We start from the raw sequence: 144,179 nt of genomic DNA, 5'->3' as shown, positions 1-144,179 counted from the left end.
TACTATGTATGTAAAGCAGCACTTTAGTAGGCTAACCATATATTTCATTTTCAGGGACTCTGAAAAATTAGCCATTGCCACAGATCTTTGTGGGTCAAAACACTGAGATTACCATTCTGTCCTTGTGTGTTATTGTGGTAAATGTTCTTATTTTGTGGTTAGGCTGCCACCTGACCTTTATCACTTTGGGATCCCATTAGGTCCCATCTGGGATCAGGGAACCCAATTCCATTGTGGAATCTCCCATCATCATCTTGGGCCTTTGGAGTATGGCCATTACTTAGCTTGTTAAGGATGCAGGTGCTCCCCTTACCCAATGCATATTTTTATAATTTTTTTGGGAGACAATCACAGGTGTACAGAAAATGTATAGAAAAGTGGCAAATACAAGTAACTTTTCCTGGAACCTTTAGAGGGTTAGTTGCCAAATTATTGCCCTTCCACCTCAAAATACTAAAGTATGAATTTCTCCAGATACTTAAATGTGTATTTCTGATAAACAAGGATGTTCTCCTATATAACCACACAACAAACATCAGTATCAGGAGATTAACACTGATACATTATTACCGTCTGATCCTCAGACCCCATTCAAGTTGTGCCAATTGTCCTTCAGTGCAAAGGGATTCAGGAATTGTGCATTGCATTAAATTGTAATGTACCTTTAGTTTCCTTTAGTCTGAAATGATTCTTCAGTCTTTCCTTAACTTTTATGATCTTGAAACTTTTGAAGATTACAGTTATTTTGTAGACTGTCCCTCAATTTGGATTATTCTGACATTCCCTCATAACTAGGTTCATGTTATGTATCTCTTGTGGCTTTATAATGTGTCAACTGGTTAGGGTGAGCTGCATTTTCCAGAACCCCTTTTCTGTATGTTTCTTGCTGAGGTGCACCACGAAAGACATTCTCATGGGAAATTTGGAGGGTAGAAGTGAAACAACAGCCATTTTGTAGTTTACACACATTATTGCTTATCTGTTGGCTTAGCGCGTTGGTGTGGGGCACCAGCTGGGCCCACAACTGCCCCACCTTCCCCTAGATCTCCCTTCAGCTTTTCTGGGTCAGGGGTAGGTTTAGCTTCACGATGAAGAGCCCAGCTTCTGTGGGATACACATACCACTAAAGGCAGAGACAACAAGAACTGCCTGCTAATGCTTGTGGGTTCCAACTTGTCTTTGCTTTCCCCCTGCCTTCCATCTATCTTACCTTTCCAACTGCCTGACCTGTGGATTGCAAGCTCCAGCATTAGACACAAAGACAATAGCCCTGCATACACTTCTTAACTAGGTCCCACAATTGTATAAGGTCAAATTTCTGTGACAGATTCCTTGTGGTTCTGTTTCTCTCGTTGAACCCTGACTGATAGAGCATCTTGAGTAGGAATATCACAGAAGTGATGCTGCATTCTTCTTATCATGTCCTACTGGGTGGTGAATAATTTCTGTTTGTCCCATTACTAATGATGTTCATTTTGATCACTTGATTAAGGTGGTATCTTCCAGGCTTCTCGATTGTAAAGTTACTCTTTTTGTCTTTTGTAACTGGTAAGTATTTTGTGAGGAGATACTTAGAAACTACATAAATAACCCATTCTTCAAGTACTGCCTTCCTTCCTTAGTTTATGGCACAAAAAGGGGTTCCAGGCTCATCTTATCATTTCCTGGTCTAGCCCTTGTAATAAGCTAATTCTCCAAGGAGCTCTGATTTCTTTTAGCAGAAAATCGTATTTAGAAAACAAGATCTGGGGCTTCCCTGGTAGCACAGTGGTTAAGAATCCGCCTGCCAATGCAGGGGACACAGGTTCGAGCCCTGGTCTGGGAAGATCCCACATGCCGCAGAGCAACTAAGCCTGTGAGCCACAACTACTGAGCCTGCGCTCTAGAGCCCATGAGCCACAACTACTGAGCCCGCGTGCCACAACTACTGAAGCCCACATGCCTAGAGCCCATGCTTTGCAACAAGAGAAGCCACCGCAATGAGAAGCCCGCACACCACAATGAAGAGTAGCCCCGCTCGCCGCAACTAGAGAAAGCCCGCACGGAGCAACAAAGACCCAATGCAGCCAAAAATTAATAAATAAAAAATAAATAAATTTTTAAAAAATAGAAAACAAGATCTGGAGTACAGGTCTTTTGCCTCCTTAGGTAGGTTTAATCCTAGGTATTTTATTCTTTTTGATGTAGTGGTAAATGGGATTGTTTCTTTTTTTTTAAAAAAAGAATTTTTTAATTTGAAAAATTATTTGCTATACAAACTAGATAGTGGATCAATACCTCTAAAATATAAAGCACTTATAAATTCATAAGAAAACAATATCTAAGTAGAATATTAGCAATTTATAAATGTAGAAATACAAATAGTCAAAATGCAAATGAAAGTACATTTGAAAACAAAAACTATTATTCCTTGCCTGTACATTGGTAAAGAAAGGAAGATTAATAATTCCCAATATTAGTGAAGGCTTAGAGAAAGCAGCACTGCAGGGGAGTGGAAAGCAGTTTGATGGGATATATTTTTTTAATTTTAATTTTATTGGAGTATAGTTGATTTACAATGTTGTGTTAGTTTCAGATGTACAGCAAAGTGATTCAGTTATAATATGCATATATTCATTCTTTTTTAGACTCTTTTCTCATAGAGGTTATCACAGAATATTGAGTAGAGTTCCCTGTGCTATACAGTACATCTTTGTTGGTTATCTATCTTATATATAGTAGTGTGTGTATGTTCATCCCTGTTTCTTTAATTTCTCTTTCTGATCTTTCGTTGCTAGTGTATAGAAATGCAACAGATTCTGTTATTTGTTTTGTATCCTGAAACTTTACTGAATTCATTGATGAGCTCTAGTAGTTTTCTGGTAGCATCTTTAAGACTTTCTATGTGTAGTATCATGTCATCTGCAAACAGTGACAGTTTTGCTTCTTCTTTTCCAGTTTGGATTCCTTTTGTTTCTTTTTCTTCTCTGATTGCTGTGGCTAGGACTTCCAAAACTATGTTGAATAAAAGTGGAGAGAGTGAGCATCCTTGTCTTGTTCCTGATCTTAGAGGAAGTGCTTTCAGCTTTTCACAGTTGAGTATGATGTTAGCTGTAGGTTTGTCATATATGGCCTTTGTTATCTTGAGGTATGTTCCCTATATGCTCACTTTCTGGAGAGTTTTGATCATAAATGGACATTGAATTTTGTCAAAAGATTTTTCTGCATCTATTGAGATGATCATATGCTTTTTATTCTTCAATATGTTGATGTGGTGTATCACACTGTTTGATTTGTGGATATTGAAAAATCCTTGCATCGCTGGGATAAATCCCACTTGATCATGGTGTATGATCCTTTTAATTGTTGGATTTGGTTTGCTAAAACTATAAGATACTGATGAAAGAAATCGAAGATGACACAAACAGATGGAAAGATATACCACGTTCTTGGACTGGAAGAATCAGTATTGTCAAAATGACTGTACTGCCCAAGGCAACCTACAGACTCAATGCAATACCTATCAAATTACCAATGGCATTTTTCACAGAACTAGAACAAAAATATTAAAATTTGTATGGAGACACAAAAGACTTCAAATAGCCAAAGCAACCGTGAGAAAGAAAAATGGAGCTGGAGGAATCAGGCTCTCTGACTTCAGACTATACTACAAAGCTACAGTCATTAAAACAGTATGGTACTGGCACAAAAACAGAAATGTAGATCAATGGAACAGGATAGAAAGCCCAGAAATAAACCACACACCTATGGTCAATTAATCTATGACAAAGGAGGCAAGACTATACAATGGAGGAAAGACAGTCTCTTCAATAAATGGTGCTGTGTAAACTGGATAGCAACATATAAAAAATGAAATTAGGACAGTCTTTAACACCATACACAAAAATAAACTCAAAATAGATTAAAGACCTAAATGCAAGACTGGATACTATAAAACTCTTAGAGGAAAACATAGGCAGAACACTCTTTGACATAAATCGCAGCAAAAGCTTTTTCAATCCGTCTGCTAGAGTAATGGAAATAAAAACAAAACTAAACAAATGGGACATAATTAAGCTCAAAAGCTTTTGCAAAGCAAAGAAAACCATAAACAAAACAAAAAAGGCAACCCACAGAATGGGAGAAAATATTTGTAAACAATGCAGCTGACAAGTATTTAATCTCCAGAATTTACAAACAGCTCATGTGCCTCAATATCAAAAAAGCAAACAACCCAATCGAAAAATGGGCATAAGACCTAAATAGACATTTCTCTAAAGAAGACATACAGATGGCCAAGAGGCACATGAAAAAATGCTCAACATCGCTAATCATTAGAGAAATGCAAATCGAAACTACAATGAGATACCACCTCATACCAGTCAGAATGGTCATCATCAAAAAGTCTACAAACAATAAATGCTGGAGAGGGTGTGGAAAAAAGGGAACCCTCCTACACTGTTGGTGGGAATGTAAATTGGTAGAGCCACTATGGAGAACAGTATGGATGTTCCTTAAGAATCTAAAAATAGGGTTTCCCTGGTGGCGCAATGGTTGAGAGTCTGCCTGGGGAGGCAGGGGACGCGGGTTCGTGCCCCGGTCTGGGAGGATCCCACATGCCTTGGAGCGGCTGGGCCCGTGAGCCATGGCTGCTGAGCCTGCGCGTCTGGAGCCTGTGCTCTGTGACAGGAGAGGCCACAGCAGTGAGAGGCCCACGTACCGCAAAAAAAAAAAAAAAAAGAATCTAAAAATAGAACTACCATATGACCCAGCAATCCCACTCCTAGTCATATATCTGGAGAAAAACATGGTTTGAAAGAGTACATGCACCCCAATGTTTATTGCAGCACTATTTACCATAGCCAAGGCATGGAAGCAACCTAAATGTCCATCGACAGGTATATGATAAAGAAGATGTGGTTCATATTTACAATGGAATATTGCTCAGCCACTAAAAAGAATGAAATAATGCCATTTGCAGCAACATGGATGGACCTGGAGAGTATCATACTAAGTGAAATAAGTCAGACAGAGAAAGACAAATATCATATGATATTGCTTATATGCAGAATCTAAACAAAAATGATACAAATGAACTTACTTTTTTTATGTTGGGGGTAGGAGTTTATTAATTTATTATTTATTTTTGCTGTGTTGGGTCTTTGTTTCTGTGCGAGGGCTTTCTCTAGTTGTGGCAAGCAGGGGCCACTCTTCATCGCGGTGCGTGGGCCTCTCACTATCGCGGCCTCTCTTGTTGCAGAGCACAGGCTCCAGACGTGCAGGCTCAGTAGTTGTGGCTCACGGGCCCAGTTGCTCCGCGGCATGTGGGATCCTCCCAGACCAGGGCTCAAACCCGTGTTCCCTGCATTAGCAGGCAGACTCTCAACCACTGCGCCACCAGGGAAGCCCATTGAACTTATTTTTAAAACAGAAACAGACTCACAGACTTAGAGAACAAACTTATGGTTACCGGGGAAAAGGGTCGGGGGAGGGATAGACTGGGAATTTGGGATTGATATGTACACACTGCTATATTTAAAATAAATAACTAACAAGGACCTACTGTGTAGCACAGGGAACTTTGCTCAATACTCTGTAGTAACCTAAATGGGAAAAGAATTGGAAAAGAATAGATACGTGTATATATTTAACTGAGTCACTTTGCTATACACCTGAAACTAACCCAACATTGTTAATCAACTATACTATAAAATAAAAAATTTTTAAAAAGCCAAAAAAGAATAGAAAACAAGATCTGGGTACTATGTATGATCATTGCTACTGATGTGTCATTGCTTCTAGGTCCTCTCAGCAGACAGAGTTAGGAAATATATGTAGAAGTGCACGTATGTGTATACTTATCTCTCTAGCTGTCTATCTAAATATGTATAAATACACTTACACACATTTACATCCATATTTATTTTGTATTGAAAACCACGACTTCTCATTGATACCTCCAATTCCAGTCCAATACCACAAGGTTCATTATAGTTTTTTTTCCCTTATCAAATTGGTAACTCTCTTCTCTGACAATGCAAAAACCTGGCCTCAGTTATCCATAATAATTTGATTAGGCCTCTTGTATGTAATTAATCTGCATTTCCTCCACTACCACTTATCCTTTGGAGATGCCTTCCTAATCCCACTTCGGCTTCAACACCTGATATCAGGCCATCCCTCTGCATGGATGCTCTCCTCATCCTTCTTGGCTGCTGACACGCCATACCAGGCTATCTTTTTGTGGGGATACCCATTCCATCCCATTAAGTCTCTGATGTTGCACACTGCCCATCCCACTCCTATTCCACTGTGTGGATGTTCTGTTAACTCCACATGGGTTTTAACATTCCATGCAAGGCCGTTCCTCTGCCTTCATCACCCTGCCTTGCTCAGGCTCTGACCGTTCAGTGCCAGGCTGCCCCTCTTCCCACATGGATGCTTTTTTTACACTGCTTGGGTTCTGACAGCCCACATCAGGCAGCCTCTTTCTGGAGACCTCGTCTTCACTCTGTTTGGGCTCAAACACCCCTCTCTAGGCTGCTTCCTCACCTGTATGCAAACCATCCTCCTCCAACGTGGACACTTACATCCTGCAGCGGGAAGTCTCTTCCCTTCATGGACATGCTTTTCACTCTTCTTGGATCTGACACCCCATGCCAGGCCTTACCCCTGCATGTATGCCTTCTTCGTCCTGCTCAGGCTCTGACACCTTGCTTTAGCCTGCCAGTTTACTTCATGGATGCACTCTTCCCCTTGCTCAGGATCTGACGTCCTGTATGGGGCTCCCTGCCATTATGGACACCTTTCTTACTCCACTTGGGCTCTGATATTGCATGCCAAATTGCATCTCTGTGTGAATGCCTTCCTCACTGCTCAGCTCTGACTTTACATGCTGACTTGTGCTCCAGTGTGGACACCCTTCTCAGCCCACTTAGGCTGAGACATCCCATGCCAGGCCACCTCTCCCCACTGATGCCTTTCTCATTCCACTTGGGCCCTGACACCCAGTCATCAGGTCACCCTCTCTGCGAGGGGCTCTGATTCTCCATGCCACGCAGCTCTCCTCACTCCGTGTGCATGCTTTCCTCACTGTCCTTGGACTCTGATGATAGTCCATGCCAGAACACCTCTCCTTGGGGGTGTCCTTCTCACCCTGCCCTAGCTATAACTCCCTATGTTGGACTGCCCTCTAGAATGAACAGTCTCCTAACTCTATTTGGGTACAAGAACCCCATGCCAGGCCACCCCTCTGCATGAACTCCCTCCTTTCTTCAATTCAGCTTTGACATTCCATGCCAGACTGCCTCCACGTGTGATGCCCTCCATACCAGCATAGGTGCCCTCCATACCCTGCTTGGGCTTCATAACCCTATGCCATGCCTTCTGTCAACTGAAAAAATGCACAACCTAAAAGTTGAGAATTATGTTTTATTTAGCGGACTTTCTGAGGACTCAAGCCTGGGACGAAGTAAGGGAAGAGGCAGGATACATAGGGGTTTTGCAACAAAGACCAGGTAGTCAGAACATCAAAAGGTTACTGTTAATTAAAGAAAACCAGACATCTCTAGTTAATGAATTTAGTGCTGTTTTGTGTATAGGAAAATGCAAGAGTCTGGGCTCAGTGAAATCATTCCTTTGATATGTACCTCAGCAATCTGGGGCCAGAATCCTCTTCTTTCCCATCCTCACTCCCATCAGGGCGCACCGTTGAGGGTGGCTCCAGTGGCTGAGGGCTTAATGGCCACAGCATCCTTTGTTTGCTGATATGGCAGGCAACATTTTTTATTCACATTTCTTTACCCCACTTAGGCTGTAATACCTTGCCCTCTAGATGCCTGCTTTTCTCCGCCCCCCACCTAATGGCTTTTAGACTGAATTATTCAGGAATGGGAGGGAAGAGAAAGGGCATCAATACATGTTTTAATGCCTTGGTGAAGGGCGTGTCCTCTGTGTCCTCGAGGAGGTGTGGTTAGGGGTAGCTAAGCAGTTTGCAAGTAAATCTATTCTGTTATATCCATTACCCAGAACCTCTGGACTCCTTCTTCTATAGGATGTCAGAGAAGTTCAGGCATTTTGACTTCAATGACTGCAGGCTGTCACTGAGTCCAGGCTTTGATTGGCCAATTTACTAGACCATTACAACACAGCTCAGTGCTTCAGCCAACACTTTAAATTTTCAATTCTGGGTGAGTACATCAGTGAATTCAACCCTATCACATCTTACACTTCTTCTCCCTTGGTCAACACCCTTAGAACTCACTTCCATACATGCTTCCTATGCTCCTGTCAGTATAGACTGCTGAGGTCTTACGAGTCTCTTGGGGAATAGGCTCTCTCTTGGATCAAGCCTTGTACTGAGGTAGGAGATAGATGGGCCCCTGGCCTGGACAGCTGGTCTTTGTCAAGTGGAGTAAAATTGAAGCTTTGTTTCCCCCCAGACACTCCAAGGACAAAGCTAGTGGCAGAAGCTGAGCTCTGCTGAAGAGATAAGATAACCACTCCTGAGGTCAAGGAAAACTTCCGTGTCTGCACATGTGCAGGAAGGCTCCTTGGGGGTCAAAAAGAGAGGGAGTGCCACCGCATAATAAGTGTGGACATGCACCCACAGGCCTCTGGGGTGGAATCCATCTTAGCAAAAATTGAACACGCATGTTGAGGAGGGTCCTGGGACCAGTCAGGTGTGAAAAAAGAAACAAGATAATTGGCCAAATGTAAACAAAGACCCGGAAGGACTGTCCTAGGTAAGTGATTTAAACCACCTCTTCACTGCACTCCTCCTCATTAGGGGGGATACCCATACCCTTTCTTTCTGGGTGTGTATTTCTGCCTTGTCTCTGTCTTAAATAAACAAACTGCTTCTCTGTGTGCTCTCCCATATGTTGTGCTGCATCTCTAATAATAAACTTTGTACCTGTTTTTACAGTTTTTGCCTACTTGAAACAGTTTTGCTTTCAAACAGGGTAAAGAGCCAGGGCCACTTTGCTTCTAGCCTCTAGCCCCTGGTGGTCTAGGGGCTAGGATTCCTGGTTTTCATCCAGGCTACCCAGGTTCAATTCCTGTGCAGGAAACTAAGATCTCTCTTCAGAACCGCTCACTGCTGTCTCTCTGAGATCAGTACTGCTCCAATTTGTGCTGTGTTGGCAATCTAACGCCTTATGGACTTGGAGCTGATGAGAATGTGGATCCAGAGGAGGTCAAACACTAGCTTGTCAGGCAACTTCCCCAAGGGCATTTGTTGAAAGGACTATGCAGAGGAGGCCTTGTTCCCTGGGGGGAGGGGGTGTTGGGAGGAAGATGAGGGAGTGTTGGCTTAGTTTCTTAGCAAGTGGGGACTCTAAGAACTATACATATTTGATGTTAATCAATTATCTTTTTCTCACTTCCCTTTCCTTGCTTCCTTGATGAAGGGTACGGGTGGTGACAACTCTTATAATTTAGGTTCCAGATAAGAATATAACTGAATACCACCTCATGATGATATGGTGACTTATAGATTTTGTGTCTCCTCTGTGTTGGAAATGATAGTTCTTCTTTTGCATAAAGGACAGGAGTGGCTTCTGAGTGACAAAAGGGGTAGGCCATGCTGATTATTCTTTGCCCCCTACCCCCATCCAATTTCTATTCTTCATAGTCCTGCTCTGTTTTCTAGGTTTACCCCTGTGGACTGTATATTCTTGGCTCCTTTGCCTGCTGGCTTGTAGTTGGGTTTGGTAGAGGGGTAGAAATGGTAAGAGATCAGTTAGTGGGAAGAAAGGGAGGTCAGAGTATTTCTCCCCAACTCCCTTCCTGCGCTGGCACTGCACTTCTGGCAGTAGCTTCATCCCGGCACAGCTGGAGTACCTACTGGGCTCCTCCTCCATGGGTCCAGCACTCACTGGGCTCTGGCAACGCTATTACTTCCTTTGACCCTCCCACTCATACTTCACTCTTCCTTGTTTCTTCCTGTAACCCTGACCACTCACTGTAAACAGTCTTTTCACAGTCTATTCATCTGAACCATCTGGAGTGAATTATTTTCCTTCCAAGGCCCTGCTGATAGTCTGTTCATATATTCATCCTTTGCCTTATCTCCATGATTTTAAAGAGTAATAATGCTGGTAGTGGAAAACTCCCCACTTGGGTGTTTTTCTGTACATTTTCTGGGCTGTTCTCCAGTGCTTGGAGATACAGCACCAGGGAAATAAAAATGTATCATCTAGGAAGGTTACCTTTTTAAACAAGACATTTAAAAACATCTACGTAAGTAATACATGGTCATGATGGAAAATTTAGGAAACCACAAAGAGAAAAGAAAAATCTCCAGTAATCCCACTCCAGAGAAATAACCACTATTAACATTTGGATGAATATCCTTTTAAACTAAGTTGTACACTTCTTTTTAAAAAATCCACAATTCCTGAAGCAGTGCCAGCTTGAATTTTTGGGCTTTCGGAATTTTCACAACTGCCCCATCTGTAGTAGGGTGTATAAGGCAGGAGCAATTGAAAAAAAGAGAAGCACGGTGGAGGAGGAAGCAGACCTGGGGTGGTTTCATAGTTCAACCCCTTTCTGGACTGTCGTATTTGATGCACTGGATGAACCCCACCCACACTAAGTCCTGCTGTGCTGGGCTGGGCTTGTGTGCTCTCTGGGAGGGGCTGCCTTCTCCAGTCTCACATTTAGAGGAATCTAAGCCAGAAGCATGGGTAAATAAGCCACAGTTGCACAGCTGGCTGCTCTGCACAAAGCTCCTTTGCCATACATGGAACCCTCTGGAGCCTAAGGCAGCCTAGAGAGAAGTTAAGAACCAATTAATTCTCCAGCGGCCCTGAAAAGGTTAATCTCAAACTGACTGCAGAACACAAATGTGTTCCCACAGGGCAGAATCTAATCTTATTGTGGGTAATAACTACAGTCTTCGGAACTGGAGCTTATTTTCTAGATGCCAAGGTCATTTTGTTTTCCCTCAGAATCCGAAGAGCCAAAAATTCCTGCCATTTGATTCCTATGTCTCCTCAAAAGAAATGACACTATTATGTATGTATGGAACATCTTGTTCTCATCCCCTGTATTTGCTTTTCCACTGCCCAGTGTTATGCTGACCCCAAATAATCAACCCCTTTGTCATCAAGTTTATAAATTAGGCTGCTAAAATAGACCCCAGAGTGGCGGAATCTGCCCAGGCAGAGATGTATACAGAGTTGAGGCTACTCTGAGCTAGCTGATTGGTGCTGATGCACGGTTTTTTTCCCCCCTGGGTATGTCCCATTTGATTATTTGTCTCACTGCTTCAGAGCAACAGAAGCATCAACTTTCTACCAGTTTCCTCCTCTGACAGCAGTAGCAATGGAAGGATGGAATTTTGACATCATCCTTGCTTGTTCTTTCTTTCCTGTTCTATTCTTCAAGGCCCAAGTTTCACTCTAAAAAGCTCCTGCTGTGATTTTTTTGAGACCTGAAGAAAGAGATACCGTGCAAAAAATTTGACACAGGCCAATCATAGGACTTAGAGCACAGAGGGAACCAATCTTCTTATTTAAAAAAGACCGCTTTTCACTTTAACTGCACTAATCATGTATCTTTCTTTTGGAAATCTTGTTGCAACTTTTCAGTTCATGTGGGGGTGAGATGTAAGTTTACTAAACTTCAAATAGAACGGTATCTGGGAAGGGTGGACTCTCAGAAAACTTGTTTGTTTACTCAAAATGGGTGCCAGGACTCAACAAATTTGCTGAAGCTTCCTAGTTACTGCCTGCACATGTAATTGCAGTTTATTTTCATCAGGTTTTATTCTCACATATCTTTGGCTACACATTAAAAACAGCCCCAAGATTATCAAGCAGGAGTGTAAGAAGAACCACAAAGAGTATTTTAAGAGAAAGAAGCAGGGATTAAACCCAGGTGAAGAGTTGTGCAGTCCTTCCTTGTAAGTATGAAGAGAGAAATTTTGAATTGCACTATCAGAAAGGAATGGCAGCAGCAAGGTAGGTGGAGATGTGACCTCCAAATCCTTGAAGATGAAGCTTGTGATACTAGAGTAGATATAAGCAGAGTGGGGGAGAGGCTAGTAATGCAGGTTGTGGTGTGAAATGTTTAGACTATATGCTACCACATCACCAAAAACTGTCCTTTGCATTGAGGCATGTTGATGCTTGAGTAATTGAGGCATTATAAGGCAGGCACAATCTTATTACAATGACCACCATTCCTATGAAGCATTATATATGATGCTAGAACAGTCTTCAATGGTGTTGTTATCAGCAACAGAAAAATTGTACGATCCATGCTTTCCTCTGATTCTTGCTCATGCAATAGTCACTTCCTTTGGAAGGATTAGTTTCATGATGGTATAGCAGGTTACACAAAAAGAACTCCTGTGATCGTCGTCTAGCATATTGAGATTGTTTCCCACTCTACAGAATGGTGGAGGGGGAATATTGATGAGGACCCCAAAGGGATAGAAAGGGCAGCTGTAGTTTTGCAAAGAGGGAAAAGCAGACTGAATCCTAGGGAATTTTGGCTAGGGAGTGGGTCTGGGCCTGAGAAAGGACCCTAAAGTTGCATATTAGAAAAGCCTGTATGTGGGGTATATCACATTTATCATATCCTATTGTTATCATAATCAAACTTTATCATTTTGCAGGTGAGAAATCAAGGAATAGTGAGGTAATATGCCAGTCAATTTTTTTGAGTACACGTGATTAATTGAATGGGTTTATATCTTTTGATTCACAGCCTAGGCCTGATCCTATTGGACTACAGTGCCCCTAATGGAAATGTACCAAAGGAAGATGGGCCCTACTCAAGTGTGAAGAATCAAACAAAGGGTTAACTGGACTTAGAGTGGATGCCAAACTACTTTTTCTTTTTTAAGTTTGACAGAAGCAAACAAAACATTGAAAGAGTTAGAATATATCTTCTGCCTTGAGAACTTGATTTTTATGTGCCTTTACACTGAATCATCCTAGCATGGTATAATAGAAAGGCATTGGATTTAAGTGCTTATTTCTTCATTTATCATTAATGTGTTACTTAGCTTCTCTGAGCCACAGTTTCCTCACCTGTAAAGTGGAGATAGTAACAGTGCCTAATTTATAGTGCTGTTGTGAAGATTTTAAAAGAGATAATGTATGTGAAGTACTTTGGCATATAGAAATAGCTCAGTACTTTACATAGTGTTTGGCATATGGAAATAGCTCAACAAATGTTCATTACTCTTTCCTTTTCCACTTGTACAGGAGTTTGTCTAGTGCACTTAGCTTGAGTAAAAAAATAGCTCTAAAGAGCTCTCTGAATCTAGTTAAAGCCCTTTGGGCCATTTGTAGAATGGCTCATCTCTCTGTAAGTATTTTCCCAAATATGGGTTTTAGCACACATTCAAATATGGTTTTGCTCATCCAGGAAAACCCAAGACCACAAGAACTTTATCTTTATGACTTGTTTTTCCTCCTCATTATTATCTTAGACCTCAGAAGACAGGACTGGATTTCACAGGCAGCTAATTCAGCACAAGAGAAACAAGGCTAGAAAAGTCCACCAGAGCTGCGGGGCTTTGCTTGCCCTCGGCGTGGGGGTCGGGGTGGGGGTTTAGCCTCCATACTATTGATGTTTTCGTCTGGATACTTCTTTGTTGGAGGAGCGCGCTGTACTGTGTACTACAGGATGTTTAGAAGCATCCCTGGCCTCTACCCACTAGATGCCAGTAGCACACTATCCCTTCTCCGAGTTGTGCCAACCACAAGTATCCCCAGACATTGCCAAATGTCCCCTGGGGAGGGGGACAACTTTGTTCCCAGTTGAGAGCCCTAGGAGGAACAATCTGTTAGCTATGTAGCACACAAACATCCAGTAGGATAAGCTAATGAATTCTTAAGGAATGATTAGAAATTTAAAGGGCAAGGATGAGTAAGGAGGAGTTCAGGCAGAGGAACAGTCTGGATTTTGAAAGAGAACCTGTGTTATATGTCAGGTCTTATTGATACAGAGATTAATAAGACATAGATCCTGCTCTTGAGGAGCTCACATTTTAATGGGAAGGGCCACCACTTGAACAGTGAGAATACCATGGAGTGACTGCTATGTCAGAAATATATAGAAGGTGCTGTGGGACAGGGGGAACACAGAGCATGGGTACCCATCTTAGTGGGGTGCAGAAAAGGCTTTCTAGAAGACATCACATGTGAGCTGAAGAATGAGTAAGGATTAGCATGGCAAAGATAAAGGAGGATGGAAGAGACATAAGAGAATTTGGGGTTTCGAGGGAAGTGCAAATCATTTAGGTTGGCTGAGAGAGGAGTGCTCAAAAACAAGGAGTGGTGGAAGAGATGGCTTGTAAGATAGATAGGAAGCAGATCATAAAAGTCCCTCTAAGCCACATGAAAGACTCAACTCTGAGAACTATCTAGAGGTATTGAGTTTCTCTATTCTGTTTGGATTTAGGAAAGATTACTTTAGCTGCAGTGTGGAAGATAGATTGGAAGTAGGGTGACCAGTCAGGAGGCTATTATTGTAGTCCAGGTGAGAGATGATTATGACTTGAGTTAGGGTAGTGGCAGTGGGAGGGAATTCAAGATCTGTTTATGTGATGAGAACAATAGGATCTGGGACTGGTTAGATATGGGGACAGTTTCTGGCTTCTGCTACTTGTGCTATTCACTAGGATGGAAAACACTGGGGACAGAAGAGGTTTGGAAGGAAGGTGAAGTTTAAGTTTGGAGAAGTTGAATTTGAAGTAGTTGTGATCATTGAGGTAGGGATATCTGGTAGACATTAAATATATGAGTCTGAAGATCAGGAAAAAAATTAGGGTAGAGATACAAGATTGAGAGTCATCAGGGGAATTTAAGCTATGGGAATGGATGAGATAGCCCAAGGAGAATGTGTATACTGAAAAGGGCTAAGGGCTAAGGATATTCCTATGGCCTGGTTGTTCATTTCATTTGTATCACATCTTCTGAGAAGCTCTCCTTGACTAACATATGTAAAATAACACCCCATCACTCTCTATTCATTTACCCTGCTTTTATTTGGTAACACATTACTATCCCGTACTATGTTAGGTATATAACCCATTGGCTTTTTTGGCTACTCTCAGATATTTACAATAGCTTAATCAACAGGCATTAAAAAGTTCAACCATTCAAAATTAAAAATTCTATCTCACATTGAATTTAAAGCTTCTCTTTCAGCCTTCAACTTCCAGTGCAGCTTGACTAGAGATCCCACAGATCTCCAATGAAAAAAAGTGACTTGGTCTGTTCTTTCACTCTCCTGGATCCACTTCCTCCCCCACTTGCTCTGCAGCTTCTGGCTCCTCCAGTGTTGAGGTAGGTAGGAAGAGAGAGTCTTAAAGGGACAGTGAGGCTTAACTGACTGGGGCTGGTGTAATCTGGCTATCAATGCCCTTTGTAATGCCCCAGTACTGCCTTTTCTTTTTTGTTGTTTTTAACATTTTTATTGGACTATAATTGCTTTACAATGGTGTGTTAGTTTCTGCTTTATAACAAAGTGAATCAGTTATACATATACACATGTTCCCATATCTCTTCCCTCCTGCGTCTCCCTCCCTCCCACCCTCCCTATCCCACCCCTCTAGGCAGTCACAAACCACCTAGCTGATCTCCCTGTGCTACGCAGCTGCTTCCCACTAGCTATCCACTTTACGCTTGGTAGTGTATATATGTCCAGGCCACTCTCTCACCTCGTCATAGCCTACCCCTCCCCGTCCCCATATCCTCAAGTCCATGCTCTAGTAGGTCTGTGTCTTTATTCCCGTCTTACCCCTAGGTTCTTCATGACCTTTTTTTTTTTCTTAGATTCCATATATTGTGTTAGCATATGGTATTTGTTTTTCTCTTTCTGACTTACTTCGCTCTGTATGACAGACTCTAGGTCCATCCACCTCACCACAAATAACTCAATTTCGTTTCTTTATATGGCTGAGAAATATTCCATTGTATATATGTGCCACATCTTCTTTATCCATTCATCTGTTGATGGACACTTAGGTTGCTTCCATGTCCTGGCTATTGTAAATAGAGCTGCAATGAACATTTTGGTACATGACTCTTTTTGAATTATGGTTTTCTCAGGGTATATGCCCAGTACTGGGATTGCTGGCTCATATGGTAGTTCTATTATTAGTTTTTTAAGGAACCTCCCTACTGTTCTCCATAGTGGCTGTATCAATTTACATTCCCACCAACAGTGCAAGAGTGTTCCCTTTTCTCCACACCCTCTCCAGCATTTATTGTTTCTAGATTTTTTGATGATGGCCATTCTGACCGGTGTGAGATGATATCTCATTGTAGTTTTGATTTGCATTTCTCTAATGATTAATGATGTTGAGCATGCTTTCATGTGTTTGTTGGCAATCTGTATATCTTCTTTGGAGAAATGTCTATTTAGGTCTTCCACCCATTTTTGGATTGGGTTGTTTGTTTTTTTGTTATTGAGCTGCCTGAGCTGCTTGTAAATTTTGGAGATTAATCCTTTGTCAGTTGCTTCATTTGCAAATATTTTCTCCCATTCTGAGGGTTGTCTTTGGTCTTGTTTATGATTTCCTTCGCTGTGCAAAAGCTTTTAAGTTTCATTAGGTCCCATTTGTTTATTTTTGTTTTTATTTCCATTTCTCTAGGAGGTGAGTCAAAAAGGATCTTGCTGTGATTTATGTCATAGAGTGTTCTGCCTATGTTTTCCTCTAAGAGTTTGATAGTTTCTGGCCTTACACTTAGGTCTTTAATCCATTTTGAGTTTATTTTTGTGTATGGTGTTAGGGAGTGTTCTAATTTCATACTTTTACATGTACATGTACCTGTCCAGTTTCCCATCATCACTTATTGAAGAGGCTGTCTTTTCTCCACTGTATATTCTTGCCTCCTTTATGAAAGATAAGGTGACCATGTGTGCTGGGTTTATCGCTGGGCTTTCTATCCTGTTCCATTGATCTATCTTTCTGTTTTTGTGCCAGTACCATACTGTCTTGATTACTGTAGCTTTGTAGTATAGTCTGAAGTCAGGGAGCCTGATTCCTCCAGCTCCGTTTTTCATTCTCAAGATGGCTTTGGCTATTCAGGGTCTTTTGTGTTTCCATACACATTGTGAAATTTTTTGTTCTAGTTCTGTGAAAAATGCCAGTGGTAGTTTGATAGGGATTGCATTGAATCTGTAGATTGCTTTGGGTAGTAGAGTCATTTTCACAATGTTGATTCTTCCAGTCCAAGTACATGGTATATCTCTCCATCTATTTGTATCATCTTTAATTTCTGTCATCAGTGTCTTATAATTTCCTGCATACAGGTCTTTTGTCTCCTTAGGTGGGTTTACTCCTAAATATTTTATTCTTTTTGTTGCAATGGTAAATGGGAGTGTTTTCTTAATTTCACTTTAAGATTTTTCATCATTAGTGTATTAGAATACCAGAGATTTCTGTACATTAATTTTGTATCCTGCTACTTTACCAAATTCATTGATTAGTTCTAGTAGTTTTCTGGTAGAATCTTTAGGATTCTCTATGTATAATATCATGTCATCTGCGAACAGTGACAGTTTTACTTCTTCTTTTCTGATTTGGGTTCCTTTTATTTCTTTTTCTTCTCTGATTGCTGTGGCTAGAACTTCCAAAACTATGTTGAGTAAGAGTGGTGAGAGTGGGCAACCTTGTCTTGTTCCTGATCTTAGTGGAAATGGTTTCAGTTTTTCACCATTGAGGGCAATGTTGGCTGTGGGTTTGACATGTATGGCCTTTGTTATGTTGAGGAAAGTTCCCTCTATGCCTACTTTCTGCAGGGTTTTTATCATAAATGGGTGTTGAATTTCGTCGAAAGCTTTCTCTGCATCTAGTGAGATGATCATATGGTTTTTCTCCTTCAGTTTGTTAATATGGTGTATCACGTTGATTGATTTGCATATGTTGAAGAATCCTTGCATTCCTGGAATAAACCCCACTTGATCATGGTGTATGAGCCTTTTAATGTGCTGTTGGATTCTGTTTGCTAGTATTTTGTTGAGGATTTTTGCATCTATGTTCATCAGTGATATTGGCCTGTAGTTTTCTTTCTTTGTGACATCCTTGTCTGGTTTTTGTGTCAGGGTGATGGTGGCCTCATAGAACGAGTTTGGGAGTGTTCCTCCTTCTGCTATATTTTGGAAGAGTTTGAGAAGAGTAGGTGTTAGCTCTTCTCTAAATGTTTGATAGAATTCGCCTGTGAAGCCATCTGGTCCTGGGCTTTTCTTTGTTGGAAGATTTTTAATCACAGTTTCAATTTCAGTGATTGTGATTGGTCTGTTCATATTTTCTATTTCTTCCTGATTCAGTCTTGGCAGGTTGTGCATTTCTAAGAATTTGTCCATTTCTTCCAGGTTGTCCATTTTATTGGCATAGATTTGCTTGTAGTAATCTCTCATGATCTTTTGTATTTCTGCAGTGTCAGTTGTTACTTCTCCTTTTTCATTTCTAATTCTATTGATTTGAGTCTTCTCCCTTTTTTTCTTGATGAGTCTGGCTAATGGTTTATCAATTTTGTTTATCTTCTCAAAGAACCAGCTTTTAGTTTTATTGATCTTTGCTATTGTTTCCTTCATTTCTTTTTCATTTATTTCTGATCTGATCTTTATGATTTCTTTCCTTCTGCTGACTTTGCGGTGTTTTGGTTCTTCTTTCTCTAACTGCTTTAGGTGCAAGGTTAGGTTGTTTATTTGAGATGTTTCCTGTTTCTTAAGGTAGGATTGTATTGCTATAAACTTCCCTCTTAGAACTGCTTTTGCTGCATCCCATAGGTTTTGGGTCGTTGTGTCTCCATTGTCATTTGTTTCTAGGTGTTTTTTGATTTCCTCTTTGATTTCTTCAGTGATCACTTCGTTTTAAAGTAGTGTATTGTTTAGCTTCCATGTGTTTGTATTTTTTACAGATCTTTTCCTGTAATTGATATCTAGTCTCATGGCGCTGTGGTCAGAAAAGATACTGGATACGATTTCAATTTTCTTAAATATACCAAGGCTATATTTGTGACCCAAGATATGATCTATCCTGGAGAATGTTCCATGAGCACTTGAGAATACAGTGTATTCTGTTGTTTTTGGATGGAATGTCCTATAAATATCAATTAAGTCCATCTTGTTTAATGTATCATTTAAAGCTTGTGTTTCCTTATTTATTTTCATTTTGGATGATAGGTCCATTGGTGAAAGTGGGGTGTTAAAGTCCCCTACTATGATTGTGTTACTGTCGATTTCCCCTTTTATGGCTGTTAGTACTTGCCTTATGTTTTGAGGTGCTCCTATGTTGGGTGCATAAATATTTACAATTGTTATATCTTCTTCTTGGATCGATCCCTTGATCCTTATGTAGTGTCCTTCTTTGTGTCTTGTAATAGTCTTTACTTTAAAGTCTATTTTGTCTGATATGAGAATTGCTACTCCAGCTTTCCTCTGATTTCCATTTGCATGGAATATCTTTTTCCATCCCCTCACTTTCAGTCTGTATGTGTCTCTAGGTCTGAAGTGGGTCTCTTGTAGACAGCATATATAAGGGTCTTGTTTTTGTATCCGTTCAGCCAGTCTGTGTGTTTTGGTGGGAGCATTTAATCCATTTACATAAGGTAATTATCGACGTGTATGTTCCTATTCCCATTTTCTTAATTGTTTTGGTTTGTTATTGTCGATCTTTTCCTCCTCTTGTGTTTCTTGCCTAGAGAAGTTCCTTTAGCATTTGTTGTAAACCTGGTTTGGTGGTGCTGAACTCTCTCAGCTTTTGCTTGTCTGTAAAGGTTTTAATTTCTCCATCATATCTGAATGGGATCCTTGCTGGGTAGAGTAATCTTGGTTGTAGGTTTTTCTCCTTCATCACTTTAAATATGTCCTGCCAGTCCCTTCTGGCTTGTAGAGTTTCTGCTGAAAGATCAGCTGTTAACTTTATGGGGATTCCCTTGTGTGTTATTTGTTGTTTTTCCCTTGCCGCTTTTAATATGTTTTCTTTGTATTTAATTTTTGATAGTTTGATTAATAGGTGTCTTGGCTTGTTTCTCCTTGGATTTATCCTGTATGGGACTCTCTGTGCTTCCTGGACTTGATTAACTATTTCCTTTCCCATATTAGGGAAGTTTTCAACTATAATCTCTTCAAATATTTTCTCAGTCCCTTTCTTTTTCTCTTCTTCTTCTGGAACCCCTATAATTCGAATGTTGGTGCATTTAATGTTGTCCCAGAGGTCTCTGAGACTGTCCTCTGTTCTTTTCATTCCTTTTTCTTTATTCTGCTCTACAGTAGTTATTTCCACTATTTTATCTTCCAAGTCACTTATCCATTCTTCTGCCTCAGTTATTCTCCTATTGATCCCTTCTAGAGTATTTTTTGTTTCATTTATTGTGTTGTTCCTCGTTGCTTGTTTCATCTTTAGTTCTTCTAGGTCCTTGTTAAATGTTTCTTGCATTTTCTGTATTCTATTTCCGAGATTTTGGATATCTTTACTATCATTATTCTGAATTCTTTTTCAGGTAGACTGCCCGTTTCCTCTTCATTTGTTAGGTCTGGTGGGTTTTTACCTTGCTCCTTCATCTGCTCTGTGTTTTTCTCTCTTTTCATTTTGCTTATCTTACTGTGTTTGGGGTCTCCTTTTCGCTGGCTGCAGGTTCGTAGTTCCCGTTGTTTTTGGTGTCTGTCCCCAGTGTCTAAGGTTGGTTCAGTGGGTTGTGTAGGTTTCCTGGTGGAGGGGACTAGTGCCTGTGTTGTGGTGGATGAGGCTGGATCTTGTCTGTCTGGTGGTGTGTTTTGGAGTGTCTGTGGCCTTATTATGATTTTAGGAAGCCCTCTCTGCTAATGGGTGGGGTTGTGTTCCTGTCTTGCTAGTTGTTTGGCATAGGGTGTTCAGCACTCTAGCTTGCTGGTCGTTGAGTGAAGCTGGGTGTTGGTGTTGAGATCGAGATCTCTGGCAGATTTTCGCCGTTTCACAATACGTGGAGCTGGGAGGTGTCTTGTGGACCAGTGTCCTGTAGTTGGCTCTCCCACCTCAGAGGCACAGCCCTGACGCCTTTCTGGAGTTCCAAGAGCCTTTTGGGAGGTCCGAGGTCTTCTGCCAGCGATCAGTCGGTGTTCTATAGGAGCAGTTCCACGTGTAGATGTATTTCTAATGTATCTGTGGGGAGGAAGGTGATCTTACTCTTCCGCCATCTTCTCCCTCCCCCGCTGCCTTTTCTTGTAATGTGGTTTTGTGGTTTCTTCAGAGACTCCTTCACTTCCCATTCCCTCAGTGGACCTCCTCCCTGCACCATTCCTGATGGGAACAATGTACACTCTGTCTGTCTTCCCCCCGTGGCTCTCGCCCATACAACTTTATTCTCATAGGATCCTTATTTTTCTGCTGGAGTTGCCAGATACATTCTGAGGAAACTACCTGGCCCATAGACAACATGGTCCCTAGGAAGTCTAGACCTTTTTCTTTGTCCTGCTGCTGTGAACAACTTTAATCAGCCTTCTGCCTTCAGATTTCTTCAAGTAAAAAGTCAAGGACAAGTTTCTATCTTATTCAGACACCACAGGACACATGTGAAGTTCTCCCATGAACTCTTCCTGCTTCAGTGTCTACACAGGCAGGCCTAAAAATTTCTGTAGTGCAGCAAGCCTTCTGCCTGGGATTAAGATACCAGTCTCCCCTCTTGAAAGGTTTAACGGAGACCTTTTTGCTTGGCTTGAGCAGGGGAACGATAGTGCCTTCTACTCCCATGAATTCTCTGCAAAAAATTCTCTTTCTCTTCCTCCAATTAATTTCTAGAATTCTCCTGTATGGAATGGAGGTGACTGGTGAGTAATGATAATTAAAATACCAGTTTAGCTACCTCTTAGTAAGTCTTATTTGATGTGTTTATTTATTACTGAGAAGCAATATAAAGTACTAGTTAAGAACATGGATGCTGGAGCCATACTGTCTGGCTTCAAATCCCGACTTAACCATTTGACCTCTCTGTGCCTCAGTTTCTTTATTTGTAAAATTGGAATAGTAATGATATCTACATCATAGGATTTTTGTGAGGACTAAATGTGTGTGTGTGTGTCTTAGATTAATATCTTAGAACAGTAATTAGAATAATAGTAAGTGCTATGTGTGTTTGCTACTGTGCTACTGTTTATTTTTCTTTAACTTAGAATGTAAACTCCATGTGTGCAAGATCTTTTTTGTTTGTTTAGCGCTGCATTTCCAGCTCCTAAAAACAGTACATTTAACAGGCACTAGTAAATGTTAGTGCCCTCAGACTTCTGAATAAATTAATGTGATGATTAAGTCTTAAATGTTAAGGTGTAGGCAGAGAAAGTGGGGTCTGAGAAGAGTAAGAAAGACAGTGAGAGATAGGAGAACCAGGAAGCTATGATATTCCAGAAACCATAGGAGACTTTAATAAGCAAGGAGCGGGCAATAACATCAAACATTGCTAGAGTGGCAAAGGAAAATAGAACACATATGGTCATTACATTTTGTAACAAGGCGCCCCTATCTTGTGCTTTCATATCCTGGTAAGTAATGGTTTTCCTTCCTTCAGAGATGCTTTTATTAGAATAAATGACCACTCAGAACAGGTCTTAAAAGTTAGCAACCTCCCAAGAACAAACCAATTCTGCACTTATTTATTTTGGCCATGACCACAAACGACCCATCCTCAATACAATTCAGTACATTTTCCCCTGACCTGGACTTTCCTCTTGAATCAAACAGCAAAACCAGCTGTTAACATCTGCATACAACTCCATGCCACTTCTTCTAACAATGTTCCTCTCCCTTCTCCGTTCCCCCAACTCATTCTCTCTTTTCAAGAGTATTAAGTAGTGAATATAAGGAACACTTACAATTCAATAATAAAAGACAACCCAATTTAGAAATGGACAGAGGGTTTGAATAGGCATTTCTTCAAAGAAGATATACTAATGGCTAGTAAGTACATGAAAAGATGGTCAACATCATTAGTTATTAGGGAAGTGCAAATCAAAACTACAGTGAGATATCATTTCGCATCCACTGGGACATCTAATCAAAAAACCAATAATAATTACTGTTGCAAAGGATCTGGATAAATTGGAACCCTCATACATTGCTGGTGGGGATGTAAAATGGTACAGCCACTTTGAAAAGAAATCTGGCTATTCCTTGAAAGGTTAAACATAGTTACTATGACCGAGTAACTCACTCCTAGGTATGTACACAAGAGGTTTGAAAACATATGTTCAAAAAAACCTCATACATGAATGTTTATATCAGCATTATTCATAATAGCCAAAATGTTGAAATAACCCAAATATCTATCAACTGATGAATGGATAAGCAAAACCTGGCTTATCCATACAGTGGAATATTATTCAGCCATAAAAAGAATGAAAAATAATTTGCGTGATGTCACCAAAAATGATAGAGAACTCCAGGCCTCCTTGAATGGCTGTGACCAGCTACTGAATAAAGTCCAAATTCCTTAACATGACTTACAAGACCTCTGAAGTTCTAATCCCTACCCATCTGTTATGGGTTGAATTATATCCCTCCCAACATTCATATGTTGAAGTCCTAAGCCCCAGTACCTTAGAATGTGTTCTAATTTAGAAACTGGGTCATTGCAGATGTAATTAGTTAAGATGAGGTCATTAGGGTAGGCCCTAATGCAATATGACTACTGTCTTTATGAAAAGGGAAATTTTGGACACAGGGACACATAAACCAAGAGAATGCCATGTGAAGATGAAGGCAGGGATCAGGGTGATGCTTCTATAAGCCAAGAAACCCTTAAGATTGCCGACAGACCACCAGAGGCTGGGAAAGTGGAACTGCTTTTTTTTTTTTTCTCACAGTTCTCAGAAAGAAGTAGTCCTGCAGACACCTGATCTCAGATTTCTAGCCTCTAGAACTGAGGCAATAAGTTTCTGTTGTTTAAGCCACTCACTTTGTGGTACTTTGTTACGGCAGCCCTAGAAAACTAATACGCCATCTTTCTAGCCTCATCTATGATCACTTCTCCCTTACATTTTCTGCTCCAGCCAACACCAATTTTCCTGTACTTCCTTTGCATAGACCTAGTGTTTCTCGCCTTTTTGTTTTTGCCTATGCTGTTCTTTTGCCTGAAATTCCCTTTTTGGTCTAGCTAATTCCTACTCATTTTTTTTAAGTTTCAGAGAAGGTATTACTTTTTGCAGGGACCCTTCACTGACCACTCCCTACCAGTCTGGTGCAAGTGGCCTTCCTAGGTGCTCCCACATATCCTGTGCATCTCCCCAGCTTTGCACTTTCCACATTGTATTATAATTTTATGTTTATGGTTTGTCTGCTTCCCTTCACCCTATGCAATTAACTGAACTCCTTGAGGAAAGGGTCACCAAAATCTCCATGCCTAGCACAGTATACTTTGCATGTAGTAGATGCTCAATATATATCTTTGAATAAAGGGACTTTTTCTCAATGTTTATTCATCTTTCTTTCCATAGCACCTGCTAATGTGCTTCTCATGTAATGGGTACTCAGTACATCTTGACCTGTGGTCCTCAACTGAGGACGTTTTGCAATATATGGAGACGTTTTTGGTTATCACTACTGGCATCTAGTGGGTAGAGGCCAGAGATGCTACTAAATATCCTACAATGCACAGGACACCTCCCAGCAACAAAGCATTAGCTGGTCCAAAGCTCGATAGTGTGGAGGTGGAGAAACCCTGATCTTGCCTGAATAAGAGACTGAGTCTACTTTTTACAACCTATACTCACTAGTGCACTAAATTTGCTTTGTCAGGAAGCCTGCTTTTTCTTTGTTGTTGTTGTTTTTTACAAAAGTAAATTATTATCCAACCAGAAATAGAGGGAGTGTGCTAGAATCCTAAGAATTAAGACTTTGGCAATTTGAAAGTACCTGATCAATAGGAGAACACATGTATAAGATAGAATACTTTTATGCCTGGAATGCTCTCTAGCAGTGAAAATGAATGAATTAAAAGCTACAGGGGTAAATCTCCTAAGCATACTGTTGAGTAAGGACAGCAAATTGCAGAAGGTACATACAGAGTGATACTACTTATGTACAGTACTACATATTGTTTAGGGATAGACAAATATGCAAAAAATGTATAAAGATATACGTGGAAACGATCAAGATGAAATCTGGGACAGTGAAAACCTTGGGATCGAGGTGTATACAGAGGGCTTTTATTGTATTGATAATGCCTTATTTCTTAAGCTGGGTAGTTGGCATATGCTTGTTATATTATTTTTATACATTGAAATATTTAATATTTTTTGGATATAAATTTTTTATTTATCAATTCATTTCTTTATTATAATTAAAATAAATTATAATTACATAAAATAAAATTAACCTTTTTTTGGTATAAAGTTCTATGAGATTTAGACATGGATACATTCTGATAATCACAACCAAAGACAGGATACAGAAAATCCCGATGTCACCCAAAATTTCTTTGTGCTGCCCTTTGTTTAATTTGCATTTCCCTAGTTACTAATGGCGTTGAGCTTCTTTTCCTGTCCTCATTTGCCATCATATATCTTTTTTGGTTAGGAGTCTGTTCAAATATTATATCTAATTTTTTAAAAAAAATTGATTGTTTCATTATTGTTGCTTTTAATTTTTAAAAATTTTCAAGGTATGAGTTCTCTAATTTGTGGTTGGAAGATATGCTTTCTCATATGCTTTCTCTGTGACTTGTCTGTTACAGAGCAAAAGTTTTTAATGAAATGCAATTTATCAATCTTTTCATTTATAGATTGTGTTTTGTATACCATACCAAGAACACTTTGTCTGACTCAAGGTCATAAAGATTTTCTGCCATGGCTTTCTTCTCTAAAAAAATTATACATTTATATTTTACATTTATAGTTTACATTTACATTATGATTAATTTTGAGTTTAAGCTCTGTATACAGTGTGAGGTATAAGTACAGGTTCATTTTTTTTCATATGAAAAAAAATGTTTTCTTGTTCCAGCATCATTTTTAAAAGACTTTCTCCATTGAATTGTCTTTACTATCTGATAGAATGTCTTCCCTCATCCTTAAATGTATCGTCTATTCTTTACTGTTAATTATTCCAAATGTTATTTGGAATTACTCAGTTCTCATCTTAATCCTAGAAAATTTAGAGTTGTGACTGGAATTACATAAACGTACATAGATTAACTGAGAGAATTTATATTCTTACGATAGAAATTTTTATTTATTTATTTTTTTAATTAAATTTTTTAAAATTAATTTATTTTTTTCTTTTTTTGGCCGCACTGCAAGGCATGCAGGATCTTGGTTCCCAGACCAGGGATTGAACCCGTGCCCCCTGCAGTGGACACTCAGAGTCCTAACCACTGGACTGCCAGGGATTTCCCTTCCTGTGATAGAAATTTTTATATAGGTTAGTCTTACGTCACTCAAAATGTGATAGTTGAAATATTTAATACTTTTAAAAGAGAGTAATTGCTCAATACTGAGGCATCCTGTTACCCAAGGCTGAGGAAAATCTCTGTCTTATTAGTTAGCACCAGCCAGAACTTCCTCAACATGGTAAAATGAAACAACTCATTGAATCTGTCATTCACTATGGGACAGGAGCTTACATACTCTACATAGGATAATCATAAATTCCTGTTGACATTGTTGCAGTGGGTTAGTGTCTGAGTTTGCTTGCATTGGACCCCTCACAATATTTGGCATAAGAACTAGAGCACAGTATCCTCGTGGCAAACAAGGAGGATCAAACAGAAATTGACAGCAGTTTGCAAAGCACAGAATCTGTATAAACAGGCTGCTGACTAACTTTGTTTTGGTTCATCGTTTATGTTTGTCTCTGTATTTGTAGCTGGTTCAGTGAGACTGTCTTACAGTAAAGGAGTCAGATCCTCACATTCTCCTTAACGAGGTGGACCTTGGAGAGTTAGAAATTGCACATGTAGAAAGAAGTAAAAACATAAAATAATATCTGGAAGTTTTGCTGAGGAATAAGGGGATTGGACTAAATATTTTCTGAAGTCCCTTCTGGCTGAGGGTGTTTCCAGCTCCACCAAGGACAACCTGCAAAGAAGAAGCAGAGAAGTGCTTGGTCTGAGTTCCCACAGGCCAGGTTAGGGAGGTGAACACATTCAAAGCCCAGAGCTGAGCAGAGGGGCCCTGAGGGCTGAGCTGGCAAAGCTAGACCAAACAAAAGGATTTCCTTTTTGAAGTGGCTTCTTCACACTTCAGGCTGTGGGCGGGGTACTGAAGGGCTAAAGTATGGAAGAAAACTGTGGGGAGAAGCCGGGAGGCTGAATTTTACTGTTTTATCTGTTAGAATTAAAATGATTTTTTTCTTTCCCCTTTAAGATTTTTCCAAAAAATCTATATTATCAAAGCCATACTTGCTTATTATAAGAAAGTTGAAAAATACAAAAAAGTAGGAGGAAAATAAAAACTTCATTTAGTTTCACCACCTAGAGATAGTCACTGTTAATATTTTCCATATTTCTTTTTAGCATTTTTTCCATGCATATCTACTCATATTCACTAATTGTTGTGATCATATTTTATATTAATGTATATTACTTTCAATTAATACTAGAGCATAAGCATTTTCCTGTCATTATGATCTATGTGTAAATATCATTTTATTGTCTAGACAATATTCTATGACTATACTATAATTTATTTAACCATTGAACCATTAGGGTTTTTTTCCCTAGTATTTTATTATTCTAAGTAATACTGTGATTAACATAATTGTACAAAAAGTTTGTGTACTTTTCTGTTTCCTTAGGAAACATTCATTCATTCATTATACAAATATTAGTGAGGACTTAACTATATGCCAGGCACTATGCTAGGTGCAAAATTTTTGCCTTGGGTGGCATGTTGTCACCTACTGAGATAAGAAACAATGGAGGAGGAGCAAATTTAAGAGAAAATGTTTGACTGGATGTGTTCAGTTTGAGACGTCCAAGTGGAGTTGCCAAGAAAGCAGAGCTCAGTGAAGAGGTCTGGATAGAACTATAAAATTACAGTTGTGGCCATATAGATGGTGTAATTCATGCCAAGTGAGTGAAAGATCATTTAGGGAAAGAGTATATGTAGCCTAGTCCTGAGAATGTCTGGCTTTCAGAGGTTAGATAGCAGAAGTGGAATATGCAAAGGAGACTGAGGAGAGGGCAAAGGGATAGGAGGGAAAGCAAAAGAGTATGGCATCATAGATGCCACAGGAAGACTTTCAAGGAGGAGGAAATGGTTAACAGTGTTAAATGTAGGGGAGAGGTCAAGGAAGATAAAAAGGGAAAAATGCCCTATTTATTTATTTAATATAGCTTTTTTGACATGGAGGTCATTGGTTGGGTATCTTGTTGAGCACAGTTTCAGTGGAGTGTTGGGGGAAGGAAGCCAAATTGCTGAGTAAGAAGTAAGGGAATAGAAATTGCCCATAAAGAGGAGCTGGAGAGGTACCTAGTGTGTAGGGAGGATTTTTTTTTTTAAGATGGCAGAGACTTGAGCATGTTTAATTGCTTATGACAGATGAGAGGGACTTGAGCATGGTTAATGGCTGATGAGAAGAATGGAGAAAGAGAGAGAGGGAGGGAGGGAGAGGGGGGAGAGGAATCTGTAATTACTGGGTAAATATAAATATTTTAAAGTCTATTGATATATATTGCTCACATGCTTTCTAAAAGGGTTTTAAACCAACATACACTCCTACTAGCAATTATGAAAGAGCTTGTTTGAACACTTTGTCTTCATTAAGTGTTATAAAAACAAACAAACAAAACCTTTGCCAAAGAGTTGCATTATGGTTCTAATTTGCTCTTCTTTGATTACTAGTGAGTTTAACCAGTTGTGTCCATGTGTGAATTTAGTCTATGTCCTTTCCCCAAAACGTTTCTATTTTAGACAGACAGTTTTATTTGCTATAAAAAGTGGAAAGTCAAAGGAGCAGAATAGTATCATTATCTTCCCAAATTATACGGTCTCGAGCCTTCATCTTCTTAGAAGTACACAACAATTTGACAACTTTTGGCTCAGGCTGAGCGGAAGAGAATGATGATGTATCGTCTGAGAGAGTGACCACCAATGGAACCCAGGTCTAGTCTTAGACTGCTATCGACAGGCTTCAAGCACCCTTTGCTAACCGGGGCCGGCATCCCTCCAGTGCCTTAAGGCTTTGGCTCTTGGAGCTCCCCTTCGCTAGGCGCGGCCCCCTACCAAGGAGCCCGGAGCGCTGTGCGGCCCCTTTAAGAGTCCAGCTCCTCCCCCGCTTCAGGGAAAGTTGCAGCTTTTTCCGCCTCCCGGGAGGGTAAGAAGGGCCAGCCGCCAGAGTGGGGTTGCGGTCTTCCCGGACTCGGAGACCCTCCCCTGAATCCGGTACTGGGACGTCTCGCCTTCTCGCGGCACCTGTTGCAGGTGACAGGTAGGTCCGTGGCCCGCGACCGCCCCTCCGCCCTCTGTCCGGGACGCCTCCTGGGCCCCCAGTACCTTTTCGCTGCCTAAGCGCCCCCACCCCCATCTCGGGGACCTGCGCGCTTCCCTACCCCCTTCCGCTCTCCTAGTCTCTCCTTGTCCCTAGCTGATCCCCTGTTCCCTCTCTCCGTCCGCCTGTGCGGACCGCACCCCCCACGCTTTGACTCCCGTCTGTTGGGGCGGTCCCTCCCCACCATTCTGCTTTCTCCCTGCCGCCCCTGACCATTTCCCCGGCCCATCCGTCGCCGCCACGGGCTGTGCTCCTCGGGGCTCTGCTTCCTTCAGAGTGGCCGACTTTTCCCGCCCTCCGGAGCCCGGGGCCCCTCCCGGGAGCTGGCCCTGGGGGCGGGGGTGGGGCCGAGCTCCTAGCGGGAACTGCACCCTCCGGGTCGTCGAGTCACCTTTTCGGGGGTGTCTCTAGCAGCGCCCGGCGGTCGCGCGGGGTCTGGGCCCCGCACTCTTTCCGGACCTCTGACCTCGCGGCGTCCGCTTCCCTGCCCACGGTGGATCCGCCGCAGCTTAAAAGGCTGGAGGCCGATTGGCCCCGAGCCCTGCCTCAGTGGGCACCTTCTGCGCTTGGGCTGGGGACCCAGCTGTGTGCTCTGGAGCTGAGCCGCTTTATCTTGCCATCCTTCCAGCAGGCAGCGGGGGTACGCTTCTGGAGGAGGGTCCCACAGCCCTCAGAAGGGACACAGAACGCTTCCGTCTTCTGTGATGGTTTGTAAAGGGGCAGAAAAGATGTTCCTCCAGCCCTTAACGTTGAATAAAATGGTTGGGTTTTTTGGTGGTGAAATCATTTGGTGAGAATTTTGGTGACTCAAACAGGTGATGTGTCTCATCAACCAAAGTTTTCTTCCCCCAGTAGCCTGCCAGCTTCTTCAGGACCAGAGGACCTAGCATTCCAGAATACTGCTTTAGGCAGGGTTGATCCTAGGCCTTGTACATTTGTGCCAGAAATTAGTCTTCAGTACATCTTGTACCTTCTATTTTTAACTGGCTTCTTTTCTGCTTTCAGCTCCCCATCCCCACCCCTCATAAATCCATTAATATTAAGGTGTTAATGACCTTATGTGTTTACCCGCTGGTCTGTGGAGAGAACAATGTTTAATGCAAAGAGTTGAGGCCCTAGTGAAGTTTTCTGCTGTAGTTGTAGCTGTTGGTGTTTTTTTTTTTTTTTTAAAGCACCTGCTGGAAGTCCTAGTAGAAAAAGACCACCAACCTGGCTTGTGAGACTTTTCCTAGCAGGGGATGAACATTTCTGGTAGCACAATTTCAGGTGCCTCTCACTAGGCTAGAGCAGTGAAATGAAGTTTGGAGGCCTGTTCAGGGATAATTGGTCTGTGAGTGTATGTGGCATTCTGATTTTTTTAAAAAAACATTGTTTATTATTATTTTTAATTAATTTTTATTGGAGTATAGTTACTTTACAATGTTGTGTTAGCTTCTACTGCACAGCAACATGAATCAGCCGTACATATACATATATCCCCTCCCTTTTGGATTTCCCTCCCATTTAGGACCCCACAGTGCATTAAGTAGAGTTCCCTGTGCTATACAGTAGGTTCCCATCAGTTGTCTATTTTATACATGGTATCAATAGTGTATATATGTCACTCCCGATGTCCCAATTCCTCCCTGTGGCATTCTGGTTGATACTCTCTGAGCTTTTCCCCTTAAAGGCTGCTACTAATCATGGTTGTTAGAATTCATTGAGCCAGGGACTATGATAAATTCTTTACATAATTATCTCACATAATCCTAATGATAAGTGTATGTGCTAGGCACTACAATTATAAGCATGCTATGATGAAAGGGAGACTCTGAGAGTTTAAGTGCTTTGTCTCAAATCACCCAACTGATGAGGGGCAGAGCTGGGCCATCTGACTGCCGAACTGTGTTCTTATCCCCTATTACACCACCTCTGCTGTCTTGGATGTTAGAAAGACTAAATAGCTCACAGGTGAGGACTAAGTGATTAAAAATTTCCCTTCCAAGCTGAAGCCTAAGTTTTGGTCCTTGACTCCACCTCAGAGGCACTGCAGAGACTTTGGACCACTTACCTCACTGATGTCTTACCCACTTCACTTCCAACATGAGGCTGGTTGCCACGTTGCCACTATAAGTACACACCCCTGGGTGTACCTAGTTGAATGAAACCTTCGGGGATCTCAACTCAGAAGGAATTGTCTTGAAGTTAGAGAGGGTGACCCTGGATTCTAGGGATGTGTGCCTGACTCAACTTTTTCTTTTCCTGCTGGCTAGGGGAGAAATGAGGGTGTGGAAAGTGATAAGGATTTCCCAACAGCCAGGCCAGAGAGCCTGAGGGTGAGTGTGTGCTTGTTTTATCATGGGATGGATGGAGTACCTTAAGGAGGGACAGTCCACAAGAAAATGTCCTTTCTGATTCCATCTCTGGGTCTTTGCTCAAGTTACTCCTTTTTTTTTTTTTCCCCCTGAAGAGAAACTTTCCCACCCATGACCACTCTCCTGCCATTAATTCATATTCATCTCAAGATTTAGCTCTAAAGTCACCTCCTTTGGGACAGCCTTACTGAACACACAGTTCCTTCCCCTAAGCAGAATTACCAGTTATTCTGTGTCCTAAAGCACTTTGTTTACACCTCAGGAAAATTCCTTAACACCTCTCTCAGTTGGTTTTCCACCTGGAAGGTACCTCTCTGAGTACAAGGTCTACGTCTTAGAGCTCCCTTTGTCTTGAGCACAAGAGATTAACAAATATTTGTGCTAGGAACTGGGAATACCATGCCTTCAAGGGCCTGAGATCAGGTGATGGTGGGATTGAAGTACAGAAGACACCTTTTTGAGGCACTTGAAATCCGACAGCTCGGAGTTTGTATTTAAATGTCACCTTAGTGAGGCTGTTCTTAACCACCCTATTTAAGCTTATAACCCCTTCCATGAACATTCTATATGCCCCTTCCCTACCTTATTACTCTAATGTAATATATTATGTATTTTATTCATTTTTCTTTCTTATTGTCTCTTCCTCTCCCCCCTCCATAATGGAAGTTCCATGTGGGCAGGGATTGCCATCTGTTTTATTCACCAGTGGATCCCAGCATCCATAACAGAGCCTGGCACATCCTCGGTGCTTGCTAATATTTGTTAATTGAATTAATGAATGACATTACCATGCTAGGAAATGGCACTCTTTTGTGTTCTCCTGGACCTGAAACTAAGTGTCCCCAGTCTGCCCCAGGCCCAGTTCTCACACAGCTTTGCTTTGAGAGTGCATGCCTGATGGCAACTTTGACCTAGTTGGAAGTACTTCCTCTCTTTTTAAGGCATGAGTCTCTGGATGGAAACTTCTAAAGTTTAAAGTGGAAATGTGAAGATGCTGTACTTCTTGTGGGTAGGAAGGGGGGTTGCACTTAGAAGAGGGAGTACGGCTTGTCAGATGTCTTGAGGCGTTTGTTCAGTGAGCTCAGAAGAAGCTGGAGAAAGTTCCTGTGTGATAGGGAAGTGAACAGCCCAAACGAATAAAAGATGCCAACCAGATTAAGCTTCTGGCCTCAAGTCACTCAGCCTTTTAGGCATGAGGTAGTTATGAGATTATGAACTTTATGGAAAAGCCATTGCTGATTACTATTGGTGTAGTACTTGACGAGTTTTATACTAGGAGAATTATACAATGTGAGGAAACCACTTTGTAACAGAAAAGAAAAAAATAGTACTGTTCTATTTAAATGCTTTGAAGTATTCAGAAAGAAAAATAAGGCTAGAATCTTTTAAAAGACAGGCTTGGAAGGAGTTGGACCCTTGATACAGTGGTAAATATGTGATTTTCCACAATTTGATGTATGGTAACTTCTCTGAAACTGAAGTTTGTACAAAAAACTTCTACCCAGCCTCCTCTTCTACTCAGCTTATCTCCCCAACCTCTCAGCAGTGGAGTGACCCAGAGCTCAGTCCATTGACTTTTCTCTATCCAGAATCTTTCCAGATGCATTCATCCAGCCACATGGCTTTATTTTCTTTTTTAATTTTTTTAACATCTTTATTGGAGTATAATTGCTTTACAATGGTGTGTTAGTTTCTGCTTTATAACAAAGTGAATCAGCTATACATATACATATATCCCCATATCTCCGCCCTCTTGCATCTCCCTCCCACCCTCCCTATCCCAACCCTCCAGGTGTTCACAAAGCACCAGCTGATCTCCCTGTGCTATGAGGCTGCTTCCCACTAGCTATTTTACATTTGGTAGTATTTATAAGTCCATGCCACTCTCTCACTTCGTCCCAGCTTACCTTTTCCCCTCCCCATGTCCTCAAGTCCATTCTCTACATCTGTGTCTTTATTCCTGTCCTGCCCCTAGGTTCTTCAGAACCTTTTTTTTTTTTTAAGATTCCATATATATGTGTTAGCATATGGTATTTGTTTTTCTCTTTCTGACTTACTTCACTCTGTATGACAGACTCTAGGTCCATCCACCTCACTACAAATAACTCAATTGCCTTTCTTTTTATGGCTGAGTAATATTCCATTGTATATATGTGCCACATCTTTATCTATTCATCTGTCGATGGACCCTTAGGTTGCTTTCATGTCCTGGCTATTGTAAGTAGAGCTGCAATGAACATTGTGGTACATGACTCTTTTTGAATTATGGTTTTCTCAGGGTATATGCCCAGTAGTGGGATTGCTGGGTCATATGGTAGTTCTATTTGTAGTTTTTTTTTTTTTTTGCGGTATGCGGGCCTCTCACTGTTGTGGCCTCTCCCATTGCGGAGCACAGGCTCCGGACGTGCAGGCTCAGCGGCCATGGCTCACGGGCCTAGCCGCTCCACAGCATGTGGGATCTTCCTGGACCAGGGCACGAACCCGTGTCCCCTGCATCGGCAGGCGGACTCTCAAACCCTGTGCCACCAGGGAAGCCCCTATTTGTAGTTTTTTAAGGAACCTCCATACTGTTCTCCATAGTGGTTGTATCAATTTACACTCCCACCAACAGTGCAAGAGTGTTCCCTTTTCTCCACACCCTGTCCAGCATTTATTGTTCGTAGATTTTTTGATGATGGCCATTCTGACTGGTGTGAGGTGATACCTCATTGTAGTTTTGATTTGCATTTCTCTAATGATTAGTGATGTTGAACATTCTTTCATGTGTTTGTTGGCAATCTGTATATCTTCTTTGGAGAAATGTCTATTTAGGTCTTCTGCCCATTTTTGGATTGGGTTATTTGTTTTATTGATACTGAGTTGCATGAGCTGCTTGTAAATTTTGGAGGTTAATCCTTTGTCAGTTGCTTCATTTGCAAATATTTTCTCCCATTCTGAGGGTTGTCTTTTCGTCTTATTTATGGTTTCCTTTCCTGTGCAAAAGCTTTTAAGTTTCATTAGGTCCAAATTTGTTTATTTTTATTTCCATTTCTCTAGGAGGTGGGTCAAAAAGGATCTTGCTGTGATTTATGTCATAGAGTGTTCTGCCTATGTTTTCCTTTAAGAGTTTTATAGTGTCTTAGCCCCATGGCTTTAAATGCCATCTGTCTGTACACTCATCATTCCCAAATTTATGTCTCTGTCCCAAGCCTTTCTTCTAAGCTACAGCCTTATATATCCGATGGCCTATTCAACATTCCTACTTGGATATCAAATAGACATCTCAAATATAACTTGGCCAAAACAGGACTCTTTTTCTTTCTTTTTTTTTTAATTGAAGTATAGTTGATTTACAATGTTGTATTTATTTCTGCTGTATAGCAAAGTGATTCAATTATATATACATGTGTATATATGTGTGTGTGTGCATGTATATTTATATATGTGTATATATATATATATACACATACATACATACATACATACACATATATATACACACACACATATTTTTTGCCACACCACGGGGCTTGCAGGATCTTAGTTCCCCGACCAGGGATTGAACCCACGCTCTCAGCAGTGAAAGTGTAGAGTCCTAACCACTGGACCACCAGGGAATTCCATATACATTCTTTTTTTAAATATTCTTTTCCATTATGATTTATCGTAGGATAATTGAATATAGTTCTCTGTGCTATATAGTAGGACCTTGTTGTTTAGCCGTCCTTTATTTACTACTTTGCATCTGCTAATCCCAAACTCCTAATCCATCCCTTCCCCAACTGCCTCCCCCTTGGCAACCAGTAGTCTGTTCTCTATGTCCACGATTTTGTTTCCAAAACAGGACTCTTGAGTCCTCTTAAATCCCTAGCCCCTTCCCTCAGCCTCCCCAATCTCAGTAAAATGGCACCATCATCTATTCAGTTGCTCAAACCAAGAACCTAGGGTCACCCTTGATTCCTGTCTTTCTCTCACCCCCCCCCCACACCCAATTCATCAGTAAGTCCTGTTGACCTGAACTTCCAACCATGTCCTTATATTCTTTATTTTAATTTTTAAAAAAAATTATTTGATTTATTTTTAGCTGCATTGGGTCTTCGTTGCTGCGTGCGGGCTTTCTCTAGTTGTGGCAGGAGGGGGCTACTCTTTGTTGTGGTGTGTGGGCTGCTCATTGTGGTGGCTTGTTGCAGAGCACGGGCTCTCGGCGTGCGGGCTTCAGTAATTGTGGCACGTGGCCTCTGTAGTGGCTTATGGGCTCTAGAGCACAGGCTCAGTAGTTGTGGCACATGGGCTCAGTTGCCCCACGGCATGTGGGATCTTCCCAAACCAGGGCTTGAAGCCATGTCCCCTGCATTGGCAGGAGGATTCTTAACCACTGCGCCACAAGGGAAGCCCCATGTCATTATATTCTGTCACGTCTCCATTTCCTCTGTCACCCTAGTCCAAGCCACGACATGCTGCAATAAGCATCTTTGCACAATACTCAATGATGTATGTAGGTCTAGATAGACACACAGAAATATTTCTGTGGGATAGCTTTCTAGTAGAAGAATTGTTGGGTCAAAGGATATGCACATTTAAAAAATGTGAATAGGCATCACAAAAGTGTCATCCAAGAGGATTTACAGTCTCACCATTGAGAGTGCTTTTCCTCATGCCCTTGAATGGACAGTCTTTAATTTTTGCCAATCTGATACGTGAAAAATAGCATCTAACTGATTTAACTTTCATTTATCTGGTCACTAGTAAGGCTGAGTATCTTCATGTGTGTTAGCTATTTGTATTTTTCCTGAGACTTGCTCCTTAATATCCTTTGCACATTTTTCTTTTGGGTTATATATTTCATTTGTTTATAAGAACACTATTATTAGGGATATTTAACCATTGCCTATTATACAGTGCAATTTTTTTTTCTCTTTAGTCTGCCATATGTCGTAACTTTGTTCGTGATGTGTACCCCTCTCATAATCAGATAAAACATACTATAAAACATTTAAAAAACATGCTCATTAGATTTGGCAATTAGGATCTCAGTGATGACATCAGTGCAGTAGGAGGAGAGAGGCAGATTGTAGAGGTTTGGGGAGAGAGCACTTAGAGGGACTGATAAGGAATACAGTATACATTTGGAAGAGGCTTGGCTATGATAGGAAGGACAACGTTTCCTGTAGACAGTGGGGCACAGGGGAGAAGAAAATGTTAATTTCGTTCCCTTTTAAATATAGGAGAGAGATGAGCCCATTTATATGTAGGTGGCTCAGAGCCTGACCCATGCAAGGTCGCTGAGGAAGCAGGAGGGTGGGGACTTCAGAGTGAAAGAGGTGAAAAGACGGGTTTAGAGAAAGGGAGGTAGCTCTTCCATTGAGACAGGAGGGAAAGAGGGCAGGATTGGTGAAGCTGTGGAGGAGGAAGGAGCTTTGGAAGGACAGGATTTTGCGGGAGGTTCCAACTGATGAGAGCATTGAGGGGTTGGAACAGCATTTGAGAGGGATGAATAGAGGAGCTCTTTAGAGGCAAACCATCCAGATTGCCACATCATAGTGAGCCTAGAAAGGCTTGGATAACTTGAGTTTGTCTCTCACCACGTCACAGAACCCTGTATCCATTCTCTCCAACAGCACTCATCAGCCCAGGTGTAGAGACAGAGTGGAGTCAGTCTAGTTTGGGGGATTTTTCTGGGTGCTGTGACAGACATATAAGAGGGTAGGAGACTGGACAGTGCTGCCAGAATAGTTGAAATGACGGACCACTGTGACTTTCATATCTGTGTCTATCTAAACCTACCTTGAACTTGAGTAATTCGTAAGAGATGGAAAATTTCCATGACCTCTACACTGTTTCTTGTTTGTATTTCTGTCAACTCAGGCATCAGAATAGCTTTAGTATCAGTGTCTTTAAACTATTGTTTGTAATTTCTCAGAAAGTATGGGTTGATTTACTGAGAGCCAACAATGTGCCAATTTCTAGGCTAGGTGCTTGAGATACGGTGGAGAAGAAGGTAGACGATGGCCTTTTTTTGGTAGAACTTATTTCAGCAGGGGAGGTATGTGTTAAAAAAAAGAACATAATATATAATCAGTGATTTAATCGCAATTGTGAAAAGTTGAACTTCGGCTTTTTAGAAATCAAATTTAAATTTATTTATTTATTTTAATTTTTATTGGAATATAGTTGATTTAAAATGTTGTGTTAGTTTCTACTGTACAGCAAAGTTAATCAGTTATACATATACAAATATCCGCTCTTTTTAAGGTTCTTTTCCCATATAGGTTATTACAGAATATTGAGTAGAGTTCCTTGTGCTCTACAGTAGGTCCTTATTAGTTCAAAACTGATTTGCATTTGCCAACAAAGTATGCGAGTACTTCTTACATCTTCCCTTTTAAAATTAAATATTGTCTTTAAAATTTTGCTTAATTGATAGGCAAAGATAAAAATAATCTTTATTACCAGTAAGAGTGAAACTTTTTCTTTCTTACATCTATTGGCCATTTGATCTTCCTCCTTCAAGAATTATATGTTCATGCTCTTGGTTTATTGGACACTTACCTCTTCTTATTTTTTACCTCTTCTTTTTATTTTTCCATGTTTGAAACCATTAACCACCTTTCTCTCCTCCCTTATCTCTGGAACACTAAAATATATCTTACACAGTCTCTCTGGCCATTCCCTTTTGATCTCCTTTGAACTTCTTTCTTACCTACTTTGGAAATGTTGGTGTGCTTAGGAATCTGACTACATTTTTATTACTTGACCCAATAAAAGATAACATATAAGTCTTCCATTCTCTTCTCTGCATCCTATTCACCAGGGGTAACAATATTAAATTTGTATCCCCTTTCAGACATTTTCCATGCCCATATGAAATATTTCCTTTCTTCCTTCCATCCATCTATTCATCCATCCATCCATCCTGTCTGCAATTATATGTTACAAAATACAAATGGAATTATAGTATATATGTTTTGCAGTGTAATTTTTACTTAATATTTTTGGCATGCTTTCAATGTCAATATATATATAACTACCTCTTTTTTTTTTTTTGGCTGTGCCCCCCAGCATGCAGGATCTTAGTTCCCCAACCAGGGATCAAACCTGTGCCTGCTGCAGTGCTGCAGTGTAAGCTTGGGATCTTAACCACTGGACTGCCAGGGAAGTCTTCTACCTCTTTTTAACAGTGACATAGTATTCCATTATATGTATGTACCATAGTTTATTTAATCAGTTTCTTACTGATGCTTAAATTGTATAATTTTTTTTGCTGGTTTAAACATTGAGCATCCTTATGATATATGTTTGTGCATCTACTTGAATATCAATAGGAGAAGTTTTTCAAAATGGAATGGCTCCATTGAAAAATGGTCAGTGTTGCTAAAGATTCAGAGAGGTCTACGACAATAAAAACTGACTACTGTCCATTGGATTTAGGAGGTTCTTGTTGACCTTAGAGCAATTTCAGGGGAGTGGAGGGAGGAATTCTAGACTTTGGTGGGCTGAGAAATGTTTGGGGATATGAGGAAGTGGAGGCAGTGGATATAGACAATTCCTTAGAGAAATTTGGCTCTGAAGAGCAAGGAAAGGGTGGTAGTAGGGGAAGGGTTGAGATCCAGAGAAATTTTTTCTTTTCTTCTTCTTTTTTTTTAAATTTAGGAGGACTTAGATGTCTTTAAAGGCTGATGGGAAGGAAGAGGTAATTGATAGAGCAAAGTCCTTACCGAGTAAAGTCCTCATGCCAGATGGGAGAGGATCCAGAATGAAATGGAGAGATTACCCTTAAACAAGAGGAAGGACATTACAGTTGGGAAGAACAAAAAGTGAACAGATATAGATGAAAATAGATTTATAGATTTGGTGGCAGGAACTTGTCTGAGAGTGTTTATATTTCCCTATGATGGAAGAGGAAAGGTCATCCTCTTAGAGCAGGGGTTGAAGTGGAGCAGGGTTTCGGTTGGAGTATTGAGGTGCTTGAGGAAGGTTTGAAATACTGTGGTGAGCAGGAGAGCAAGCTAGGACTAGGGAAGCATAGCTGGAGTGTCAGGCAGTGTTGAAGTGAGCTTGGCAACCAAGAATTCATATTGATCATAATCTACCAGATTGTGATTATTTTCTTCAGTAGATATCAGTAGTCCCAGTGCAGGCATAACGCACAACAGTTGGGCTCTCCTAGGGTTACGTTTTTGTTAGATATTTGCAATGAAAATGGGTTATTGAGGATATTGACAAGATTGCAGTTGAAACAATAGAATCCAAACTGTCTAGGAAAGGAAGTGAAGACAGGAAGGAGCTGACAGGGTGGGAGTGAAAGGTCTATGGAGGACTACTTCCCTGCTATGAGGTCTGAGAACTGGTATAGGGCTGGGGGCGGTCATTGAGTGAACAGGCCAGAAGGACAGGGGATTGTAGTTAAGAGTGGGATATTTGAATTAATGATATCAAATGTGGAGAAGTCCTGGGTGATAAGTTCTTGGGTGTGGCTGAGTATGATATATAGTATTTTTTTTTTTTTTTTTTTTTTTTGCGGTATGCGGGCCTCTCACTGCTGTGGCCTCTCCCGTTGTGGAGCACAGTCTCCGGACGCACAGGCTCAGCAGCCATGGCTCACGGGCCCAGCCGCTCCGCGGCATGTGGGATCTTCCCAGACCGGGGCACGAACCCGCGTCCCCTGCATCGGCAGGTGGACTCTCAACCACTGCGCCACCAGGGAAGCCCGATATATAGTATTTTTGATGCCAGCTCATTCATTCAACAAATATTTATTGTGTGCATATTATGTGCCAGACAGCACTCTTGGCACTGAAGGGTACAGAAGTGAACAAAACAAAGTCCCTTCTCTCAAACAATTTATTATCTAGTGGGGGAGATTATTAATTTTTATAAAATAAAAGGGCATCCTCATTGATATGCTGATTACTGAATGTGTAATACTAAGGTCACATGTTTATGCATGTGGGGCTAGGAAAGTCCATCTAGACATTTTGAGTGCCTTGATTTATTGTAAGTTATATTAACTGAATTACAAAAATTCATATATCTTCCCCGCTTAGAACTTTTAAAGGTACTTTTATATGCTATGTCAGAATTGAAGACAAAACAAATATATAAAACATGCAATTTGAACATTTTAGCAGTTTAAAATTTTTTTTAATACTTCAGTATTTTTTTTAATATTAGGACATTGCTTCTAGCTATAGACCAGATGTTGATAATACATGTACTAACCTTGTTCTAGGGATTTGATGTAATGTGTCAAGTAATTATGGTTAAGCAGCTTAGGAGGGAAAGAGAGCTTGTATGTTAACACTTTATCTTTATTTTATATTCTCCAATTTTTACCTACTCTTTTGTGTACATATACTCATGTATACATTTATTAATGTTTTATTTGAAAGAAATTAGCATTTATTTTATGTCTTACAGCCCTTAAATAACACCTTAAAATTATCTGCCGTATATATAGTTCAATTTAAGTTCAACTGCAGGTTATTTCACTGTGTTTAAGGTTTCTGTGTCCATAGCTAGATCACAGCATCCCTAAAATTAAAAAAGAAACCAAATGCATGAAATCACAGTTATGTGTGAACATGGGCTGGATTAGTCATGAACCATCGTGATTTCTTATTTAAGGGGACTGTGTGAGTGATTTTTAGGTGATGTGGCCTACAAGAAAGAATTAGATGCTAGCTAGAGTTCAGTTTAGAAATCCCCACCATCTGTGACCCAGGCAGGAGAAGAGGGTTTTCCCTGGGGGGATGCTGGTTTATCAAAGCTTGTTGACTAAGGAAAGGTAATGGAGTTTCACAGGGTGATGAGGCTTATTGAAAAATGACAATGTGTCGGCTATCACCAGACTTAAAAATAAAGCGTTTTATGCATATAAACCTGGATTTTAAAGCATTCTGTTCTTTTAGTTGTGGATTTTTTATCTTTTTAAAAAAGCTTTTGGGCTGTTAAGGAAAGTGACTTGGGCAGGGGAGGGGATGAACTGGCCATCCTTCTCCCCATTAACCTCATGGGGTTCTAGTGAGCCTGTCTGGCTCCTGTGAGAGGAAGCTTCTAAGAAGTGTACATCTTGCAAGCTGGAAAGCCAAATGGGATTTGTCTTAATAAATGCATTTCTCCTGTTGCTGAGGGGAGTGTTTAGACACATGGTCTTGTTTTCTACTTACTTCTATGTACCACGTTTATGGAGATCTGCCTTCTAGGATCGGTGGTAGGTTTAAGACGCCTGGAATTGCTGAGGAGCAGGAAAAGTGTGAAATCATGAAAATAAGACCACATTTCCATGTATCAAAATAACCACTCTGCAGGAGAAATGTATATGTTTTAAGACATCCCACTTCCCTCTGGCACTTACTTTAGAGAAGTATTAATATATATTATTTTAAGTGGGAATTTCTTCAAACTGTTTATGAACAGAATTTGGTGGTATTGAAAGGTAACCATGTGGATTCAATCTGGAGGAAACTGTCCCCATCTGTGTTTCTAAGAGCTAACAAAAGAGATTATATTTTAGTTACTCCCCCCGTATATACTCCTACCATCATTTAGAAGGGGTGTCCTGGATGAGGAGAATGGGTCCTTTCCCATGTGTAGAGTTGCTCTGAGCCTGGTGCACGTTATTGTGTGGGGAGGTCAGGGGTAAGAAGGTAAGGTAAAGTAAGCTGGACCACTGGCCTTTCAAACGTTCATCTGATATTAGCTGAGGACTTTTAAAAAACTGTACCTCCAGCTCCTGTGGGAAGGATGTCCCCTTTTCCAAATATTACCATGTACAAGCAGTATTATCAGAATATGAAGAGACCCTATAGCATAAAGAGCTCAGACTCTGGAATCAGACTGCCTGGGCTCAAAAACCAGACTGTTCCTTTTAGGGCATATGACCTTGGGCAAGTTATTTGCTCGATGGGTGTCTCACTTTCCTCATTTGCAAAGAATTATAATAATAGTACCTACCTCATAATATGATTGTGAGACTAAATGACTCCATGTATGTAAAGTGCTTAGAAAAGTGCTTGGTACATAGTAAACATTATAGAAATGTTAGCTGCTTTCTTCTTCCTTTCTTCTTCTTCTTCATCTTCATCAGTTGGTAGATATATTAAAAGGAGGTAAAACTGCAAAATGCCTCAGTACATGCAAACTCCACATTTGCAGAACCTATTTTGGAAAGGATTGTGGGGGGCAAGAGAACCTTACTGCAAACCCAAAATCAGAATCTTGTAAAATTGAGAGCTATTATACATTTCTCATTGTTAGGGGAAAATGAAAAACACCTTGGCTACCATAACGCTTTTGAGAAAGGACCCCAGTGCGGGCAGGCCTGGGTATGTTGTCTGAGTTGTAGATTTGCTCCCATGGGTGGGCTTGCGGGGGCCTGGACCCCAGCTGACCACTGGGAAGCCTCAGTTGCCCTTTTGTTTTGTAGCCTTGATTCTCACACCTCTATTTTGTCTCCACTCTTGCTTTTCTTCTTTTTGATCCTAGTTTTTAAATTTATGCTATTTTGTTATGTTTTATGCATCTCTGTGAGTCACTTTAAACTCTGTCTGGAACAGTGTATAAATAAATATCTTTTAAACTGATCATATCTAATTACTAATATTTGCTTAATATTTACGCTTGTCAGCTACCTCCCTGCAGAGAGGTGACTTTCCATCTGGGCAAGAATACTGATTCGATTTCTCAAATTTCATAGTAAGATTTCAAAACTGCAATTTGCTCATATATTTTCTAAAGCATATGGTTAATAAAATTAAACAGCTACCAAAATTGATTGCTTATTCTAGACCAGGCACTATGCTATGCCCTTTAATCATGACATATATTTGAATCCTCACAGCCTTAAGCAAGAGCTGTTATTATTAATCACCATTTTTACAGATTGGGAAACTGAGACTCAGGGAGGTTGAGTAACTGGCCCAAGGTCACACAGCTAAAAAGTAGTGAAGCTGTGCTTGGAACCTGGCTCCAGACCCAGTGCTTGTAGGTACTTTTCTATGCCATACTGCTCTTAATTAGAAATGTAGCACATCATTGGAACTTCCCTGGTGGCACAGTGGTTAAGAATCCGCCTGCCAATGCAGGGGACATGGGTTCGAGCCCCGGTCCGGGAAGATCCCACATGCCGCGGAGCAACTGAGCCCGTGTGCCACAACTACTGAGCCTGAGCTATAGAGCCCGCAAGCCACAACTACTGAGCCCGCGTGCCACAACTACTGAATCCTGTGTGCCTAGAGCTCGTGCTCCACAACAAGAAATGTCACCGCAATGAGAAGCCTGCACACTGCAATGAAGAGTAGCCCCCACTTGTTGCAACTAGAGAAAGCCCGCACGCAGCAATGAAGACCCAATGCAGCCAAAAATAAAATAATTAATTAATTAAAAAAAAAGAAATCTAGCACATCAGAACTCCAAGTCCTAGTAGAAGAGACTGTTCTGTGTTACAGAATATTCACAGGTCCTGCAGATTTTACACCAGTGTTAATTCTTCAGTATGCCCCTTTTCATCTCTACTACCATTGCCCTCTATTTAGGGCTCTCATTATCTTCCCCCTGGATTTATACCAGAGCCTCCTCAAATCTATATTCTGAAAAACTGTCAGAGTGATCTAATGAGTCCTTGCCTTCCCTAAAAGTCCTCAGTCGTTCCCATGGTCAAAGGCTAATTATCCATGTTTCTGAGCATAGCATATCAAGCTCCTCCTTTGATCCCCACCTACCTCTTCCACATCCTTCCTTACAATTTGATATACAGTATCAGTGCACTCCTTGCCTATACCGGATTGCTTTGTGCCTCCATGCTTTTGCTTTTGTAAATGCTGTGCCCTCTACCTGGTTAACTAACTGGTAGACATTATTTACAGCTAGTTCATGTGCCACTGTTGGTGTTTCTTTCTAGTCCCCTTTCCCCAAGCTGGAATAGGTGTACCACCTTAGCATTCCCATAATACCCTGTGTGTATATTTCTTTGATTACCATGTTCTTTTATGATTATTTAACTATCTCCTTCGATAGACTGTGTGTTCTTTGTGGGCAGGTACTCTGCATTGTTTTGTCCTTAGCCAGCTAGCACAGCACTTAGCACATAGTTGGCCCTCTTAACTAGTGAGCATTCTGTAAACAGTGCAGAATGCAGAGCTCCAGGTCAGGGGAAGAAGTAGGATTTTGAAGGCCTGAAATCACACAGACATTCAGAGATAACTACCAGCACAGGAGAGGGAGGTCTCACAGAAGAATCTTTGGGACCAGATACATTTACATTATTTAATCTAGGATCCAGAAGGGACTTGAGGAGATGGGAGTTGAAAGGGACAATTGATAAAATAACCAACACAGTATCTCAATGTAAACATTTTGTTGACTATAAGCAATGTTGCATGCTCACTCAGCTGGTTACCAACCAAAACGATGTTCTCAGTTGGTGCCTTTGTGCATAGGTGGCTGGATCCAAACAAGGGGATTTAGGGAAGCCCTGCATCCCTGGAAGCTTTCTTTACTACATGGAGTTCTTTTGTTTGTTTGTTTGTTTGTTTTGAGTTCTGCAGACTCACCACATAACCTGTTTTGGTTTCATTTTTCTATGCTCTAAGATCCACTCTCTTTTACCTTTAGATTTTCAAATAATTAGTTTTTTTTTTCCCAAAGTGGGCTGGATTTTGCTAGCTATGCTTCATTCATGTTTTAGAAACCCACACACGTAATAGGTATTAATTCTGACAGTGCTAGATTGGTCTGCTTCAGACACTATAATTGCCTTGGTCACAATTAGTTAATAGAGTCCACTTTGGAATGTACCTTATGGCAGCACAAATCCTTATTCATTAAGTTGCCCTACTTGCATCAGGCCAACTATATTACAGTCATCAGAATGATTTATTCTTTCCTAATTAACATATAACTATATGCAAGCAGAATCACAATAATACATGTCAATTCATAAGAATGATTTCCCTTCACCCTTCTTTAAGCAAAGCATTTCCCAACTTTTTTGATCACTCTCCCTTACTACCAAAAATTTCAATCACCCCAATATACACATATTTATTTACAAACTATATATTTGCCACTGTCCTAATATTATATATTATAAAGCATTTACAAAAATAGAAATAAAGAAGGATATGAGATGAAACGAACGCTTTTTAGATTATTTTAATATTTATTAATAGTGTGACAACCTTTGCTCTCATTTCGATGAGAGCAGTGACATTGTGCGCTTCGTTTAAACAAAATCTTGGTTTATGATACAGCTACCTGAAGGTCTGATTCTAAGTTGTTTATTTTTATACTTGATTTTAATGACTGTTGTAGCTGAGTAAAGGATACCTCACAAAACATATAAATCTAAAAATAAAAAAGTGCATTGTTGGATGCACTTACTAAATAACAATACACATATTGTAGTTTCAGGTAACAATTATACAAACGTTTTGTTGCTGTTCCATCTTCTCAGCTCTCAGCATGCTGTCTTTTCCCATTTTTAACAAATGGTTCAAAACTCGTGGAACTTCTTCATTTGGAAGAGTTAGACGATGAAGTACATCTTTTAAGAAACAAAAATAATAATAGAAACATTTTCATATCTACTCTGTATTATTTATTCTTTATAAAAAGCCCCTTTGATGTAAAACAGTTTACTGTTTGAATGCATTTAAAGTCTGCTACTGCCTTATAGGTATTCTAGGAGTGTAAAACTGCTGATTGCAAGGTTTAGTTACATTTAATCTTAAAACTTTAAAAAGCAACTTTACTGAGTTATAATTTGCATACAATAAACTGTGCATATTTAAATTATACAAGTTGATAAATTTTGACATCTCTCTATACCCATGAAACCATTACCAAAATCAAGAAAGTAAACATATCTATTACCTTCAAAAGTTTCCTTATGCCATTTTGTAATCCTTCCTTCCTGTTTGTATTATATCCCTCTTTTCCCACAACCACTGATCTGTTTTCTGTCACTATAGATTAATTTGCATTTTCTAGAGTTTTATATAAATGAAATCATGTACTACTGTGTGTTCTTTTTTGTCTGATTTTTTTCAGTTAGCGTAATTATTTTGAGATTCATCCATATTGCTGTGTGTGTCAGTAGTTCATTCCTTTCTGTTGCTGAGCAGTATTCCATTATATGGATATACCACAATTAAAAAAAATCCATTCACCTCTTAATGGGCATTTGGGTTGTTTCCAGTTTTTGACTATTATAAATAATGCTATTACTATCATTCACATGCAAGTCTTTGCATGGACATATACTCTTGCTTTTCTTGGGTTAATACCTAGAAATGGAAAGTCTAGGTCATATGGGAGATATATGTTTAACTTTTTGAGAAACTACTAAAATGTTTTCCAGTGTGGTTGTATCATTTTGCATTCCCATTGCAGTGTGCGAGAGTTCCAGTTGCTTCAAATCTTGGCCAACATTTGTTACACTTTTAATTTTAGCTGTTCTGGTAAGTGCATAGTGGTATTTCATTGTGAGTTTAGTTTGCATCTCCCTAATGATTAATGATGTTGAACATTTTTTCAGGTGCTTATTTGTTATTTATATATCTTCTTTGGTGATGCATTTGCTTAAATTTTTGGTTCATTTAAAATTTTTAGTTTTTTTTTTTAATTATAGAGTTTTGAGAGTTCTTTGTATGTTCTGGATACAAGTCTTTGTCAGATGTACTATTTGCAAATATATTCTTCCAGTGTATATAGTTTGTCTTTTTATTTTCTTATTAACATCTTTCAAAGCACAGAGTTTTTAGTTTTAATAAAGTCTATTTTAGCAAGTTCTGGATCATGTTTTAGGTGTCATATCTAAGAAATCTTTACTTTTTTTGCATATGGATATCCAGTTTTCCCAGCACCACTTGTTGAAAAGACTATCATTTCTCCACTGAATTCCCTTGCATCTTTTTCAAAAATCAAATGACTATAAACATAAGGATTTATTTCTGGACTCTGTTCTCTTCCAGTGTCTATCTGTATGCCACTACCACACTCCCTTGATTACTGTAGGTTTATAATGTCTTGAAAACAGATTGTGTAAGTCTTCTAACTTGGTTCTGCATATGTTTTGAACCTCACAATATATTGTTTTCTAATTTTTTGCTTTAAGGAGTCAATTATATTTTTAAAGGAAATTTAAATAAGAAAATAATATTTTTACCCACATATTTACTATAGCATGTGTTCTTCATTACTTTTTATAGACCCATATTTCTATTATTTGTATCTGGTATTATTTTTCTTCTGCCTGAAGGACTTCCTTTAACATTTTTTATAGTTGCAGGTCTGCTCGTGATTAATTCTTTCAATTTTTGCATGTTTGAAAAAGTCTTTATTTCACCTCTGTTTTTGAATGACACTGGGTTTAGAATTCTAGGTTGACAGGTATTTTTCTTTCAGTATTTTAGAGATGTTCCACTGTCTTCTCATTTGCATTGTTTCCAATGGTAAATTTGCTTTCATCATTATCTTTGTTCTTCTGTATCTAATGTGTTGTTTCCCTCCCACCTCCCACCTGCTGGCTGCTTTTAAGATTTTCTCATTATCTCTGGTTTTAAAAATTTTGACTATGCTGTGCCATGTGCTGCAGTTTTCTTTCTGTTTCTTGTGCATGAAGTTCATTGAGCTTCTTGGATCTGTGGATTCATAGTGTTCATCAAATTTAGAAAAAAATTTGGGCCAGTATTTTCTCAAATATTTTTTCAGTGCCCCCATTTCCTTTGGTGACTCCAATGACACACATATTAGGCAGCTTAAACTTGTTCCATAGCTCATTAATGCTCTGTTCTTTTTCTTCAGTAATTTTTCTTTCTGTTTCATTTGGATAGCTTCTATTGCTGTCTTCAAGTTCAATAATGTTTTCTACTGAAATGTGTAATCTGCTGTTAATCCAATTCTGTGTATTTTTCATCTCAGACATTGTGTTTTAATCTCTAGGTTTGGTTTGGGTCTTTTTAACACCTTTCATGTCTTTATTGAACTTTTTGAAATATGGAATACAGTTATAATAATTGTTTTAATGACTTTGCTAATTCTAACATTTGTGTTAGTTCTTGGTCAGTTTTTGATAAATTTTTCTTCTCATTGTGCATGTATTTTCTTGCTTTTTTGCATGCCTGTTTATTTTTTATTGGGTACTAGATATTGTAAGTTTTCCCTTGTTGGGTGCTGCATATTTTTATATTACTAGAAATAAGCTTGAGCTCTGTTCTGGGATGCACTTGAATTACTTGAAAGAGATTGATCCTTTCAGGTTCTGTTTAGATTTGTTAGGCAGGACCAAAGCAGTGCACAGTCTAGGGCTCATTATTTCCCATTATGTAGGCAAGACCCTTCTGAGTACTCTGCCCAGTGCCCTGTGAATCATGAGGTTTTCCAGTTTGACTGGTGGAACAGGCACTACTCCTGGTCATGTGTGAGTGACAGGCACTGTTCTTTTGAATCCTTTCAGCTGGAGTTCTTTCTCTGGCCTAGGGTAATTTCCTCACAGGCATGCCATGTGCTGATCAGTCCTTTGCTGAATACTTGAGGGAGACCCTCTGCAGGTCTCTGAAGACCTCACTCTGTGTGGCTCTCTCAGGTACTCTGTCCTATGAACCCTAGCCAGACTTTTAGCTCTGTCACCTCCACTCGGGGAGTTCACCAAGCTCTGCCTGTATTCGTCCTCCCTGCACCATGGCCTGGAAACTCTCTCAAGACAGTGAGCCTGGAAAATCAGAGGGCTCACCCTATTTGTTTCCTATTTCCCAAGGATCACAGTCCTCCATTGCCTGATATTCAGTGTCTTGAAAATCACCATTGTTTTATGTATTTTATCCATTTTGGGGGGTGGGGGGTCCAGGCAGGGTAAAAATCCATCCATTCTTGGCCAGAAATAGAAGGCCACTGACATTTTATAATCCCAAATTTTCATGACCAATTATAATTTGTAGCCCAATTTCAATTCTAATTTTTCAAAAATGTGCATACCATCATGTTTCTTGACATAGGTAGATCAGTTCTAAATATCTGTTCAAAAGTATACAGAATCTGACATGCAGTGATGCAGATCTTTTCATATCACTCATCAGTTTCTGTGTAAAACATACTATCATTTGCTTAATAATAGCAGTTTGATTCAGGGTTTCTTGGTTAAACTAATATCCTTTGAAAGACACTGGTTTACTTTTTCATTTTCAGTGAGGTATAAACCAAAATTGTCCATTGCCGTTGGTCCAAACAGCAAAATGCTTTTGTCATATCACTTAAGTGGGACATGACTGATAATGGAATAGAATTTATGTGCAAAACCAGCACATCATTATTACTTGTGGGTTTAGAGGACTAATTAAATACCAATTCAGCCTTTGTGCCCTTGAGCATGGGTCAATATTTCTGGAATTCACTGTCACCTCTAAAGTTGTCAGCATAGTTTCTCACTTAAAAAAAATGCCTGAAACTTTAAATGGTGTCTAGATGCAGTTTACCTCACACTTCATCTGTATTCTTTAATAGAAAATAAATGTCACTTTGTAAGACCCAGTCACATCTTAAAACACAAATGCACATATAAAAACTGACAAAAATAAAAATAGCTAAAACTTGGAGTGCACTCTCTGTGTTTACATTACTTTAAACACTACATATTTAAAAAATTCATTGAATCTTTATAACAAGCCCAAGGTGGTAGGTATAGTTATTATCTTCCTTTTACAAATGAGGAAATTGAAGCACTGAGAGGTTTAGTCATTGCCCAAGGTCACTCAGCTAGTAATTGATGAAGCCGGGATTCAAATTCAGGCAGTCTGAGTCCAGAGGCCATGCTTCTAACCATGACACCAGTCTGCCTGAGGAAAATAAAAATACTTTGCTCTCAGCTCTAGTACCACTCTTCAGTTTCTGTGAGTTTAAGTTTAAACATATAAATACAAATAGATTTCTTGGTGAAGACATTCAGTAAGCGTTTATTGAACTCATATTGTGTATCAGACACTATGCCAAGTAAGCTCTTGGGGGTATGAAGTCCAGATACAGTGCCTCCCTTCAAGAAGGCCACATCTGGTGGAAGTTTCTAGTTTGAGCATAAGTATTACCATCTTCACATTTATATGTGCATTGCATGTTTGGGAGAGGGAAGGTTACCAGTGTGCCCAGCAAATTAAACATGGAAAAATATGTTTTATTTGCTGCCCAGTGCAGGGACATTATTTGATGTTTTTCTAATTCACACCAGTTTCCATTTTGGGGACACCACAATGATTTTAAAGTCAAGTACTGTTGTTACAAGGACTTCTATATCTTTGATAATCTTTTTTATATTTTAGGCCCTTGCCCAAGGTCATATAACTAATAAATATCGCTGCTCTGTTGAACTGGTCTTCAGAATTTAAGATAATTTGAGAGAGCTCCCCTCACCCCTTCTTGAAAACTAGCTGTGTTAGTGTTGGTGTTAATGTTCATTTATTAATTATTATTATCTCTTAATCTACAAGATTAGGGTATAAAATGGATATATCCATTTGGATAAATAATTCTACACATGTTCACGTGTTCTACAATTATATCAAGATTATTGTGTTGTTCAAGTTGTCTATATATACTGTTTTTATCTGCTTGTGCTATCAGTAGACAGAGGTATATTAACCTCCCATTCTGATGGTAGATTTTTCAGTTCCCTCTTGCCTTTGTAAGTATTTGCATTAAAATATCCTGAGCAATAAATATATGTAATTTTCTAACTCAACAAACCATCTTTTCTAAAATATCTTCTTGTGGGCATGAGGGCCCCACAAGGATGCTATATTAAGACATTTCATTCGAGTCTTGACACCCCACGACTAACATGGAACAAATTGTCCATCAGAGCTTGGGTTCGGACATTCATGTTATCTGAGCTGTGGTCTTCTCAGTAGATAATCCTTACCCTTTTGACTATATACCTCTGACTGAATTTCAGTGAAGGGCCTTAACGAGTTTTCTTGGGCTTTGGTTTTGCCATTAAATCCTAGTGCTGTATCCGTCAATTGGGAGAATATGAAAAGTGACAGGTTTTCTAACCACAAATCTGTCTGGTTTTCTTATTTGTGCCCCTATTATTTTTCTGAGTTACATTTTTCAAAACGTGATGTGCCATTTACCATAAAAATATATCACTTAACTCATTGCATATAAAAGAAGTGTTTCTATCCCATGTTTTCCTTTTTGAATGTCTAGAAAACATTCTACCATATGGTATGGGCCTGGTGGTGGTGGTGGTGAGGCAGGCAGCAAGTTTCTTCTTTAAGATGTTAATGATAGATTTAGTACAATTATGAAGTTATGATTTCTTCTTTGGCATATGAGTTATTAAGAAGTATCTTTAAATTTCTGAAAGTATCAGGATTAAAAATTATCTTTTGTTATTGATTTCATATTTAATTTCCTTGAGGTCAGAGACCGTGGTCTGTATGAGAATGGTTTCTTTGAAATTTACTGAGACTTGCATTATAACCTAGTACATGGTCATTTGGTGGTGGGGGGTTGGTAGATGTTCCATATGTGCTTAAAAAGAATATGATTTCCAATTGGATATAGAATTCTACATATGGCCATTAAATCAAGCTTATTTTGTTCAACTTGTCTGTATACTTAGTAATATTTTATCTGCTTGTACTTTATTTTTTTGCTTTTACTATTAATAATTGAAAGAAGTATGTTAATCTCCCCCCCCTTTTTTTTTTAACAAATTCTAGACTATTTTATTTGTTGACTACAGTTATCGGTATAGTGCTAGATAATTTACATAGATTACATCATTTTTTTTCCTTTTTTAATTGAAGTATAGTTAATGTACAATATTATGTAAGTTACAGGTGTACACTATACTGATTCACAGTTATTAAAGGTTACATTTATAGTTATTGTGAAATATTAGCTATATTCCCTGTGTTGTATCCTTGTAGCTTATTTTATATAATCTCCCATTTTGATGGTCCATTTTTCAATTTCTCTCTCTAGTTGTACATAATCTTCCTTTATATATTTGGAGGTGTTTTATTAGTGCCTATTAATAAAACATACTAGGTTTTTTTATTCTATGTAGTGGTCTTATCTTTTATATAATGCTTTTATTATTTTGAAGTTTTATTTTTTAGATATTAATATAACTACCTCAACTTTATTTAGGTTTACATTTATCTGGTATATTTTTTCCATCTTTTTTACTTTCAGTCCTTCCTGATCTTTATGTTATAGATATGTCCCTCATGAAATGGCACATACCTGGATTCTTAAATTTTATATAGTCTGTTAACCTCTGTATTTAAAAGGATGAGTTTTACTCATATATTTTTTGTTTGTTGAGATGTTGGAGCTTGTTTTTACCATCTTATGTTTTGCTTTCTATTTGTTTCAGTTTTTCTATGCTTTTTCTCCTTGCCTTAAAAATTTTTTTTCTTATTCTGTTTTATTTTCCCCACTACTGACTCTGCAAGATTGCATCTCAAGTGAGCTGGCTAGTAACAGGGTTAACATTGGGAATAGCAACCTATGGTCCAAGGTGGGGTTGGGGGTGGGATGTGGCTTTTCTAAAAGGAGTCACATTGGCAAGTGATGGGGGAGAGGAGGCAGGGAGCTGATGGAGGTCATGGCTGATGGATTCTAAAAACGTTTTTTTTTTTTTTTTACAAGGGTGAAACAAGGATGTCTGATGGGAACTAGGGGAAAGGGAAGTGGGGATGTGAGATGAATGAAGGCTTAAAATAGAACCTGAAAGGACTAGGTAAGGGAACTGAACTAAAGGTATGTAAAAAGACTTATGGGTGACAGTGAGGGTCCAGCTGAGATTGTAGACCAGGAATTATGTAGGACCTGGGTATAGGAGCAGAAAAGGCAGACTACTATAGCATTGGTACAGGTTTGGAATTTTGATGGACAGTTGCTGCAGAGAGATGAAGGTGCATGAATATGGAAGATATTGGTGAGAGTGGTTCAAATGTTGAGCCATCTGGAGTCCAGGATGGGTAGGGAAGGAAGATAGATCAACAGGAGGCAAGTAGACCAAGAGAAAATGGAGGGTGGGCTCAAGAGACTGTGGTCTTGATGAGGTTGAAGAACAGGTGTAGTGGGAGTAAGCTGTAATTGAAAAGTAGGGATTCTTGAATTTAAGATTCCAGAGTGGGGCAATTCTGGTTGGTCAAGTCCATGAGTGAAAAATAAAGGGAAGATGTACAGTATTAGCAGTTCCATTTTGTTATGGTGCTGTCTTTGTTTCCTCAATGATGCTGTTACTTCCTTGGCTTTTACTATTACTCGGTCTCATTATTGTGCCAATGTGCTTGTCTCATCACAGAACTCTGCTGCCTCTCCACAAACATCAATTTTCTAATAAATCTGGTTTTGCTCTCATTTCCAGTATGCCTGTGCCATTCTTGGTCTTTAATTGACAGACAGTTGGTGATACCTATTTTATCTAGGAGCCGCTGATTTTTTGCCAGTTCTTCAGCCATAATCACACATATGGGAATTCATTTCCACAATGCTTTTGATTGCTCTGTTCAATATTTTATAATTGCTTATTTTATAATTGCTTTGGCCGCGATCCTGCCTGGACAGAGCCAATAGAGCACTAGCTCTAGAATCTGATTGCCTGGGCTTGAATCCCAGCAACTGCAATTACTTTCTGTTTATTCTTGGGCAAGTTAACCTAACCTCTCCTGAGTCCTCATCTATAAAATGTGGATAATAATAGTACTCATTCTTGGGGTTGTTGTGAGGATTAAATTAGTTAATATATGTAAAGTACTTGTTGCCTGGCATGTAATAAATTCTCAATAAACGGAACTGTTGGGGTGATGATGATAGTGACGATGATCAACAGTAGTGGTGGCATATGCAACACAATGTGCCAAATACAGTGTTAAGTGCTGGGCCAGATACATAGAAGAATATTGAAAAAGTCCTTGTTCTCATGGAGAGTATATATTCTCCTCAGGGATAAGAATTAAGAATATTTCCTCAAGACTACCTAAGAAAGGGCCTATGAAAGAGGCTTAGCATCTTATAGTTCAATAAAGACCAAGAAATAGTGAAGTCAAGAAAATATTGAGATTTCTGGAACCTCTGTTACTTTGCTGTGTTGTTTATACTCTCTATTGTATTGTCGATAATTAGTTTTAAAAAGTGACAAGTGCTTGTTGTGTAGTTTCAAGGGAGAGCAGAGAAGGTAAGTATGATCCTCATTTCATTTCTCATGCTCTGTCCATCCTGGGCTGTTTGACTCTCATGACAACCAAATCTATATTTTCAGATGCAGTCTCTCTTCCTGAGGTACAGTTTTATGCCTCCAATTACTTCCAGAACCTAATTATCTGGATATCCAGTATGCAGCACAAACTCAATATGACTGAAATGAAACTTCTTACCTTATTTCCACACCTGTTTCTTCTCTTACAGCCCTTATCACTGTCAGGACTGTTACTAGTCAGTTGTTTAACCTTGACATACACAGTAGGCATCTTTGCCTTCACCTTCTTCATCCTCTCCACTCAATCAGTCACTCCATTCTGTCAGTTCTACTTCTCAAACCTATTCTGTGTTCTTTTGTCTTCCTGTTCTGGTTTAGGCCTGCCCTGCAGCAGATTCAGTGAGTACGTGTACTCCAAACGTGTGTTCCAAACATTGTGATGGGACCTTTAACACACATTATTTAATTTTCTTGACAAGCTTGAGAGGTAGGTCATTTCGTAGATGAGAAACCAGAGGATGACAGAAATACAGTGACTCTGCCTAATTGGTTACAAGCATAGTTAAGTAAACCTAGATTGTCTTTTTGTCTGGATTATTATAATAATCCCCCTGTCTCCTTTGAATTTTTTTCTTTTTTGAAATTTAAAAGTAAGACATGTTTGTAAAAAAAAAAACCAGAACTATGTAAAGTAAAAAGTAAAAGTTGCCCCCTTGCAGTTCTGCTTCCCAAGAGAAACCAATAATAATGGGTTTTGTTCTAGACCTTTTTCTTTGCATATACAAATGTATAGATAAATACTTTACCAGAGAGATCATTCAAGTGCAGTCCTGAAATGACTTTTTTTTCCCACTCAGGAACATATTTTCATACAGATCTACCACATTTTTAAAATGGATACATAGTATGCTATCATATGGAAGTATTGTTTTGTTTAATGATTTCTCTGTTAAAGAACTTCTTTTTGCTCTTACAAATAATATTGCAGTAACTTTCTTGTACGTTTACCTTGCATACACATTTATGTGACTATTTCTATTGGGTAGGTTCTTAGATGTGGTATTGCTTGCCTAAGGAGTATGCATATTTTACAATGTGTTACTAACTGTACTTCAATTTTTCTTTTGAATCAGTCTTCCATACTATAGCTGGAGTGATCTTTGTAAAACAGATTTGAGTATGTCATTTCCCAATATCAAAAACAAAGCAACAACAAAGATGCTCAATGGATTTCTATTGTCTATGTCATCAGTTTTTAAATTCTTAATTTTTAAGAGTATTTGAGAGCTACATAATCTGGTTCCAACCTGTATTTCCTACCGTTCTCCCCAACCAACAAACATATACTCTGTTCTATAAGGTAAAATCCACCTGCTCTGTAAAACCTTCCACATGTATAGTTCTCTCTCTTCCCTCTCTAGGCAAGATAGAACTAGTTACTCCCTTCTGTAAGTTCCCATAACAATTTATTATCCCTTTAATAGCACTTAGTACACTGTGCTATGTATCTGTCTCCCCCTACTACTCTGTGACCTTCTTAAAGACAAGAACTGTGCCTTACTTATCTCTGTATCCCCAGCATGTTGCCCAATACCTGTGATTGAGTTCTCAACAAATGTGCGTGAAATAGGTGAAGATATTCTTGAGGTAGTGTTAGCAATAAGGACTTTGGGAGATAGAGTAGGTGACAGCAGTTTTGAAGTGTAGCAGAAAGCTGACTGCATCCTGGGAACATGGATGCTGGTCAGGAAAGGGGAAATGGGTTTCAACTGGCAGAGGTCCCTGTGTGGTTTTCTCCACTATAGAGACCAGCTGTCTGATTATTTGGCTTAATAGACTTGTTACTTGAGAACATTAAAACAATTGAAAATTGGATGATTGAGGATACACTTTGGTGGAGGGGGAATTTGACTCAGCTGTTCTGTGCTCTTTCCAGACTTATGTTGAAAGACCCAACCCTTTGGCAGAGTCATGAATAAGTGTTTCTTCTTGAAAAATCAAAGCCTTTTCATTTTCAGGGTAGGATTCACCTGGGAGTAGGAATGGTAAATTGGTCACATACTTCTATGTTATCTCTAGCCTGGCTCAAGGGGGAGGTAGCCCACTGAAAGGCTCTAGGGCTGTGGGCCTCTTCTGGAGTAAATTACCTGTGCGAAATTAGTTCTTATCTTATTTCAGGTAACTCTGGGGTAGCTCTCCTGGACTGGTAGCTTTGAAGAAAGAAGAGTAGAAGGAAAAACTAGAATAAGTCATGTCGGAGATACTTGACCTCTCTTTTCTGTCTGAGGTGGAAAGGGATTTGATCCTCAGTGTTCTACAACGAGATGAGGAGCTCCGAAAAGCGGATGAGAAAAGGATTAGGTAAGAGTCCCAGAAAAATCATGGGCTCCCAGGCCTTTAACCAATGATACCTGGACTTTTCCTTATACTTCTCATCTGACTTTCAGAGGAACTTGTGTATGAGGTTTACAACTCCTCAGTGGGTCAGGTTGGGTTCTGAGGTTGCTTCCACAGAACCAAATAGTCTTACTGTCTCTACCCCTCAACCCCTCTCCATCCAGCCTATGCAGATTTCAAATCACTTGTGTTTCTCTTTTGGGTCTTGGCAGACGACTGAAGAATGAGTTACTGGAGATAAAAAGGAAAGGGGCCAAAAGGGGCAGCCAACACTATAGTGATCGGACCTGTGCCCGGTGCCAGGAGAGCCTGGGCCGTTTGACTCCCAAGACCAACACTTGTCGGGGTTGTAATCACCTGGTGTGTCGGGACTGCCGTATCCAGGAAAGCAATGGTACTTGGAGATGCAAGGTGTGCGCCAAGGAAATGTGAGTGTTAACTTATGGCTGAGTAGAGAGAAGAAATGGGGCCCCAGTTGTGGTTAGAATTTCTCCCCTCATCCTTTGTTGGTTGAATGTCAAGGGCATTTTTTTTAATCCATATGTCATTTTCTTTTATTCCTTTGCAGAGAGCTGAAGAAGGCAACTGGAGACTGGTTTTATGACCAGAAAGTGAATCGCTTTGCTTACCGCACCGGCAGTGAGATAATCAGGATGTCCCTGCGCCACAAACCTGCAGGTACCGGACCTGTCGGGAAATGGTTCCTTGAGGTGCTTGACCCTCTGCTGTGGGTGATAGACCCTCTGCTGTGGAATCTTAGTGTATTCTTATTGGTGGTGTCTTCACTTCATGAGCTCAGCCTGTTTGTAGGGAACATGAAGATTGTGTTGATCCTTTCTGCAAGCATGCTGTGTTTCCGTTGCCCCCCCTCATCACCACCCCTCTGCCATGCTTTTGTTTGTCTTGAAGTGAATAAAAGAGAGACAGTGGGACAGTCCCTCCTTCATCAGTCACAGATGGGCAATATCTGGCCAGGAAGAAAGATCATTCAGGAGCAACAGAAGGAACCCAGGTAAGAACCAGCAATCATTTAAAGAACTGCTACACATTCCTTTAATTCTTTTATTTTTTTACTTCTATTTGTAAAATAATAGATGCTCATTGTAGGCAACTTTGGAAAGTACAGAAAAGAATAAAGAAGGAAGAAAAAAAAAACTTCCTAATGCTGCAACCCACATATAAACATTAACATTTTGGTATATTTACTTTGTGCTTTATAAGAACAATTTGAAGACAAATACAGATAACACATACTCATTATTAAACATTTAACCAGTATAGGAAACAATAAAGAAATCAACAAATCACCCAAATTCTTACTACCCCAGTATTCATATTATGTGAAAATTATTTCAGATATCTTTTGTGCATATATGTAGATAGAGGGATGGGTGGATGGATAGACTGAAAAGCCTTTATAATATTGGGTCATAATATAGTAAATTAAAAGCTTTGTTTAATTTTACTTGAATTTGACAGAATAAAACACTGAAATAAAATACAGGAATTGCTAATCTTCAGACGAATGTTTCTTTACCATAAAAGATATTAGTCATTAATATCCATTTAAGCTTAAGAAAAAATATGAAAACCATTGAGCAGTTAGTCATTTTTTTGTAGTGTCTTTTTGGTAACAGCCTTATCAAGCTATAATTCATACACCATATAATTCACCTATTAATAGTGTACAATGCAATGGTTTTTAGTATATACACAGAACGGTGCAACCATCACCTCAATTGATTTTAGAACTTTTTGTCACATTAAAAAGAAACCCTGTACCCTTTAGCTATCAGTGACTCCCCAACCTCCATATCTTTCCCATCCCTAAACAGTCACTGATCTACTTTTAATTTCTATATATTTGCCTATTTTGGACATTTTATTTAAATAGAATCATACAATATGTGGTCCTTTGTGACTGTCTTGTCTCACTTAAGATAATGTTTTCAGGGTTCATCCATGTTGAAGCATGTATCAGTACTTCATTTCTTTTTATTGCCAAATAATATTCCATTATATGTATATACCCCCATTTGTTTATCCATTCATCTGTTGATGGATATTTGGATTGTTTCCACTTTTTAGACTAATGTTATTATGAACATTTGTATTGAGTTTTTGTGTGGACATATGTTTTCATTTCTCTTAGAAAGATACCTAGGCGTGGAGTTGCTGGGTCAAATGATCATTTAGTCATTTTGTAAATCTACCTTTTTCAATATTAAACATTATCAATGGACTCTACTATGAAGAAGGAGGAGGAGATTAGCTTGCTTACACTTCCTCCTAACACTTTCCCCTACTCCCACTTTTTATTAATCAAGTTATTTTTACTTTGTCAGGGCTTACAACATTTACATTCTGTTATGCAATCATAAACCATCTGCTTGTTTTATCTGTTTGTTTAGTTTTAGTTCATATTTAAAAGGATCTTATGCTTACAACCAGGCTTTGGCCCATGGTTCATCTATATTTCTGAATCCTTTACTTTGACTTCTTTTTATTTTTTTTATTTTTTTTTTTGGCCATACGCGGGCCACTCACTGTTGTGGCCTCTCCCATTGCGGAGCACAGGCTCCGGATGCGCAGGCTCAGCAGCCATGGCTCACGGGCCTAGCCACTCCGCGGCATGTGGGATCTTCCCGGACCGGGGCATGAACCCGTGTCCTCTGCATCGGCAGGTGGACTCTCAACCACTGCGCCACCAGGGAAGCCCTGACTTATTTCTTGATTGTCAGGATTTTATCATTGAGAAGTTCCTTCAAGAATAGCTTGTGGGTGCTATATTCATTTCACTCTTTCATGTTAAGAATGTCTGCCTAGTCCCTTTATGAATTTGAATGATATCTTGGCTGGATATTATATTCTTGGGTTACACTTTCTTTCCCTTAGAATATTGTAGACATTACTCCATTGTCTTCTGCCACTGAATGTAACTGAAGGAGTCTTAGGCCAGCTAGCCTTTTCTTTTTCTCCCTTGTAGGTAACACACTGTGTGTGTGTGTGGTGTGTGTATGCATGCACACATACATGCACACATGTGTGTCTGAATATGCCTGAAAATTTCCTTTTATTTTTCTTGAAGTTTAGTAACTTAACAAGGATAGATCTCAATGGTGATCATCCTGTTTCATTTTTCCCTAATACACAGTGTACCCTTGATGAATTCTTTCTTCATTGATGGAAAATTTTTCTTCATTGTATCCTGTGAACTCTTTCTATTTCACTAGTTAAGTTCTCCACTTCAGGGACATTGGATTTCTTCATCTTCCATTTCTGTCCTTTTACTGTCAAATGCAAAAGAATAATAGAAAGGTGAATGCAATTAATCATAATAGCCCAACCCTTTCTTCTGTGCTATTACTTTGATTTTCAGCCATTTTCTTTTTTCCATTTCCTCCCTTCTTCCCTCCCCCCTTCCTTTTTGCTGTATCTAATTTACTGATTTGAATGAATGATCTTGTTTACGTTTTAATTTATTCTTTGCTCTCAGTTTTCCTTTTTCTCTAATTTTGTTGTTTCATCATCTTGTATTGAGCTCTTGTGCCTTATCAAATCTATATTCTTATTAAGTTCCTGTGTAAGTCTAAAGCATTCACAAAAAAGCTACTTATTTTCCTATGATTATATTCTTCTCCACAATTCGTTCTTTGTTCATCATGCAAGTTCTTTCTATTTCTCCCCACCCCATGTCATATTTATGTATCTTCTAGACCACTTCTTTTCATTCCACTCATGTTTAACATGGGAGGTTCTGTCTGTATTTTTTGTTTGCTCTGATATAGTGTGTGAATTCTTCTTGACAGGCTTTTCATCTCAACTTGACACAATTTATCTCTTCTCCACACTCATTTATACTTTAGTTTAAGGATAGAAGTTACTTTCTACAAAATACCTGTACTCCAAAAACTATAAGACGCTGATGAAAGAAATTAAAGACCACACAAACATACTATGTTCTTCAATTGGAAGAATCAATATTGTTAAAATAACCATACTACCCAAGGCAATCTACAGATTCAATGCAGTCCCTGTCAAATCACCAACGGTATTTTTCATAGAACTGGAACAAGAAATTTTAAAATTTGTATGGAAACACAAAAGACCCTGAGTAGCCAAAACAATCTTGAGAAAGATGAATGGAGCTGGAGGAATCAAGTGCCCTGACTTCAGACTATACTACACAGCTACAGTAATCAAAATAGTATGGTACCAGCACAAAAACAGACACATAGATCAATGGAACAGGATAGAAAGCCCAGAAATAAACCCACACACTTATGGTCAATTAATCTATGACAAAAGAGTCAAGAATATACAATGGAGAAAAGACAGTCTCTTCAGTCAGTGGTGTGGGGAAAACTGGACAGTTACATGTAAAAGAGTGAAATTAGAACATTCTCTAACACCATATACAAAAATAAACTCAAAATGGATTAAAGACCTAACTATAAGACCAGATACTATAAAACTCCTAGAGGAAGACATAGGCAGGACACTCTTTGATGTAAACCGCAGCGGTATTTTTTTGGACCTGTCTCCTAGAGTAATGGAAACAAAAGCAAAAATAAACAGATGGGACCTACTTAAACTTGAAAGCTTTTGCACAGCAAAGGAAATCATAAACAAAATGAAAAGACAACCTACAAAATGGGAGAAATTATTTGCAAATGATGTGACTGACAAGGGATTAATTTCCAAACTAAACAAACAGCTCATACAACTCAATATCAAAAAACCAAACAACCCAAACAAAAAATGGGCAGAAGACTTTTAATAGACATTTCTCCGAAGAAGACATACAGATGGCCAACAGGCACATGAAAAGATGCTCAGCATTGCTAATTACTAGAAAAAAACAAATCAAAATGATAATACGGTACCACCTCACACTGGTCAGAATGGCCATCATCAAAAAGTCTACAAATGATAAATGCTGGAGAGGGTGTGGATCAAAGAGAACCCTCCTACGCTGTTGGTGGGAATGTAAATTGGTGCAGCCACTATGCAAAATAGTATGGAGGTTCCTTAAAAAACTAAAAATGGAGTTGCCATATGATCCAACAATCCCACTCCTGGGCATATATATAGAAAAGACAAAAACTCTAATTCGAAAAGATACATGCACCCCGAGGTTCATAGCAGCACTATAGTCAAGACATGGAAGCAATTTAAGTGTCCATCAACAGATGAATGGACAAAGAAGATGTGGTACATATATACAATGGAATACTACTCAGCCATAAAAAGAAAGAGAATGCCATTTGGAGCAACATGGATGGACTTAGAGATTATCATACTAAGTGAAGTAAGTCAGACAGAGAAAGACAAATACCATATGATATCACTTATATATGGAATCTAGAATATGATACAAATAAACTTATTTACAAAACAGAAATAGACTTACAGACATAGAAAACAAATCTATGGTTACCAAAGGGGAAAGGGGTAGGGAGGGATAAACTGGGAATTTGGGATTAGCAGATATACACTACTATATATAAAACAGATAAACAACAAGGACCTACTGTATAGCACAGGGAACTATATTCAATATCTTGTAATAACCCATAATGGAAAAAAATCTGAAAAAGAATATATATATATATGCATATAACTGTGAATCACTTTGCTATACACCTGAAACATTGTAAATCAACTATACTTCAATAAAAAGTAAATAAAATAAAATACAATACTTGGGAAAGAAAGAAATTGCTTTCTATATACTTCTTTTCTGTAACCCGAGGGGAGGGGCAAAAGACAACTTGAGGATCCTGGGTTTCAGTCTCCTGAAATTCTCTTAAATGTCTGGGCTCACTCAGTCCAGCTCTGGATGCAGCCTCTAGTTCATACCAGTGACCCTGAAAGATGATGTCCCCCAGCAGGCTTGTCTGCCTCTGCTGGGGTCTCCCAGTGATACCTGGGGCTGCAAATCTTGAGGATTTTTGTTTTCCTTGTCTTACCCCCAGGACAGCCTGCTCACTTAATCTGTACATCTCCACATTGGAAGTTTTGCTGAGCTAGATCTTTCTTCTGTTTTCTTAGCCATGACTTTTTCAACTTTATGACTTGAGTCTTTATTCCTTTCCTCATTTGGCTGCTGCTGCTGAATTTTTGACTTTTTATTTGTGTTTTTTTCCCCCTAACTTTCTCTTGGCCAAAGAGAAATGACTTTATCATGTTTTATATGATTGATGAAAAGCAATATAGAAATATATCAAATGAGTCCCCAGTAACCTCACTTCCTCTGCCCCAGACAGTTCTTGTTACCAGTCATTAATAATTTTGATATATGGACTACCAGACTGTCTAAATGTACAAATATGGGTTGGATTTTTCAAGTTTTAATTTCTTTTTATAAAAGGATCGTACTGTATACATGTTAAGTGAAAAAATGAGACAGAATTTAAAAAACTCAAGAATACAGATAATATGGAAAATGGGCAAAAGATTTGAACATTTTACCAAAGATAATATACAGATATCAAATAAACACATGAAAAGATGCTCAACATCATTAGTCATTAGGGAAATGCAAATTAAAATCATATGATGCTACTGTGTACCCACTAGAATGGCAAAAATTATAAAGACTGACTATAACAGTTTTTGTTAATTTAAATTTTTTATTGAAGTATAGTCAATTTACAGTCTTGTGCTAATTTCTGCTGTACAGCAAAGTGACTCAGTTATGCACATATATACATTCTTTTCAAATATTTTTTCCGTTATGAATTATCCCAGGAGATTGGATATAGTTCCCTGTGCTATACAGTAGGACCTTGTTATTATCCATTCTAAAAGTAATAGTTTGCATCTATTAACCCCAAACTCCCTGTCCATCCCTCTCCCTCCTCCTATCCCCCTTGGCAACCACAAGTCTGTTCTCTATGTCTGTGAGTCTATTTCTGTTTTGTAGCTAGGTTCATTTGTACCATAGTTTAGATTCCACATATAAGTGGTATCGTATGGTATTTGTCTTTCTCTTTCTGACTTCACTTAGTAAGATAATCTCTAGTTGCATCTATGTTGCTGCAAATGGCATTATTTCATTCTTTTTTGTGGCTGAGTAGTATTCCATTGTATGTGTGTACCATATCTTCTTTATCCATTCATCTGTCGATGGACATTTTGGTTGTTTCTATGTCTTGGTTATTGTGAATAGTGCTGCTTTGAACACAGGGTTGCATGTATCTTTTTGAATTATAGTTTTGTCCGGGTATATGCCCAGGAGTGGGATTGCTAGATCATATGGTAACTCTACTTGTAGTTTTCTGAGGAACATCCATTCTGTTTTGCATAGTGGCTGTACCAATTTACATTCCCACCAACAGTGTAGGAGGATTCCCTTTTCTCCACACCCTCTTCATCATTTGTTACTTGTAGACCTTTTGATGATGGCCAGTATGAGGTGGTACCTCATTCTGGTTTTGATTTGCATTTCTCTAATCAGTGATGTTGAGCATCTTTTCATGTGCCTGTTGGCCATCTGCATGTCTTCTTTGGAGAAATGTCTGTTAAAGTCTTCTGCCCAGTTTTCAATTGGGTGGTTTGTTTATTTGTGGTTGAGTTGTATGAGCTGTTTGTATATTTTGGAGATTAAGCCCTTGCTGGTTGCATCATTTGCAAATATTTTCTCCCATTCTGTAGGTTGTCTTTTCGTTTTGTTTATAGTTTCATTTGCTGTGCAAAAGCTTGTAAGTTTGATTAGGTCCCATTTATTTATTTTTGTTTTTATGTCTATTGCCTTGGGAGACTGACCTAAGAAAATATTACTACAGTTTATGTCTGAGAATGTTTTGCTTAGGTTTTCTTCTAGTTTTATGGTGTCATGTCTTATATTTAAGTCTTTAAACCATTTTGAGTTTATTTTTGTGCATGGTGTGAAGGTGTGTTCTAATGTCATTGATTTATATGCAGCTGTCCAACTTTCCCAGCACGACTTGCTAAAGAGACTGTCTTTTTACTATTTTAGATTCTTGCCTCCTTTGTCAAAGATTGACTGTAGGTGTGTAGGTTTATTTCTTGGCTGTCTATTCTGTTCCATTTATCCATATGTCTCTTTTTGTACCAATACCACACTGTTTTGATTACTGTAGCTTTGTAGTATTTTATGAAGTCTGTGAGAGTTATGTCACCTGCAGACAGGTGTTTTTTTTCCCTCAGAATTACTTTGGCAGTTCTGGGCCTTTTATGGTTCCATGTAAATTTTTGGATTATTTGTTCTAGTTCTGTGAAAAATGTCATGGGTAACTTGATAGGGATTGCATTAAATCTGTAGATTGCTTTGGGTAGTATTGCCATTTCAAGAATATTAAATCTTCCAATCCAAGAGCATGGGGTATCTTTCTATTTCTTTGAATCCTCTTTAATTTCCTTTATTAATGTTTTATAGTTCTCAGCATATAAGTCTATCATCTCCTTGGTCAGGTTTATTCGTAGGTATTTTATTTTGGTGCAATTCTAGAAGGTATTTTTTTTTACATTCTCTTTCTGATATTTCATTGTCATTGTAAAGATGCAGTTGATTCTGGGTGTCAATCTTGTATCCTGCTACTTTGCTGAACTCATTTATTAGATCTAATAGTTTTTGTGTGGAGTCCTTAGGGTTTTCTATGTATAGTATCATGTCATCTGCATATAGTGTCAATTTTTCCTCTTCCCTTCCAATATGGATACCTTTTATCTCTTTTTCTTGTCTGTGGCTAGGACTTCCAATACTATGTTGAATAGAGGAGGTGAGAGTGGGCATACTTGTCTTGTTCCAGAGTTGAGCACGAAGGCTTTCAGCTTCTCACCATAGACTATTACAATGGCTGTGGGATTGTCATAAATGGCTTTCATTATGTTGAGATATGTTCCCTCTATACCCATTTTGGTAAGAGTTTTTATCATCAATGGATGTTGAATTTTGGCTTTTTTCTGCATCTACTGAGAGGATCATGTGGTTTTTGACTTTTCTTTTGTTTATGCGGTGTATTAAATTGATTGTTTTGCATATGTTGAACCATCCTTGTGAACTTGCGATGAATCCCACTGGTCGTGGTGTATGATATTTTTTAATGTATAGTTGGATTCGGTTTGCTAATATTTTGTTGAGAAGTTTTGCATCTATATTCATCAAAGGTATTGGCCTATAATTTTCTTTTTTTCATGGTATCTTTGTCTGGTTTTGGTATCAGAGTGATGGTGGCTTCACAGAATGTCTTTGGGAGTGATCCCTCCTCTTCAGTCTTTTGGAAGAGTTTGAGAAGAATCAGTATAAGTTCTTCTTTGTGTGTTGGCTAGAATTCGCTTGTGAAGCCATCTGGTTCTAGACTTTTGTTTGTAGGGAGGTTTTTTTAACATCTTTATTGGAGTATAATTGCTTTACAATGGTGTGTTAGTTTCTACTTTATAACAAAGTGAATCAGCTATACATATACATATATCCCGATATCTCCTCCCTCTTGCGTCTCCCTCCCACTCTCCCTATCCCACCCCTCTAGGTGGTCACAAAGCACGGAGCTGATCTCCCTGTGCTATGCAGCTGCTTCCCACTAGTTATTGGTTTTACATTTGGTAGTGTATATATGTCCATGCCACCCTATCACTTTGTCCCAGCTTACCCTTCCCACTCCCCGTGTCTTAAAGTCCATTCTCTACATCTGCGTCTTTATTCCTGTCCTGCCCCTAGGATCTTCAGAAGCATTTTTTTTTTTAGATCCCCTATATATGTGTTAGCATACGGTATTTGTTTTTCTCTTTCGGACTTACTTCACTCTGTATGACAGACTCTAGGTCCATCCACCTCACTACAAATAACTCAACTTCATTTCTTTTTATGGCTGAGTAATATTCCATTGTATATATGTGCCACATCTTCTTTATCCATTCATCTGTCGATGGACACTTATGTTGCTTCCATGTCCTGGCTATTGTAAATAGAATTGCAATGAACATTGTGATACATGACTCTTTTTGAATTATGGTTTTCTTGGGGTATATGTCAAGTAGTGGGATTGCTGGGTCATATGGTACTTCTATTTTTAGTTTTTTAAGGAACCTCCACACTGTTCTCCATAGTGGCTGTATCAATTTACATTCCTACCAGCAGTGCAAGAGAGTTCCCTTTTCTCCACACCCTCTCCAGAATTTATTGTTTGTAGATTGTTTGATGATGGCCATTGTGACTGGTGTGAGGTGATACCTCATTGTAGTTTTGATTTGCATTGCTCTAATGATTAGTGATGTTGAGTATTCTTTCATGTGGTATGTTGGCAATCTGTATATCTTCTTTGGAGAAATGTCTATTTAGGTCTTCTGCCCATTTTTGGATTGGGTTGTTTGTTTTTCTGATATTGAGTTGCATGAGCTACTTGTAAGTTTTGGAGATTAATCCTTTGTCAGTTGCTTCATTTGCAAATATTTTCTCCCATCTGAGGGTTGCCTTTTCATCTTTTTTAACTTTTTTTTTTTTTTTTTTTTGTGGTACGCGGGCCTCTCACCGCTGCGGCCTCTCCCGCTGCGGAGCACAGGCTCCGGACGCGCAGGCCCAGCGGCCATGGCCCACGGGCCCAGCCACTCCACGGCACGTGGGATCCTCCCGGACCGGGGCACGAACCCGCGTCCCCTGCATCGACAGGCGGACCCTCAATCACCGCGCCACCAGGGAAGCCCTGCCTTTTCATCTTGTTTATGGTTTCCTTTACTGTGCAAAAGCTTTTAAGTTTCATTAGGTCCCATTTGTTTATTTTTGTTTTTCTCTAGGAAGTGGGTCAAAAAGGATCTTGCTGTGATTTATGTCATAGAGTGTTCTGCCTGTGTTTTCCTCTAAGAGTTTCATAGTGTCTGGCCTTACATTAAGGCCTTTAATTGATTTTTTTTTTTTTTTTTTTTTTTTTTTTTGCGGTACGCGGGCCTCTCACTGTCGTGGCCTCTCCCATTACGGAGCACAGGCTCCGGACGCACAGGCACAGTGGCCATGGCTCATGGGCCCAGCCGCTCCACGGCATGTGGGATCTTCCTGGACCTGGGCACGAACCTATGTCACCTGCATCGGCAGGCAGACTCTCAACCATTGCACCACTAGGGAAGCCCGGTCTTTAATTGATTTTGAGTTTATTTTTGTGTATGGTGTTAGGGAGTGTTCTAATTTCATTCTTTTACTTGTAGCTGTCCAGTTTTCCCAGCATCACTTATTGAAGAGGCTGTCTTTTCTCCATTGTATATTCCTGCCTCCTTTATTAAAGATAAGGTGACCATATGTGCGTGGGTTTATCTCTGGGCTTTCTATCCTGTTCCATTGATCTATATTTCGGTCTTTGTGCCAGTACCATACTGTCTTGATTACTGTAGCTTTGTAGTATAGTCCGAAGTCAGGGAGCCTGATTCCTCCAGCTCCATTTTTCTTTCTCAAGATTGCTTTGGCTATTCGCGGTCTTTTGTGTTTCTATACAAATTGTGAAAACTCTTGTTCTAGTTCTATGAAAACTGCCATTGGTAGTTTTATAGGGATTTCATTGAATCTTTAGATTAGTTTGGGTAGTATACTCATTTTCACAATGTTGATTCTTCCAGTCCAAGAACATGGTATATCACCCCATCTGTTTGTGTCATCTTTAATTTCTTTCATCAGTGTCTTAATAGTTTTCTGCATGCAGATCTTTTGTCTCCTTAGGTAGGTTTATTCCTAGGCATTTTATTCTTTTTGTTGCAATGGTAAATGGGAGTGTTTCCTTAATTTCTCTATCAGATTATTTATCATTAGTGTATAGGAACGCAAGAGATTTATGTGCATTAATTTTGTATCCTGCTACTTTACCAAATTCATTGATTAGCTCTAGTAGTTTTCTGGTAGCATCTTCAGGATTCCATGTATACTATCATATCATCTGCAAACAGTGACAGCTTTACTTCTTTTCTGATTTGGACTCCTTTTCATTCTTTTTCTTCTCTGATTCCTGTGGCTAAAACTTCCGAAACTATGTTGAATAATAGTGGTGAGAGTGGACAACCTTGTCTTGTTCCTAATCTTAGAGGAAATGGTTTCAGTTTTTCACCACTGAGAATGATGTTGGCTGTGGGTTTGTCATATGTAGCCTTTATGAAATTCAGGTAAGTTCCCTCTATGCCTACTTTCTGGAGGGTTTTTATCATAAGTGGGTGTTGAATTTTGTTGAAAGCTTTTCCTGCATCTATTGAGATGATCATATGGTTTTTCTCCTTCAGTTTGTTAATGTGGTTTATTACATAGATTGATTTGTGTATATTGAAGAATCCTTGCATTCTTGGAATAAACCCCACTTGATCATGGTGTATGATCCTTTTAATGTGCTGTTGGATTCTGTTTGCTAGTGTTTTGTTGAGGATTTTTGCATCTATGTTCATCAGTGATATTGGTCTGTAGTTTTCTTTCTTTGTGACATCCTTGTCTGGTTTTGGTATCAGGGTGATGGTGGCCTCATAGAATGAGTTTGGGAGTGTTGCTCCCTTTGCTATATTTTGGAAGAGCTTGAGGAGGATAGGTGTTAGGTCTTCTCTAAACGTTTGATAGAATTCGCCTGTGAAGCCGTCTAGTCCTGGGCTTTTGTTTATTGGAAGATTTTTAATCACTGTTTCAATTTCAGTGCCTGTGATTGTTCTGTTTATATTTTCCATTTCTTCCTGGTTCAGTCTCAGCAGGTTGTGCTTTTCTAAGAATGTGTCCATTTCTTCCAGGTTGTTCATTTTATTGGCATATAGTTGCTTGTAGTAATCTCTCATGATCCTTTGTATTTCTGCAGTGTCAGTTGTTATTTCTCCTTTTTCATTTCTAATTCTGTTTATTTGAGTCTTCTCCCATTTTTTCTTGAAGAGCCTGGCTAATGGCCGAACTTTGGGTTTTTTTGTTCTTCTCTCTCTAATTGCTTTAAGTGTAAGGTTAGGTTGTTTATTTGAGATGTTTCTTGTTTCTTGAAGTAGGATTTTATTGCTATAAACTTCTCTCTTACAACTACTTTTGCTGCATCACATAGGTTTAGGGTCGTCATGTTTTCGTTGTCATTTGTTGCTAGGTATTATTTGATTTCCTCTTTGATTTCTTCAGTGATCTCCTGGTTATTTAGTAGTGTATGGTTTAGCCTCCCTGTGTTTGTATTTTTTACAGATTTTTTTCCTGTAATTTATATCTAGTCTCATAGCATTGTGGTTGGAAAAGGTACTTGATACAATTTCAATTTTCTTAAATTTACCAAGGGTTGATTTGTGACCCAAGATCTGATCTATCCAGGAGAATGTTCCATGAGCACTTGAGAAGGAAGTGTATTCTGTCATTTTTGGATGGAATATCCTATAAATATCAATTAAGTCCATCTTGTTTAGTGCATCATTTAAAGCTTGTACTTTCTTACCTATTTTCATTTTGGATGATCTATCCATTGGTGAAAGTAGGGTGTTAAAGTCCCCTACTATGATTGTGTTACTGTCGATTTCCCCTTTTATGGCTGTTAGCATTTGGCTTATGTATTGAGGTGATCCTATGTTGAGTGCATAAATATTTACAATTTTTATATCTTATTCTTGGATTTATCCCTTGATCACTATGTAGTGTCTTTCTTTGTCTCTTGTAATAGTCTTTATTTTAAAGTCTATTTTGTCTAATATGAGAATTGCTACTCCAGCTTTAATTTGATTTCCATTTGCATGGAATATCTTTTTCTATCCCCTCACTGTCAGTCTGTATGAGTCCCTAGGTCTGAAGTGGGTCTTTTGTAGACAGCATGTATATGGGTCTTGTTTTTATATCCATTCAGCCAGTCTGTATCCTTTGATTGGAGCATTTAATCCATTTACATTTAAGGTAGTTATCGATATGTATGTTCCTATTACCATTTTCTTAATTATTTTGGGTTTGTTATTGTAGGTCTTTACCTTCTCTTGTGTTTCCTGCCTAAAGAAGTTCCTTTAGCATTTGTTGTAAAGCCGGTTTGGTGGTGCTGAATTCTCTTAGCTTTTGCTTGTCTCTAAAGGTTTTAATTTCTCCATTGAATCTGAATGAGATCCTTGCTGGGTAGAGTAATGTTGGTTGTAGGTTTTTATCTTTCATCACTTTAAATATGTCCTGCCAGTCCCTTCTGGGTTGAAGATTTTCTGGTGAAAGATTAGCTGTTAATCTTATGGGGATTCCCTTTTATGTTATTTGTTGTTTTTCCCTTGCTGCTTTTAATATTTTTTCTTTGTATTTAATTTTTGATAGTTTGATTAATGTGTCTTGGCTTGTTTCTTGGATTTTTCCTGTATGGGACTCTCTGCGCTTCCTGGACTTGATTGACTATTTCCTTTCCCGTATTAAGGTCGTTTTCATCTATAAACTGTTCAGATATTTTCCCAGTCCCTTTCTTTTTCTCTTCTTCTTCTGGGACCCCTATAATTCTAATGTTGGTGCGTTTAATGTTGTCCCAGAGGTCTCTGAGACTGTCCTCAGTTCTTTTCATTCATTTTTCTTTATTCTGCTCTGCAGTAGATACTTCCACTATTTTATCTTCCAGGTCACTTATCCATTCTTCTGCCTAGTTATTCTGCTATTGATTCCTTCTAGAGAATTTTAAATTTCATTTATTGTGTTGTTCATCATTGTTTGTTTGGTTTTTAATTCTTGTAAGTCTTTGTTTGGTCTGGTGTTTTGTTTTTTTTTTTGCAGTACGTGGGTCTCTCGGTGTTGTGGCCTCTCCCGTTGCAGAGCACAGGCTCCGCACACACAGGCTCAGCGGCCATGGCTCACGGGCCTAGCCGCTCCGCGGCATGTGGTATCCTCCCAGACCGGGCATGAACCCGCGTCCCCTTCATTGGCAGGCGGACTCTCAACCACTGCAGCACTAGGGAACCCCCTGTCTGGTGGGTTTTTACCTTGCTCCTTCATCTGCTGTGTGTTTCTCTGTCTTCTCATTTTGCCTAACTTACTGTGTTTGGGGTCTCCTATTCGCAGTTTGCAGGTTCGTAGTTCCTGTTGCTTTTGGTGTCTTCCCCCAGTGAGTAAGGTTGGTTCAGTGGGGTGTGTAGGGTTCTGGTGGAGGGGAGTGGTGCCTGTGTTCTGGTGGATGAGACTGGATCTTGTCTTTCTGGTATGCAGGAGTGCATCCAGTGGTGTGTTTTGGGGTGTCTTTGATCTTATAATGATTTTAGTCAGCCTCTCTGCTTATGCGTGGGGTTGTGTTCCTGTCTTGCTAGTTGTTTGGCATAGGTTGTCCAGCACTGTAGCTTGCTGGTCGTTGAGTGGAGCTGTGTCTTAGCATTGAGGTGGTGATCTCTGGGACAGCTTTTGCCGTTTGATATTACATGGAGCTGGGAGGTCTCTGGTGGACCAGTGTCCTGAACTTGGCTCTCCCACTTCAGAGGCATAGGCCCGACACCTGACTGGAGCACCAAGACCCTGTCAGCCACACGGTTCAGAAGAAAAGGGAGAAAAAAAAGAAAGAAAGAAAAAAATAGTAAGATAAAATAAAGTTATTAAAATAAAAAAATTATGAAAAACTAAAAAGTAGTAAAAAAAAAAGAAAGAAAGAAGAGAGCAACCAAACCAAAAAACAAATCCACCAATGATAAGAATCGCTAAAAACTATATTAAAAAAAAAAAGAAATGGACAGAACCCTGGGACAAATGGTAAAAGCAAAGCTATACAGACAAAATCACACAAGGAAACATGCACACTCACAAAAAGATAAAAAGGAGAAAAGAATATTTATCTATATAAAAAAAGAGGAAGAGAGCAATCAAATCAATAAACAAACCTTCCAGTGATAATAAACTCTAAATACTAAACTACGATCAACATAAAACCAGAAACAAATTAGATGCAGAAAGCAAACCCCAAGTCTACAGTTGCTCCCAAAGTCCACCACCTCAATTTTGGGATGATTCGTCTATTCAGGTATTCCAGAGTTGCAGGGTACATCAAGTTGATTGTGGAGATTTAATCCGCTGCTCCTGAGGCTGCTGGGAGAAATTTCCCTTTCTCTTCTTTGTTTGCACAGCTCCTGGGGTTCACCTTTGGATTTGGCCCCACCTCTGCATGTAGGTCACCTGAGCGCGTTTGGTGTTCTGTCAGACAGGATGGGGTTAAAGGAGCAGCTGATTAGGGGGCTCTGGCTCACTCAGGCTGGGGGGATGGAGGGGTATGGAATGTGGGGCAAGCCTGTGGCAGCAGAGGCCAGCATGACGTTGCAACACCCTGAGGCATGCCGTGTGTTCTCTGTAGGGAGTTTTTTTAAATTACAGATTCTATTTCACTTCTAGTGATCAGTTTGGTGGGCTTTATGTTTCTAGAAAGTTGTGTTTCTTCTAGGTTGTCAAATTTGTTGTCATAAAATTGTTCATAGTTTTCTCTTATGTTTTTTTTTTGTATTTCTGCAGTATCGGTTGAGATTTCTCCTTTTTCATTTGTGATTTTGTTTATTTGGGTTCTCTCTCTTTTCTTCTTGGTGAGCCTGGCCAGAGGTTTGTCAATTTTGTTTACCCTTTCAAAGAACCAGCTCTTGGTTTTATTTACTTTTTCTATTGTCTTTTAAAATCTGTTTCTTGTTTATATCCTTCCTGATCTTTATTACTTCCTTCCTTCTGCTAACTTCAGGTTTTGTTTGTTCTTTTTTTCTAATTTCTTTAGGTGGTATGTTAGGTTGTTTATTTGAGATTTTCCTTGTTTTTTAGGAAGACCTGTATTGCTATGAACTTCCCTCTAAGAACTGCTATTGCTGCATCCCATAGATTTTGTATGGTTGTGTTTTCATTTGTTGTTTTCTCAAAGTATTTTTTAATTTCTGTTTTGATTTCCTTGTTGACCCATTGGTTTTTTAGTAGCATGTTGTTTAGTCTCCGTGTAATCATTTTTCTGTCATTTCTTTTCCTGTGGTTTATTTCTAGTTTCATGCCATTGTGGTCAGAGAAGATTCTTGAAATAATTTCTATACTCTTAAATTTGTTGAGGTTAGTTTTGTGCCCTAGTATGTGGTCAATCCTAGACAGTGTTCCATGTGCAGTTGAAAAGAATGTGTATTCTGGGTTTTTTTAGATGTAATATCCTGAAAATATCAGTTAAGTCTAACTGTTCTATTGTATCATTTAGGATCTCTCTTGCCTTACTGATTTTTTGTCTAGAAGATCTGCCCATTGATGTGAGTGTGGTGTTAAAGTTTCCTACTATTATTATATTCCCGTCAGTTTCTCCCTTAATGTCTGTTAGTGTTTGTTTTATGTGTTTGGGTTCTCCTGTATTAGGTGCATGTATGTTGATAAGTATAAAATTCTCTTCTTGTATTGATCCTTTTACCATTATATAGTGTCCTTCTTTATCTTTCTTTATGGCCTTTGTTTAAAAGTCTATTTTGTCTGATATGAGTATTGCAACTCCTGCTTTCTTGTCATTTCCATTTACATGAAATAACTTTTTCCATCCCCTCACTTTCAGCTTGTGTGTGTCCTTTGCCCTAAGGTGGGTCTCTTGTAGGCAGCATATTGTAGGCTCTTGTTTTTTTGTATCCAGGCTGCCACTCTATGTCTTTTGATTGGAGCATTCAGTCCATTGACATTTTAGGTAATTACAGATATGTATGTATTTATTGCCATTTAAAACCTTGTTTTCCAGTTGACTCTATGTTTCTTCTTTGTTCCTGTCTTTTTCTTTTTGTTTTTCTTGATGTTTTTCTTGGCTTGATAATTTCCTTTTATTTTATGCTTGTGTTCTCTTCTTTTTGTTTTTTGTGAATCTGTTGTATATTTTTGATTTGTGGTTGCCCTGTTTTTCAAGTATGTTAACCTCTACCTATATCTGCTTGCTTTTGACTGATAGACATATAGGCTCAAACACATTCTGAAAAAAAAGAATCTACATTTTCTTACTCTCCTTCCCCACATTTTATGATTTTGATGTCCTCTTTTACATCTTTGTGTTTATCCTTTTGCTGTTCCTTGTGTTTATCATCGCTTGCACAAATAGGTTTTTTTTTCTCTTTTTGATCTGTATACTGGCTAATTTAAGTGATTTACTTTCCAATTGTGATTTCCTCCTTCCTATATCTTCTTGCTTCTTTTCAATTTAGTGAAGACCTTTCAATATTTCTTTTAGGATAGCTTTAGTATTGCTGTATTCTTTTAGTTTTTGCTTGTCTGAGAAATTCTTTATTTCTCCTCCCATTCTAAATGATAATCTTGCTGGGTAGAGCATTCTAGGTTGCAGATTTTTCTCTTTCAAGACTTTGAATATATTTTGCCATTCCCTCCTGTCCTGCAGCATTTCTGTAGAGAAATCAGCTGATAGCCTTATGGGGGTTCTCTTGTAATTAACTCTGTTTTTCTCTTGCTGCCTTTAGAATCCTCTCTTTAACTTTTTCCATTTTATTATAATATGTCTTAGCATAGGTCTCTTTGGGATCATCTTGTTTGGGACCCTCTGCTTCTTGTATCTGGATATCTGTTTCGTTCTTAGGTTTGGGAAGTTTTCAGCCATAATTTCCTCAAATACATTTCCTTTCTTTTTTCTTTTAAATTTATTTATTTATTTATTTTTGGCTGCATTGGGTCTTTGTTGCTGCACGCAGGCTTTCTCTAGTTGCGGCAAGTGGGGCTACTCTTTGTTGTGGTGCGTGGGATTCTCATTGTGGTGGCTTCTCTTGTTGTGGAGTATGGGCTCTAGGTGTGTGGGCTTCAGTAGTTGTGGCATGCAGGCTCAGTAGTTGTGGTGCACAGGCTTGGTTGCTCCACGGCATGTGGGATCTTCCCAGACCAGGGCTCGAACCCGTGTTCCCTGCATTGGCAGGCGGATTCTTAACCACTGCGCCACAGGGGAGTCCCCTTCAAATACATTTTCAATCCCCTTTTCTCTTTCTTTTCCTTCTGGAATCCCCATTATGCATAGATTGGCATGCTTTATATTATCCCGTAGGTCTCTTATATTGCTTTCACTTTTTTTCTTTTTCATTTGGCTTTCTGCCTGCTGTTCTGATTGGGTAATTTCCATTATTCTATCTTCCAGATCACTTATTCTTTCCTCTGCATTATTCATTCTGCTGTTCATTGCCTTTAGCTCAGCTTTTGTCTCGGCAAATGAATTTTCTAATTTTTCTTGGTTCCTCCTTATAGTTTCTCGTTCCTTCTTATAGTAATCTGCATTTCTGTCAATAGCCTTTCTTAATTCCTTTAGTATTTTCATTATCTCCTATTTGAAATCCATGTCTATTAAACTGAAGTGGTCTGTTTCATTGTTTGTTCTTTCAGGACAATTTTCTTGGTCTTTTAACTGGGAATGGTTCCTCTGCTTCTTCATTTTGCTTGTATTTCTCTTACCCTGTGAGTTTAGGAGAAACAGTTATCTCTTGGAGGGCTATTTATATGCAGGAGTGTTCCTGCGTAGGTCGTTTGGGTTTAAAATTTTTTTGGTTTGAGGGCTGATTTTGGTTTGGTTGTTTGCCATCTCTTTCCTCAGTGTGTGTTGGCTGTGCATGCTCCAGGGGAGATGGCAGGGGTGGGGGGGCAGAGGTTGGTGACTGGTCACAGGACCCTTGGCAGTGGCGTGTCTTACGCACTCCCAGGGAAGTGGGGGCAGTGGCTGGTGCCTGGTCATGGGACCCTTGGTGGCAGTGGGCTGCACACCTTCCTGGGGAGGTGGGGGCAGTGGTTGGCACTCAGTCTTGGGACCCTTGATGGTGGCAGCAGTCTGTGCCCATCTCTGGGGTCTGAGATGGCAGTGGTGGCTCACGCCCACCCCTGGAGCTTGTGTAGGCAGTGCCTTGCTGCTTGAGAGTGTGTGCTCGGAGAAAGAAGCTCCTATGGTGAGCTCACCCCTCTCCTAGCACACCTCCCAACAATGGCGCCTTGCCTCTCCGGCGGGCCCATGCTTATTCCTGTATTCCCATGATTGTGGCACACCACATCTTAGCCCCCTCAGGCTGTCTCCACGCAGCCAACCCCAGTCCTCTCCCTGGATATGATCTCCGAAGCCCAAGGCTCAGCACCCAACCCCCACCTGCCCCAGCGGCTGAGCATCTCAGGCTGGGGAGTGCCAGATGGTGGCACTGACCTTCTGTGCAGGTCTCTCTCTGCTTTGCCCTCCATAAACCAGTTGTTGCACTCTCCTCCAAGACTCCGAAGCTCCCCATCTATCCTGGCTTCATCTCCCCACCAGTGAGAGGACTTACCAGTGTGTGGAAACCTTTCCTCTTTTGCAGCTCCTTCCCAGGGGCACAGGTCCCATCCCTATTCCTTTCTTTCTTTTTTTTCTTTTGTCCTACCCCGTTACATGGAGATTTTCTTGCCCTTTTCGAAGTCTGAGGTCTTCTGCCAGCGTTCAGTAGATGTTCTGTGAGAATCGTTCCACATGTAGATGTATTTTTGATGTATTTGTGGGAGGAGGTGAGCTCCACTTCCTACTCCTCCGCCATCTTGATCCGATCCCCTGACCATACCAATTTTTTTTTTTCTGTACGCGGGCCTCTCACTGTTGTGGCCTCTCCCATGCGGAGCACAGGCTCCAGAGGCGCAGGCTCAGCAGCCATGGCTCACGGGCCCAGCTGCTCCGCTGACCATACCAATTTTTGATGAGGATATAGAGCAACTGGAATTCTCATACAGTGCTGGTAGGAATGTACAATGGTGCATCCACTTTGAAAAAACAGTTTAGTAGTGTCTTAAGTTAAATGTGCACCTACCTGTGAGTCAGCCTTTAAATTTCTAGGTATTTACTCAAGAGAAGCAAAAAAATATGTCCTAGAAGATATACAGATTGCCAACAAACACATGAAAGAATGTTCAACATCATTAATCATTAGAGAAATGCAAATCAAAACTACAATGAGATATCACCTCACACCAGTCAGCATGGCCATCATAAAACAATCTAGAAACAATAAATGCTGGAGAGGGTGTGGAGGAAAGGGAACCCTCCTGCACTGCTGGTGGGAATGTAAATTGATACAGCCACTATGGAGAACAGTATAGGGGTTCCTTAAAAAACTAAAAATAAAGCTACCATATGACCCAGCCATCCCACTACTGGGCATATACCCAGAGAAAACCATAATTCAAAAAGAGTCATGTACCACAATGTTCATTGCAGCTCTATTTACAATAGCCAGGACATGGAAGCAACCTAAGTGTCCATCAACAGATGAATAGATAAAGAAGATGTGGCACATATATACAATGGAATATTTACTCAGCCATAAAAAAATGAAATTGTTATTTGTAGTGAGGTGGATGGACCTAGAGACTGTCATACAGAGTGAAGTAAGTCAGAAAGAGAAAAACAAATACCGTATGCTAACACATATATATGGAATCCAAAAAAAAAAAGGTTTTGAAGAACCTAGGGGCAGGACAGGAATAAAGACACAGATGTAGAGAATGGACTTGAGGACACGGGGAGGGAGAAGGGTAAGCTGGGACAAAGTGAGAGAGTGGCATGGACATATATACACTACCAAATGTAAAACCGATAGCTATTGGGAAGCAGCCACATAGCATAGGGAGGGCAGCTCGGTGCTTTGTGACCACCTAGAGGAGTGGGATAGGGAGTGTGGGAGGGAGACACAAGAGGGAGGGTATATGGGGATATATGTATATGTATAGCTGATTCACTTTTTTATAAAGCAGAAACTAACACACCATTGTAAAGCAATTTTACTCCAATAAAGGTGTTAAAAATGTATTAGAAAAAAAAAAAGAATATGTCCATACAAAGACTTGTACATAAATGTTCATAGTGGCTTTATTTGTGATCACCAAAACCTAGAGACAACCCCAGTGTCTATCAACAGGTGAAGGGATAAACTGTGCTTTGTTTATACAGTGGAATACTACTCAGCAATGGAAAGGAATGGACCACTGATACATGCAACAACATGGATGAATCTCAAAATAATCATGCTGAGTGAAAGAAGCCAAACAGAAAAGAGGACATACTGTATGATTCTGTTTATGTAAAATTCTAGAAAAAGCAAGCTAAATTTCAGTGACAGCAGATCAGCACTTACTTGGAGATGGGATGAGGAAGGAGAGATGGATTATGAAGGGGCACAAGGAAACTTTGGGGAGTGATAGATATGTTCGATAGCTTAATTGTGGTGATGGTTTCACCAGTGTATACATATGTCAAAACTCATCAAACTGCACACTTATACATGTGCAGTTTATTTATGTCAGTTATAACTCAAGGTGCAAATGGGAAAAAATGACAGAAAAATATAACATTGACATCTTTCCATGTCAGCACCAAGGGTCTGCCTCATTCTTTTTGCTCTCTGTATGGTGTTTCATTGTATGTATGTACTGTGATTTTATCCACACAGCCTTGGGTGGGTGACTCATCTGTTTTAGGTAATGAGGCCCCCCTTTTTCCTTTGCGGATAAGGATGGCTTTTATTTCCTGAACCTGATTAATACATCTGGCATCATTGGTCAGAATGTAATTTCTGAAGCCCATTGCTTCTGGCTGTCTATGACCTCTTGTCTCATTGGGCTCAGAAGACACTTATTTATCCTAAACATGGAAACAGATTAAGTGGCCATAAATGATCTTTTCCATAAAATTATGGAGCCTCAGAGATAATCTAATTCAACCCCCTTATTTTTACAGAAAAGAAAGCAGGATAAGTGATTTACCTGAGATCATACAGATAGTTAGAGCCCAGGACTCCTGTCTCTTAGTCTATTTTTCTACTGCACAGATGTCAAATAATTGCTTTTTTGCCTTACGGTGGTTTGTATCAGCTTTGGATCAGTACGTATTAATCTTTGGGAAAAAATACAAGCAGAAACACTCTCCATGGTCCATTATTAAACTACCTCTCTAGAGGAATGGTTCTGCTTTAGGTTCTTTATTCTTTGCAGCAAATGGGGAAAAAGAATAGTTCTAAAGTAAAAATGAAATCAAACTCCCTGCTGTGTCTTCACCTATAAAGCTAATGCATCTCTCAAGAAGTGACCGCTGTTTCACCTCTGGCATGCCTTAGGATTTCCACCCCAGCTGTCTGTTTTCATAAAGCTATCTCAAACATCATGTTATGTTAACTTGGAAAGTTTAGTCTCTACTGCCTAAGACGTTATACATTTTGGTTACTTCATTCTTTGCTCATTTGTTATTAGTTCCTTCATTTATTTGATAAATGTCTATGAATGCCTACTATTTTCCAGGCACTGTTTTAGGCAGTGGGATACACTGGTGAAGACAACAAAGTCCCTTGCTTGAGGAGCTTAGATTGGGAGTGGGGGGCACAGACAATAAGGGAATAATCAAGTAAATATATTGTATATCAGATGTTGACAAGCGCTATGGAGAAAAATGAAGTAGATTAAAGGGAGGGAGTGCCAGGAAAGCATATGTGTATATAAGCTGTTTTATCTAGGCCAGCAGGGGAAAAGTCTTAATAATATGATGACATTTGAGAGAAGACAGGAAGCAAAGAGGCACAAACCCTTAGAGTATCTGGGGGAAAGAGGTACTTTCTAGGCAGAGAAAGCAGCAGGTATAAAGACCCTAAGGTGAGTTTGTGTTTGGCACGTGTGAGCCATCTGGAACTGGTGAGCAAGTGGGGAGGGTAGGGAATAAAGACAGAGGTGAGGTGAGAAGCAGATCATGTAAGATATTGTTGGCACTTGTAAGGACTCTGTCTTTTACTCCGAGTGAGAAGGAGGGCTCTGAGTGACAGGATATTATTTTTTCCTTTTTTAAATTGGGGTAAAATTTACATAACATGAGATTAATCATTTTAACAGTTTTAAAGTATACAGTTGAGTAGCTTTTAGTACTTTCAGAATGTTGTGCAACCATCACCACTGTCTAATTTCAGAACATTTTCATCACTCCAAAAAGAAACCCCGTGCCCATTAAGCAGTCACTCTCCATTTCCCTCAGCCCCTAATCTGCTTTCTGTCTCTATGGATTTGCCTATTCTGGACATTTCCTGCAAATGGAATCATACAGAATATGGCCATTTGTGTTTGGCATTTCACTTAGCATAATATTTTCAAGGTTCATCCATGTTGTAGCATGTGTCAGAACTTCATTCCTTTTTATTGTCAATAATATTTCATTATATGGCTGTACCACATTTCCTTTATCTGTTCATCTGTTGATGGACATTTGGACTGTTTCCACCTGTTAGCTATTGTGAATAATGCTGCTATGAACATTTGTGTACAAGTTTTTGTGTGGACACGTGTTTTCAGTTCTGTATTGGGGAGGTGTATATATATATATATATATATATATATATATATATATATATATATATATATGATTGATTGATGTTTGGCTGCATTGCGAGGCTTGCAGGATCTTAGTTCCCTGACCAGGGATTGACCCCAAGCCCCAGCAGTGGAAGTGCAGAGTCCTAACCACTGGACCACCAGGGAATTCCCTGGATTTATATTTTAAAAACTCATTTTGGCTGCTGTGTTGAGGATAGATTGTATGAGGACAAGGGCAGAAGTAGGGAGTTCAGTTAAGAGGCTACTGCAACCATCCAGGAGCTAGGTGATGGTGGTTTAGACCAGAGTAATGGCAGTGGAGGGGGAGAGAACTGGTCATATTCTAGATATACTTTGAAGACAGAGCCAAGAGGATTTGCTAACACATTGGATATGTATTTTGAGAGAACAAGCAGAGTCAAGGGTGATTCTTAAGATTTTTGACCTGAGAAATGAAAGGACAGAGTTGCCATTTGATGAAATTGAGGGAAGAGCAGGTTTGGGGGAGGATTAGGGCTTTGGTTTTGGACTTGCTGTGTTTGAGACATCCCAGCAGAGATGTCAAGTAGGATGTTGGAAATAGAAGTCTGGCGTTTGAGTAAGAGAGAAATTTGGGAATTGTTAGTTTATAGAGCATATTTAAAGCCATGAGACTAGATGAGATCATTTAGGGATAATTCTAGATAGTGAAGAGAAGCAACCCAAGGAATAAGCGTGGACACAATCCAAAGATTAGAGGTCTAGGAGGTGAGGAGAGACCAGCAAAGGAGATTGAGAAGGAGCAGCCAGTGAGGTCAGAGGACCAGGAGAGTGTGGGATCCTGGAGGCCAAGTGAAATTACTTGAGACACTTCAGGAAGAATGATTGTTTTTTCCTTTTCTTATTCTCACAAATTCCTTGAGGTAAGGGGTCCAGGAATTGTGTCCTTCCCTTTAGAGATGAGGACTGCTGTTTTGAGTGCCCAGGGTCATCCTTCATTAAGCTGAAAAGGAATTCTGGTCTTCTGAATAATATCTTCAAAGCATACTGCTTATTTATGTATACACTTTATGCCCCACTGAGGGCATTTAGTCAAAAATTCAGTCAAAAAATAATTGAGTGCCCACTCTATGCTAGTCTTTCTTCTAGGCATTGGGAACGCAGCAGTGAACAGAATATGTGGTCACTGATCTCCTGGAACTTACTCTAATGGAGGAGAAAGACATTAAACAAATCATTTGTTTAAATTATTGAACAAATTAAGTAATTTATATAAAAGACATAAAAAGTTACACATATGATGACTGCTACCAAGGCATCAGGGTGCTTTAGGAGCATATTAGGAAGGTTACTAATCCAGACTTGGGGTGGGGGCATGGTCAGAGAGATCTCCAGGAACTGACATATAAGGAGAGACCAGAAGAAGCAATAGATTTAGCCAGAAGTTTCAAGTAAACAAGAAAAATGGCCATTGTGGCCATCCCAGGCAGAGAAAAGAGGGAAGAAGAAGAGCTTTGGCACATTCAGGGAACCAAAAGAGCTTCATCATTCTGGAATGTAAAGTATAAGGAGAGGTGGAGGGTGAAAGATGAGTCTGCAGACGTGAGCAGGGGTCAACTCATAAGGATTTTCTTGCCATGCTAAGGAGTTTGAACTCAATCCCAAGAGCAATGGGGAACCACTGAGCAGTTTTAAAAGCATACTCAGCTCTTAGAGAGATCACTTAGGCTACCATTGTGAAAGGTTGGAAGGAAGCCTGCCTCCCGGCAAGAGAGCCCACTTCCTTTATGTGTTGGCTCTTGGTTTTTATTCTAGTGTTCCATTTGAAGTCCCCAAGCTGAAAAGTGGAAAGAGTGCCCTGGAGGCTGAGAGTGAGAGTGTGGATAGCTACATGGCTGACTCGGATAGCACGTCCAGGTGAGATGCCCCCAGTCCCTGCTGCTTTGCTCAGCCGAGCTCCCATTTTGTTCTCTAGTGCCAGGGTGCGGGAATCCACTGCCTTCAGTGTTCCTGACTTCTGTCCTCAGCAAGGCGAATGAAATATTTTCTCTGACATTGCCACAAGTCTTCCAGTAGCACTTCTACTGTTGGCTCTGAGCACAGCCTTCTGGAACATGCTAACTTCCACAGGCTGCTGCACCTTGGAGGAGTCTTCCTGGACCAGCAGCAACGGATGCTGCTATCCCTTAGGCTTGGGGGTTTGAGTGTTTGTGTTTGTACAGAGTTGCTTATCTAATCATCTGCATTCCTTCAAAGTAAATCAGATGTGAAGTTTACCTTCTGGATTTGGTTATTGCAATGGCCTCAAGCCAGTGGCTCTCTTTCCATAGAGCTTGGGTCCCTAGACAGAAGGGGAAGGGGAGAAGGTGATTTTATTATAGCTTCTGTATCTGCCTCCAGGAGAGACTCTCTGGATAAACCTGGCCTCTTTCCAGAATGGAAGAAGATGTCTGCCCCCAAATCTCAAGTAGAAAAGGTAAGCTTTATTTATTGGTTGGTCGATCTCTGTCTCTCTTTTGTCTGTCTTTGTCTATGTATGTCTCTCTCTCTTTCTTTTACCTTCCTCAGGAAGAATTTAAATCAAGAGTTCAAACAAATTTTATTTTTATTTTATTTTATTTTTTGGTAGCAAGTATAAATTTATTATACATATCTTTATTTATTTATTTATTTTTTTAACATCTTTATTGGGGTATAATTGCTTTACAATGGTGTGTTAGTTTCTGCTTTATAAAAAAGTGAATCAGTTATACATATACATATGTTCCCATATGTCTTCCCTCTTGCGTCTCCCTCCCTCCCACCCTCCCTATCCTACCCCTCCAGGCTGTCACAAAGCACCGAGCCAATATCCCTGTGCCATGCGGCTGCTTCCCACTAGCTATCTACCTTACTACGTTTGTTAGTGTGTATATGTCCATGACTCTCTCTCGCCCCGTCACAGCTCACCCTTCCCCCTCCCCATAACCTCAAGTCCGTTCTCTAGGAGGTCTGCGTCTTTATTCCTGCCTTACCCCTAGGTTCTTCATGACATTTTTTTTTCTTAAATTCCATATATATGTGTTAGCATACGGTATTTGTCTTTTTCTTTCTGACTTACTTCACTGTGTATGACAGACTCTAGGTCTATCCACCTCATTACAAATAGCTCAATTTCATTTCTTTTTAGGGCTGAGTAATATTCCATTGTATATATGTGCCACATCTTCTTTATCCATTCATCCGATGATGGGCACTTAGGTTGTTTCCATCTCCGGGCTATTGTAAATAGAGCTGCAATGAACATTTTGGTACATGACTCTTTTTGAATTTCGGTTTTCTCAGGGTATATGCCCAGTAGTGGGATTGCTGGGTCATATGGTAGTTCTATTTGTAGTTTTTTAAGGAACCTCCATACTGTTCTCCATAGTGGCTGAACCAATTCACATTCCCACCAGCAGTGCAAGAGGGTTCCCTTTTCTCCACACCCTCTCCAGCATTTAATGTTTCTAGATTTTTTGATGATGGCCATTCTGACTGGTGTGAGATGATATCTCATTGTAGTTTTGATTTGCATTTCTCTAATGATTAATGATGTTGAGCATTCTTTCATGTGTTTGTTGGCAGTCTGTATATCTTCTTTGGAGAAATGTCTATTTAGGTCTTCTGCCCATTTTTGGATTGGGTTGTTTGTTTTTTTGTTATTGAGCTGCATGAGCTGCTTGTAAATTTTGGAGATTAATCCTTTGTCGGTTGCTTCATTTGCAAATATTTTCTCCCATTCTGAGGGTTGTCTTTTGGTCTTGTTTATGGTTTCCTTTGCTGTGCAAAAGCTTTGAAGTTTCATTAGGTCCCATTTGTTTATTTTTGTTTTTATTTCCATTACTCTAGGAGGTGGGTCAGAAAGAATCTTGCTGTGATTTATGTCATAGAGTGTTCTGCCTATGTTTTCCTCTAAGAGTTTGATAGTTTCTGGCCTTATATTTAGGTCTTTAATCCATTTTGAGCTTATTTTTGTGTATGGTGTTAGGGAGTGTTCTAATTTCATTCTTTTACATGTACCTGTCCAGTTTTCCCAGCACCACTTATTGAAGAGGCTGTCCTTTCTCCACTGTACATTCCTGCCACCTTTATCAAAGATAAGGTGTCCATATGTGCATGGGTTTATCTCTGGGCTTTCTATCCTTTTCCATTGATCTATCTTTCTGTTTTTGTGCCAGTACCATACCGTCTTGATAACTGTAGCTTTGTAGTATAGTCTGAAGTCAGGGAGCCTGATTCCTCCAGTTCCTTTTTTTGTTCTCAAGATTGCTTTGGCTATTCGGGGTCTTTTGTGTTTCCATACAAATTGCGAAATTTTTTGTTCTAGTTCTGTGAAAAATGCCAGTGGTAGTTTGATAGGGATTGCAATGAATCTATAGATTGCTTTGGGTAGTAGAGTCATTTTCACAATGTTGATTCTTCCAATCCAAGAACATGGTATATGTCTCCATCTATTTGTATCATCTTTAATTTCTTTCATCAGTGTCTTATAATTTTCTGCATACAGGTCTTTTGTCTCCTTAGGTAGGTTTATTCCTAGATATTTTATTCTTTTTGTTGCAATGGTAAATGGGAGTGTTTTCTTGATTTCACTTTCAGATTTTTCATCATTAGTATATAGGAATGCCAGAGATTTCTGTGCATTAATTTTGTATCCTGCCACTTTACCAAATTCATTGATTAGCTCTAGTAGTTTTCTGGTAGCATCTTTAGGATTCTCTATGTATAGGATCATGTCATCTGCAAACAGTGACAGCTTTACTTCTTCTTTTCCTATTTGGATTCCTTTTATTTCCTTCTCTTCTCTGATTGCTGTGGCTAAAACTTCCAAAACTATGTTGAATAAGAGTGGTGAGAGTGGGCACCCTTGTCTTGTTCCTGATCTTAGTGGAAATGCTTTCAGTTTTTCACCATTGAGGATGATGTTTGCTGTGGGCTTGTCGTATATGGCCTTTATTATGTTGAGGAAAGTTCCCTCTATGCCTACTTTCTGCAGGGTTTTTATCATAAATGGGTGTTGAATTTTGTTGAAAGCTTTCTCTGCATCTATTGAGATGATCATATGGTTTTTCTCCTTCAATTTGTTAATATGGTTTATCACATTGATAGATTTGCGTATATTGAAGAATCCTTGCATTCCTGGAATAAACCCCACTTGATCATGGTGTATGATCCTTTTAATGTGCTGTTGGATTCTGTTTGCTAGTATTTTGTTGAGGATTTTTGCATCTATGTTCATCAGTGATATTGGTCTGTAGTTTTCTTTCTTTGTGACATCCTTGTCTGGTTTTGGTATCAAGGTGATGGTGGCCTCGTAGAAGGAGTTTGGGAGTGTTCCTCCCTCTGCTATATTTTGGAAGAGTTTGAGAAGGATAGGTGTTAGCTCTTCTCTAAATGTTTGATAGAATTCGCCTGTGAAGCCATCTGGTCCTGGGCTTTTCTTTGTTGGAAGATTTTTAATCACAGTTTCAATTTCAGTGCTTGTGATTGGTCTGTTCATATTTTCTATTTCTTCCTGATTCAGTCTTGGCAGGTTGTGCATTTCTAAGAATTTGTCCATTTCTTCCAGATTGTCCATTTTATTGGCATAGAGTTGCTTGTAGTAATCTCTCATGATCTCTTTTATTTCTGCAGTGTCAGTTGTTACCTCTCCTTTTTTATTTCTAATTCTATTGATTTGAGTCTTCTCCCTTTTTTTCTTGATGAGTCTGGCTAGTGGTTTATCTATTTTGTTTATCTTCTCAAAGAACCAGCTTTTAGTTTTATTGATCTTTGCTATTGTTTCCTTCATTTCTTTTTCATTTATTTCTGATCTGATTTTTAGGATTTCTTTCCTTCTGCTAGCTTTGGGGTTTTTTTGTTCTTCTTTCTCTAATTGCTTGAGGTGCAAGGTTAGGGTGTTTATTCTAGATGTTACCTGCTTCTTAAGGTGGGCTTGTATTGCTATAAACTTCCCCCTTAGAACTGCTTTTGCTGCATCCCACAGGTTTTGGGTCGTTGTGTCTCCATTGTCATTTGTTTCTAGGTATTTTTTGATTTCCTCTTTGATTTCTTCAGTGATCTCTTCATTATTAAGTAGTGTATTGTTTAGCCTCCATGTGTTTGTATTTTTTACAGATCTTTTCCTGTAATTGATATCTAGTCTCATGGCGTTGTGGTCAGAAAAGATACTTGATACAATTTCAATTTTCTTAAATTTGCCAAGGCTTGATTTGTGACCCAAGGTATGATCTATCCTGGAGAATGTTCCATGAGCACTTGAGAAAAATGTGTATTCTGTTGTTTTTGGATGGAGTGTCCTATAAATATCAATTAAGTCCATCTTGTTTAATGTATCATTTAAAGCTTGTGTTTCCTTATTTATTTTCATTTTGGATGATCTGTCCATGGGTGAAAGTGGGGTGTTTAAGTCCCCGACTATGAATGTGTTACTGTCGATTTTCCCTTTTATGGCTGTTAGTATTTGCCTTATGTATTGAGGTGCTCCTATGTTGGGTGCATAAATATTTACAATTGTTATATCTTCTTCTTGGATCGATCCCTTGATCATTATGTAGTGTCCTTCTTTGTCTCTTTTAATAGTCCTTATTTTAAAGTCTATTTTGTCTGATATGAGAATTGCTACTCCAGCTTTCTTTTGGTTTCCATTTGCATGGAATATCTTTTTCCATCCCCTTACTTTCAGTCTGTATGTGTCTCTAGGTCTGAAGTGGGTCTCTTGTAGACAGCATATATAAGGGTCTTGTTTTTGTATCCATTCAGCTAATCTGTGTCTTTTGGTGGGCGCATTTAGTCCATTTACATTTAAGGTAATTATCGATATGTATGTTCCTATTCCCATTTTCTAAATTGTTTTGGGTTCGTTATTATAGGTCTTTTCCTTCTCTTGTGTTTCTTGCCTAGAGAAGATCCTTTAGCATTTGTTGTAAAGCTGGTTTGGTGGTGCTGAACTCTCTCAGCTTTTGCTTGTCTGTAAAGGTTTTAATTTCTCCATCAAATCTGAATGAGATCCTTGCTGGGTAGAGTAGTCTTGGCTGCATGTTTTTCTCCTTCATCACTTTCAGTATGTCCTGCCACTCCCTTCTGGCTTGTAGGGTTTCTGCTGAGAGATCAGCTGTTAACCTTATGGGGATTCCCTTATGTGTTATTTGTTGTTCTTCCCTTGCTGCTTTTAATATGCTTTCTTTGTATTTAATTTTTGACAGTTTGATTAATATGTGTCTTGGCGTATTTCTCCTTGTATTTATCCTGTATGGGACTCTCTGTGCTTTCTGGACTTGATTAACTATTTCCTTTCCCATATTAGGGAAGTTTTCAACTATAATCTCTTCAAATATTTTCTCAGTCCCTTTCTTTTTCTCTTCTTCTTCTGGAACCCCTATAATTCGAATGTTGGTGCGTTTAATGTTGTCCCAGAGGTCTCTGAGACTGTCCTCAGTTCTTTTCATTCTTTTTTCTTTATTCTGCTCTGCAGTAGTTATTTCCACTATTTTTATCTTCCAGGTCACTTATCCGTTCTTCTGCCTCAGTTATTCTGCTATTGATCCCATCTAGAGTATTTTTAATTTCATTTATTGTGTTGTTCATCGTTGCTTGTTTCATCTTTAGTTCTTCTAGGTCCTTGTTAACTGATTCTTGCATTTTGTCCATTCTATTGTCCATTCTATCTCCAAGATTTCGGATCAACCTTACTATCATTATTCTGAATTCTTTTTCAGGTAGACTGCCTATTTCCTCTTCATTTGTTAGGTCTGGTGCATTTTTATCTTGCTCCTTTATCTGCTGTGTGTTTTTCTGTTTTCTCATTTTGCTTATCTTACTGTGTTTGGGGTCTCCTTTTTGCAGGCTGCAGGTTTGTAGTTCCTCCTGTTTTTGATGTCTGTCTCCAGTGGCTAAGGTTGGTTCAGTGGGTTGTGTAGGCTTCCTGGTGGAGGGGACTAGTGCCTGTGTTCTGGTGGATGAGGCTGGATCTTGTCTCTCTAGTGGGCAGGTTCACGTCTGGTGGTGTGTTTTGGGGTGTCTGTGGCCTTATTATGATTTTAGGCAGCCTCTCTGCTAATGGGTGGTGTTGTGTTCCTGTTTTGCTAGTTGTTTGGCACAGGTTGTCCAGCACTGTGGCTTGCTGGTCGTTGAGTGAAGCTGGGTGCTGGTGTTAAGATGGAGGTCTCTGGGAGATTTTTGCCGTTTGATATTATGTGGAGCTGGGAGGTCTCTTGTGGACCAGTGTCCTGAAGTTGGCTCTCCTACCTCAGAGGCAGAGCCCTGACTCCTGGCTGGAGCACCAAGAGCCTTTCATCCACACGGCTCAGAATAAAAGGGAGAAAATGTAGAGGGAATTAGTAGAAGTATGAGGAAAGAAAGAAGGAAAGGAGGGAAGGAAGGAGGGAAGGAAGGAAGGAAGAAAGAAAGAAAGAAGCAAAGAAGGAAAGAAGGCAAGAAGGAATGAAAGGAGGGAGGGAGGGAGGGAGGAAGGAAGGAAGGAGGGAAAGAAGGAAAAACAGAAAGAAAGAAGATACAGTAAAAATAAAATAAAGTATAATAAAGTTATTGAATTAAAAAACTTATTTAGAAAAAAAAAAAGGGACGGATAGAACCTTAGGACAAATGTTGGAAGCAAAGCTATACAGACAAAATCTTACACAGAAGCATACACATACACCCTCACTAAAAGAGGTAAAGGGGGAAAAATCATAAATCTTGCTTTCAGAGACCACCTCCTCAATTTGGGATGATTCGTTGTCTAAAGGAGGGAAGGAAGGAAGGAAAGAAAGAAAGGACGAAGGTAAAGTATAATAACGTTCTTAAAATTAAAATTGATTATTAAGAAAAAAATTTTAAGAAAAAACCATGGACGGATAGAACCCTAGGACAAATGGTGGAAGCAAGACTATATAGACAAGATCTCACACAGAAGCATACACATACACATTCACAAAAAGAGGAAAAGGGAAAAAAATCATAGATCTTGCTCCCAAAGTCCACCTCCTTAATTTGGGATGATTGGCTGTCTATTCATGTATTCCACAGATGCAGGGTATATCAAGTTGATTGTGGAGCTTTAATCCGCTGTTTCTGAGGCTGCTGGGAGAGATTTCCCTTTCTCTTCTTTGTTCTCACAGCTCACAGGGGCTCAGCTTTGGATTTGGCCCTGCCTCTGCGTGTAGGTCGCTGGAGGGCGTCTGTTTTTTGCTCAGACAGGACGGGGTTAAAGGAGCCGCTGATTCGGGGGTTCTGGCGTACTGAGGCCGGCGGAGAGGGAGGGGCACGGAATGCGGGGCGGGCCTGCGGCGGCAAAGTCCGGCGTGACCCTGCACCAGCCCGAGGCCCGCCGTGCACTGTCCCGGGGAAGTCGTCCCCGGATCCCGGGAACCCGGCAGTGGCGGGCTGCACAGGCTCCGCGGAAGAGGGGCGTGGAGAGCGACCTGCGCTCGCGCACAGGCCCCTTGGTGGCGGCAGCAGCAGCCTTAACGTCTCCCGCCCGCCTCTGGGGTCCGCGCCTCCAGCCGCGGCTCGCGCCCGTCTCTGGGGTCCGCGCCCTCAGCCGCGGCTCGCGCCCGTCTCTGGGGTCCGCGCTTTCAGCCGCGGCTCGCGCCCGTCTCTGGGGTTTGCGCTTTTAGCCGCGGCTCGCGCCCGTCTCTGGAGTTCCTTTATGCAGCGTTCTTAAACCCCTCTCCTCACGCACCAGGAAACAAAGAGGGAAGAAAAAGTCTCTTGCCTCTTCGGCAGGTGCAGACTTTTCCCCGGACTCCCTCCCGGCTAGCTGTGGTGCACTAACCCCTTCAGGCTATGTTCAAGCTGCCAACCCCAGTCCTCTCCCTGCGCTCCATCCGAAACCGAAACCCGAGCCTCAGAGCCTCAGCTCGCAGCCCCGCCCGCCCCGGCGGGTGAGCAGACAAGCCTCTCGGGCTGGTGAGTGCCGGTTGGCACCGATCCTCTGTGCGGGAATCTCCCCGCTTTGCCCTCCGCACCCGTTGCTGTGCACTCCTCCGCGGCTTCGAAGCTCCCCCTCCGCCTCCCGCAGTCTCCGCCCGCGAGGGGGCTTCCTAGTGTGTGGAAACTTTTCCTCCTTCACAGCTCCCTCCCACTGGTGCAGGTGCCGTCCCTATTCTTTTGTCTCTGTTTTTTCTTTTTTTCTTTTGCCCTACCCAGGTACGTGGGGGAGTTTCTTGCCTTTTGGGAGGTCTGAGGTCTTCTGCCAGCCTTCAGTAGGTGTTCTGTAGGAGTTGTTCCACGTGTAGATGTATTTCTGGTGTATCTGTGGGGAGGAAGGTGATCTCCGCGTCTTACTCTTCCGCCATCTTCCTGCTCTCCCAAACAAATTTTAGTTCAGATTCCCTTGGGAGCATTTTCTAAAGTTTTGGTTGAAACATGTGAGAAAATAGGTTTTGTACAATTTCCTAGGATTAAGTCCTAAGAGTAATCTTTCCTTTAAGTTTGTCATAGCTTAGTGAAAATCTGGGCCTTCTTCCTTACTCCACTCTTCCACCTACTCAACTGTCTTTTTCCATTTCCTTGCCCTTACCTCTTCCTAGGAAGCTCAGCCTGGGGGTCAAAATGTGGTATCTGTGGACGAGGGTGAAATGATATTCAAGAAGAACACCAGAAAAATCCTCAGGCCTTCAGGTAGCTGGTTTCCCTTCATGGCCTTTTGAGATTGAAGTTCTGAGTACTTGGTGGGTTATTCGTACGGAGAAGAGTAGGTTTCTTTTGATTTGGTTTTCGGCCTTCCACTCAGAGTACACTAAATCTGTGATTGATCTTCGCCCGGAAGATGTGGGGCATGAAAGTGGCTCCTTGGGAGACAGAAGCAAATCTGTCCCAGGTCTCAGTGTGGATATGGTAAGTACCCTTGTATTTCACTTGGTCACTATATGAAATTTTATATATCTAAAGTTGACTTTACTGCCTGATACTCTCAATTCACCTGTTTCTTTAGGAAAAGGTAACATGAATCTTGATTTCCCCCTCAATTTCTTTTTTTTTTCAGTATCCCCCTCAATTTCTAAAGTAAATCTAGTTGCTGAATTGCTTGAAGAAAAAGACTATCTTTCACTGTCTCTTTTATTTTCTAAACATTGCTTGATGTATGGTTGGGGGCTCAAATAAATACTTATCTTGAATATAATGTAAAGAGATGGCTGGGTTGAGGCAGTCAAATGAGAAAGAGATATTCTTATCTTATTATTTTGTGATTTGAGGAGGGTAGTTGGAATATAGTTTGGAAGCCTGAAATGGGGAAACATAAAGATAAGTATGTATGTGTGCATATGACACCTCAGAGCTTATCAACAATTATGGCCCCTACTAAAGGAAGGATATTCATCTTTGAACTTTTTCTTATTTTTATTAACTCTGAATCTATATTTATTTTTCAAGGAAGAGGAAGAGGAAGAAGAAGAAGACATTGACCACCTGGTGAAGTTGCATCGTCAGAAGCTAGCCAGAAGCAGCATGCGAAGTGGCTCTTCCATGGTAAGTTCTATTAGTTCTGTGGTATGGACATGTTGGGATACCAGGATGGATGGAAGTGCCTCCCTAGAGCAGGATCAGGACCTGGGGAAATTCTCCTAGTCACTCTTTCTAGGTAAGTGAGATGCATTTGTTTGTTCCTTTCCTCAGTTTAGACCATAGTTGCTTAGTGCACAGTTAGGTGGCTTTCTCAGCCTCTGCCCTGGAGATTCTTACATCAGGTAGTTAGAGCTAGAGATGTTCATCATAGCCTTGTGAACAGTAACCCATAACTTCTCCCTTAAAAAGGTACCCAGGGGCTTCCCTGGTGGCGCAGTGGTTGAGAGTCCGCCTGCCGATGCAGGGGACGCGGGTTCGTGCCCTGGTCCGGGAGGATCCCACATGCCGCGGAGCGGCTGGGCCCGTGAGCCATGGCCGCTGGGCCTGCGCATCCGGGGCCTGTGCTCCACAATGGGAGAGGCCACAACAGTGAGAGGCCCACATACCGCAAAAAAAAAAAGGTACCCAGGCCATGAAGTGAGCAAGATCAGGTTTCTTCATCAGAGCATGTACCAAGTCTCACATTCAAGGGCAGTGAGTGCCATGAGAAGGGCCTTGGCAGGGTTAATTGGCATCAGGATATGATTAAGGAACAACAGCATCAATGAGAATCATGAAGTTAAAGGGACATTTAAGAATCAGGGCCTAGTTCTGTCATAAGTGTGAAGATTGATGTTTAGGGGAAATAGAATCAGAAAGCAGGGTGATTAGATGGTCCCACTCACACATAAGAAGAGAACAGTGGGCTTGCAGAGTCAATTATTACCTGAGAGGAAGGTATCTTTTCACCTCTGTTGGGATTTTCCCCCCAATTCTGATGCAATCACTTTTCTCTGTAGGTCTTGACAGACATAAGGTGGATAAAAGAAACGCACAGATAATTAAGTCCCCTTGTTTTAATTAGTAACTGACCCCTTCTAACCAGCATTGTAGCATATATAACATACACCAAAATTGGACTGAGCTGCATCTTACCTCTACTCCTTGCCCACCTTCTGGGGCAGTTGAAAATTAACAATAAAATGTGTAAAAAGAGGGGAGAAGAGCAGCTCGGAGCCTAGGTGAGCCATGAGCTGATTGATGAACCTGAGCAGTTGTGCGTGTGCCCTTAGCTGTCTCTTATACTCTGGGTACAAGACGACTGGCAGTACTGGCTGGTTGGTTGCAGGGGGCTTTTGTTTTCTTCAGTGACTATGGCTTTCTCATGAGGGAAAATGTTAGCAATGTGGCGGGGGGAGTGTGCCTTCGCCAGATGTTTGTGGGTGCTTTATCTTTTTTTGTTTGGTTGGTTTTTTGTTTTGTTTTGTTTTTTGCCACGCCACACGGCATATAGGATCTTAGTTCTCCCACCAGGGATTGAACCCGTGCCCTTTGAAAGCACAGAGTCTTAACCACTGGACCACCAGGGAAGTCCCTGTTTGTTCTTTTCTTCCAGTTTTATTGAGATATAACTGACATAAAGCACTGTGTAAGTTTAAGGTATACAGCATAATGATTTGACTTACATATATCATGAAAAGGTTACTGCAATAAGTTTAGTGAACATCCATCATCTTATATAGATACAAAATTAAAGAAATAGAAAAAATTTTTTTCCTTGTGATGAGGACTCTTAGTATTTACTCTCTTAACAACTTTCATATATAACACACAGCAGTGATAATTATATTTATCATGTTACGCATTATATCCCTAGTACTTATTTATCCTATAACTGGAAGTTCATACCTTTTGACCACTTTCATACAATTCCTTCTCCACTGACCCCTTGCCTCTTATAACCACAAATCTGATCTCTTTTTCTGAGTTTTGTTTGTTTGTTTGTGTTTGAAGTATAATTGACCTACAACACTATGTTAGTTCCTGTTACACAACATAATGATTCGATATTTCTGTAAATTTCAAAACGATCACCATGGTAAGTCTAGTTACCATCTGCCATGTGGGTGCTTTATCTTCAGAGTACGATTGGCAGCATGATGAGCATTTATAGCGAAGCTGGCGATTTCGGGAACATCTTTGTGACTGGCAAGATTTCCTTTTCCCTGAAGTATGAGCAGCAAACACAGGCTCTGGTCATTCACGTGAAGGAGTGCCACCATCTGGCCTATGCTGACGAAGCCAAGAAGCGCTCGAACCCGTGAGTGCTTCTGGACCCTGCGCGGTGCTTGGAGATGATCAGACCCCAGCATCTCTCTGGGCACCCTTGAATCGAGGCTCTCACTTCCTAGGCAGACAGGGAGGTGTGATTGAGAGTGGTTAGGGGAGATGTGGGAAAAGGACCAGGATTGGGAAAATGCAAGAATGGCAGGTCTAAGAGGACTCGATGTGACATTTTCATTTCATCATGGCATATGTATATGGAGAGGAAGAAAATAAGGAATGGGCTTCCAAAAAGACAGCAAATTATTCAGTATTCTCCTTGGTTTTTAGATATGTGAAGACTTATCTTCTGCCTGACAAATCCCGCCAAGGAAAAAGAAAAACCAGCATCAAGCGGGACACCATTAATCCGCTATATGATGAGATCCTCAAAGTAAGTATCTAGAGCCCGAGAGGGTATGAGAATTTGATCTGTCTTGTGTGCTAAGCTGTAGCTATTCCTCTGCTACGTGGGTGGTCAACATGGTTTTCAGTGGCCATGTCTGTGTTTGAGGATATACTATGGGCATCTGTTCACGTCCTGACCTCCCAGAGAAGAGAAGAAAGCTGATCTGACTGTCTTGGATTATTGTGAAGTTGGAGGTCCACGTGGCCACAAATCTCATTTTAAAGAGTCATTTGCGATCAGGAGTCTCCCTGGCAGTTCTTTTTGAATATTCCAGTGTTCTCTCCCCCACTGAAGGAAAAATTCATATTCCAGGTCCTCCGATGGAATATGGTAGGTTTTTGTGAAACGGGGTAAGTGGAGGCTTTGAGGGAGGAAACTCAAAGTGCTTAGGGACTAAAGTGATTTGATATTCAAGACTATGGACTTTGAGTATGGTTGCTCAGATTTTGGAGTAATCTTTTTCTGAGGAATTACCGTGAACTAATCATCTTGGGCTTCTTTCCTTTCACAGTATGAGATCCCAGAATCTCTCCTGTCCCAGAGGACTTTGCAGTTCTCGGTTTGGCATCATGGTCGTTTTGGCAGAAACACTTTCCTTGGAGAGGCAGAGGTCCAGATGGATTCCTGGAAGCTTGATAAGAAACTGGATCATTGCCTACCTTTACATGGAAAGGTAGTCTGCTTTAACAACTCCTTACAGAGTTTGGATCTGAGGTAGAATTGCCTGCAGTGACTTCTGCTGGGACAGTTTTGAATGCAGTCTGTGGAGTTCTAGCACACCCTGCTGGGGTTACTGAGTTTAACAGTAATTTCAGATGCCATGTTTTTTCCTTTGAAGTCTTTCATATGTGTGCCAAGCTTTGCCTCCTGATCTTCCAGAGTCTGGGCGTATCCTAACATCCTAACTTGTGCCTCTTCTCCAAGCTAACTTTTTGGGTGTATCCTAATCTGCACTGGTTTTCCAAACTACCCTTTTCACTAAAGAAGTGGGAAGTAAAGCAATTCACGGAGTTGCAATTGCTGTGCTCTTGGTCACACAAGCCAGGGACAGTTTTACTTTGGAGATGGCATCTCGGGTGAGAGTGTGGCAGTGTGCGTAATAGTACCTGGGATCTGAGTGCAGACCTGGATTTGAATCCAGGCCCTGTGATTTACCAGCTAGGTAAATCACCTAAATTAAAGGTAACTTACAGGACTTCCCTGGTGGTCCAGTGGGTAAGACTCCACGCTCCCAATTCGTGGGGCCTGGGTTCGATCCTGGTCGGGGAACTAGATCCCACATGCATGCCGCAACTAAGAGGTTACCTGCTGTAACTGAGAGTCCGCATGCCGCAACTATGAGCCTGCATGTCACAACTAAAAGATCCCACATGCTGCAACTAAAAGATCCCACATGCCTCAGTGAAGATCCCAAGTGCCACAATTAAGACCCAGCGCAGCCTAAATAAATAAATAAATATTTAAGAAATAAAAGAAAAAGATAACTTAGGTAAGTCACCTAACTTCTGTGGGCCTTAGTTCCTTCACCTATAAAGTGGAAATGATAATAATATTGTTCTTCTGCAGGATCATATACAGAATACCAATCAGTGCCTGGCACATAAAAGACATTCAATAGGTTACTGTCACTCTGGTTAAGATGAAATGCTAAAACAGAGTTAGGACTTCTTGATTATCAGAACTGTTCAATGGCAAGGTTCTTCTGTAAAACTTTTTTTACACTAGCATTTTCAATGCTAAAAATAGTACATGTTACATAGAATGCCTTTGGAAAGATGGACATGAAACTAGTAGTAGCGACTGCCTCTAGGAAGAGAGACTGAGGTGGGAAGGTTTAGCTTTCTCTATATGCCCTTTTATAACGTTTGAACTTTTTATCAGGTCTACGTATATTGCTTATCAAGAACATTAAGAATAAAAGGATTTATGTGCACGATTCAAAATTAAAACAACATGGAAGTGTATAAAAAGAAAAATAGGTTATTTCCATTCCATAGAAATACTACTGTTATCAACTACTTGGATATCTTTATAGAAATTTTGTATTAAGCAGCACAGATATATATACATATGGATTTACATTTTTCCTTTTTACACAAATGGGCATATATCATTGTGTATATATATCTTGACTTTTCATTTAACAATGTGTCATTTACCATGGACATTTTTCTATGCCATCACTTACAGATTTATCTCATTTTAACTGCTGGATAGTATTCTTCATGTACCTATATTATAATTTATTTACAATCCCCCCACCAATGGGTATTTAAATTGTTTGCCTCTTTTTTTGCTATTAAAACTATGCTATAATATATCTTGATCCTCTTTTGTGAGTGTAACTTAGGAGAAGTTTCTGGTGGTGAAACTGCTGAGTCAAAGGAAATGTACATCCAGTATTTTGATAGCTACTTCCCTCCAAAAAATAGTAACAATATTAAAAATGTCCCTAGGAAAGCAGTTATCACCAAACTATAGCATATTATTAGAAATTTAGAATTTCTGAAGCATTTAGTATATAAGATATTCTCTCTGGGGCCTACAGTTGATATAATTATATTGGAAATGTCACTGTAAGCCATCGTGAGCTACTGCCAATAAAAAAATGTCTTACATAAAAAGAAAAACCTGCACTAAAATGGAGCTGTTTGCTCTTTGCAATTATTTTGAGCCAGAATGAAAATATGCTACTGAAACAAATATGCCAATTATGCCAATTTCCAGCTAAGGCTAAACTCCAACTTTTAAGAGTCCACTAAAGTTCACAATCTAGAGACTAATAAATTGTGTAGACATTTTATAAACAACAAAAAGACCACTCCAGTACTACGTATCTATTTTAACTGAAAACATTCTACATTTATTGTCTCTGATTTTTCTTTTTTTGCCCTAGTGATCCGTTTGCTCCCATTCAGTTTTCTCTTCCTGGCATCCACCTCCCTGTTCTTCTGTGTCTCTCCCATACACTACACTTCTGTGCATTCTGGGTATGTGGTACATTTTTCCAAACCAGTGGGGATTATACCTTCCTTGCATTGCCATGCTCAGAGTTGAGGCCTTAGGTTAGAGGAGCCCCAGTGAACACAGGCAGTGAAAGAGCACCTCTGATCTGCACCAGCTCATGCTCTGGGTACCAAGGCATAAGGGACAGAGCCATGCTGAGAGAGCCAGTAGAGTGAAGCAGTCCTGCTGCCCACAGCCACTTGCTGCTCATCCCACATATCCACTCATTCACTCTTGCATTCATTCAGGGAATATTTGTGGAGCATCTACTATGTGCCAGGTACATTGCTAAGTGTTGGGCATACTAAGATGAACAACAACAAAAAGGCTTGATTCCTGTCCTCCTGGCATTTAGATTCTAGTGGTAGATGCAGTCATTAATCAAAAGTAACCTAAACAAATGTAAAATTAAAAATTGTGGCATATTCAAATCCTTGTAACAGAGTTTCACCTGGCCCTCAAATCTTTGCAAGCTCTCTTTTAAAAAAGACTTTTTATCTTTGAAAATCATACAAGTGATACATGCCATTCTCATTAAAAAGACACTATCGATATAGACAGAGTAAAAAGTGAAAGCCCTCTTTCCTTTCCCCATTCTACTCCCCTCCTTAGAAGATACAGGTGTTATGTCTGTATACTTCTGGGTTTTTCTATGCAGTGTAGTATAGTGCTTAAAACCATGGATTCTGGGACCAGTCTGTCTGAATTTGAATCCTGGCTCTGCCAATTACTGGGTGACCTTGGGCAAGTTACTTAACTTCTCTGTTCCTCTGTTTCATAATCTGTAAAATGGGGATAATTGTACTCATGTCATAGGGACTATCTTGAGGATTAAACAAAATGATATAATTAAAATACTATAACAGTACCTGGCACATAGTAAATACTATATGAGTGATAATGATAATAATCATTATTTACATACATATATATTTACATATACAAATATGAATATATTTTAATATAAGTGGGATGCTTTTTCTGAATCTTGCCCTGTTGACTTAACAGTACATCTTGGATATCTTTCTATATGTCAGTGTGTAGAGATTCACTGCATCCTTTTTGATGATTGCACACCATATGCCATACAATGGCATTAAAATCACTCATTTAACCTTTCCTGTATTGATTGACATTTAGGTTGTTTCCACTTTGGGGCTATCACTAACAATGTTGGTAGCAAGATTCTTTGTCATGGTGTCAGTCCCCTGTCACTTTGTATGGCAACTTTGCTGGCAGACCTTTGAGGGTATTTGGAATCTAGTAATGGTATCCCCAAAGTAGCAAAATAGTAGGCATTGCAGAAGACTCTTTGTTAGTTCTTCCTCAGCTCCTTCGGAAGAAACTGCCTTAGAATCCTGTGGCTGCCATGGCCTAGGGATCGTGGATGGTATTCATAAGGAGAAGGATCCTTTTATGCTGTGAAACTGTTCTTGGGGGTAATTTTAGAATCTCCTCAGCGAGAGGTCTCAACAACTCCTGAACAGCCCAGCTTGACCTATTGGGTTTCCCTGTGTTTCAGATCAGTGCTGAGTCCTCGACTGGCTTGCCGTCACACAAAGGCGAGTTGGTGGTATCATTGAAATACATCCCAGCCTCCAAACTCCCTGTTGGAGGTGACCGGAAGATGAGTGAGTTTTCTTTGGGGCCCTGGATTTAGCTCTTAGTTTTCTGCACAAGATCTGTGCGAGGTGGTGCTGGCTAGTGGCTAGCACTATTGGAGAGACCAGATTACGATGCACACTGGATCATTTTCTAGGGAAGATGCCTTTACTAAGTAAGCCATTTCTGTTTTTCAACCAGAAGGGAATGCCTTAAGAGTTGGATTCCCTTTTTTGTTTTTATGTTGTTGTTTTGTTTTGTTTTTGATGCCATTAAACTAACTTGGTCTTGGTCCAGCTCTGACAGGCTACTAAGAGGTCAGAACAGAACAGAAACTTCAGGACTGAGAGAGGGTGGTTGGAAAGGGTGGTGTATAAGTATAAGGGACAGGAAGTTGAAGGCTGAGGAAGAGTAAATCAACACACCAGGCATAGTGACTGTGGATATGTAGGTGAATAAGACACTATATTTGCCCTCCCTTGCACAGTTTATTTTAGAAAGTAATATAGTCATCTGCTAAAAGAACACAGATAAGGCAGTGATGAATTCTGTCTGGTTATATTTGGGAGAATTTTAAAGAGGAAGTAATGATGATACTGGACTTAAGACTTTACCAGGAAGAAAAAGAAGAGGATGGGGTGAGAAGAGCATTTCCAGAAGAGGAGATAGCATGAGCAAAGGTTTGAAAAAGGCATGGTAAATGGGGGGTTGTATGTAAGTGTGAGGCAGTGAACTTCTTAGTTGAGTGGGGCTAGAATTATGGTATATAGATGTGGAATAGGGCTGGAATTGTTGATGAGGCTGCAGCCTAGCTGAAAAGGGCCATGAATGTAATGGTAAGGAGTTGAACTTGACACTTTGGCAACGGGAAGCCAAGTTCTTAAAAAGTTACCTGCAGCAAAGTCTAATCTATAGGATTTGGGGAAGTCAGTGAGATTCCCAAGGAGGGTGTGCAGGATAGCTAGAGAAGAGAGGCAAGGATAGAACCAGAGGGAACACTTTAGAGAATGAAGATGGGAAGAGAAGCCAGTGAGGTGGAGGCTTATCAGGGGAGAGCAATGCCGGGAGAGAGCTTGAAGAAGGGAGCGGGTGTTGTCAACAGTATTGAAATACCACTGGCATGTCGGGCCCAATGAGAAGACACAGCTTATCGGCATTAGATTACATTTTCAGTGGATCAGTGGAAGCAGATGCCAGATTTCACTAGAAACTAGGTTGAGTGAATGAGGCAAAGAAGTAGAGGCAGTGAGTGTGGACTCTTTTTTTCCAGGATAATTGATGGTGAAAGAAAGGAGAGCCAGGGAGGACAGCTTGAATAGGAGATAAGGTTGAAGGGAAACTTACTTTTAAAAGGATTTTTTAAAGCCAGAGGTGAGATTAGCATATATTTAGACTGAGAGGATGGGACCAGTAGAGAATGAGATATTAAAAATGGGAGGTGGGGGTTGAAATTGATGATGCCTGATGAGTCTTGTTGACGTGGGGATGGGATCCAGAACACAAGTGGTGGAGTTCCCTTTTTTCAATCATTCAGCAAACATCAGGAAACTTTATTTCTCTATGTCTCAATTTTCTCATCTGTAAAATGAGGAGAATGATGGTATATATCTCATATGGTTTTGAGGAATAAATGCTTAATGTTGAATCAGGCACATAGCCAGTTTTCAATAAGCCTTTGTTGCTATTGTTATGACTTGAGCACCTATTTCTCACTGTTAGGCACTGTGCTAGGTACTGAGAATACAAGACAGGTGTGGTCCACTTATCATGGAAGTTGCTGTCTTCAGGAACAAGGAGAGGAAGTGCTATGTAGATAAAGCTTGAGAGAAATGTGGAGGTGTCAGAACTCACTTGCTATGTCTGACATCCCTTCCAGGTACAGGTGGGGAAGGGGGAGAGCTCCAGGTGTGGATCAAAGAAGCCAAGAATCTGACAGCTGCCAAATCAGGAGGGACTTCAGACAGCTTTGTGAAGGGGTGAGTCCCTGGACCAGCACCAAACTAACCAGTTTCAGGACATGAGAGTTAAGAGAGGAACCCAATTTAACCTTTCTCTGTAGATATTATCCCTGTGTGTCCTGCCACCTCCAGCAACCAACTTGTTCCTGAAATTAGGTAATGGCACAACCTCCACTACCACGTTTCTACTGGTCTGAGCTCAGTTTGGGCTGGGCTGTAGTGTTGATTTCCAAAAAGGAGGGTGGTAGACAGTTAGGTCTGACTTTTCCTTTGTTATAGATTTATGCTCTTAATTAATCCTGAATAAAAATCTGTGTTCCCTGACTGTCAAGACCTGGGGACTCAGGACTTTGTTCCCCACAATATTTAAGCAATGGCAGCTTTCCCCAAGTTACAGCTCAACCTACTGACTTAAGTTCTCTAGCAAATCATGTCTGGCTATGCCTATGCTTATTACTGTTGTTTTTATTAAACAGGACTTTTCCCAATAGACGTGGAACCAAATATTCAAAACCTATTTTTGATGGCATATAGACAATAGCTCCCTAATAATATTGTATTAATTTTCTCTCCAGGTAAAAGGAATTGAATCGGGTGAATGATCTAGTGGAGGTGGTAGGAACTATGCTTCAGCAGATTCAGAGGAGGGAGAGTGTGTCCTCGGATCTGAGTGTTGACTCAACTTCCTGGGCTAGACCTGTGGGAGGGGAAAGGGAAATTTAGATAGATATTGCCAGCTTTGAGTAGGTTGTTGATTCCTCCGCACCCTCTGCCAGATACCTCCTTCCCATGAGGAACAAGGCCAGTAAGCGTAAAACTCCTGTGATGAAGAAGACCCTGAATCCCCACTACAACCATACATTTGTCTACAATGGTGTGAGGCTGGAAGATCTCCAACACATGTGCCTGGAACTGACTGTGTGGGACCGGGAGCCCCTGGCCAGCAATGACTTCCTGGGCGGGGTCAGGCTGGGTGTTGGCACTGGTGAGAACCTCTCCCCCACCCTCACTGTCTTCAAGGCCTCTTAGATATTTCACTCTGAATAGACCCATCACCCTCCCTACACAGCTCCACTATGTCAGGAGTTGTCTTCTTTCAGTTAACATTCAGCCAGTGTTTACTGAGGGCCTATTAAGTGCAGGGCTGGGGGGAGGCTGAGCTCCTGCACTTTCATGTGTACAGGTAAATGGGACCCTGATTTCCAGGAATGCCATCATCTTCCCACCAAAAACATATAAAAACCTACATATATCTATACCTCTGATTTCCACCTTCCATCCTGTTACACGAAAGAAGGGTCCTTCCTAGCAAGGGCCAAGCTCTTTCCAAGTGTTCTAGATCACACCCTCTCCTTCTCAGTGACCTTACTTCTGGAATCTCCTATCTATCCTATCTGATCAGTTTTATTCTCTCTACCTCCCTATTGGAGGAGAAAGTACATATACTCTGGTATTTCCAGTCTTAATAAACAGCAACAAACCTTCCCTTGACCCCACGTCTCCCCTCTGATTTCTTAAAGAGTGGTTTCCATGGCCTCAGCTCTCCTTTAGTCTTCAATCCACTGTGATCTGACTTCTGTCTCACCATTCCACTGAGTAACTGCTTATGCCAAAATTTTGTTTTCATCATCCTAGAATTTTCATGCTATTTATTAGCATAGCTGATCACTCCCTTTTTCTTGAAATACTTTGCTTCTCTTGACACCACACTTTTCTTTGGGACATCCTCATTCTCTACCCAAACTCTAAATATTGGTGCTCTCAAGGCTTAGTCTTGAATCCTCCTTTCTTTCTCTACAGTCTCTGCATTCCTGTGGCTGTAAATATTACTTGTATATTAATAATTCATACAAAGCATTTAACACAAAGCATCTAGAATGATGTTCTTACACATGTAAGCCAGTTCATGTCAGTCCCCTACTTCAAACACTTCAGGGGCTCCTACTGCACTTAGAAAGCAATCCAAAGTTCTCACCATGCCAATAGGCCCCTGTGTCTAGACCCTCTGTTCCTTTATGATCCATCATATAGTACTACTTGCTCACTATGCTCCAAACACAATGACTTGCTTTCTTTTCTCCAAGTATACCAAGCTTCTCCCCACTTCATAACCTCTGCAATTAGTGCTCCCTCTGTCTGGGAAGGCTGGTTCCTTCCAGTCCTTCAGCTCCTGACTATATGTCTCCTTCTCAGAGGGGCCCTCAGATCACTTAATCTAAGCGAGGCCTTGATCTAGGTACTACAAGTCACCCTGTTTATTTGCTTCATGACACTTACCTCACTATCTGGAATACTCTTGTTGATTTACTTGTGTATTTTCTGTCTTCTATATTCAAATGTAAGCTGCCTGCGGGCAGGACTTTTTCTGCTTTGTTTACTACTGTATCTCCAGAGCCTAGAAGAGTACTTGGTACACAGTAGGCACTTGATAAATGTTTGTCGAATGAATGAATATACAAGAGAATAGAAATGAGGCCCCATATGATCTGAACTTCAAGCCTGGAGTCTACAGCCAGAAAATAAAGGTGTTCAGCTTCCTTCCTTCCTTCCTTCCTTCCTTCCTTCCTTCCTTCCTTCCTTCCTTCCTTCCTTCCTTCCTTCCTTCCTCCCTCCCTCCCTCCCTCCCTCCCTCCTTTCTTCCCTCTTTCCTTCCTCCCTCTCCCCCCTCTCTTCCTCCCTCCCTCCCCTCCCTTCCCGTCCCCTCCCTTCCCTTGTCAAGTTGGCAATAACAGAAGGGCTATAGCTGTAACAGCCTTAGAATAAGAAGTCTCGAGCTACCGTGTGCTGTTTCGAGTCTCATTTCATCAACTTTAAGTCTCTTGACGGAGTCTCAAGAGCACAGAAATAGCTGTGCAAAATCAACAGGGAGCCATTCTCAGACCGCTGTCCCCATCAGCCCATCTTCATAGCGCACTGTCTTTTATGGGGTGCTACCCTTAATGCATAACCCATATTTCTCAGTAGGCTGAGGAGTGGGGTCCCTGTTCAGCCTCCTCTGGTGTTTCTCCTTAGGGATCAGTAATGGGGAAGTGGTGGACTGGATGGACTCGACTGGGGAAGAAGTAAGCCTATGGCAGAAGATGCGACAGTACCCAGGGTCTTGGGCGGAAGGGACTCTGCAGCTCCGTTCCTCGATGGCCAAGCAGAAGCTGGGCTTGTGAGCCCCTATCCTCTGCAGGTCCAACCTTGTCTAGGGCAAGTCAGAGGAAGCAAAGAAACCAAGGGTGAAGATGTATAATTTAGTGTGTGTGTGTGTGTGTGTGTGTGTGTGTGTGTGTGTGTGTGTGTGTGTGTAAACGTGTATTTCTACAAATCTCATTATGCTAGAGTGATGTAGACTATCCCTTTTTAAAGCAGGCTCGAAAATAAGCGTCTCTTCAAAATGTTTTTATTTGTGCATAAACTACTATATATTTTCAGAGTCCATGTTTCTTATATCTTTATGAGATTTAATTAACTTATCTTTTAAAACAACTTTTTATCACCTGTCTTGCTATCCTGGTTCTTCCTTCCCCAGGAAGCCCCGGCTGCCTTTGGCACTCATACTGGTCTGTGTTTCAAGGTGCGCCTGGTCTGAGGCCAAGGCTCCGGGAAGCAGGGGTGGGTTACAGAAGATGGGGTGGAAGACAGAAGATGGGAGAGAGGTGAGTAGGTCCATCCTTCCTTCTCCAATTTATGCTTTTAACTCCATTTCTACCTTGACACATTTCTGGAACTTGGCTTTTAACTCTTCTTGTTTGTAGCAGTTTCCACCTTGCTTGGGTCGAATGCTTTTCTTGGAAATGCTAAGAAAATGTCTAAGTTGCTTCCAGTTCTGAAAACCTTCCCTAGACCTTTGGGGAACCCTTATAACAGAGCTGCTTTAGAAGAGCACTTTAATTAGATAATGGCCTTTGGACTGGGTCATGGGCATGCCCAGTAAGGGCTTCTCAGTGGTCCCTGAGGACCAGTGACTGAGTGTCTCCCAGCCCATGCTGAATTCTTTGCATTTTAAACTGATACAGCAGTTGTTAAAGAGCTCCTAATTTCTCTAATGAAAGACAAGACATCTTCACTCTCACGTACCACACTTTTCTTAGCGTTTGTGTTCGCCATATGTTACCACCCAGAATAGGGTCTACATACTGTTATGTCAGCCAGAATGGCCACGTATGGTCTAAACCAGTCCAGTGTTTCTCCAGGCTGGGCACTGTTAGTGTCGAAGAGAATGTGTTCAGAGAATCTCCCAGGTTTTCTGACTTCCTTCTTGAAGTGGTTTCAGTTCCTATTTTTTCTCTTGTTTCCTAAAGTTGACCTAGATGTAACCTGGGTGTGGTGGGTTGAGACCTTTCTAAGAGGGGTCTAGCGATCTAAGGTTCATTTTCTGAAACTCACTCTCCCAAACTGACCTTCTTATTCTCACAGTTTTATCTTCACAAAGTCATTTGTAAAAGGAGTCTGTACCGGAGAAGAAATCCCTTTCAGTAGAGTTGACTGCTAGCGGACTCTCCTATAAGGCTACTGGATTGAAGGTGGCCACTGCAGTTTCTGTTGTATGTGTGAAGTGAACGGAAGAGTGTTTTAAAAAGGTTTATTCGGTGTGGATTGATATTGTAATGGAAGGCATAACTTGGGATCCTGGACTGTCACTTGCTCCTTTGTTCTCCACCCCCTGAAATGTGTGTGTGCTTCAATAAAGCTTTCTTCCTTGTCAAGCGTTTGCATTTGTTAGTCTTATAGATGCTTTCGTCTCTGATGTCCTGACTTAACTGTTGTTGCTTTTCATGTGGCTTGAAGGATAAGAACCAAAGTGACAAATGCCCTTCCCTAACCATACTGTGCTCACTTGAAGAAAATTTCCCTGTCCCCACATTGGTGCCTGATAGCTCTGCCGAGCTCTGATCCATTGACCTCTGTGTTTGGTATTGAGGGAGAGAATGAGAACCCATCTTAAAAGTGCTAACACTTTTCTTTCTCTCTCTAAAGTACCAAGGGAAACTCCTCCTTTACCTTTGTAGCCACCCCCATCCCACCTCTGCAACTGCAGGAAGGAGAGAAAAGTGCACAGGGAAGGGAAGACATCCCCTGCTGTTTCTTTCTGGATCCTTCACCTTCTCTAGGAGGTAGGACCTTTTCTTTCACTCCTACTACCACTATTCAGTTTTGAGAGAGAAATAACCCAGATACCAAGTAACCCATCTCAGAAATAAGGCTCTGGGTTTCTAGGTAGAGCCCAAGTGATTTTTGACCTCTTGTATAAAAGGGTATTAAAATATATTGAATGCCTTTTGTGTACAAAGCTTTCTGCTAGGCATATATTATTTCCTTCATTTCTCCAAGTACCTTATGAAATAGGAAACTTTGCCTTTTTACAGGTGAGGAAAGTCAAGCCCACTATCATGCATAAAGTTGGGAAGTGAATCAAGGTCTGACTCTACAGGACCATGCTGTCTCCTGTGAGGCATGGGCCAAGATTCAAAGAAAGGGGTGACTCCTCTCTTCTAAAATATCTCAAAGAAATACGTTTCATTTACAGGGTAGGACAATCAGAATGCTTTGGATGTTACCTAGTCAGCTGACTGACAGAATAGCTTGTATGGGGGGAGGGGGCAGGGGAAGAGAAGGAGCGGGGAAAGGAGGAGCGTTCGGGGCATGAAGGAGCAGAGAGAAACACAGAAACAAGTAGTACAGGGTCGGGTTGGGCTAGCCCCTTTGGGTCTGGCTGTCAGACTGATCCCACTGCTGTCTCCTTCCTCTGTTTTAGGAGTTGGGATTTCCTGACTCATAATCCTGACTTTACTCATAGCCGTAAAACTTGACCGAAAGAAAGCAAGATTGATTTGTCTTGACTACTCAATAAAATGAAACAAAACAAAAGCTTCTCATTTATTTTAAGCTAGAGGAGCATTTATATGCAAGAGTCAGGCCCAGGTGGGAACTCTGCTTGAGAGGCAGTGGGCCTCCTCGTGTTATCACTTGGGCCTTTGACCCTCTGGCGTGCCCTGGCTTGCCACGTGAAGTGTTAGTGATAAAGACAAGGAAGGGCATTCATTTTGCCTGATGTGCAATCTTTGCCTCTGGAACCACAGACCCTGTCTGATTGGAGATTTCCCACATTAACTCATTGTATTTTGCCTTCTGCCCATAACTTGCTTCCTGCCTTTCAGAGCTCCTGTATTTCTCTGGAGGGAAGTGGGAGAAGGGACCTTTGTGCTCCAAGTTTGATCATTTCCTCCATGTCCCATTCCACCCAGAAACTGCCTTTTAATTTTGCATTTTACAAATGAGATTTCCACTAACCGCCCAGTATAACAGCTTCTCTGTGACTCACTACTACCCCACCGGTCCTGGGCTCTCGATTTCCATCCCATCACTCTGCTTGGGAGAGTGTTTTCTTGGGTTGAGAGCTTTTCTTTTCCCTCTTTCCTCCTGGGCACACTCTGAGTGTTCTGTCTGAGTGGGATTACAGAAGATAAAACCTTTCTCCTTACTTAGAGCTGTCAGCTGTCTTTAAATGAAAAGTAGAAAAAGACGTAGAGGCAGTATAACATTGTGTTTAGGAACACTGACTCTGGAGCCAGGCTGCTGGGGTTTCAATCCCAACTCTGCCACTTCTGAGCTGTGTGATCTTAGGCAAGTTGCCTAACCTCCCTGTGCTTCCATCCCTGCATCTGTGAAATGGGACTCATAACAGGACCTACCTTACAGGGTTCTTGTGAAGATTTCAGTCAATTGAGAGTGTTTAGAACAGCACCTGGCACATAGTGAGTGCTCGAGCATTTTAGCTCTGCCTCTCCACCTAGCCTGCTTCCTTCTCCCCTCTAATTTTCCACCAGTGAACCCCTGGGGAAAGTGGAAGGTGAATGGCTGCTGAGTCTTAACCATGACACTGGGTTCCAAGAGAGTAGAAAAGAAGGTTCCCAGCAGCCTGGGGAAGAGCACTTTTCTTTCAAACACTGATGCACGCTTGAGTGCGGCCAAAGCCAGAGCAGGGAGTCTGAGTGTGGCTCTGCTTCCCAAGAGCTCAAATAGCCCACATTTCCTTGCAGGCCTGACCCTTAAGGCTAGGCTTTGTGCTGCTGTAGCTCTCACCTGCTCTGTGGCCATCTCTTCAAAGTGGGTGTCTGAGTAAGTTAATACATGAGGCTGAGGCTGTCTTTTTTCCTTCTCCCTGATTTAGTTTATAGTTGGTGGTTCTGAGGTTTCCTAGATCACGAATTGGGGGTTTCTCTGAGGAAGGGGCAGCATTGGCTCCCTTTTTGCTATGAGAACTGGAGGCTCAGTAAGGAGAGAGACTGTTGCCCATGAGCTAGTTGGAGGGGCAGGAGAAAGCCTTCTGCTCTGGCCTGATTTTACTTCCCAAGCTCCCTCCCCCTGCAGCAGTTTGCTAACTCTTAGGTGAAGTGATGGCTAACAGAACATTTGTGGCCCAATACCCTAAAAAGGGAAAGGACAAACAAGTTCAAGAATGTTTTGGTGCTCCCCCCACCTCCAATCACACAGTTAACCTGTAAGGTCAGCCACACTTGCTAGTGTCCTGGTTGTCTGTTGTGATGGTGCTGCCCTCTGCTGTCACTTCAGGGTAGAGAAACCATTTAAAACACAGCCGGTTAGTGAATGAATTTAGAATTTACTTATCTGGAAGACTTTGGAGAGCTGGGCAGAAGCCCAGGTTAGGAAAGCAAGACCTTCTGTCCACAACCTGCTGCCCAGGGCCTGTCCTCAGTCCCTCCCTAGCTTCTTATGCTCCTCCAGTGCTACCTAAAGCAGAGACTTACTTAAGGAAACTATTCCACAGCCCTAAAAAGGTGCCTGGAAATGTCCCAGGATCCGGGAACCTCACCCACTTCAGAGTCCTGTCCATAGAGCTGTGGAAAAAGCATTTTCTCCTTTTATTAGGCCCCAGTTTCGGCTGACTATGGGACCTTTGCCCTTGACCTCAACCATACCCTGGCTCAAGTTCACTCGCATATGTCCCTTTGCATCCGGCGCTGGGTCAGCTCCTGGTTGCTCAGTAGATAGTCATCAATGAACGTGAAGATTTCTTCGGGAGTGACAGGTTCCATGTAGCGTTCCCGGTCAATTCCCTGCTTGTCAATCAACACCATGTTGAAGTAGGAGCGAGTGAGGTGCTGAAATTGCCTAGAGAGAAGAGCCCAGGGAGGTCTGAGACCTTGTATTGGCGTCATCCCACCAGGCTCTACTACCCTCTGACCTTTCACAGCTCTACTGATGGACTAATTTTTTCCCCACCCAATCCCTTGGCCCCATCCCCTCCACTACCTGTCTCAAGTCCCTTTGTTTTTCTCTGCTCAGACCCGAGTCTTGCTGCCCCTATGTGTCTAGCTCTGTTAAGCTGTCCCTTCCTCACTCCAGATGGAACAGCTTTGTTATTACCAAGCTGTGTTTGCCTCACAGGCCCCCTTAAGCAGGGCTATCACATACAGCAATGCGGGATGCATGGAATAACTCCAGGGAGTACTGGTCACATGCACTATGCTGCGACTAGTGTTTCCTAGAGTTGGGCTGGGCACAACCAAACATGGCAGCCCTGGGGTTGATGAATGTCACCTAGTCAACCTTGAAGTTGAGCAATATCACCAAGTCTGCAGTCTCCTTCCTCTGAGTGTTTCCCAGTCTCTCTTCTGTCTGGGACTGAATCTTTCTGTCCCTACTGAGACTGAGCTTTAGGGGCAGGTATTGTTTATAGAACAGAGATCAGTGATGGCTTTATTGGCTCTGAGTATATGTGGAGGCATTGGAAGGGTGATAATAGATAGATAATGAGAAAAGTCAACTTCTACCACCTGTTGCCTATGGTCTTCTCTCCCCCCAGGGGCAGATGGGTATGATTCAGATTTCAATGCCTAAAATGTGTTTTGCTCCTTTGGAGACTGAGGGCAAAGGGATAAGGCCATAAGGCAACAGGATCAGAGGCTTATCTGAGTCATGTCTGGGTCTGTGTCTCAGCCCTGGCTGTGCTTCAGAGTCACCTCAGGTGCCTCCTAAAAGCACAGTCCTGAGGTGGTTTGGGGTGGTCATCTGTATTTTAAGCACCGCCCAACCCCCAATTTAATTCTGACACCCTGCCACTCTCTGACCTTACCTAATACATCCAAAGAGTTCAAACACAAGGAATTCCCTAAGAGAGTAGTGTCTGCTGATTGTCCCACAACGCTCCTGTGGCCAATGACCTGCCTAGAGTTTCCGCCCAGCCCTTCCCTGTGGCCTCGCAGCCTGGACCTGAGCTCCTCGATGATGCTGGCTGACAGCTGTTGCTCCCGGATGCGCCCCACTTCCTGAGGTGGCTGCCCCACCAGCTCAATGATGGTCACGTGCCGCAGGTCCAGTCCGCAGATGGATTGCTGGGAGGGGAGAGAAGAAGGTTTTCTGTAATAGGCTATCAGACTCAAACCTAAGGCTACTTAGCTGATTCCTCCTGGGACCACGTGGAGGCAGTGTGGGAAAGGAGGGGCTTCTTCCCCAACCATCACACCAGGGGGTCTACGACCTCTTCCCTCTGTCATTCCTGAAGCACTTGCCCTAACAGTGTTTCCTTTATTCTAATGAAGTGTGGGACACTGGTTACACCATGTGGGGTAGAAAAGAGAAATGTAATTGATAAATTGCAGGAACATCATCTCTCCTTGCTTAGTTTTGCATAGGTTTTTTGTTTGTTTGTTTGTTTGTTTTGCGGTACGTGGGCCTCTCACTGTTGTGGCCTCTCCCGTTGCGGAGCACAGGCTCTGGACGCGCAGGCTCAGCGGCCATGGCTCACGGGCCCAGCCGCTCCGCGACATGTGGGATCTTCCCGGACCGGGGCACAACCCACGTCCCCTGCATCAGCAGGCGGACTCTCAACCACTGTGCCACCAGGGAAGCCCCTGCATAGGTTTTTAAATACATAGGTTCATTTTTAAATTGAGATATTATTTGACATATAACATTATATTAGTTTCAGGTGTACAATATAATGATTTGATATTTGTCTATATTGCAAAATGATCACCACAATAAGTCCAGTTAACATTCATCACCACACATAGTCCCATTTTTTTTCTTGCAATGAGAACTGTTAAGATCTACTTTCTTAGCAATTTTCAAACATACGATATAACTATAGTCACCGTGCTGTACATCACATCCCCAGGACTTATTTATTTTATAACTGGAAGCTACATAGGTTCTTAATGGATAGCTGTTGTGATAGGATAACAGTGACTATTGTTCATCGAACACACATACCTAATGCTTCGCGGGAAAAATTGAATTTAATCCTCACAACACCCCTAACAGGGTAGGTGGTATCATTCTTATTCTGTAAAGGAGAAAGTAACTTGCCCACATTTTCATGACAATAAGATGCTGAGCCAAAATTCAAAATGAGGGCCGAGGCTGCCTGCCCCAAGTGTGTGCTCCTTACCACTAGGCTACATGGCCATGGCCTTCTCTCAGTCTCCAGAATTTCTCCAAAATGGTGCCAGTGCTCTTTCCGTTACCCTTTCTCACGTTCCTCTGCACTGGGCTGGACACCCTGTAACCCTACCCCGGTTCTTTGTCCTGCCTCATCCAGCAGGGGTGCCTCTTAGCCAGTTACCTGGGGGGAGGTTTAAAGTAGCAGTGAGCACTGCCTAGTGCCCACCCCTTGTTTAATCTTTGGGCTACTCCTCTAGACCTGGCCCTCAAAGTCACAGTCCTCCCTGGCTGGTTTCTGTTCTTGTTCTTGCTTTCTGCTCAAGCTGAGGTATTGCCTTTGTCTGCCTTTTTGGGATCCCTGGAGGAATTAGGTCCTTTTTGGTCTAGATACCCAGGGTCATTCTCTTGATACAGCTGCTTTCATCCTGGGCCTCTGAATATTGACTTGGCAACTTGTAAGATTCAACTTTTAGAACCCCCCTAAATAACTTCTTCTTTTACCTGGGTATCCAGCCCCTTTCAGCTTATCAGAGCTGGTTCTCCAAGTCTTGTCAGCATAACTTGAATTCTCTTCAAGAGCCTAGTCTATTCTTTATTTTTAACATTATATTATTTTTTTACTGAGGTATAGTTGATTTACAATATTATTTAAGTTTCAGGTGTACAACATAGTGATAGAATCTGGTCTATTCCTTTCACAAGTCCCAATGGTCAGATCTATTCTGTCCTTTCCACTTCTCCTTCCCCCACAAGTGGCTTTAACTAGATATCTGGTAGAATGTTAAAAATCCTCGCGCAATTCCCACATATTACTTTGCGATATCACAACACTTTTCCTTCTCGTCTGCTATTAGTCGTGGTTAAGAGCACAGATCCTGGAATCAGACTGTCTGGGTTTGGTCCTGGCTCGGCCACTTACTAGCTAGTGATTTTGGGCAAATCATTAACCACTCTATGCCTCAGTTTCCTTACCTAAAAAATGGAGATAGTAATGGTACCTATTTCATAAGGATTGCTGTGAGAATTAAGTGAATATGTGTAAAGCACATACTTGTATACCTGGTCCTTATATAGCACTTACTGTCTGTCTGTTAGTGCTATTATACCTTGAAAACATAAACATAATTAATTCCCCACATTTACATTTGATCATACATCTTACAAGTCTCTCCAGAGTGTTTTGCCACACAGCCTTCTCATGCTTCACCAAGCCTCCTGTAACCCACCATTCCAGTAACCTCACTGTCTTTTCAGTAAAAACAGCGGTTTTTAAAATGTGCTAAATTTGTCAACAGTAAAACTGATCAAATGTTGTCCACAGAGTCTGAGGAAGTAGCATTTGTGCTGCAGAAAGAGCAAGTCTTTGAGAAGAGGTAGGAGAGTAACGGAGTGGGGTAGGGGGAATGCAAAGAAGCTAAGCCCTGGTTAGAGGAGTGGCTCTCACCTGTAGCATAGAGATCTGCATTTTATAATATCGGTTGGAGGGATCAGGAGCCGAGATGATGAGGAGTCGCCGTTTCTCATAGAACTGATCCAGAAGGCCAGCAGCCGAGTTGACATTGACATTAATCTTCATAGCTAGGGCAGAAGCACATGGCCAGTCAGAGTATGGCCTGCTCCTTCATCCCAGCATGGATAACAACATCTTGAGGTGTTCCAGCCTTTCGGGTTAACCTTTTTTGGTTGTTTCTCCCTTTCTTTCTTTCTTTCTTTTTTTCTTTTAACATCTTTATTGGAGTATAATTGCTTTACAATGGTGTGTTAGTTTCTGCTGTATAACAAAGTGAATCAGTTATACATATACATATGTCCCCATATCTGTTCCCTCTTGCGTCTCCCTCCCTCCCACCCTCCCTATCCCACCCCTCTAGGTGGTCACCAGGCACTGAGCTGATCTCCCTGTGTTATGTGGCTGCTTCCCACTAGCTGTCTATTTTACATTTGGTAGTGTATATATGTCCATGCCGCTCTCTCACTTCGTTCCAGCTTACCCTTCTCCCTCCCCGTGTCCTCAAGTCCATTCTCCATTTTCCTTGGGGGAAATCCTGAAAGAACACTTGGAGATTTTAAACCCTTTTTCTTGGAGGTGGAGTATGCTAAGGGGGAACACTGGCCCTGAAACATCTCAGAATCCCCCATTCCCACATCAGACACATTGCTCTTGGCCCCTGAGTCATAGACATTGGGAGATCCCCCAAAGTAGCCCTGATCAATATGTCCACTCTCCCCATTTCCTAGTTTCACTCACGAGCACAGATAGGTGGTGATCCTGACCACTGGCGGCTGGACTGGCACACCCGGGAGGGGGTCCCTTGGCGCTCATACCCTCCATCACAGTGGTATTCACAGGTGGCACCATAGTTGTCCCCCGCTGAGGTGCAAGTGAGGTAGCCATGCTGTGGTGGTTTCAGAGTTGGACAGCGTCTCACTATCAGGGAGGAGTTCAAGTTAGGGGCTATGTTATCTCTTTTAGAAAAAAAAAAGGCTAAGAGGATGCCTATCCTGGGTTTTCTAGATCAGCAGACCCAGAAAGATCAGAATGAATGACTTGTCTGTGTTTCCAATGGCCAGAGCTAGAGCCAGAATTTTCCTTCCTTACGGAATTAAATCTAAAATGTAGGCAAAGGTGTTCATAAAATGTGGAAGCACAGGTGAGTATATATAGTGTCATCAAAAGAGTATCAATCTGTAAAAAGAAATTGCCATTTTTGTTTTCAGACTTTGGGGACACCCCTCATAAAGATGACTACCATACAAATTACTTTTAATAGCAAAAAGAAATTGGAGGAGACTTAAATATCCATCAGTGGGAGAAGTGTTAAGCAAAGTATGATATATTCTTAGAAGCAGATTATTATACTGTTATTAAAATACTTCTGAAGGGGGCTTCCCTGGTGGTGCAATGGTTGAGAGTTCGCCTGCCAATGCAGGGGACACGTGTTGGTGCCCCGGTCCGGGAGGATCCCACGTGCCGTGGAGCGGCTGGACCCGTGAGCCATGGCCGCTGAGCCTGTGCGTCCGGAGCCTGTGCTCCACAACGGGAGAGGCCACAACAGTGAGAGGCCCGCGTACCGCAAAAAAAAAAAAAAACAAAAACAAAAACAAAGTACTTGTGTTATAATGAAAAGTAAAAAAGGGTGACATAAGATTGGATATGCAGTATGATCTCAATTATATATTTTTTAAAGTATGTGTGAATAAAAGACTGGAAGGAAAATACCAAAAGATTAACAACAATTGCCTCTGGATGATAGAGTAATAGGTTTTTTCCCCTTTATATATCTCTTTATTTCCCATATGTTCAACAGTGAGCATGAATTAATTTTATGATGAAAACAAAACAAAACAAAAAGCAAGAATCAGGCAGCCAACACCACCAATTTCAGCAGAGGAGGAAGATGGAGAATGAAGGCTGATTAGCTTTAATCATTAATTTGAAGGCCAAGAAAAGAAATGGATAAGAGTACCTTTGTGGATTTTATGTAGATTTAGGAGAGTGAGAAAGTCTTGTTGGGAAACAGAGTTTCTGAAACATGTGTATGCACATGTCATGCAGGCTTCCTGAATGACCTGTTTAGTGAACTTATTTTCCCCATCTCCCAATATATATGCAGTGTCTGTTTTAGGTATAGAGAGGAGAGGGTTGTGATGGGCATCTGGAGGGTAAGGGAAGAGCAGGAATAATAAGCAATGTAGAAATGGAAGACTTCTTTCTAACCTTGTACTTTTACAATGAACTTGCAGCTGGCCCGGTTGTAGGCTTGGTCGTAGGCAGTATAACGAATCACGTGCTCTCCTTCAGGAAAGTGAGAGCCAGGCTCAGGGCCCCGAAGTGTCACCCTGCATGGGACAAAGTGAGAGAGCCACTGAGGAAAGTGACTCTTAGAACTGGGGTCTGGGGCACATTATCACTGTACCCTCAGTCTGAGCGGTTCAGTGTGGGCAGCCTGAGTGCCTGGGAGAAGCTGGTGGGAAGCATAGGAGGCATCCATTACTCACCTGGTGATGGTGCCATCAGCCGAATCTTTCACCAGGGGTGGGTCCCAGTATACTCGAGCAGTCAGTTTCTCTGGCTCTGCCATCTTCTCACGGGAGTGGGGACAACGGATCTTGGGGGGATCTATGTCTGCCAAGGTCATAAATCAAGTGCTGACTCGTGGGTCCCCTGCCTTCCTTGGAGGGAACCCATAGAAACAATGCCACACCACTGGGTAGGTAAAAGATGCACTCTCAGTTCAAGATGCTCAACAAAACTGGGGAGGCCCAGCTCCACGGGAAGTGATCACTTTGTTAAGCCCATGCCCAGGGTACCACCCTTGCAGCGAGCAGGAATGCCTTCTGTGGTGGACATAATGCCAGGCTGGCTCTTTGCAGCAGGACAGCTGGGAGCGACCAGCATTTACCTACACATACAGGCTCGCCTCCACTCCATCGCCCATCTTCCATGCAGATTCGGCTGCGGTCACCTTCTAGGTGGTAGCCACTGGAACAGCTGTAGTCACAGCGAGAGTCAAGAAGCACCCCATTTGTGCATGTGTAGGTGCCACTCGTGATGAATGGCAATGCGTGGCATCTCATCTCTAAGAGAGAATGAAGTGGCAAGTTCAGTGGCCTGTGGGGTTTATGTGGAGGTGATGCCTGGGCATCTAGCACAGGGAGAACCGTATCGGAAACAGCAGAAAATACAGAAAACCCTACACCAAACTGCCCTGACATTTTTGTGCCTGATTGCCTCTTTTTCCTAATTGCCTTCTTATTTTGATATTATGAAGTATGGTACTGCTCTTGGTGGGTGGGGGTGGGGTGGTGGTCTCAAAGAAGTAAATTACTCATCCAAGTGCATGGATTTGAGAAACGCACCTGAGTTTGGATCCCAGCTCCACCACTTACTAGCTCTGTGACCTGAGCAAGTTACCTCATCTCTCCAAGCCTCAGTGTTTTCGTCACTAAAATGTGTATACCATGAAGTAGGATTGTTGTGCTGATTAAAGAGACAATGCATATAAACCTCTGGGCTTATTCAGAGCCTCAGCAGCTGATAGTTTTCCTCTCTTGTTCCTCAAATGCTAGACGCCCTTGAACAAATTTAAGGCTCCGTTTTTGAGTATAATGTTGGTACTACCACAAGCACTCCTCAGCTGAGGCTCACTTACAGGCAGGCTAGCCCTCTGTGCCAGTGAGAATACAAGTCAGGCCAGTGCCTGGAGGGCCAGCTTTGGTGGCATTTGCTTAAAGACGAGTCCATGTGCTTTAGACATCACGTGTGCCAGCGGAGACAGCTTCCATGAATTGATTGTGAGCCTGTGCTTGCCAAAGTCTAGTTTGAAATACCTGATGCCTGAAAGAAGTAGGCCAGCCATATCTTCCTTTAGGTTGTCTAAGTTCTAACCCTCCTTAACTTCAATTATTGGAGCTTTGAATAAAGATTCTATGAGCTATGTTTGTTTTGCTTCTTGGTCAAACCAGACTTGAGGATGATTGCCTTTTATTTTTTCCAGTCTCCTTTATATAAAGACCTAGGCAAAAAATGACCTCCTTGAAATCAGGTCCAAAAAAAAGGTTTGTCTTTTCAGCTGAATTTGTTTTCTTAGTATTACGTGACAGTGAAAATGATAGATCCAAAGTGTTTGCCCTTGTGTCTCTTATGAGGAAGGACACAGCCAGATTCAGTGTTTAAATATAGTAATTAACTCATTCTAGGCACCTGGAAATATGTACATCTCCAATTTTTAACTGGTTTTATGTTCATTTGTAGACTTATTTTAAGTTTTATGTTCATTGTAGACTTATTTGTAAGGCCAATTCAAATTCATTTTGGAAATGATGGTGTCTAAGTCCTAAAACAAATGCATTACAGTCACCTAGAGGGACGTGGTAGCTTCCCTCTTTCTGGCTATCAAGCTTCTCCTGTCCTCCACAGCATCTTCTCTGACCAACCCCATTTCTCTCTGAATGCTCAGCATTCTGCATCCCCTTACACTCCATTCACGTGCACACATTTGTGTTTCCGTCCCATTAGTCTATAAGCAGCCTGGTAACTGAGGGATTGGCTTCTGAAGTGACCAATACAGGGCCCTGCACACATGGGTGTTCTACAAATGGCATTCAGTGATGGACATAGGGACAGACAAAGCTCAGCTGCCAAAATGGGGTAGGCTGTAGGGCTTGAATAAGAGGCAGGGATTTGGGAGCTAAGGGGGACATGACGTGAAACGTGCATATTAGCACACCCACATTCCAGCCTTAGGGATTCTTCTTGACTTTCAGAAGAAAATGAAGACTAGTGGATGTCTTATAGTTTCATTGCCAAGGCCTTCTAAAGCCTTAGGTCAGGAAGTACAGCAGTTTACCACAAGTGGGAATGAGTCTGAGACCACATAGGCTCAGAGCTCCAGAGGAAGGCCCAAGTGTACATCAGGCCCCAGGCGTAAGCCTTCCATGCATTCCTCGACCTCCTGTGCCAGAAGGGCTGGTTGCTACTTAATGCCCCTATTGCTTGACCAATAACCACAGGGAGAGAAAATGAGCTGGCATGTTAGGATGGGGAAAGACCCTGTTGGGAGCCTGTGGAAGATTCTCAATTTGCACTTGACAGAGGTCAGAGTAACACCTCCAGGCATATACCCTGGGTGGCTGGCCGGCCAGCCTCTCTCACACGCTCATGTCAACATATGCATGCACAGATACCACTTACGCCTGCAGTAGGCAGTTCCAGACCAACGGCGGCTTGGCAGGCATTGCACCGACCTCCGTCCAATCAGTCGAAAGCCCCGGTCACAGGAGAGCTCACAGCGAGTGCCCAGGCTGCTGTGATAATTTCCTCCTCTTGGTGAGTAGCATGTGGCTTCTCCATCCTGGATATTTAATGTATAACACCATCGGGGGACTGTAGCAATAGAAGAAAAGTAAGCTAGAAGTACAGTAATCAAGACAGCGTGGTATTGGTGAAAGGACAGACACATAGATCAATGGAACAGAACAGAGAGCCCAGAAACAGACTCACACAAATATACTGAAATGATTTTTGACAAAGGTACAAAAACAATTTAATAGAGGAAAGATAACCTTTTGAACAAACGATGCTGGAGCAATTGAACTTCCATAGGCCAAAAAAAAAAAAAAAAAAGGAAAAGCAAAGCAAAGAACCTTGACCTAAGTGTCTCATACCTTAAACAAAAATTAACTCAAAATGGCTCATGGACTTCAGAGAAAAAAGTAAAATTATAAAACTTTTAGAAAAAAAATAGGAGAAAAATCTTTAGGATTTAGGGCTAGGCAAAGAGATCTTAGACTTGATGCGAAAAGCACAATTCATAGAAGAAAAAAAATCAAGAAACTGAACCGTGTCAAAGTTAAAATCTTTTGTTCTGTGGAAAGCACTGTTGATAGGTGAAAGACAAACCACAAACTGGGGGAAAATATTTGCAAACCATATATGGGACAAATGACTAGTATCTAGACTATATAAAGAACTTGGAAAATTCAACAGTAAAAAAAGCAAACAATCCAGTTAGAATATAAGCTTTAGATATGAACAGATATGCCACTGAAGAGGATATAGTGATGGCAAATAAGCACATGAAAAGATGTTCAGCATCATTAGTCATTAGAGAAATGCTAAATCAAAACTACAAAAAAATACCCTTATACACCCATTGGGATGACTAAACTTAAAAAAAAATGGCAATTCTAAGTGTTGGTGAAGATGGAGAGAAACTAAAACTCTTATACATCGCTGGGGGAAATACAAAATGATGCAGCTACTTTGGGAAATTATTTGGTAGTTTTTTAGAAAGGTAAATGTACACTTGCCAGGTGACTCCACAGTCCCACTTTAGGTATTTACGCAAGTGAAATAAAAACCCGTGTTCATACAAAATCCTGTACACAAATGTTTAAAGTATTCTATTCATAATTGTCAAGCACTGGAAACAGCTCAAATGTCCTTCTGAGGGTGAATGTTTAAACTAACTGTGGTTTAGCCATACAAAAGAAGGAAGTGCTGATACATGCAACAACTTGGAGGAATCTCCAGTTCAGTTTGTGAAATGAAAGAAGCCAGAATCAAAAGGCTGCAGGCTGTAGGATTCCATGTATGTGACATTCTGGATAAGGCAGAAATATTGGGATAGATCAGTGATTGCCAGAGATCGGGGTAGAGGGGTGGATAACCTCAAAGGGGCAGCCCTGGGCAAATTTTTGGTACTGTGGTACTGATGACCTGACTCTTTGCATTGTCAAAACACCAAAAAGAGTGAATTTTTACAGTGTGTACATTTACAATAACTGTTAAAAATAACACAAAGTTGTAAGCTAGAGAGAGGAGGGGAATACCATGTCAAAATAGGCTGCTTAGGAACGAAAGTCCAATCCCAGTTCAATACTGAGCACAAAAGGTAATAGGGCTGTTAAATCATAAAGCTATCATAAAGATGCCTCATCTGCTACACAAAATAAATGACTCTTCAGTGGGTTCAGATTTTAAAGGGGAACATATAAACAAGCAGAGGGCCACCTGCCCAAGAACACATACATAGGCTGACACAGATTTCTTAGCCTGGGGCTGGGAAGGCTAAAGCCCCATATGAGCTAATTTGGTTCCCAAATCCTAAGAGACAAAAAAAAGGGGGGCTTTGAAAAAAAGCTCAACAGGAGCTAAAGGAACAAAGAAAGGCTAGAGCCTCTGTTTGAGGGCAGCTGGAGAATGAAGACAGATGACAGGGAGAAAACTATCCTTTAAGCCACAACAGCCTTATGGCTTCTAGCGTTAGCTTTGAGCCTGTGGCTGTGACACACAGCTGCCATCTGGAGACACCATCTCCAAATGACAGGAAGTCTCTTAAGCACTACAGCTGCAGAGCTGTTGATTATATGGTCACAACACATATCATCAAGACTTTACATTCGAGGCCGGGACCTCAACAATCACTCTCATCCTATTTTTCACCCATATTCTGTCAAGGAAAATACACACATAAAAGTGGAATGGATAGAACAAGCAAGCAATAGTAAAGGGAAATATATACCTCAGGATAAATGCTGAGACAGTAATAGAGGGTCTAGCTATTGTAAATAAGTCCAAATTGGCTGGCCTCGAGGAATACTGGCATAAAGAGAACATGTCAGATTTGTGATTACCAGAGGCAGGGGGTGGGGGGAGTGGGAATTGGACGAAGGTGTTCAAAAGGTACAAACTTCCAGTTGTTAGATAAATAAGTGCTAGGGATGTAATGTACAACGTGATAAATACAATGAACAGTGCCGTGTGTTATATGTGAAAGTTGTTAAGAGAGTAAATCCTGAGTTCTCATCACAAGGAAAAATATTTTTTTCTATTTCCTTAATGCTGTATCTATATGAGATGATGGATGTTCACTAAACTTATTGTGATAATCATTTCATGATGTATGTAAGTTAAATCATTATGCTGTACACCTTAAACTTATACAGTGCTGTATGTCAGTTATATCTCAATAAAACTGGAAGAAAAGAAAATAAAGACTTGAACCACGAGGCACAGCAGTTTACCAAAAGAAAAAAAAAAGAACATGTTGGAAGGCTGGAAAGAGCAAAAACACTATCCCAATTTTCTATTTTTCCAGATTTATTGAGGTATAATCAACACATAAAATCGTATATATTGAAGGTGAACAATGTGATGTTTTAATATATGTATACATTGTGAAATGATTACTGCAATCAAGTTCATTAACACATCTATCACCTCACATAGTTACCATTTTTTTTTTGTAGTGAGAACACTTAAGATGTACTCTCAGTAAATTTCAACTATGAAACATAGAATTATTAACTATAGTCACCATGCTGTACATTAGAGCCCCAGAAGGAAGAAGAAGGCAGCCTCTGGGAACTATAGCCTGGTGAGACTGACAGCACTGATAGCAAAGTGTTCTAGAATATTTAAACATAGGCTTATGAGCAGTTAGGAGAAGAAGTGGTGATCTCCAAGTAACCCCAAAAACAAGTAATTGAAGACTGACCTTGTTTCCTTTTTGGGAATGGTCACCAGACTAGTAGAGCAGGGGAAATGGTAGGTGCATTATGTGGAAGTCAGTGAGGCATGTGACAATGCCTTTCATGCCATTGATGTGGATGAGATGAAGAAATACTTCCACATGGGAGAGGTGACAGTACAGTTATGGAGATTCATAACTGTCTGAACAAAAGAGTACCGATGGGAAATTGAAACTAAGAACGTGGTAGGAAAATTGTTAGTCATTATGGAGTAGCTATGGTGTGCTAGTCACCATGCTTTATATTTTCATTTTCCCATCATCTCATATAGTTCTCCCAATAGCTCTGTAAGGTACAATATGTAGGTATTTATCCCTATTTTGCAGATGAGGAAGTAACTTGCCCAGGATCCCTCAGCAAGTAAGGGACAGAGCTGGGATTTGAACCCCAGGTTTGTCTGTCTCTAAAAGCCATTTTTTTCTAACTACAATATCTGTCATTGCAGCATGTTAGGCTGCTGCTTTGAAGTATACATTTACATTTTTGATTAGGTACTATAGCCATATGTTTCAAAACCCCAAAAGTATAAAAGTTATGCAGTAAAATTCTCCCTCCCACCCCTGCTCCCACACCTACCCCCACTAAGTCCCCCCATCAGGAAACACTGTTAATAGTTTCTTTACACATATACAGCGAATCTTATTTTCCCCTCCACTTTATCACATAGAGTAGCATATTACGTCCACTGTTCCCACCAATGTTTTTTAAAATAAACTTAACAATGTGTTTTAGAGGTCTTCCCCTATCACTCCAGAGCAAGCATGAAATGTATTTAAATGAAATAACATTTATAAAATACATAGCACAGTGACTAGCACATAATACGTGTTTGTCCAGGGTCAAAACTGCTGGAAGGTGGAGGAGCTGGGATTTGAATTCAGGCTAGCACATAATACGTGTTTGTCCAGGGTCAAAATTGCTGGAAGGTGGAGGAGCTGGGATTTGAATTCAGGCCTGTGGCCTCTGCGATCCACATATCTCTTTCTAGAGATTATAAAGAAAACAGTGTGCTGACAACAGGATTGAAAGCGCCTTCTTCGTGATTACCTTCAGATAACTCAGGCAGAGTTACCAGCTTGCCCAGAGCTGCAGAAATCTGGGAGCAAGTGGTGGCCCAGAGGATTGGGACGTACCTCAGAGAACGGTTTCTGACTCCAAGCTAGGAGTCAGTTTAAGGGAATGAAAGAAAGTTCAAGATTAGTGAAAATGGTACCAAAGTACATGCACACTTTGCTCTAAAATATTGATCTGCTTTTTACTGGTTAACTCTTGTTTTTTTTTTTAAACCTTCTTTGCAAAAAAAAAAAAAGGGTTACCTTTTTTATGAAAGAAATAGAATAAGCATGGCTTTGAAGTCAGACAGAACTGGGCTTAAATTCCTGCTCTGCCACCCCTGAGCTCTATGATTCTCTAAACTGAAATTCCCTGAGCTTAGTTTCCTGATCTGTAAAGTGGGGATAATAAACCAGTTTCATAGGACTGTTTTGAGAATCAAATGAAAATGCGTGTGTAAAATATATCTAATCCTGGGAATGGGAATGATATTCCCTGAATCAGTGTCTGGGTTTGAGCCACTGGCTCATCCCATCTCAAGCAACAAAACGCTGCAGCCATCTGGAGATGCCATCCCCAAATTACAGAAAGTCTCTTAAACACTACAGTTGTAGAGCTGTGGATTATGAGGTCACAAGACCTTACAAGGAATGCTGGAACCTCAGGTTGTACTTTCCTGGCCACCCCTCCCCCCTCAACATAGATAACCGTACTGAATTAGTTTTATGCCCTGAGACTAAGTCCCAAAGATGGCCATGAGACACTTGACCCCAAGGCCAAAGGCCACCATGTGGCTTATTTTTTTAATGGCTTTATACATATTTAAAAATAACCGATGAGGCAGATTAATATTAATCATAGGGCTGTTGGACCCTCCCCCCTGAAAGTACCTTCTGTACCTGTTGCTTTTTCCTATCTACTTCTCCCATCTACAGTCTCCTACAATCTGGCTTCTGCTCCCAGAATGCCAATCAGCCAGTAAACATTTCTTGAGCATCTACTTTTGACATAGCTCTATGGGGTGTCATACGTGGCTCCTTCTGTTAAACAGGTAACTATTTTGTTGAGGGTAATAAAAAGTAAACCAAAGAGGCAGTATATAATGAATGCCGAACGAGTGGTCCAGACAATAAACATTTATTTCAGAATAGGTATACAGTAGGTACTCAACAAATAGCCATTGAACAAATGAATGAAAGAATGAATGGATGAGGGAGAGTTCAGCATGGGCCAAAGCAGTTAGGGAACAGAGTAAAGCTCCACTAATCTGGCTACTCATCGATTTCATGTGGGGAGAAGGGGTAATGAGTTGTTAGGCCGGACAGCTAGACTGAGACCAAATTCTGTTAGAAATGATCACAGTGGGTCACTAGGTTTGGGGAAAGGAGAAACATGAGTCAGAGAATCCAGTTAGGAGGCAGTTGTCATTATCAATGTGTGAGGTAATAAAGGTTTTAATCCCATGGATTAATAAACAAATGACAATTCTTGGTGAATGACTGGTGAGAGGTGATGAGGAAAAGGGGCTATTAAAGGTGCCATTAAGGTATTTTTAAGAGAATGATGGTATCATTATCAAAAGTTTGAAGGCCAGATGTCAAACCTTTTTCAGGGAAGCAGAAAGAATTTAGTTTTCGATATCTCCAAATTTAAGTGTCCAGCAGCAATTGGAGATGTAGTCCAGAAGCTCAGGGGACAGGTCAGGGTCACTCAAAGTTCAGATCCATGCCTCAGGCTCCCTCTTGTCACCACTAGAGAACGCATCTCCGTTCTTGGCTTCAGCTATGGCCAGAATAGTGAAATGTCCTGGAGCCCAAGGAAGGGGGCGGGGTGAGAAGAGAGGGATGGTGTCCACTGTTACTGAGAGATGGGGGAGGTTGAGCTCAAGAAGGGGCCATATGATTTGGGCTTGAGGAGAGAATTGTGATTGATCTTCAAGGGCTGTCATTCCAGCATGGAAATCTGTGGGTGAGTGGGGAAGAGACCATAGGGAGTTGGGGAGTTAGCAAGTGCTGGGACAGAGAGGCAGTGGGTCTGGACAATTTAGCAGTGAGAAGACAGGTAGAAGGTAGCTAGAAAGGAGCAGAGAGGAACCCCAAACTCCAATTATTTGTCTATTGAAACTGTTTTCTCAAAGGTCACCATTTACCTTCTTCTTGCCAAATATATTGTTTATACCCTCAATTTGTTTCTTTCCAATATTTGACACAGTAGATCTGTTATCCCTTCCCCTTCCTTAAAATTCTCTTCCCTCGTGGCTTCTGTAATTTGATAGGTGCTACCCCAATCTCCTCCTACATGGCGGACCACTAATGATCTCTCTTTTTCTTGTTGGTTCCTCTTCTCCTGATCACATTCGTAGATGTCTTCTAAGGCTCTGACCTTGGCCCTCTGATCCCTCAGACAGCTCATCCATCTAAGCTAACGACCTGACTCACGAAGCTCCATCTTTCTACTCCCCACTGTCTATAGGGTACAAACCATTTTTTTGTGTGTGGTACGCGGACCTCTCGCTGTTGTGGCCTCTCCAGTTGCAGAGCACAGGCTCCGGCGCGCAGGCTCAGCAGCCATGGCTCACGGGCCCAGCCGCTCTGTGGCACGTGGGATCTTCCCGGACCAGGGCACGAACCCATGTCCCCTGCCTCAGCAGACCAACTCTCAACGACTGCGCCACCAGGGAAGCCCCAAACCACTTTTCTTTTCTAACCTTGTCTCTGTGAGAGGGGTCTTACAGTTCTCCCAGGTGTTCAGACTGGATGCTTTCAGAGAGTCGTTTGTTTCTTACCCTCTTGGTGTATCACATCTGTACTAGGTCTGTCATCTCTTTATTTGAGACATCTCTGGGGTTCATCCTTGCTCTCCATTTCTTTTCCACTAGCCTCAATCATCTCTTACCAACATCACTCTTACTGATTCCTGGAGAATCTCCCTGACCCAGGCTCTACCCCTCCCAAACTCCTACTTTCTGTCCACAGTAATGAGGTTGATATTCTGAAATTACTATTTACAATCTCACTCCCCTCTGCAAAAACATACGATGACTCCTTATAACTTCTAGCACAACAGCTAAACTCTTCAGCATGGCTTGCAAAGCACAGAAACAAAGAATCTTAGACGTGGAAGGGATATCAGACATTGTGTGATCTAAATTTCCTTCTAATGCAGGAATTGCTATTCAGCATTTTTCACAGATAGTCCTCCTGCCTCTCCTTAGAAGGGTCCCTAGATCATGGAGCCTTTCCAAATTTGGTCTCACTCTTTATATTTACCTCCTACTACTCCCTCCACATCCCATCTCCTCTAGTGAGGCTGGATTCTTCCTAGCTCCTTCCTCTTACACGTTTGTTCTTACCTCTATATCTGTGGCCATCTGCTATGCTGAAGGCCCTCCCATCCCCTTTCCAGTTCTCAGATCCACACATCATTCAAAGCCTAGTCTAAATGTCATCTTTCATGACCCCTCCCATGACTTCTTTTTCTTAACTCCTATCGCATTTACTGCTAGCACAGAGTTTCACGCTTACTTGCCCTGTGCCTGCTAATTTTATTGCGCCCTCACCCATATACCCCAGCAGAACGTAAACTTCTTGAGGGGGACAAAACCCTACCTTAGATTTTATATCACCCAAGGCTTTCGTTACAGAGGATTAGGCATACAGTAGGTACTCAGTCAATACTTAATTATAGATGGGCAACCTTAATTCTAGACAGGTGAGATCACACGGCAAGTCAGTAACCAAATTCATGAGTGGAAACCACAGCCCCTGCTTCCCTGAGCTGCAGCTTTGGCACAAATGAGCCAAGCTGGGTGAGGATGCTTCAGGCAGGGCCTAGGCCTTAGGCCAGATAAGGCCCTTCCTGAGCCTGAGAAGCAGAGAGGATTACCTCGGTAGTCTAGGGCAGGGGCCTGTGGGACCTCTTCAGCATATACTTCATTGTAGCTTTCATCTGGGTAGTAGCCTGAACCTAGAATGAAGAATATATCAAGATGACATATTGGTTTCTTATGCAAGTCCTTCCCAACCTTTTCCCCTTTCCAACTTGGTCCCTTTCTGAGGACATGACACTCCATGGGTGGGGAACTAGGTGGCTATTTAGTGGGGAAAATCCTGTCTTGTGAAGCAGCAGAAATATTGTGGGCAAACGTCCACACCTCAGGTGCACAGAGGGTGAACTCATGTTGGGGGAGAGGTGGGTGGCTTACTGGTAGCTCTGGAAACCTCCATTCAAAAGAAAAAAATCAAAATTCTTGACCAGCCATGAATCCTGCCCATCTGGACTAGAAATGACCCATTTCCTTGATGTAACACATGAGTTTTGGTGAGACACTGATGACCAAGCTCTGAGGATGGACAGTTGTTGTACCAGGTAGGAGGAAAACATAGAGCCTGAGCAAGGGTCTTTCCACTAGTGATGGGCCTTCTCACAATCCTCAGAGGGAAATAATTCCTCAAGCTCCCACCAGCCCACAGTTGCCACCTGGTTGCCAGGGCTAGGGGTGGCATGCGAAGGCAAAGAGGGAGGGCTCAAAAGGCGAGGGGGCATGAGAAGGGTTTCACTTCCTGAGCAGTTTGTCCTGCTTTGGAGAGATGTCTAGTTCCTCTAATCAGCAGGAGCCTTAGTAGGGGGCTGCTGAGCTAGAGAACATTCCACAACCACCCTCATCCCGTTAAGTGGGCCACTCCCCGGTGGAGGCCAGTCTATGGTTGTCCGGGAGACTAAACAGTGCGTTCCACCAGACGGCAGGAAATGGGTCATGAATACAAACTAATTGGAATACAACTTGGTCCTTTCCGGAGGGAAGTTGCCGGAAGCTCTCTTTCCAGCCTCCCAGAGCCCTAAAGCACACACAGGAATAGAGCAGCCAGCCCTGCTGGAGTCAGAAGACAATTCTGCATTCCCAGGAGAGGGTGTGCTTCCAGGACAGGGCTGGGTTTTAGTGCTGAAGCCCTTTGGCCTGTGTCAACACTCCGACCACAAGCTCGCCTGCCTCCTCTCTGCACAGAGGCACAAGGCCCCCTGCACTAAAGGGTGGAGCAGAGCACAGATGATGAGGCTCTTCCAGTCCCCACAGGCATAGGCTGCGGGTGGGGGGGCGTGTTGGGAAACCAGTCCAGCTTGATGAACAAGGGAATGAATCAAACTGAAAGTTTGCCTTATGAAATCATGTCCTTGTTGGTTTGTCCTCATTCCAGAGGAAAGAGTTCATTTTTTCTCCTTCCCTTTATTTTTTTCCTGGTTTCCCATTTTGCTTCTTCTCCTGGATTTCCTTTATTCCTTCTTAGGCCTCCTCTCCCTTGCTCCCTCTTTCCCCACCTGGGAAGTTTCTTTGTAGGGAGGTGGGAAACAGAATTCTTGTCAGCTGTTTCAGTTTAGTATCAAACCCTTACAGCGCCTGTAAACAGGAGGACAGATGTGCACGATTCTCTAAACGCTTTGGTCCCCCTACCCTTGTTCCAGAGCTTGCTTGTGAAGAAATGCCCAGCAGGGAGCAAGCCTCTGTTTACCAGAAGAGCAGACAGGAGTGTCCAAGGCCTGTGGCTGGATAACAACAACCACAATAACAACGACTGCTAACATCACTCAACACCTACTCTGGGTTCAGCGCGTTACATACGTCATCTCATTAGATCACCCTGACATCTCAGTGAGGTAGACACCCATATTGCTTTCATATACACTTGAGGTAACAGGCTCAGAGGAATTCAGGGAGTAGCCCAAGGTCTCCCAGCTAGTAAGGAGCAGAATGGGTATTCCAGCCCAGGGCGGTTTGATCCCCTCGAGACCAAACTCAGACACTCCACTAAAGATGGCGGTAGGGGAGAGCTTTGGACAACGCCCAACAGGAATAAAAATCCAAAATCTTTCTCGCAATTCAGCCTTTTTTCGCTCTATGTGTGCGGGATCGAAGGCCACCAAGCATTTCACATCATTCCAGAATTACAGGGGATGTGGGAAATCTGAGGGGAAGACTCAGTCAGATAATTACAGTCTTCGCCAGGGTACAGAGGTGGCTGGCCCAGTGCCAAGTCTGCTTTGTGACAGGAATAAGTTGGGGCCACCTTACCACTTTAAGCCTTTCCATTTCTCCTCTTTGCCTGTCTTTGGGTATTTTTTGGGCAAATATTAAGATACTGAGATGAGATATGGGAAACCAGAGGGTCCCCCCTTCCCACCTTGTTCTATCTGCTTGTCCCTCTTCAGCCCTGGGTGGGAGAGCTTTGGGCAGCATTCCTTGGTTCCTTTATGCTGATCAGTGGTTACTCTGTGGTCTGTTACTGGGTTCCTCCAACTTCCATAGTACAGTCAGACCCTCTAAGCACTACCCTTCACAAAGGCGTGGTTGGAAATGTAACTGATAGTTGATGACAATTTTAAGATCCCCCCTAATGCTTGGATTATGATAAGAAATACTGTCTGACTTCCTGAACTGCACAGATATGCCAATATGCACTTTTAACCCACTGTTGGCTTGATTTATATTCTTAACGCTTCCCACCCCCTGCTGATTATTCTTGGATCCTTTTTCTGATTAGCCAGGAATCCATACTTGGCTGCTTTCCTTGTACTATTCCCATTGGAGGACAAAGCTATAGTCATGAACAAAACAGTGCTGAATGCATAGAGAGTGGTCATTAAATATCTATTGAATGAAGAAATGAACAGGTGGGATGGAGCAAGCTCCGACAACTGAGCTAGTGATGTAGGGGAGGATTATTGGGAAATTTCCAAATTTCTCTCATCACGTAGCTTCCTAAGAAAAGAGAAAGGCAGAATGAGTGGGCTTGAAGGGCTGTCAGAGACCTCACCAGCCTGGGCTCCTGAGAAGGAGTGATGACCATAGTGATTCTTGTGAGAAGTGGGGAGTAGCCACCTTTGCAAACAGCCCTTTGAGAGTTTCAAATGAATCCAAGTCTTTAAAAAAACTGCACTGTCCTTAAGACTCCAACAGCTCAGGCTTCCACCCTGGGAAAGGTCAAGGCCTTTGCGTGCCATGAGGTTTCTTATAGTTATTCAAAATGGGGCTTGAGCCATCTAACCTCCACTCCATAGTCTCATGGTCTTTGGCCGGATTTTGGGCTCATGTACTTGAACTGAAGCTGGGGGGAGGTTGGGGAGGACGGCTGCACATGGTATCTCCTGGGGACTTGGGGCTCCTATAACCCCAAGCAGTGTGCACTCTTCCAAGGGCTTGACTTGAATTTCTTCATCTCAGCGTCAGCCCTTATGCTTCACCCCCTACAGAGCCAGGTTAAGCCAAGGAGGGGAAGAAGTGCGCATATTTGTTTGAAAGCTTGATGCAGCTGTTCCAAACAGAGCTACTGCCAGAAGCCTCCACCAGGAGCTAAGGGCATGTGGAAAATTTTAGCTACAATGACTGCAGCTGTGATGGAAGCAGTTTCTTATTTACTCATCTCTGGATGTTTTTCTAACTCCATTAGTTGGGCCTGTCTCCTGCCCCTACTCCCCCCAGCCCCCGTGAAGGCAGATGCTGCAGGCCACAGAACATTCTTAGCACTTGGAATGCCAGCTGGGCCCCATCAAAAACCCCTGTCTGGCACCTCATTATCCTTCCTTCATTCCTTCCCTTCCCCTCTCCCATCTCCTTGCTGGGTCTGTTCTCTTGAGCTCCCTATGTCTCCCCAGGGGCAAAGGATGAAACATTCAGGGATCTAGAAATGCCCATCCCTTCCAAAATAAGAAACAAGCCAGAAGAAACTGAGGGATTCCTGTTTAAGAGAATGTTGTCTGAATTGTCATTAACAATCTTCAGCAGAAAAGGGCTATAAAAATCTCATCCTATAAACAAGGTCTGGGAGGGGAGAGAGAAAGAGAGAGAAAGTAAGTGAAGAAGCAGGTAAGATAGTGGCCTCAAAAGCCATGTTGACCAACCTTATTTTTTAATATTTATTATATTTATGAAGTATAGTTTATGTGTAATATTATATAAATTACAGGTGTACAATATAGTGATTCACAATTTTGAAAGATTATACTCCATTTATAGTTATGATAAAATATTTGCCATATTCCCTGTGTAGTACAAATAAGCTACAAGGATATATTTACCAACGTCATTTTTATGCTGGTGCAGCCTGTTTTCAAAAATCTCTTATCTGTTTGCCTCAAAAACCTCCCTCGGTAGCCTTTTGCAATGTTTAACCATCTTTGTTGTTGAGGATAGTTCTTCTCTGTATCTAATTTAAGTGTCTCCTATTGCGGTCTAACCCTTCCCTTCTCTAACACTTGCTCTAAGCCCTGCCCTTCCTGGAAATAATGGGCAACAGCTCCTAGAGCTTACCTGCATACCAGGTTGGCGTCACTGCTGGAGTGAGGAAGAGCAGCAGAGAGAGAGCTCCTCTTCGAGTTAGTTGAACGGCCATTCTTGAAAGGGGGAGAAGGGGGAGTGGGAGCGTGGTTTAGGGAGACAAGAATAGAGGTATGTGGCCAGGAGCACCAGGGCAAAGGAGGATGACGTTCAGAAATCAGCCATCAATGAACTTCCAAAAGTGAGAGAAAGCAGAAATGCAGGATCTGCAAGGAAGAAGAGAGATTTTTAAAATAATGAATGCCTGTTATATGGTCCCCCTTGTAAGGATCTTCCACTTTATAGAATAACAACACTCTGTTTGTTAATTTTGGTCTTTCCCTCCCAGGAGGAAGAGGACATAAAACAACCAGTTCTCAATTGACCCTGGTGATAGCTGATGCCAATGTTCTATGTTCCAAGTTACAGAGAGGGACAGTGAGGTACAAAGACCAGGAAAGGGCCAACATTAAGTCATATAGAACCAAACGGGAATCCTGCAATCTAAAGGCACCAGTTGATGGTTTCATCCGCTTAACTAGTACTTCCTAACCACAAATCTGGGAAAGTGTTAGCATATATGGACTAAGAACTTGAACTCTAGAGTTACACAGATCTGCATGTGTATCCAATTCTGTCCCTATTAGCTATGGGGCTTTGGACAAATTCCTTACCTTCTCTGAGCCTCAGTTTCCTCATCTATAAAATGGGAATAATAATAGTATCTACCTTATAGAATAGACTATTGCCTGGCACATAGGGAAGCAATCCATGTATATTAGATATTATTATTACCAACTCCATCTTGAACAGGACTGGATGTCTCCTTTCTGCAGTCTCTCAGGTGGTGACTATACCCTGGCTCTGTTCTTAGCTTTGGGCTTTGAGGCTTAGTGGTTTAGTAGTGGCTTCTGGCTTTCAAGTCCAGCCTAACCTTCTAGTTTTACCCTGCTGAGCCAGCAGGAAGTCAGTGGGGTTGGAAAGAACCTACTGAGGTACGTGAGGAGAGGGTAAGTAAGCTCCCACTGCCCTCTTACTTCCCGTCCTGTCCTCACTCTAATGGGATGAGAGTTGTGTGGTTCCCAGTAGGCAAATGCTTCATAAATGACAGTATTAAAACTTGCTGCCCATTGGTATAAACTGGCTTCTGGACTTCTCAGCAAGCACCCACAGGCTTTCAATGAAATGCCATGCTCGGGGGAGGTGTCGGTCCCAGAAATGGAGGAACAAAAAGACGGCAGATTCTGGCCAGCCTCCCTAAGGGGCGTGAGAAGTCCAAGAATGGCAAAAAATCACTTTCCAGTTCATTACTCCATGGCTTCAGATTTTGTCTAGAGAGTGGCAAGGAAGCAGGATAGAGAAGAAGTAAGAGCAAGCGGGGGAGGCAAGGAAAGTGGAAAGATGTGGAAAGGAAGCTTAGCAAGAAAAGACAATCTGCCAGAGCTGAAGGCCAGAGATAAAAGCAGAAAGAGGGAGCGAAAGGATGAGAGAGAGGAGATTAAAGAGAGATTCAGGAAACTGAACAGCTAGATGCCCTAATCATCAACCCCTCTCCCACATGCAGCTTCCATCCAGTTCCTTGTTTGGGAGCAGGGGCTTTCCTTTGCAGACCCAGTGCTCTGAGCCTGTGACCCCTTCCCTGCCCACCTTCTCCCCAATCTCAGACTGAAAACTTGACTCATCACTGGGGTCAGCCATCCCTCTGCTGTGGGTCGGGAAGGTAGTGGGAACTTGTGTCTGCAGCCAGGTCACGGCTCAAATGGAAAGCAGCATGTGGTCCAGTTTCATAAAAGAACTTCCTCCTCCCCCCACCCCACCTCCAAGCCATTTTGCCCAAGTCCTGGCTCTCGTTACCCTCCCGGGTTGTGAAATGGGGTAGTGTGGTGTGGACGGATGAAGCGGCAGATCTTACCTGTTGTATGGTTTTTTTTGTGTTCTCTCTCTCTCCTTCTCTTTCTCTTTCTCCTTCCTCTCTGCTCCTCTCAACAGTCGGAAAAACTTCTACTTTTTTACATTCCTAGAACGAGTGGCTCCTGGTCTGTCCGGGCCTCCGGGATTCTGTTAACACTGCCCAGATGTTAGGACATCAGCATCTGCCAAAAGTTTCCTTAAAGCTATATTATCCCCAAAGTTATAGCTGTTCCTCCCTCAGAAGAGTTTTAGAGAGGTGGGGGGAGAAGGAACTCAAGGATGAGAGGAGCTCAATCCGTCTGCTGCAGAGCAGAGGAAAGTGTGAATGGTGCTGGCCCCAAGCCTATGAGTATAGTAATGACTAACAGGCTGGCTAAAGGGCTTCCAGAGATGTGGTGCACTGAAGAACACTTTTTTTTTAAAATGACTCAGCATGACCTCAGGATTGAATGAAAAGGAATTCCACAAACTCCTAGGAGAGGGGAAGAGTGGAGCTGATTTTGACATTCCCTGCAGATTTCCCCTGTAATTCCTTAGTACTCTCCATCCCCAAGTTTCCCTGCCATCCCTATGTACAGGGTCAGATCCACTTTGAAACCCTCTCTGATGACCTAACTCCTATGGACTTCAGTTTCTGATAAGATTATGTTGCTGACAAAAAATACCATGCACTTCTAGCCTGCAGAATCAAAACTGATTTCCTGTAATAAGAGTGGAGACAAAGCATGCTTAGAGAAGCTTTAGGGGGAGGTTGTTTAAGCCAATTGAGATGATCTATCTCTGCATGGCAAGGTTATAGCCATTGCTAAGCTGTTTCCCAATGATCTCTTATGGAGGGCTGTGTTTCTCCTCACTAAGCAAGCTTTGTTCATTTTAGTATATGATAATGAGACTGTTCTACCACAGTGCAGAACAGCTCCTGATACTTTCCCTCCCCTTAGAGTTTAATTTCCATCCTTTTAAATGCATTTTCCTGGAAGAATTTTTTTTAGCTGTTGTAGAAATGATTTCTTCCTTGTGTGTGTAAGCAAACTGGTAACCCCTTCTCAGTCATGAAGGGAAGAATTGTGTTTACAATAATAAAAAGTTCAGTAGCAAGCCCATTTCATTTCCCATCCACCGATCAAAAATATGTAATGAGTGTTAATCATGTGTTCAACAGTGTGATCATTGTATAAAGAAAGCAAAGACATGGTCTTGGCCTCATTCATTTAATAAGTTTATCAAACATCTACTGTGTTAAGGATGGTGGACAAAATCCCTGACATCCTAATCCATAATTAATTAAACAAATATTTGTTGAGCGTCTATTATGTGCCACACACTCTTCGAGGTATCAATACCTGATAGACATCAATGTGTAAAATGGAGATAATCTTGCCCTCATGGATTGGAGGAGACACACATTCAACAAAAATGTTCTTTTTTTTTAACAACTTTATTAGAGTATAGTTGCTTTACATTGTTGTGTTAGTTTCTGCTGTATAGCAAAGTGAATCAGCTATATGTATACTTATATCCCCATATCCCCTCCCTCTTGTGTCTCCCTCCCACCCTCCCTAGCCCACCCCTCTAGGTGGTCACAAAGCACCGAGCTGCTCTCCCTGTGCTATGTGGCTGCTTCCCACTAGCTATCTATTTTACATTTGGTAGTGTAAAATACCAAATGTAAAAATAGAGAGTCAATGCCACTCTCTCACTTCATCCCAGCTTGCCCTTCCCCTTCCCCGTGTCCTCAAGTCTATTCTCTACATCTGCGTCTCTATTCCTGTCCTGCCTCTAGGTTCTTCAGAGACATTTTTTTCTTTTTAGATTTCATATATATGTGTTAGCATATGGTATTTTTCTCTTTCTGACTTACTTCACTCTGTATAACAGATTCTAGATCCATCCACCTCACTACAAGTAACTCAATTTCATTTCTTTTTATGGATGAGTAATACTCCATTGTATATATGTGCCACATCTTCTTTATCCATTCATCTGTCGATGGACACTTAGGTTGCTTCCATATCCTGGCTATTGTAAATAGAGCTGCAATGAGCACTGTGGTACATGACTCCTTTTGAATTATGGTTTTCTCAGGGTATATGCCCAGTAGTGGGATTGCTGGGTCGTATGGTAGTTATATTTGTAGTTTTTTAAGGAAATTCCATACTGTTTTCCATAGTGGCTGTAACAAAAATGTTCTTAACTGCAATTGTGTGTGTTTAGTGGACCAACCTTCATTGGACATCTATTATAAGCTGAGAACCGGAGGACAGTGATGAGTAAAAACTGTGTGATTCTTGATCTTATGGAGTTTACTCTCTAGCTCCCAGAGGGTTTATGTTTACTACGGGAGAGAAGGGGGACACAAACAATTAGAAAATTGTACAACACCATATAAATTTCCAAAAGCTATGGAATACACTGTGAGGTCTCTGTGGGAAGACATGGGCTGTGGTCTGCTCTCAGGCAAGGGAAATGACATGTACAAGGGCTCATTGTTAGCTCAGAGGGGAGATGGGTTCAGGGGAGCAGTAGGAAACAAAGTTGAATAAATACAGTAGGGCCAGATTGTGAGGCCCTTGAAATCAGATATAGGAGTTTACATTAAACTTATGTGTTAGGAAATAGTGAATCTATTAAATGAGTGTGTGTGTGTGTGTGTGTGTGTGTGACAGAGAGAGAAAGAGAGAAAGAGAGAGAGAGAGAAAGAGAGACAGAGAGATGGAGAGAGAGGAGAGAGAGCTAGTGAATGAGCAGAGGAATAAATTCTACCAGGGTTGTTTTCTTTCTAAAAAATCCCTTCACTGGCTCCCTCTTGGCAAAGAGTATAGTCGCAGCTCTTAGCAGGGCACACCGTACCCCGCACAAGCAAACCTCACTTATGTCCTCAGCCTAGTTTTAAACATTCACCCCATGACTCCTCATTCTGGACACACTGAACCTCTTGCTCTTCCTTTCACACTGTGGTAGCTTGGAGCAGATATATTTACTCTACCCTGTAACCCTTTCCCTTCTTTCCTGGGCTGTTGAGACCATATCCATCACTGCTGCTGAGAAGCTTCCCTCAGCCCACCCCAGCCAGAACTGGTTTACTTCACCTTCCTTTCTATCATATCACTTTGTACATGTCTCAATTACAGGATTTATCACACTTATTGTCACTGTTGATATATGACAATCTCTGTCCCCTATTCTACTAGTCTGTTCATCTCAGTCTCATCTCTGTCCCCTACTAGCCTGTGAGTGGGACCACAGTTTAGTCTTCTTCATACCCCCAGCACCAAACACAGAGGCCAGCACATGCTAAGGTGAGGATGCTGCATAAGGCCTCATGTCCCACTTAGGGCTGGAAGGAGCAGGGCAGAGGGTTGGCAGAGAGAGATTAAAGAAGAAAATGAAGGAGAGATTATGGAAATCATAGGGAGATCAAAGTAAGGGGATAAATGAGACAAGAGGGGCAGCATTTGTATGAAACACTGGGATGGGTAATATGAAGACCTTGCTCAAAACAGGTGGGGTCAATTTAAAAAACCAACATTTCTTCAGCACCTACTATGTGTGGGTAACACTATGTTAGACACTGTGGGGATATAAAGTTAAACAAAACACCTTTCCCTATGATTTGGTTGGGAAGATAAGACAAAGACTGGCAACATTCATGCATACAAAGTTTTAAGATTCTTAAAGTTCAGTATCATTTTCAACTTCAAGACTTTTAATATGAAGCCCCTCAGCAGTCAATAAGATATTGTTTTAAGAAATATTAGATATGGAAACTGACTTGCCTAGTTGAGATCTCAGCAAAGCTCAACAAGCCTAGACTTGAAACAATTTTCTTAGAAAGTGGACTAAGACAAATTGACATGGAAATGTAAATTTTAATACCATTTAGGAGTATTTCTCATTTCTCTGTGTCTCAAACAGTATATTATGAGCCTTTTGGAAAGAGGAAAGATCAAGGCTGGAAAGGGAAGAAAGGATTCATAGAGAATCCGAAAAGACAAGAGGAATAAAAAGATATTCCTATTCAGGAAACTAATTTTTAAAACTATACCTATGAATTATCTGTTTAAATGATGATGTTTAAATTATGTGCTTAAATGATGTTTATCTGATGGCTGTAATGTAAAATATGACACTTTAAGAAAATAAGTAGGGCTTCCCTGGTGGCGCAGTGGTTAAGAATCTGCCTGCCAATGCAGGGGACACGGGTTCGAGCCCTGGTCTGGGAAGATCCCACATGCTGCAGAGCAACTAGCCCTGTGAGCCACAATTACTGAGCCTGTGTGTCTGGAGCCTGTGCTCCACAACAAGAGAGGCCGCAATAGTGAGAGGCCCGCGCACCGCGATGAAGAGTGGACCCCGCTCGCCACAACTAGAGAAAGCCCTCGCACAGAAACGAAGAGCCAACACAGCCATAAATAAATTAAAGGCAAAATTCCTTTTAAAAAAAAAAGAAAATAAGTAGAAGGTGCTTTAAGATTTTACGATAGGCACTTAGCCAAAGGTAATTGGAGGGATTCTAGAAAAGGTATTAGAAAATGAAAATGGTAAGATCATTATGTGAATAAGAGATAAGATGCATTCTGTGCAAAATGCCTAATGTCTTTTTACTGGTGCCTAAGACAAGCAGTAGTAATGTCCCAAGACATTATCGACTTAATTTTTCTGGTTTATGTCAGTGCGACACTGGGATGGCTTAGACATTTAGTTTTTAATTTCATTTAACTTAATCAAACCTTGAGTGACTACTAAGTGGTTAGCCTCAGAGACCAGCTATGACCAATGAGCTGAACAGGGGTTGGCTGAGCACCAAAGGAGCTCATCAACTGAGCATTGCGTCCTAGGGTTCTGGAGAGTATAAAAGGGGGCGCAGTAGTTTCTGAACAACAGGATGTAAGACAAGTAAGTAGAGAAAAAGCAGGTACTGAAAGCAGGTACTGTAGTAATGGACTAAGGGTATGAGTTAACATGAGTAGTCAGAGTATAAGCACTGATGTTAAAGAAAAAGGTATGTGTGTGGGCTGGGGTGGGGGGTTGGGGGGAGGATGCTTTCATTGAGTTGGGGTTGAGCTGAACCTTAAGTTGGGGGGCAGGAATTTTGAGTTGGGAGAGTGGGAAGTGAGTAGGGAACAGATCTTATTTATTGGGGAAGATAATCATACTGGCTTATTGTAGAAAAGAAAATTCACTTTGGAAAAGCTGTAGGAAATAAGTTGATACATGTGCTGGGGGAGGCATCATTTAAATGCCAAAGAAAAACATTTAAATCTAATCTTGAAAGTTACAGGAAGTTAATAGGGAAGGGACACAAATCTATACTAAATATTGAATGTAAAACAAGCAGCAACAATACTTAAGAAAGGTATCTTCCCTTTTTCCTACATTTTCGGCATCAAACATGTTCTTGTGCTCAGAAAAGAGGGAGAAATTAAGAGGGTGAACCAGAAGAACTGTTGAACTCTCTACCACTCTGGGATGCACAGGATTACCTCCTAGGTGATTGGGCTATTGAGTGAAGGCAAAAGTAAAATTCAACAAAACACCCCAAGTATGAAGCAGAATTGGGGAAACCATTGAGGTTCTTGCACTTCAGGGGCTCCAAAGAGCCCTTGTTTGTGTTTAAATGTACAATGGCAGCCATGTCTCATCACAGAGTCGGCCCCATTTCTGATGAGGGAAACAGAAGTTGCCAGGGCTTAGTCCTAGGCAAGTTACTTAGCCTCTTTGAACCTGTCTCCTCATCTGTAAAATGTGGGCAGTGGTAGTCCTCACCTCACAATAAGGGCTTTTGTAATGTAAGCATGAGGCAACGCTTGTTGATTGCTTAGCAACGGTGGTTGGTACATAGTCAATGCTCAATATTGCAGTCATTATTAATACTTTAAAGAATAATCTTATAAGCTAGAGAATTACTTGTTACATTGCCTAGATGGGATGAGATGCCCCTTTGTCTGGGTTTGGACCCAGACCCAGGCCTAAATTTGAACTAAACTGAACTTCTGGGTTTGGTGGCATGGCAACGGGGCGGGGTGGGGGCGAGTAGCAGGGTGGGAGGCTCTGGAGCAAGGTGTTGTGGCCATAGGAATATTAAATTCCATGTCAGCTTTCGGTTTAATTTGGCACCGACTGTTATTCAAACAAAGCAGCGTTGTGAGTGGCAGAGGAAGGGAGAGGAGGAAAATCAACACATTCTTGGAAATAAGATGTGGCTTTTGCTTTGACTATTTTGTTTTTTCTTCAGCCACAGAAGTATTTATTTGCTTTCAGGCTCACAATGAAAATCCCTTTCAGGACATGGTACAAACCTAAGCTTCAGATAAAACTTCCATTTAAGATGACAAGAATTTAGCAAGACTTCCCTTGATACTTTTTTGTTTTAATATGAGAACCCCTCAGATAGTGCTATGTAGTTTAGGGAGACAGCTTTAATTATACTTAGAGCCCCCCTCAACCTCATTTCCTGTAGCTATGGCATATGTGGTACTTTAAAAGTTGATGTCTGCTTTATGCCTGATGACCTTGGCTTAGTGTTTACAAGATGTATAGTTGTATCATTTACCCATTCTCTCCAAGCATTTATGTGTTAGGCTTTTCTAATTTTAGGATAAGATTTTAGTATAAAGTGTGGCAGTGCAATAATTCTCCAGTAGTTGCTCTCTTGGACCTCAGACATCTGGCATGGTGCTATAGGAGCTGGTCCTAGGTCAATATTTGAAGCACAGGGAAGCTCTGTGTGACCAAGTTAATGGAACTTTCCTGTTTTCTGGTTCTGTGGTATATGTTTAAAGCAAGGTGTTTTTTTTTTTTTTTTTTTTTTTTTTTTTTTTTTTTTTTGCGGTACGCGGGTCTCTCACTGCTGTGGCCTCTCCCGTTGCGGAGCACAGGCTCCGGACGCGCAGGCTCAGCGGCCATGGCTCACGGGCCCAGCCGCTCCGCGGCATGTGGGATCTTCCCGGACCGGGGCACGAACCCGTGTCCCCTGCATGGGCAGGCGGACTCTCTATCACTGCGCCACCAGGGAAGCCCTAAAGCAAGGTTTTGAGCAAAAAGTTTAGGTGTCCATCTCTTCTTCACTAATGCAGGACTTATTGTCATAGCAATACAGTAAATGTCCATTTGTAATGTTAAGTTTGTGTCAATGATGTTGTAAATTGGTTGGTTAGGAAACTGATACTGTCTTCTAATCCCACGCCTCTAGAAATAACACACACACACACACACACACACACACACACACACACACACACACACGACACAGTTTCTTCCCTCAAAGAGCTTATACTTTAGTTGAGAAACCAGACCTTAATAGATTAAAAAAAAAATCCCTCTCCTGAGGTTTCCAGTATTTAGGAGACCGTGAAGAGGGCTGTTTTTTTTTTTTTTTTCATTCCACTTTATCCCAAAGTCTGACTTCGGGCTGCCTGTGGACATAAGGGACTGGAAACTTTCTGGTGATTCATTCTCATCCTGTTAACAGTTTAAGTCCTTAGGAACACATGGTCTCAAGTTCTAGGAAGATCTAAACAATTGGGAGAATTTCTTGGGGATAAGCAGACACCAAATACCATATACAGCTTGTATAATAGGGGAGATGATTGCAAAGCACAGTTATCTCTAGTTTTGGCTTTGCTATTAGTTGTGTAACCTATGATTTCAGCCTCTTTGTGATCAGCTGGTTCTTGATCTGACAAATCAGAAGGCTGGAATAATACAGTGCCTTTCAGTTTTAACATTTAAAAGGGGGTCACATTTACCTTGTATTCTCTGTAGTGCCTTCCCTTTTTGAAGTTTGTAGCTAATAGCTGAACTTACATTTCAGGATTAAATACTTTAAAACACTTTTCCTCAACTCCCAAGTTACTCAGAGAATAAGGGAGGAGAGGGATAAAGGAGCTTGGCAAATTCTTGTAGAGAAATTCTAAAATTCATTATCTTTCATACCTACCTTTGGAATTCGTACAAGTGATTATTTCTTATTATTCTTATGCCCCCTCCCCACCTCATAAAACAATGTTCAAAAATCGAAAAGCACAAAACAGGAGAAAGAAATCAGCGTAATTCTACCATTCAGGTAAATTGCACTTTTCCTTTCGGTTTTTATCTAAAAACATGTGACTAGACGTATCGCTCTGCGATCTGCTTTTGTTTCTCTTTGGAAATATATATCTTGAGAGTATTTTGCTATGTCATAAAATATTCTTAGGTCACTTTTAACCTCTTTCCATTTCTGTTTCTCCTTCTAGGGCTCCAGGGGCCGGCGAGGCCGAATCTCAGAGCGCTGCTGGTGCTGCTGGTGCTAGAAACAATATGATAGTCATAAGGTCAGGGGGAGGGGTGGCGGGCGGGAAAGATTCCTTGAGCGAAAAAATGAAGCAAGCTCCCCTTTGAAGATCTAAGAAATTTCCGACACTAGAACCTTTTGTGTAGAGTTTTCGGCAACCTTCGGCAGGGGGCGCTCGGAAATTGCCGTCACTTTCCGGACAGCCTCCCGGACCTTGCCCTCTAGAAAACTGTACAGTGTTTCCGGCTCTTCTCAGTCGCAGACGCTCGTAACTTTTCGGCACTTTCCGGGGAGACTCGGGGGCTCCGCGCCTCGCTCACTCTGTTCCGATCGCCTGGCGCGGCGGGGCAGGGTCTTGGGCTAGTCATGGCGTCCCCGTCTCGGAGGCTGCAGACCAAACCGGTCATCACTTGTTTCAAGAGCGTCCTCTTGATCTACACATTCATCTTCTGGGTGAGACACGGAGACGCCCGGGGACGGGAAGGGATCCCGGGCTGGGGTCGTGCGGAGGGAGCTCGGATCGGGAGTAGGGAGGGGAGGCGCTGGTGGGGCTGGGGCGGCGGTCGCTGCTGGGACCCCGGCGCTGGTGACGACGTGCTGGGGCTCGAGCTCGGGTTCGGGCATCTCGCCCGCGCGGGTCGGGGTGTCGGGCGACGGCAGCCGAGAGGCTGAGCCGGGACCCAGACGTGCCTAGCTTTGGAATTCAATGCGGGGGGCGAGTAAGGGAGTGAATCCCCCCAGAGCAAACAGAGGGTGTCCCCGGACCATTGGAGAGGCAAGGCTTGCCCGGCCCCGGTGAGGGCTCGCTTGCATAATAGTCTTTTTCTTTCCACTGCTTCATAAGAGGGGAGTATTTCGCAGGTAAGTATGGTAATGGCTCCACTCCCGCCAGTCTGTCCTTGGGCTTGCTTTGTGTACCATCCCTTTGTACCCTGTGCTCATCACTGAACTGGGGGAAAGGGGAAAGTTTCTGGAACTCTTAGAAACACTCCCCCCGCCCCCACCCCCACCTGCGGAAAGGTTTTCTTCCTAAGGCGGGTGTAAAACAGTTAAGTTTTGATTCCTAGGGCAAAAAAACAGATAAAGTTTAAGAATTTTGTCAAGGTGCCTTCTCTAGCTGCCCCTTGGTTTTGTCCTGGCCACAGTGATCCAGCGTGTGGATTTATCAAGGCCTGTTCTTGTGTACAGCCCCACCCCGCTTCTCTACCATATCCCAGCCACAGCTCTTTGGCCACAGACTGCTATATCAATTCTCACACCTATTGTTTCTTAAACACCTAGTGGTTTGTGGTTTGAAGATGTTGCTGTATACAGTGTGTAACTCTCAATTCTCTGATTTCCCACATAGATCACTGGTGTTATCCTTCTTGCTGTTGGCATTTGGGGCAAGGTGAGCCTAGAGAATTATTTTTCCCTTTTAAATGAAAAGGCCACCAATGTCCCCTTCGTGCTCATTGGTACTGGCACTGTCATTATTCTTTTGGGCACCTTCGGCTGTTTTGCTACCTGCCGAGCTTCTGCATGGATGCTAAAACTGGTGAGTCCTTGCTTTCTTAGAATTGGTTGTTGGTTTTTGAAAAGGCTTATATGTTGTAGGCTTTGTTTCTTGGAACTAGGCATGGCCCTTTTTGATTTTTCCTCTTCCTTATGAAAACTTAGCAAGTAACAGTGTAGCTGCCAATTCCCACCTTTGTGTTTTCCCTGCCCTTTTCCATAAAAATGTGAACATTGACTCCCTTTGCAGCTGTGATGTATAAACTGACTTGGACTTTTCTTTTTATCCTGCAGTATGCAATGTTTCTGACTCTCATTTTTTTGGTTGAACTGGTCGCTGCCATCGTAGGATTTGTTTTCAGACATGAGGTAAGCCTGAGTTTGGGAACCTTAATATGTGAAAATTTATCCTCTAAGAGATAAAGCTGGATAAATTTAAGTAATAGAGTTAAGCGACAGCTTTCACTAGTTTAAAAAAATCACTTACAGCTGTGTTTAAAGCTGACTTTTTCAACCTGTAGCTGACAGTAATGACTTT

General features: G+C 41.2%; 3 protein-coding genes across 4 annotated transcripts in view; 2 read left to right on the top strand and 1 right to left on the bottom strand.

The window, feature by feature from the left end:
* Window positions 1–29,279: 29,279 nt before the first annotated feature.
* Window positions 29,280–105,926, top strand: SYTL4 (synaptotagmin like 4). The gene is made up of 17 exons (XM_082865009.1): window positions 29,280–29,347; window positions 57,125–57,307; window positions 57,556–57,771; window positions 57,912–58,021; window positions 58,253–58,355; window positions 83,340–83,441; window positions 83,925–84,000; window positions 92,078–92,168; window positions 92,281–92,384; window positions 92,922–93,017; window positions 95,015–95,193; window positions 95,487–95,589; window positions 96,116–96,277; window positions 100,133–100,241; window positions 102,089–102,188; window positions 102,947–103,155; window positions 105,183–105,926. The coding sequence occupies exons 2-17, from the start codon at window positions 57,198–57,200 to the stop codon at window positions 105,329–105,331; spliced, it is 2,019 nt and encodes a 672-aa protein (XP_082721135.1). The 5' UTR covers window positions 29,280–29,347; window positions 57,125–57,197; the 3' UTR covers window positions 105,332–105,926.
* Window positions 105,927–110,110: 4,184 nt separating this feature from the next.
* On the bottom strand, window positions 110,111–132,037 carry SRPX2 (sushi repeat containing protein X-linked 2; the record flags this gene model as incomplete). The annotated part of the gene is made up of 10 exons (XM_082864090.1): window positions 110,111–110,291; window positions 111,393–111,514; window positions 114,010–114,143; window positions 114,814–114,993; window positions 116,284–116,405; window positions 116,565–116,691; window positions 116,969–117,145; window positions 119,260–119,451; window positions 127,539–127,619; window positions 131,956–132,037. The coding sequence occupies 10 exons, from the start codon at window positions 132,035–132,037 to the stop codon at window positions 110,111–110,113; spliced, it is 1,398 nt and encodes a 465-aa protein (XP_082720216.1).
* A 10,351-nt stretch (window positions 132,038–142,388) lies between these two features.
* The window catches only part of TSPAN6 (tetraspanin 6), a 5,683-nt gene continuing 3,892 nt past the window's right edge, over window positions 142,389–144,179 (top strand). The window contains exons 1-3 of one of the 2 annotated variants that reach the window (XM_082864729.1): window positions 142,389–142,600; window positions 143,496–143,537; window positions 143,936–144,010. In XM_082864729.1, coding sequence (XP_082720855.1) covers window positions 142,514–142,600; window positions 143,496–143,537; window positions 143,936–144,010 — 204 coding nt within the window. In that variant the 5' untranslated portion in view covers window positions 142,389–142,513. Of the gene's footprint in view, window positions 142,601–143,495; window positions 143,685–143,935; window positions 144,011–144,179 lie in introns of both variants that reach the window. The other variant, XM_082864728.1, reaches the window with a different exon arrangement.

Source organism: Leucopleurus acutus, assembly GCF_964270905.1.
Source record: "Leucopleurus acutus genome assembly, chromosome: X".
NCBI classification, from domain to species: domain Eukaryota; kingdom Metazoa; phylum Chordata; class Mammalia; order Artiodactyla; family Delphinidae; genus Leucopleurus; species Leucopleurus acutus.
Note: the sequence above shows the minus strand (reverse complement) of the source record. Positions and strands in the feature narration are given on the sequence as shown.

What these genes read in the sequence shown, in the direction of transcription:
- SYTL4 (XM_082865009.1), top strand. Translation starts at nt 57,198, where the DNA reads ATGTCGGAGATACTTGACCTCTCTTTTCTGTCTGAGGTGGAAAGGGAT. An exon ending in CCTGCGCCACAAACCTGCAG is followed by an intron (nt 58,022 to 58,252) that starts GTACCGGACCTG and finishes TTTGTCTTGAAG; the next exon opens with TGAATAAAAGAGAGACAGTG. An exon ending in TGCGAAGTGGCTCTTCCATG is followed by an intron (nt 93,018 to 95,014) that starts GTAAGTTCTATT and finishes CTTTATCTTCAG; the next exon opens with AGTACGATTGGCAGCATGAT.